The sequence below is a fragment of the Pongo pygmaeus genome, chromosome 6 (genome assembly GCF_028885625.2).
Source record: "Pongo pygmaeus isolate AG05252 chromosome 6, NHGRI_mPonPyg2-v2.0_pri, whole genome shotgun sequence".
Classification (NCBI taxonomy): domain Eukaryota; kingdom Metazoa; phylum Chordata; class Mammalia; order Primates; family Hominidae; genus Pongo; species Pongo pygmaeus.
In genome coordinates this window covers 1,526,374-1,664,224 of record NC_072379.2, presented here as the reverse complement: position 1 = coordinate 1,664,224, position 137,851 = coordinate 1,526,374, and the positions used below count along the sequence as shown (strand labels likewise).

The following is a 137,851-nucleotide window of genomic DNA, read 5'->3' as shown; positions in this document are numbered from 1 at the left end:
CTGATTCCTCTGCCCTCCCCCTCCTCCCCCATCTGCCTGCCTGTGCCTCCACATGGGGCCCAGGTAAGGCTCCCACGGGTCCTGTGGCCAGTCTGGCCCAGCTGTCCAGGAACCCTGGCCTCCGTGTCCACTAACACCCCTTGGGAACTCTTTGTGCTAACTTCGAGACCCCCTGCTTGCTGGAGCCTGGCCCACCTCTCAGGGACCACCAGGATGTGAACTGCCCCCACGGGCTTGCCGGAGCCATGGCTGGGGCTCCTCTCCCCTGGTGGACACCCCTGTGCTGGTGTGAGTATTTCTCCAGACTTCTAAGGAGTGTATCAAGCACGGGTCTACACTGACGTCCCCCCCGCTCCCCTGGGTCTCCCAGCAGCCACCCCCATGTGGCTTCACCCAGACAGTGGCTATGTGAGGGACTGGGGCGCCCCTTCCCTGCCCCTCAATGGGCCAACACTTGCCTTCTCTCAGACAGGAAAGAGGCTCCCCGCAGCCTCCCCCACTCTACAACTTAAGCCAGTAAAGTCCATGCTCTCACTTAAAACCTTTTCCTTTCTCAAAAAGCCCTGCCCTTGCAAAAGAAATCCTCTGTGCTTTAGAATAGTGCCACTGCTGCTGGTCTTTAAAAATTCATCCTGAAAGTCCATTGATTTCTTTGTACTCAGCTCTGTCCGCCTCCCCACCGAGGCAGAAGCCACAGAGCAGAAGAACAGAGAGAAGTGTGGATGTGAAAACCTCCACCGGGGCCTAGCCAGTGCCGTCTCACCTGGCCCTGCACTGCCAGGGAGTCAAGGACTGCTCAGGGTCCCCATGGTGGGGGGAGGCAGGAGAGACAAGGGGTCAACGCCCCCCCTGCAGGGTCCTGCCTCTCCCAACCCTGGGAAGGCCATCCCTGGATGTCAGCTTCACTGCTCGGCAGCCCTACTGATGTTCAGGCCTGGCTGGGGACACAGGTGTGGATTGTAAGCAGCCTTGGTGTGTACAGGTGAGGTGGGGGTGCTTACAGGTGAGGTAAGAGTGTGCACAGGTGAGGTAGGGTGTGCACAGGGTAGGTGGGGTATGCCCAGGTGAGGTAGGGGTATGCACAGGTAAGGTGGAGGTACTTACAGGTGAGGTAAGAGTGTGAGGCAAGGGTGTGCCCGGGTGAGATGAGGGTGTGCACAGGTGAAGTTGCCCACAAGTGAGATGCCCAGGTAAGGTAGGATGTGCACAGGTGAGGATGAACTAAATGCCCAGGTGAGGTAAAGTGTGCCCAGGTGAGATGGGGTGTGCACAGGTGCTATAGAATGTACACAGGTGGCCGGGCGCAGTGGCTCACGCCTGTAATCCCAGCACTTTGGGAGGCCGAGGTGGGTGGATCATGAGGACAAGAGTTCAAGACCAGCCTGGCCAAGATGGTGAAACCCTGTCTCTACTAAAAATACAAAAAAAAAGTTAGCCAGACGTGGTGGCGTGCACCTGTGATCCCAGCTACTTGGGAGGCTGAGGCACGAGAATCACTTGAACCTGGGAGGCAGAGGTTGCAGTGAGCCAAGATCATGCCACTACACTCCAGCCTGGGTGACAGAGCGAGACTCTTTGTCTCAAAAAAAAAAAAAAAAAAAAAAAAAAAAGAATGTGCAGGCAGAGTATGCACAGGTCAGGTGGGGGACATATGGGCAGGATCCTAGGTCTGATGATGATGTCAGCTCAAAGACCACATCTGTGGCTTGCAGCTTCAGTGGTAAGATCATGGACCTGGACACTTCCCTGGGGCAAGACAAGCCTGAGGCTTCCCTGAGGAGGCCCCTGCCCTGCCTTTAGATCGGCTCTCAGCCCTCTGTGCCCAATGACTACTTCTTCAGCGTACTGTGGATTCCGTGGCTGCAGAGGTCATCAGGTGGCTCCCACTGGAACGGGACAATAAGGGACACCCTCTGGATGCCCAATTAAGCCACCTGCAACCAATAGGGGCCATCTCTGGGATGTTTGCTACGCTTGCCCGTAAGATGGGATCTCAGTTCCTGTGGCCTTGGCTCAAACAGGGGCAAGGGAAACAGTGGTGAAATCTGGGTCTGTGCCCCACGTCAGTGGGCATCAAGCCTTCTCACATGGCCCAGCTCCTCGCCCTTCTTACGGAAGGTTGTGCCTGCACAGAAGTCAAAGAATGCCAGGGTGTGAAGGGCCCTGGGAAATGGGTTCATTCGACTCTTTCATTTAAAGATAAGGAAACTTAGGTCTTGGAAGGCACATCTGTGGCCCAGTGTACAAAACAGTTGTTGATCAGAAATTGGGATGAGTATGTGGAAGAAGATAGAAGGAGGTATGGGTGAATGATGGATGGATGAATGGATGGGTGGATGAGCAGGTGAATGGATGAATGGGTGGGTGGATGAGTAGGTGGATGGATGAATGGGTGAGTGGATGAGTAGGTGGATGGATGAATGGGTGAGTGGATGAGTAGGTAGATGGATGAATGGGTGGGTGAATGGGTAGACGGATGGATGAATGGGTGGGTAGATGGGTGGATGATGGATGCATGAATGGGTGGGTGGATGATGGATGGATGAATGGGTGGGTGGATGATGGATGGATGAATGCGTCGGTGGATGGGTAAATGATGGAAGAATGGGTGGGTAGATGGGTAGATGGGTGAATGGGTGGATGATGGATGGATGAGTGGGTGGGTGGATGGGTGGATGAGTGGGTGGGTGGGTGGGTGGATGGGTGGATGAGTAGGTGGGTGGATGAATGGGTGGGTGGATAGGTGAATGATGGATGGATGAATGAATGGGTGGATAGGTAGATGGATGAATGGTTGGGTAGATTGGTGGATGATGGATGGATGAATTGGTGGATGAATGGGTGAATGATGGATGGATGAACTGGGTGAGTGGATGGGTAGATGGATGGATGAATGGGTGGGTGAATGGGTAGATGATGGATAGATGAATGGGTGGGTGGATGGGATAAATGGATGGATGGTAGATGGTTAAATGGACAGAGTGTAGAGGGATGGATGGGTAGATGGTGGATGAATGGAGAGATGGATGAGTGTATGGATAGATGGATGAATGGATAGACAGGTGGATGGATGGAAGGGTGAATGGGTAGATGTGTGGATGAGTAGATGGGTGGGTGGATGGATAGATGGATGGGTGGGTAGACAAGTAGATGAATGGATGAGTGAATGATAGGTGGATGGGGTGAGTGGGAACTCACAGCATTAGACATCCCCACTAGCATACTGATTTTATTCCATTACATAAAGAATTAGTCTGGAAATATTATCAAAACCTTAGGAAAAACCTTCCATGTACCCAACACTGCTGAGCTCTTTGTGGACTGCAGAGAAAAACGTGATGATTTCCAGCCCCAAGAAACTCCGTGAGTAATGGGAAAGGCCATGTGTCTCTGTGAAGGCAGACAGATGGGAGTGGACAGACAGGCTGGCAGAGAAGCCATGCCAGGGAGAAGCAGGCAAGCTCCTGGGAAGACTAGCCTGCAGAGAAAATAATATAAACCATGACACCTGCCAGCTGTCAGGGGCTGAGGGCAAGCCTGGGACAGGTTTTTCTCTTCTTTTTTCCTTTCAGATGGAGTCTTGCTCTGTCGCCCAGGCTGGAGTGCAGTGGCGCGATATTGACTCACTGCAACCTCCACCTACTGGGTTCAAGCGATTCTCCTGCCTCAGCCTCCCAAAGTAACTGGGATTACAGGTGCATGCCACCATACCCAGCGAATTTTTTTGTATTTTTAGTAGAAACAGGGTTTTACCATGTTGGCCAGGCTGATCTTGAACTCCTGATCTCAGGTGATCCAACCACCTTAGCCCCTCAAAGTGCTGGGATTACAGGCATGAGCCACCATCCCCAGTCGGTTTTTCTTTTCTTATTTGTTTTCCAGAAATTGACAAGCCAAGTGTAAAATTCATATGGAATGCAAAGGACCTATAAGACCCAAAACAACATTGAAAAGAGCAATATTGGAGCACTGACACTCCCTGATTTCAAGACATATGACAAAACTATTGTGATCAAAACAGTGTGGCATTGCTATAAATACAGACAAATAGATCAATAAAACAGAATAAGAGTCTGGAAATAGATGCCCATATACATGGACAACTAATTTTGACACAGATGCAAAGGCAACTTAGTGGAGAAAAGAGAGCCTTCTCATCAAATGGGTTGGAACGTTTGGATATCTGTTCAGGCAAAAAAGGAGTTTTGGTCCATAGTTCACACTACATACAAAAGTAAACTCAAAATGGATCACAGACCTAAATGTGAAACCTAGAATTATAAAACTTCCATAAGGAAACATAGGAGAACATCTTTGTGCTCTTTTCTTACAGGTAAAGATTTTTTAGACATGGCATCAAGTGTGATCCAAATAAAACTTAATAAACTGGACATCATCAAAATTAAATACCTTCTGCTCTTTATTCTATTTTATTTTATTTTTTTGAGACAAAGCCTCGCTCTATTGCTGAGGCTGGGGGCAGTGGCACAATCTCCACTCAATGCAACCTCCACCTCCTGGGTTCAAGCGATTCTCCTACCTTAGCCTCCCAAGTAGCTGGGACTACAGATGCCTGCCAACATGCCCAGCTAATTTTTTTTGTAGAGATGGGGTTTCACTATGTTAGCCAAGCTGACCTCAAGTGATCTGCCCACCTCAGCCTCCCAAAGTGCTGGGATTACAGGCATGAGCCACCACGCCAAGCCCCTTCTGCTCTTTAAAACTCACTGTAAGGAGAATGAAAGGACAGCTCACAGGCTGTGAGAAAATATTTGCAAACCATAGATCTGAAAACAAACAAGTGAATTTTAAAATGGGCCAAAGATTTGAACAGATACTTCACCAAAAAGACACACAGATGGCAAGTAAGCACCTGAAAAGATATACCATGTCACTAGTCGTTAGGAAAATTCAAATTAAAACCACAAGATAGCTCTGAACACCTATTACAATGGCTAAAGTTAAAAAGACTGACCATATTAAGTGCTGGTAAAGATTGCAGGAACTGGAACTCTTAGATGCTCCTAATGGAAATACAAAATTGTACAACCACTTTGGAAAATAGTTTGAAAGTTTCTTTCTTCTCTACTAAAAATACAAAAATTAGCCAGGCGTGGTAGCGCATACCTGTAGTCCCAGCTACTTGGGAGGCTGAGGCAGGAGAGTCACTTGAACCCAGGAGGCAGAGGTTGCAGTGAGCCAAGATCGTGCCACTGCACTCCAGCCTGGGCAACAGATCTAGACTCTATCTCAAAAAAAAAAAATCAAAATTAAAGTAAAACTACAAAAATTAGCCGGGTGTGGTGGTGGGTGCCTATAGTCCCTGCTACTTGGGAGGATGAGGCAGGAGAATCGCTTGAACCCAGGAGGTGGAGATTTCAGTGAGCCAAGATTGTGCCACTGCACTCCAGCCTGGGCAACAGAGCAAGACTCCATCTCAAAAAAAAAAAAAAAAAAAAAGGAAGATGTATTGATCAGTAAGAATCCATAAGTAAATTCATACGTCTATGAACAACTGGTTTTTGACAAGGATGCCAAGGCCATTCAATGGTGAAAGAATTGTCTTTTCAACAAATGATGCCGGGACAGCTGGATAGCCACATTTGAAAGAATGAAGCTGGACCCCTGCCTCACACAAACATTTGTAGAAGAAAATATTTGCAAATCATATAGGTCATATATCTGATAAGAGGTCTACTCTCCAAAATATTGTATAAAGAGCTATATAGTATAGTATAATATAAAGAACTCTTATAACTCAAGAACAAAAAGACAAACCACTCAACTTAAAAATGAGCAGAGGCCGAGTGCGGTGGCTCAGGCCTGTAATCCCAACACTTTGGGAGGCTGAGGAGGGCAGATCAGAAGGTCAGGAGTTTGAGAGCAGCCTGGCCAATATGGTGAAACCCCATTTCTACTAAAAATACAAAAATTACCCAGGCATGGTGGTTAGCGCCTGTAGTCCCAGCTACTCAAAAGGCTGAGGCAGGAGAATATTCTTGAACCCAGGAGGTGGAGGTTGCAGTGAGCCAAGATCACACCGCTACACTCCAGCCTAGATGATGGAGGGAGACTCTGTCTCAAAAAAAAAAAAAAAAAAAAAAAAAAGAGAGAGCAAAGTATCTCAAAAGACATTTCCTCAAAGAACACATACAAACGGCCAACAAGCCCATGAAAAGCTGCTCATAGCTAATCATTAGGGAAATGCAAATCAAAACCACAGGGAGAGACCAAGCCACACTCATCGGGTTTCTCATAATTTTTTTTTTAAAAAGGAAAGCAGGCCGGGCACAGTGGCTCACACCTGTAATCCCAGCACTTTGAGAGGCCGAGGCAGGCGGATCACGAGGTCAGGAGATCAAGACCATCCTGGCTAACATGGTGAAACCCCGTCTCTACTAAAAATACAAAAAATTAGCCGGGCGCGGTGGTAGGCGCCTGTAGTCCCAGCTACTCGGGAGGCTGAGGCAGGAGAACGGCGTGAACCCAGGAGGCGGAGCTTGCAGTGAGCCAAGATAGCGCCACTGCACTCCAGCCTGGGCGAAAGAGTGAGACTCCGTCTCAAAAAAAAAAAAAAAAAAAAAAAGGAAAGCAACAGGTGTTGGTGAGGGTGTGAAGAAAGTGGAATCCTCACACAAGCTGGTGCCAATGCCACATGGTACAGCCACTGTGGAAAACGGTTTTGCAGTTCCTCAGAACATTACAATACAACCCAACAATTCCGCTCTTATGTACAGACCTAAAAGAACTGAAAGCAGGTGTCACACAAAAACTTGTACACAAATGTGCATAGCAGCATTATTTGCATTTGTCAAAAAGTGGAAACAACCCAAATGTCCATTAATGGATGAATGGATAAACAAAATGTGGTCTCTCCATGCCATGGAATATTACGCAGCCATGAAAAACGAATAAAGTATCGATATACACTGCAACATGGATCAACTCTGAAGACATTAGGATGTAAGTGAAATAAGCCAGACACAAAGAAAGCACATATTACAGGGTTCCACTAATATGTCATGTCTGGAAGAAGCAAATTCATAGAGACCAAAAGTTGATTGGTAGTTGCTGGGGCCTGAGGGCCGGGGGCTTAGGAGTGACTGTTTAATGGGGTTTCTTTCGAAGTGGGGAAAATGCCTGGGAACCAAGGAGAGCTGGGCGTGGTAGTTGTGCGACATTGTGAGTGAAATTGATTCCACTGTATTGTCAGTTTGAAGTGACTAAAACAGTAAATTTTACATTACGTGAATTTTACAACCAAAAAAAAAAAAAGGGTCAGGTGCCGGTGGCTCATGCCTGAGTGCTCCTGCTCCCTAAACTGCTCCTAATCCCAGCAGTTTAGGAGACCAAGGTGGAAAGATTGCTTGAGCCCAGCAGTTTGAGACCAGCCTAAGACCATGTCTCTGGGTTTGTTTGTTTTGAGATGGAGTCTCGCTCTCTTGCCCAGGCTGGAGTACAATGGTGAGATCTCGGCTCACTGCAACCTCCACCTCCTGGGTTCAAGCAATTCTCCCCACCTCAGCCTCCCTAGTAGCTGGGATTACAGGCACCTGCCACCATGCCCAGCTAATCTTTGTATTTTTAGTAGAGATGGGGTTTCACCATATTGGCCAGGCTGGTCTTGAACTCCTGGCCTCAAGTGATCCATCCGCCTCGGCCTCCCAAAGTGCTGGGATTACAGGCATGAGCCACCAGGCCCGGCCAGACCACATCTCTACAAAAGATTTAAAAATTAGCCACACACCTACTCGGCTACTTGGAAGGCTGAGGCAGGAGGATCACGTGAGCTCAGGCAGTTGAGGCCGCAGTGAGCCGTGATCGTGCCACTGTACTTCCAGCCTGAGTGACAGAGCGAGAGAGACCTTGTCTCAGAAAACAAAATTATTTTTTACTTTTAAAAGTAATGAAAATAAACACAAATTTAAAACACAGAGAAGGTGAAGTCCCGAATGGAGGGAGGGGGAAGGTGTAAGGTGGGCACCCCGCCACGCTCACCCCGATCAGTGGCCCCTTCCTTTCCACTGCCCCTCCCTCCCCACACACCTGCGTGGAACCCTCTCACAGTCCGAAGCAGATGCCTCATGCCCGGGGGCTCAGCCAGCCTCAGAGGGGCCGCCGGTCCCGTCTCCCACACCTAATCCCGCCTCGGGAGGACTCCCGTTCCCAGAGGGAGCTGGAGGAGAAGGGACCCAAGGGCTGGACACTGGCGCTGCTGTTTCCCCCTCCACACCCACAGCTGAGCCTTCAAGCCTAAGACCCCACCGATGTCACCTCCCAGACCACAGCTTTCAGGCTTCAGATCCAATGGTAAGGCATGGGGGAGAGAGCAGCGGGGAGCTGGCCTGTCAGGGATCCCTCCTCTTCCCCGGACCCCTCTTCTTCCTACAGGTGCGGCCCCTAGCTCTGAGCTGGTTGGTGTCCCCGGACGAGGAAACTCTAAATACTGTGGCTTCAGGCATTCCTGTTTCTGGCTTGGAGGGGACTGGTCTTTCTTGGTGACTTTGCCCCAGACTCTGGGGGGATGTGTGGACCCCAAGAGAAGCAACAAGACACAGGCACACTGCAGGGCCAGCTCAGGCCCCAAACTGAGGGGTGCGGCGGAAGGGGCGACTCCTGATTTCTGTAACCAAGGTGTGGGCTGCCTCTGCCTCTCCAGGGCAATGGAAACAGCCTCAGTCCACCTCAGCTTCCCTCCCTTCTCCCTGCAGTGCTGGGTCTGGGCTCCTGAGTATAGAGGGCAGGCGAGTGGGTTCTCAATGTCACCTGTCCCTGGGGCTTCCTGCCAATGGCAGGGTGTGGTCCCTGTCCTGGCAGTGCCATATCCCACATGTTGTCACACCTGCACACAACCGTCTTCAGTGATACCCACAACCCCATTCGTGCGACCTCCTGCAGGCCCCTTGCAGGTGGAAAGGGCTGGGCCCACTGGCTCCAGGTCCCACTGCCCCTCACATTCCTCCCTCCCTTTGCCCCCTTTTAGGGGCTCTGTTGTGTTCTCCCAGCTTCATACCCTGAAGACTTGACACCAGAACCTCAGAATGAGACTCTGTTTGGAGACACAGCCTTTAAAGAGGCGATTAAGGCCAAGTGAGGTGGCTCACACCTATAATCCCAGCACTTTGGGGGGCTGAGGTGGGCAGATCACGAGGTCAGGAGTTCGAGACCAGCCTGGCCTCGATGAAACCCTATCTCTACTAAAAATACAAACATTAGCCAGCCATGGTGGTGCATGCCTGTAATCCTAGCTACTAGGGAGGCTGAGGCAGGAGAATCGCTTGAACCTGGGAGGCAGAGGTTGCAGTGATCCGAGATCATGCCACTGCACTCCAGCCTGGGCGACAGAGCGAGACTCCATCTCAAAAACAAAAAACAAATGAAAAGAGGTGATTAAGATGAGATGAGGTCACAGGAGTGGGCCTTAATCCAATCCCAACTTGTATCCTTCTAAGAAGAGGGGATCAGGACACACAGGGCTGACCCCATGAGGACATGGGGGAGACGGCGTCTGCAAGCCCAGGAGCGAGGCCTCAGGAGGAGCCTGCCCTGAGGACACCTTCATCTTGGACTCCAGCCTCCGGCACGGTGAGAAATAATCACCTGTTGTTGAACCCTCTGCTTTGTGACACCTGTTACAGCCCTGCTCGCAAACGAATATACCTCCCAGCCCACCCAGGCCCCCAGACGCCCAGCTACCCCTGCTTTCCTGAGGATGGCTCCAGTGCTTCCACTTCCCTGGGACCCAAACCTCTAACTCCTACCTGAGCATCCGCATTGGACCCCATGTCCCTGTGGTATGAGGACCTGGAGCCCAGGGGCTGAGTGAGGAGGGCCGGGCAGAGAAGACGCCGGGGCAGCATCACTGGGCATCTCCAGGTGTCCCCGCCCTCAGCCGTGGCTGCTGTCCTGCACAGGCAGGGCTGCCTCTGGGAGCACAGAGTCTGGGGTCTGCTCCTTGCTCTTCTTTTGTCTTTTTTGAGTGTTTCTCTCTGTCACCCAGGCTGGAGTGCAGTGGTGTGATCATAGCTTACTGCAGCTTCGACCTCCTGGGCTCAAGTGATCCTCCCGTCTCAGCCTCCTGAGTAGCTGGGACTACAGGTGCATGCCACCATACACAGCTATTTTTTTTTTTTTTTTTTTTTTGAGATGGAGTCTGGCTCTGTCGCCCAGGCTGCAGTACAGTGGCGTGATCTTGGCTCACTGCACCCACCACCTCCCAGGTTCAAGCAATTCTCCTGCCTCAGTCTCCTGAGTAACTGAGATTACAGGTGTGCGCCACCATGCCCGGCTTTTTTTTTTTTTTTTTTTTTTAGACAGGGTCTGGCTTTGTCACCCAGATTGGAGTGCAGTGGCGTGATCTCAGCTCACTGCAACATCTGCCTCCCGGGTTCAAGTGATTCTCCTGCCTCCAGTAGCTGGGATTACAGGCTCACACCAGCATGTCTGGCTAATTTTTGTATTTTTAGTAGAGACGTAGGTTTCACCATTGTGGCCAGGCTGGTCTCGAAATTCTGACAAGTGATCCTCCTGCTTCGGCCTCCCAGAGTGCTGGGGCTGCCGACCCCCAGATAATTTTTTTTTTTTTTTTTGAGACGGAGTTTCGCTCTGTCACCCAGGCTGGAGTGCAGTGGCGTGACCTCGGCTCACTGCAAGCTCCGCCTCCCAGGTTCATGCCATTTTCCTGCCTCAGCCTCCCGAGTAGCTGGGACTACAGGTGCCTGCCACCATGCCCAGCTAATTTTTTTGTATTTTTTTTTTAGTAGAGATGTGGTTTCACCGTGTTAGCCAGGATGGTCTCGATCTCCTGACCTTGTGATCCGCCCACCTCAGCCTCCCAGAGTGCTGGGATTACAGGTGTGAGCCACCGCGCCCAGCCCCCCCGGCTAATTTTTTAAACAAATTTTACAGAGATAGAGTCTTGCTATGTTGCCCAGGCTGGTCTCAACCTCCTGGGATCATGGGATCCTCTTGCCTTGGGCCCCCAAAGCAGTGAGATTATAGGTGTGAGTCGCCTCGCCAGGACTGCTTCTCACTCTTCTAACTTGCCACGTGGCCTTGAGCAAGCCTGAGCCCCTCTGTGACCCCGGCTGGCATAGCAGGTAGATGGTGAACCTGGGCTGACTTTGATGACACAAGCCCACTGCCTCCACCCCACTCCCCCACCTCCCCTACCTTACTTCACACATCTCATGTCCTGGGTGGGGTGGGGGGAACCTGAGGGCAGAGAGGTCTCAGGGATCAGATAGGCTGGGCTGGCAGGGAGCTGGGCGCCCCAACGTGAGGCCCTGTGCTTGCCCGCCTTGAAGACCCACCCTCAAACAAGGCCTTTGTGTACGCAGTAGACTTACAGGAAGCTTTTGAGGGAATGAAGGATGTTTATATCATCACAGAACCCCAAAAACAGAACCTGAATGCTGTCCTTCCCTTTGGAATGTCTCCTTTCTTCATTTGTTTTTGTTTTGATACAGAATCTTGCTCTGTCACCCCAGCTAGAGTGCAGCGGTGTGATCTTGGCTCACTGTAACCTCCGCCTCCTGGGTTCAAATGATTCTCATGCCTCGGCCTCCTGAGTAGCTGAGACTACAGGTGCCTGCTACCACGCCCAGCTAATTTTATATTTTCAGTAGAGACGGGGTCTCACCATGTTGGCCAGGCTGGTCTTGAACTCCTGAGCTCAGGTGATCAGCCCGCCTCGGCCTCCCAAGGTGCTGGGATTACAGGCATCAGCCACTGCACCCTGCTAATTCTTGTATTTTTAGTAGAGACAGGGTTCTACCGTGTTGGCCAGGCTGGTCTCGAATTCCTGACCTTAAGTGATCCTCCCACTTCAGCCTCCCCAAGTGCTGGGATTACAGGCACCCGCCACCATGCCCAGTTAATTTTTGAATTTTTAGTAAAGACAGAGTTCCACCCTGTTGCCCAGGCTGACCTCAGGTGACCCCCCTCCCCCACCTTGGCCTCCCAAAGCGCTGGGATGACAGGCTTGCATCACCACACCAGGCTAATGCTTGTATTTTTAGTAGAGACAGGCCTCGCCGTGCTGCCCAGGCTGGTCTCGAGTCTTGGTTTGTTGTATTATTCCCACTGCACCCCCCAGGAGTTCCCCACCTGCCACCCCTTCCCCGGGATCTGGCCACCTATGCATGGGGCAGCCACCTGTCACCCCAGGCCCTCCTCACCTCTCTCTGGTCCTGCAATCCTGGGCCCCTCCCCTTGGCTTCCAGAAACTCAAATCGCCCCATTCATCACCCGGAAGCTTTGAGTAGACGGAGGTCTAGCAACACAGCCTCTCAGAGAGGCCAGCGTGGGACCCTGCGGAGCACGGGCTGTGCAGTCAATCTGGGGAAATGGGCTCACCTGATGGAAAACGCTAAGCGAAGCCTCTGCCCCAACCCGCCACAAATTCCTGTGAGATGGACTAGAGACCTCAGCGCACAAAGCAAACTTTTTTATGCTCTCTGGACCGGGAAATAATTTGTACATAAACACCAAAAGCACAAATCACGAACAGAAAGATTGCCAAGTCCAGACAGAGCAAAATTAGAAATGTCTGCATGACAAAAGCACACCATAAACAACGCAAGGCAAGCCACTGATACAGAGGGGATATCTGCAACCCCTATCACCAACAAAGGGTTCATACCCGAGACGGACGGGGAGTCCCACAGATCAAGGGGAGATGAACAGCCCCGTTGGAGCGGCGACGTGAAAACCCTTCGGCGAGTCCTAGAAGAGGCGGCCGGTGGCCGCTACGAAGAGGCACCCGCTGTGGTCACAATGGGGGCAACGTGGACAGAGACCTCCGTGAGATGCGGCCACACCACGCGCCGGGCCTGAGTGTGGCACAAGGGGGTGTTGGTGAGGACCGAGAGCCTCAGTGCCTCTCCCCCCGGCAGGAGCGCCGAGTGGCACGTCCCTTCGGAGGCTGTCCGGCTGTTCCTCCTGCGGTTGAGACCACACCTTCTCCATGCCCGGCGGCTCCACCCTAGGCTGTGTCCTGGCGCAGGTGCAGCATCGCTGGGGATAACCGGAAGCTAGAAACAGCATCCACGCGCCTTTTCAGGGAAACGAATGAATCACCTGTGGTGCCTGGTGGGTGACGCCACCGCGTAGTTCACGCCAACAGATTCCTGATGAACCACACCTGCGTCTATCAATGCAGATTAACCTCAGAAGGGTACTGTGGGGTGAGAAGAGCAAGTTGCTGAATGTCACGGACAGCAAAATACCATTTATACAAAGTTTAAAAATACGAATTTCACGGCCGGGTGCGGTGGCTCACGCCTGTGACCCCCAGCATTTTGGGAGGCCAAGGCGAGTGGATCACCTGAGGTCAGGAGTTTGAGACCAGCCTGGCCAACATGATGAAACCCCGTCTCTACTAAAAATACAAAAAATCAGCTGGGCGTGGTTGCAGGCACCTGTAATCCCAGCTATCGGGAGGCTGAGGCAGGAGAATCCCTCGAACCCGGGAGGCGGAGGTTGCGGTGAGCCCAGGTTGCGCCACTGCACTCCAGCCTGGGCAACAAAAGCAAAACTCCATTTCAAAAAATAAAAAAATTAAAAATAAATAAAAGGAGCCCCAGAGGGCTCCCTCACCCCTTTCCCACAAGAGGGCACGGCGGGAAGGTGCCGTCTATGACCCAGGAAGCCTTCGGTAGACACGGAGCCTGCCGGGGCCTGGATCTTGTGTCTGCCTGGGACCTGTTTTTCTGGGCTCTTCGCTGCCTGTGGCCGCCCCGTCGGAGGCTCCAGGGTGCAGTTCACCTGCTTGCTTCATCACGGCCTCCTGAGCCCTGAGGCCCGGGCGGGGGCGGGAGAGCAAGTCTAGGGTCACAGGCCTGGAGGGGTGCTCCGCGTGGGATGCGTCCCTCCTCCGAGGCAGTTCAGATGAGAGGGGGGCCCCCCGAGAGCGACGGGGACTTGGGGTCCCTGGGAGGAGTCAGCAGCAAAGCAGCCGCCACGGTGGGGACCGTGCAGGTGGCCAAGGAGGGCTGGATGCGGTCACCTCTCTCACCGGCCCATCTCCCTGCCCCCGGCACAGGAGGGGCTCGCGTGGGGGGCTGACGGGAGCAGAGGGGCCGTCCAGGCCCACCCCTCACTCCCGGGTCCAGACCTGGGGGCAAGAGCAACTGCAGGCATTGGATGAGGACGCCTGACACGGAGAGTCACCCGGAGGCCCAGGGCTCCGCTCGGGGGGGAGAGTTTCCGCACGACGCCAGCTTCCGGGGGAAGCGGAAACCGTTCACACTCACGCTCCACCCAGGAGGGCCCTTCCGGAAGCTGGTTCCGCTAACGTGGTGCCGGCTTCACACACGGGCTCCCCCGCCGCTCAGACGGTTCCAGCTGTCCCCCTCCCCTCCTCACGTTCTTATCATCGCACTCAGGGCTGGAGCACCCTCCCGCCACCCACACGCACACACACACCTACATGTACACACACCCCTACACACACACACACCTACACACACCCCCTACACACCTACACACACACACCCTTACATACACACACCCCTACATACACACACCCCTACATACACACACCTACATGTACACACCTACACACACACACCTACATGTACACACCTACACACACCCCCTACACACCTACACACACACACCCCTACATACACACACCCCTACATACACACACCTACACACACACCTACACACACACACCTACATGTACACACACACCCCCTACACACCTACACACACACACCCCTACATATACACACACCTCTACATACACACACCCCTACATACACACACCTACACACACACCTACATGTACACACACCCCTACACACACACACCTACACACACCCCCTACACACCTACACACACCCCTACATACACACCCCTACATACACACACCCACACACACCTACATGTACACACACCCCTACACACACACACCTACACACACCCCCTACACACCTACACACACCCCTACATACACACACCCACACACACCTACATGTACACACACCCCTACACACACACACCTACACACACCCCCTACACACCTACACACACCTCTACATACACACACCCACACACACACCTACACACACACACCTACACACACCCCCTACACACCTACACACACACACCCCTACATACACACACCCCTACATACACACACCTACATACACACACCCCTACATACACACACCTACACACACCTACACACACACCTACATGTACACACACCCCTACACACACACCTACACACACCCCCTACACACCTACATATACACACACCCCTACATACACCCCTACATACACACACCCACACACACACCTACATACACACACCTACACACACACCTACATACACCTACACACACACCACACAGCCCTACATATACACACAGCCCTACATACACACACCTACACACACACCTACACACACCCCCTACACACCTACACACACCCCTACATATACACACACCCCTACATACACACACCCCTACATACACACACCCACACACACACCTACACACACACCTACATACACACACCTACACACACACCTACATACACCTACACACACACCTACATACACCTACACACACACCACACAGCCCTACATATACACACACCCCTACATACACACACCTACACACACCCCCTACACACCTACACACACCCCTACATACACACACCTACACACACCCCCTACACACCTACACACACCCCTACATATACACACACCCCTACATACACACACACCTACACACACACCTACACACACCCCTACATATACACACACCCCTACATACACACACCCCTACATACACACACCTACACACACACCTACATACACCTACACACACACCACACAGCCCTACATATACACACACCCCTACATACACACACCCCTACACACACCCCCACACACACCTACACACACACCTACATACACACACCCCTACATACACACACCCCTACATACACACACCTACACACACCCCCTACACACCTACACACACCCCTACATATACACACACACCTACACACACACCTACACACACCCCTACATATACACACACCCCTACATACACACACCCCTACATACACACACCTACACACACACCTACATACACCTACACACACACCACACAGCCCTACATATACACACACCCCTACATACACACACCCCTACACACACCCCCACACACACCTACACACACACCTACATACACACACCCCTACATACACACACCACACAGCCCTACATGTACACACACCCCTACATACACACACACCTACACACACCCCCTACATATACACACACCCCTACATACACACACCCACACACACACCTACATGTACACACACCCCTACACACACACACCTACACACACCCCCTACACACCTACACACACCCCTACATATACACACACCCCTACATACACACACCCCCACACACACCTACATACACACACCTACACACACCTACATACACCTACACACCACACACACACCTACATGTACACACACCCCTACACACACACACCTACACACACCCCCTACACACACACACCTACATACACCTACACACACACCACACAGCCCTACATATACACACACCCCTACATACACACACCCCTACATACACACACCTACATACACACACCTACACACACCTACACACACACCTACATACACCACACACACCACACAGCCCTACATATACACACACCCCTACATACACACACCCCTACATACACACACCTACATACACACACCCCCTACATACACACACACCTACACACAGCCCTACATATACACACTCCTACATACACCCCTACATACACACACACCTACACACACCCCCTACATACACAAACCCCTACACACATGCCCCCTACATACACACACACACACCCTACATACACACACACCTACACAGGCACACACACACAGGCACACACACCCCTACATATACACACACCTATATACACCTGCACAGATACATCTACACAGGCACACACACACCCCCTACATACACGCACACCCCTACATACACACACCTACACAGGCACACACACACCTACAGAGACACACACACCCCTACATACACACACACCTACACAGACACACACACACCCCTACACACACACATCTACACAGGCACACACACACACCCCTACATACACACATCCCTACATACACACACACCCCTACACAGACACACTCCTACACACTGGTCTCCCAGCCTGGGCCTCTCCCCGTGGAGTGCCCCCTCCGCCCTACAGCTGAGGAGCCCCCAGCCCCGTGTCGGACCAAGGCTTCAAAGCCCCCACTGACCCCACCACCCATAAGATCAAAAGCGAAATTCCTCGGTGGGTCAGATTGCTTGGGCCACCATAACAAACTCTCACAGACCAGGCAGCTGAAACAACAGACGTTCATTTCCCACGATCCGGAAGATCAAGGTGTGGGTGGGGCTGGATCCCCCGAGGCCTCCTCCTCAGCTTCCAGACAGCGTCTTCTCCCCATGTCCTCCCGTGATTGTCCTTCCGTGAGCATTTGTGTCCTAATCTCCTCTTCTTAGAAAGACTCCAGTCAGATTGGATCAGAGCCCACCCTAGTGACCTCATTTTCCCTCCATTATCTCTTTAAAGAGCCTGTCTCTGGCCAGACACAGTGGCTCGGGCCTGTAATCCCAGCACTTTGGGAGACTGAGGCAGGAGGATTGCTTGAGGCCAGGAGTTCAAGACCAGCCTGGGCAACATAGTAAGACTCCATCTCTACAAAAGAATTTTTAAAAATTAGCCAGGCATGGTGGTGCATGCCTGTGGTCCCAGCTACTTAGGAGGCTGAGGCAGGAGCATTGCTTGAGCCCAGGAGATGGAGGCTGCAGTGAGTCCTGATGGGGCCAGTGCACTCCAGCCTGGGTGACAGGGTGAGACCCTGTCTCCAAAAAATAAAATAAAATAAAAATATAAAAAGATTCTGTCTCCAAATACAGCCATATTCTGAGGTCCTGGGGGTGAGAACTTTGGCATATGAATTTGGGGGAGACAATTTACCCCATGATGCTGGGCATGAGAGTCAAAGACGTTCACAATCCGGGCACCATCTTCCTTCCCAAAGCCAGATCCCGGGGGCCATGAGGGGTGTCCTGACAGCGGGACTCCACTGGGTGGCCCCCAGTGGAGGTCCTGGCATCCTTGTCTCTGGAGGTCAGAAATTCTTAAAGTAAGCGTGGGCTGCCCTCCCTGATCTGAGCCTCCTGTCCACTTGAAAGCACACACTTAGGAGTGGGCTTGGTCCAGGCTGGGGGAGGAGAAAGGTGCCCTGGACCAGGAACCCAAACACCAAGGGAGCGGCAATGGGGAAGAGTTCCGTCCTGGCCCCACACACTGGCAGACCATGCTGGTGCTCCACACATCATCATTGTCACAGCAACTCTGCAGGGCAGGAGGTGTGAACCCATTTCACAGATGACGAAATAGAGGCTCCTCAAGGACACAGGGCTCACCCGATGTCACACTCAGGAGGGAGGAGCTGCACGTGGGCCCGCAGGTTCACGTGCCTGTTATGCAGTCACAGACCAATGCGCCGAGGCAGCAGGGTTTGCAGCAGAGAAAGAGTTTCAGGATCACTCGGAGCCAAGCAGGGAGATGGGAGGAGACCCTCAAATCCATCTCCCCAAGGAGTTCTGAACTGGGGTGTTTTGGGTTTTTTTTTTTTTTTGGTTGTGTTCCAATAAACTTTATTTATGAACACTAAATATTCATGTTAATTTTCATGTGTCATAAAAGTCTTTAAAAACAAAGCATTTAAAATTATAAACACAATTCCTAGCTCACAGGACACAGAAAGCAGGCAGCAGGCTGGATTTCGTCCACAGGCCATAGTTGGCTGTCTCTTATACAGGCTTTAATACGTTATGCAAAGTGTTTCAAATTCCAGAGACTTTGGATACTTTTCTTTCTTTAGATTTCTCATTTTAAAATATATACAATGCAAGTTTTCTTTCTGGATCAATATACTCACATGAGAGAAAATAATTCAGAAAAAATATATTTCCTTACTTAAAAAAAGGGAAAAGCGCCAGGCGTGGTGGCTCACACCTGTAATCCCAGCACTTTGGGAGGCCGAGGCAGGAGGATCACAAGGTCAGGAGTTTGAGACCACCCTGGCCAAAATGGTGAAACCCCGTCTCTACTAAAAAATACAAAAATTAGCCAGGTGTGGTGGTGCATGCCTTAGTCCCAGCTACCCGGGAGGCTGAGGCAGGAGAATGGCCGCAACCTGGGAGGCGGAGGTTGCAGTGAGCCCAGATCACACCACTGCACTCCAGCCTGGGCGACAGGGTGAGACTCTGTCTCCAGAAAAAAAAAAAAAAAAAAAAGGGTAGGGGGAAAGCTGTAAAACAAATGTTTAATCTTAAAATATAAAATTAGGCAATGTAAAGTTAAAGATTAAAATTTTTATCCTATGCAACATAAAATAATATGCATAGATCTGGTACATAATTTATTAGTTTTTACTTTAGAAAAAAAGACAGTGAGAAAAAGGTTTATAAATTTCTCAGTCCCTTTTATAAAAAGTTGCAACTAAAACCAGCCATCACTTACGTGTATAACCATCAACTCTGAATATAATATTAATTATATCTAGGAACTGGAATTTACCTAGATGAGTTCTGGCTGCTTTTTGAAAAATGCACAGTTATATCACAGAACACTGTAGCTTCTACAATTTGTAACAATTTTGAAAAGGAAACTCCTGCTTCCATAATATAAGGAAACAACAATACTCTTTCCATAGTTATCATCCTGTATAAAAAAAAACCCCGCATAGTCTGATTTACCTTTATCAAAGGTAAAATGATTCACATTTGCATGGATTACTCTGATCCTCAGTAGTTCCTAAACACAAAATACATTTTGCGTAAACCTTTTTCTGGGTTTTCCAAAGCAAGTATTACACTGGCAGAAGTCCATAAGCTGAAGAAAAAGAAATTGAATATAAAAGGTTTACCAACTTTATCCTTTCTAATTTTACAATAGCTTCAGGCGTTGAGACCCAGCTGGTTTCTTGTGCCTATCCATTGTGAACTTCTAACACTTCCCAGTGCCATCTTTTGGTGGTTGCTTTATTTTGCAACGTAGAAGATCCTTTGGTCCAACTTCAATCATTTGTTCTTCCCAAGACTTCATTTCATTATAATAATGAATTTTATCATCTTTAGCAAGTTGAATATATACTTTCTTTTGAGAACCAGACAGATTTTTCCAGTTTTCATTTACAGTCTTCAGCTTTGCCTGCGGTGAACCATCCTTAGCTTCTTGGAAGCTTTCAGCTACATAAATGTTATAAGCTGAACGAGATCGTTTTGGTTTTCCAAGCAGTGTTAACTCTCTTTTTTATTAAAGCTTTCCTTTTTAAATATTCCTGTATGATTTCTTTTTCCAAAGACATAATCTGACTTGGAGTTAGCTGTTCTTGAATTCTGCTTATCTCTTCTTTGTATGCCTGCCAGTCCACCCTATAAGCATCTTCATATATTGTTTTCCTCTGAATTGGGAAGTTCCGTCCAACACACAGCGTATTCTTCTAGTTAGTTCTGTATTTTTTGCGTCTGGGTTCTGAGCTTTAAATATGGGTAGTTGTCTTTAGAAAATCGAAGGTAAGAAGTTACAGTTTTCTTTGGATAACTTGCCAAGGCAGGCGAAAACCATTTCCATAAATACACAAAACTGAAGGGGAAGCACGGTCGATTTCCGCAGCTGGTACACAGCTCCGCCAGGACCTTCCCAGGGTGCTCAGCACGCCCCACGTGCTTCGGAGAAATGCCATCGCACCAGCGGACCAGGCAGTGACCAGGCCCCAGTCTCGGAGAGCCTCCTGGCACGACAGAACCACCCCAGCAATGGCAACTCGAACCTGCCTGCGACCCTCCGGAGTTTGTTATCATGCCGGCCACTCGCGAGGCACTGTGTCCCCCAGGCTGGAGTGCGCGAGGCACTGTGTCCCCCAGGCTGGAGTGCGCGAGGCACTGTGTCGCCCAGGCTGCAGTGCAGTGGCGCGATCTCGGCTCACTGCAACCTCTGCCTCCCAGACTCAAGGGATTCTCCTGTCTCAGCCTCCCGAGTAGCTGGGATTTCAGGCACGTGCCACTATGCCCGGCTATGGGATTTCAGGCGCGTGCCACCATGCCCAGCTAATTTTTGTATTTTTAGTAGAGACGGGGTTTCACCATGTTGGCCAGGCTGGTCTCGAACTCCTGACCTCAGGTGATCCACCCACCTCGACCTCCCAAAGTGCTGGGATTACAGGCGTGAGCCATGGCGCCTGGCCCTGGACTGGGGTTTTTAAGGGGCTCATGGAGGGTGAGGGGCTGGGTAACTGGGGTCATTGATGGGTTGGGGTGACAGGAGTGTAGAAATGGCATTCTTTCGTGAGTCAGTTCCTCGTTGGGTCCTTCAGGTCAGCTGGCATCAGTTGTTTCATTGGTGGCCAGACCCTGAAGGGATATCTCAAAGCGAAAACATTTGGTGATGTTAAAGTTGTTATCTGTAGAGTAGTTAAAGGGAGCTATAATCTAGATTCTACATGAATCTAGGACAATAGGCACCCAACAGCTATGAGGAAGTGGATCCGAGAGCAAACGGACCCAGTGATGGACGCTGAATTTACCACAAGCGTGGTGTATTTTCATTTCTCCCCCTCTTTTTCCCTGACTTATTTTATTATTATTATTATTATTATTATTATTATTATTTTGAGACAGAGTTTCACTCTTGTTGCCCAGGCTGGAGTGCAATGGCGCTATCTCAGCTCACTACAACCTCCACCTCCCAGGTTCAAGCAGTTCTCCTGCCTGGGCCTCCCTAGTAGCTGGGATTACAGGCACCCACCACCATGCCAGCTAATTTTGTATTTTTAGTAGAGATGGGGTTTCACCATGTTGGACAGGGTGGTCTTGGACGCCTGGCCTCAAGTGATCCATCTGCCTCGGCCTCCCTAAGTGCTGGGATTACAGGCGTGAGCCACCGTGCCCAGCCTCTGATTAATTGTATAAAGTTTATAGGGACGGCCAAGCACAGTGGCTCACACCTGTAATCCCAGCACTTTGGAAGGCCAAGGAAGGAGGATCACTTAAGCCCAGGAGTTCAAGACCAGCCCGGGCAACTGTGAGACCCCATTTCTACAAAAAAAAAAAAAAAAAAAATAGCAGGGTGTAGTGGTATGCACCTGTGGTCCCAGCTACTCAGGAGGCTGAGGCAGGAGGATCACTTCAGCCCAGGAGGTTTAGGCTGCAGTGATCTACAAGCATGCCACTGCACTCCACATTGGAGTGTGTGTGTGACAAGCAAGACCCTGTCACACACACACACAAAGTTTATAGGGATGGCTTCAAATGTATCATGCACCAATAGCCACATGGCCACCTTTCTTTCTTTTTTCTTTTTTTTTTTTTGAGACAGAGTTTTGCTGCTCTATGGCCCAGGCTGGAGTGCAGTGGCCCGACCTCAGCTCACTGCAACATCCGCCTCCCAAATTCAAGCAATTCTCATGCCTCAGCCTCCCGAGTAGCTGGGGCTACAGGCATGTGTCACCAAGCCCGGCTAATGTTTTGTATTTTAGTAGAGATAGGGTTTCACCATGTAGCCCAGGCTGGTGTTGAACTCCTGAGCTCAGGCAATCCACCGCCTTGGCCTCCCAAAGTTCTGGGATTACAGGTGTGAGCCGCCACGCCCGGCCCACACGGGCCACCTTTCTGATCCACACTAAACCTGTTCCTGCTCCAGGGCCTTTGCACTCTCTGTTCCCTCTGCCCGGAGCGCTCTTCCTCCACAACTGCCTGTGGCCTCACTGACCGTCCTAGCTAACATCACCCCTCACAGCACCCTGCTTGTCATCTTTTCTTTTTTTTTTTTTTTTTTTCGAGATGGAGTCTTGCTCTGTCACTCAGGCTGGAGTGCAGGTGCGCCATCTCGGCTCACTGCAACCTCCGCCTCCCGGATTCAAGAGATTCTCCTGCCTCATCCTCCTGAGTAGCTGGGATTACAGGCACATGCCACCATGCCCAGCTAACTTTTATATTCTTAGTAGAGATGGGGTTTCACCATGTTGGCCAGACTGGTCGTGAACCCTTGACCTCGTGATCCACCCGCCTCAGCCTCCCAAAGCGCTGGGATTACAGGCATGCCTGCTCGTCATCTTTAGAGCACCTATCACTATCTGAATTATCTTTATTACTGGTTCCCTTGTTTATGGTCTGCCTCTCCCAGCTAGATACAGAACAATGTCTGACACACAGCCCAGTGTCAGTGAACATGAGATGAATGAATAAACCCCAGCCACGCAGTTCTAATGGAAGCTGCCGTGTGGACTCAGGGTGAGCACCTGACCAAGCCAGGCCATGCACAGTCCTTCCATGGGGTTTTCCCAGCTGAGGCTAAAGAAAGATGTGCAGATCCCTCCCGGTGGCAGATGGCATGGCATGTGGCTCTGGAGCTCTCTCTCCCCCAGTAACCCCATCCCCATCCCCCAAGAGGAAGAGGCTGCCCGGTCGGAGGTAGATGTGCTGAGAGCAGCAGGGATGAGGCTAGAGATGTCCTGGGATCTCTGAGCCTTCCTTCTGTTGCAAAACCACAGAGTCCTGACTTCCAGGAAATTCCTTTCTTGCCTCAGCAAATTTGAGCCAGGTCTCTGAGACTCATTAGTAAAGGACCCTGATGGGCACAGATGGAACAAGAGGCCACGGGAAGGGTGGGGCCTCTTTGTTATAAACGAGGTGCAGCTGGGCGTTGTGGCTCACGCCTGTAATCCCAGCACTTTGGGAGGCCAAGGTGGGCGGATCACTTGAGGTCAGGAGTTCGAGACTAGCCTGGCCAACATGGCAAAACCCCGTCTCTACCAAAAAATACAAAAATTAGCCGTGCATGGTGGCAGGTGCCAGTAATCCCAGCTACTTGGGATACTTGGGAGGCTGAGGCAGGAGAATCGCTTGAACCTGGGAGGCGGAGGTTGCAGTGAGCCGAGATCACACCACTGCAGTCCAGCCCGGCGACAGAGCAAGACTCGGTCTCAAAAAAAAAAGGCACAAGTCAAATGGTCACTCGGCTGAGACAACAGAGATGGGAGTCAGATCTGCTTTAGGGTTGGATTAGACCAACCTCTAGGGGTCTCTTCCTGCCCCTGTGTATCCCAGGGGATCCCCCGCCTCTGTGGGCCTCTGTTTCTCCCATTATAAAATGATGGGGTAGACGAGATGGCCCCTCTGCCAAGTTTGGTGGAAGTGTGGCATCCAAACTGACTCCCAGTAGATTTCTGACCAGTCTAGCCCATCACCCCACTGGAGGAGGGAGACACAGGCTGAGGACCACTGACCAGTCAGCCAGGAGACCCAGGCCCTGGGCACTGCTGGGCCGGTTCAATCCAGTGCCCTGCCTGGCAAAACCCCGCTACAGCTCATTAACACGCAGCAACTCCCCCCGCCCCCAGCTCGGCAGCTCCAGCGTGGACAATCGGCAGAGCTGCTCGGGTGGATCTAAGACTCCCCTAATGAGATTCTTGACGATTTGGAAACTAACGATATGCTCAACTCATCTTTAATTGGCACGGTGCTGCTGGAGATGCCAGCGCGGGCGAGACGTGGGGCGGCTTTGACTCAAGCCATCATTATCGCTCCTTGGCGGCACCTGGTCCTCGCCCACCCTCGGAGCCATCGCCCCCGCCGCCCCGCTGCCCCTACCTCCCAGGCTACAGTCTGCCAGCTGGGCCCTCAGTGGCTCTTTCTGTCTGGCCTGCAGGGGACCCCAGGCCTGTCCCCATGCAGATACCCCGCCCTGGGAGGCCGGTCGCATTCTTGGGCGCTGAGAGGTCCCTCCCTCCCTCATCATCGGCGTTTCCCTCGCTGGGTGGGCCTCAGCCCTATGGAGGGGTCTCATGAATAGTGCAGGAAGCAGGAGGGGGGCACTGACTGGTGCATGGGAACCTGCTTTCCTGGAGACCCATCTTAGCTCTTTCCATCCTCAGCTCCTGACCCCTTTCTCAGCCTCATTTTCCCCACGTGCAAAATGCAGATAACGTTAGCCCTTCCCCCAGGGGCTCACGAGTGGGCAGCCCGCACTGTGCGGTCAGACTCATGGGAAGACGAAAGGGTGCGGGAGAGGTCTGATGCCCGCTGCTCACCTCCTCCGGGGGTGTCCAGGCTGGGCACAGCAAGCTCTGCACGACCAGCCAGGGCAACCTGAGTCCAGTGACGGCCCAGTGCGTGGGGTCCACGAGGGAGACCCAGTGCCAGGCCAGCGTGGTGGGAAGAGGAGCTGCAAGTCACGCTGGGAACCGGGGAAGGCAGACAGTGCCAGGCTGCAGACTCAGCCAAGGTCCAGCCAAGCCTGCTGCGCTGTGGCACCTGAGACACAGGTGCCCACCTTCTCCCCCTTGAAGCTCTCTTCCCAGAGCTCCCCAGCCCCCGGCTTCTCCTCCTGCCTCTTTGACTTCTCTGTCTCAGCCCCGATTGAGCCAGCCCACAGCTGTGGGGTTCCTAGAGGTTCAGTTCGAGGCCCTCTTGCCCTCTCACTCACTCTCCCTCCCTAGGAGAGCTCACCTGTGACCTTACCTCGAGTAACCACCCGCATGGATGATCCCTAAATGTCTCTGTTTGGATGCCAGCACCTCCAGATGCCCTGCAGAAACTACTCCCCTTACTCAGTCTCCTACCGCAGCGAATGACACCAGCTATCTAACCAGCTGATCAAAGCAGAACCCTGGAAATCATTTCTTTATTTTCTTTCTTTCTTTCTTTTCTTTTTTCTTTTTCTTTTTTTTTGAGATGGAGTCTCTTTGTGTTGCCCTGCCTGGAGTGCAGTGGCACAATCTCAGCTCACTGAAACCTCAAGCAATTCTCCTGCCTCAACCTCCAGAATAGCTGGGATTATAGGTGCACGCCACCACACCCGGCTAATTTTTGTATTTTTAGTAGAGATGGGGTTTCACCATGTTGGTCAGGCTGGTCTCGAACTCCTGACCTCAGGTGATCCGCCTGCCTCAGCCTCCCAAAGTGTTGGGATTACAGGCGTGAGCCACTGTGCCCAGCCCTGGAAAGCATTTCTGGATCCCACCTTCTTTCTACATCTGGTCAATCAGCAAATCCTGCCTATTTGACCTTCTAGATGTCTCTGGAAGTCCTTCACCAAGCTCTCTCCCCACTGCCCCCAGTGCAGGCCCAAGCCTCTCCCTGATGCACTGCCTGGACCAGTGGCTGCACAAAGCACGCCAGCACATCACCTGCCCCAGCATCCCTGGTGCACTGTGGCCAGAGCCGAGCTGCCAGTCATGGAGCCGACCCCTCCCGAGCACGACAGCAGCTGACCCCCGGGCCATGCTGAGCAGCTCGGGCACATGGCTCGATCTTTCCTGGAACTTCTCTCCCAGACAGAATGATCGCTCTCACCCTTTGGGTCTCAATGCTGGGAGCACGGGCGTTTAGAACATCTGGTGGCCACTGTCCCCAGCAGCAAGGAAGAAATCTATCCCCAGAAAGGGCAGGACCCAGAGAGGAGATCTCAATGGTACCCTTGACCAGCCACACCTGAAGGCTTGCGTTTCCCAGTTCTGTGAGCCGCTAAATTCCCTTCTATTTACTTCATCTTATTGGAGTTGGGCTCCTTCCGCTCATCTACAAGCCCTGAGGGACATGCTCTAAACATCAGCCTCCCCGCTGCAGGAATTAACCCCTTCAATCCAGCCACCCCTGAAGGCCTGCGTTTCCCAGTTCTGTGAGCCGCTAAATTCCCTTCTATTTACTTCATCTTATTGGAGCTGGGCTCCTTCCGCTCATCTACAAGCCCTGAGGGACATGCTCTAAACATCAGCCTCCCCGCTGCAGGAATTAACCCCTTCAATCCAGCCCCTGAATTGGGTGGTCACTGAGATCTTCTAAAGGCCACGTCTGCCCTCCGGCCCTGCCTGTTATCCCCCTCTCCAAGGCTCCCCAGTACCCACAAGGTGAGATCCAGATCCCTCGGTGTGACTTCCAAGCCCCATCTGTCTCCACCTCTCCAGTCGTATTGGTGCCCACTGTCCCCCTCGAGCTGAACACAGGTTCCTGTTGGACGGAGAGACCTGCAGCTCCCCAGGGGTGCTGGCCTTTGAACATGCTGCTCCATCAGCCGGGAACATTTCCACCACATCACACCTGCAAGGCCCAGCTCCCTCCTGGCCACTCCCATCCAGCCTGCCCTGGGCCCCCAGGATGGGGAGATTATGAGGACTCCCATGTACCCCTGGAGCCCCCAGGATCCCCTGTGGGAGGACTCTGAACCCCCGGAGCCCCCGGGATCCCCTGTGGGAGGACTCTGCACTCCTGGAGCTCCCGGGATCCCCCGTGGGAGGACTCTGCACTCCTGGAGCCCCCGGGATCCCCCGTGGGAGGACTCTGCACCTCTGGAGCCCCCGGGATCCCCCGTGGGAGGACTCTGCACCCCTGGAGCCCCCGGGATCCCCCGTGGGAGGACTCTGCACCTCTGGAGCTCCCGGGATCCCCCGTGGGAGGACTCTGCACCCCTGGAGCTCCCGGGATCCCCCGTGGAAGGACTCTGCACCCCTGGAGCCCCCAGGATCCCCCGTGGGAGGACTCTGCATGCCTGGAGCCCCCGGGATCCCCCGTGGGAGGACTCTGCACCCCCGGAGCCCCCGGGATCACCTGTGGGAGGACTCTGCACGCCTGGAGCCCCCAGGATCCCCCGTGGGAGGACTCTGCACCCTCGGAGCCCCCGGGATCCCCCGTGGGAGGACTCTGCACCCCCGGAGCCCCCGGGATCCCCCGTAGGAGGACTCTGCATGCCTGGAGCCCCCAGGATCCCCCGTGGGAGGACTCTGCATGCCTGGAGCCCCCGGGATCCCCCGTGGGAGGACTCTGCATGCCTGGAGCCCCCAGGATCCCCCGTGGGAGGACTCTGCATGCCTGGAGCCCCCGGGATCCCCCGTGGGAGGACTCTGCACCCCCGGAGCCCCCGGGATCACCTGTGAGAGGACTCATCGCTGCAGGATAAATGCATGCTGACTTCTGATCTCTCCTCTGGGCTACACCTCTTGGGGGCAGGAACCACCTTGATCACGGCACCCTCCACTCCTTGCACACACGGGGGCTCACAGAAAGTTGCTAAACAGTTGGAAGAATTCGGGGCTCCAGAATTCAGCAGCTCCAGGTCCAAGCCTTGGTTCTGCCACTTCCTGGCTCTGCGGCCTTGAGCAAATCGTTGAGCTCCTCCAGGCCCTGCCCAGCCCCTGTCCAAACCCTGCCCAACCCCTGCCCAGCCCAACCCTTGCCCAGCCCCAGCCCAGCCTCAGTCCTAGCTCAACCCTAACACAGCCCCAGCCTCAGCCCAGCCCCAGCCCAGCTCAGCCCCTGGCCAGCACCACCAGCGGCCACACAAGGCCAAGAGCCCCCCGCCCCCCCACCGTTGCCTGGAGTCCCTGAGACAGGATGTGTCGGCGGAAGCTGTGAGGTGCTTTGAGTTCCCCAGGTGCAACTGGAGACCTTGTTATCATGATTAATATTTAGTTTCTCATCAGGGGTGACCACCCAGCTGTCTCTATGCTGCTATTGTTCCAAATTTCCTCCTTTTCTATTTCTGATTCCTTCTCTTTTGTGAGATTGTGCTGACTTTGCCCTGAATAAATCTCATTTTATTCTTCTAATTTACTCAGACAAAGTTGGATAGTTTTAATATCATCTGAATTATTAGCCGTTCTGTCGGTTTAATGTTAACTGCAAATTTTGGTCAATGGATTTGCCATTCTGTCCTCCGGATCAGAAATCAACATGCTTTATGGGGGCAGCCCCAGCCAGGGGCCCGGGAGCCCGTCCCAGTTCCAGCTTTGAGGGGCTGAACACCACCATTTATGATGCCTGTCGCCCACGTTACCTGTGGCAGGGAGCAAATAACAGTGCGTGTGTGTGTGTGTGCACGCGCGCGCGCGTGTGTGTGTCTGACGGGGTCGGGGGAGAGAGAGAGAGAGAAGAAAGAAAAAGAAGAAAGAGAAATGAGGGAAAGAGAGGAGAGAGAGAAAGGAGAGGGGAGAGAGAAGAGACAGGAAAGAGAGAGAGGGGAGAGAGGAAAGACAGGGAACAGACAGAGAGAGAGAGAGAGGAAAGAGAGAGAGGAGAGAAAGAGGAAAAAGGGAGAGTCTGGCTGCTGACCTCACCTGTATTAGAGGGGCAGGGGGCAACAGGGGAGCTTGGGGGTCAAGATAAGTGAGTAGAGGGAGGACAAGAAGGGGGCAACCTCCAAAGAGGCAGGGAACCAGAAGGTGCCCAGCATGAAGAGGAGGAGGAGGAGGGGTAGGAGGAGGGGGAGGGAGGGGGAAGAACAGGGGGAGGAGAGAGAGGGAGAAGAGGAGGAGGGGGAGGGAGGAGGGAAGGGGAAGAAGAGGAGGACGAGAGGGAGCGGGAGGGGAGGAGGGGGGGTAAGAAGATGGGGAGGAGGGGGGGTAAGAAGATGGGGAGGAGGGAGGGGGAGAGGAGGAAGGAGGGGGAAGAAGAGGAGGAGGAGGGGGAAGGGGAGGGGAGGAGGGAGGGGGAAGAAGAGGGGGAGGCCGCTGCTGGGTCCCCTCCAGGGTGACTATTAAAATCAGGGCTAGGCATGGGGGTGGTGGGTACCTGTGGTCCCAGCTCCTCTGGAGGCTGAGGCGGGAGGACACTTGAGCCCAGAAGTTCAAGGCTGCAGTGAGCTGTGATCCCACCACTACACTCCAGCCTGGGCAACAGAGTGAGACCCTGTCCCCAGAAAAACAAAACAAAAAAAGCCACGAACAGAGATGTCTGCCTGAAACTCAGAGTTAAACAGAAATAAGACAGGAGAGAGTGGCTGTGGCTGACAGGGAGGGTGGCAGGGGTCTTGAGGAAGCCCCCTCGGAGGCCTTTCCTGTCGGGGCCCAGTGGCTTCCTGGAGGAGGCAGGGCTTCAGGTGCTTAAAAGGAATGTATTATTTTTTAATAGCTAACATTTATTGAACATCCGGTAGGTCTCAGGCACTCTTTTAAATATTCTACAGAAAATAACGGATACTTTTAACAACCCCACCTAGGCACTGTGATTTTTCAAACAGCTTTATTAAGATATAATTCATATGCCATGCAACTCACCCACGTAAAGCACACAATTTGATGCTTTTTAGTGTATTCACAGCGTCGTGTAACCATCACCACGATCAACTTTAGACCATTTTCATCACCCCCAAAAACAAGCCCCACACACCTTAAACCATCACTCCCCCCATCCTTCCTCCCAGCCCCTGGCAGCCACGCCTCTATTTTCTGTCTCTATGTATTTGCCTATCCTGGGCATTTCACATGAGTGGAATGCTACAGATGTGGTATTTTGTGTCTGGCTTTTTAAAATTAGCATCTGGGCTAGGCACAGGGGCTCATGCCTGTAATCCCAGCACTTTGGGAGGCCGAGGCAGGCGGATCACTTGAGGTCAGGAGTTTGAGAACAGCCTGGCCAACATGGTGGAAACCCCATCTCTACTAAAATTACAAAAATTAGCTGTGCGTGGCGGCACATGCCTGTAATCCCAGCTACTTGGGAGGCTGAGACAGGAGAATCATTTGAACCCAGGAGGTGGAGGTTGCTGTGAGCCAAGATGACCCCACTGCACTCCAGCCTGGGTGACAGAGTGAGACTCCATCTCAAAAAAAATTAAAAAAATAAAATAAAATAATAAACTAAGCATCTAATATTTTCAGGGTTCATCCACGCTGCAGCCTGTGTTGGACTTCACTCCTTTTTATTATTGGAAAATATTCCATCTTGGCTACACCACCTCCTGTTCACCCATCCTTCAGCTGAGGGGTGTTGGCGCAATTTCCACTTTTTGGCTATTATGAATCGCTGTGATCATTCACATATAAGTTCTGGTGTGGATATATGTAGCCATTTCTCTTGGGTATATACCCAGGGGTGGAATTACTAGGTCACATGGTATGTCTATATTTAACCATCTGAGTTGCCCGGTTTTTTGTTTTTTGTTTTGTTTTGAGACAGGGTCTCACTCTATCACCCAGCCCGAAGTACAGTGGCATGATCTCGGCTCACTGCTGCCTTGATCTCCTGGGCTCGAGCGATCCTCCTGCCTCAGCTTCCCAAGTACCTTGGACTGCAGGAGTGTACCACCACACCCGGCTAATTTTTTTTGTATTTTATACAGATGGGGTCTTGCCATGTTGCCCAGGCTTGAACTGCCTGTTTTTAAAGGAGTTTATTTTAAAGATAAAAGAAAGGGAATTAAAGAGCAGTACTCGAGGGCACAGTCCACATCTGTTGGCCCCAGGAAAAGAGAGATTTTCTTTCTCATTCATTTCTGTATCCTCTGACACTAAAGAGACCTTTCATTCATGGATGGATGGATGAATGAATGAACGAATGAATGAATGAATGAATTAGGGGATCTAAGGGACTTGGGAGAAGCGGAAACAGAAAAGAGAAAGGAGAAGTTCAGTTTTTTCCAGTCTTGAAGCTGAGCACTGCCTTGGACTGGGACCCTGAGACCTGCCTGCCCAGGGGGGCTTCCAGAGGAGCCCCCAGGAGTGGCCGTGGACTCCCTCTGGCCCCTGGGCCTGGACCTCCCTCTCACCCACCTGAGGGCCTCGGCTCTGCCCTGGGAGGTGGTAGCTCAGCACTGCAGCCTTTGCCACTAAGTCATGCTTTTCCAATCTGTCTTGAACAACGTCTCCCAAAAAGTGTCATTTTTTGCTCCACGCCGTCTGAGACGGCAGTAACAGCCCGTTAAGCAAAATAATGAGAGGAATAAAATCCGCTGAGACGCGGGACCTCCAGATCCACCCGGCACACAAATCTTGAGGTTATAGAGCCTGCCGTCTAGAGGCTTTCAGCGGATCAAAGTGCCGGGTGGGAGACATCAGGCCGGACGAGCGGGTGGCCCGGGGTGGCCCTGTCCCTGCAGCCTGGAGCTCCGTGACGGGGGCCGTCTTCTGTCTCTGAGCGGCGGGAGCCTCCTGGCAGCCTCCTGGGCTGCATTTTTGTACTCTGGGGGTCTGAGCCCCGTGCACCTGCCCTGAAGTGTTACAGAAATGGCCTCGGTCAAGCCTGGGACTCTCTCCAGCCCAGGCCGGGCTTCCTGAACTCCTCAGCCCACCGCAGAGGCCCAGCTGCCTCTCTGGCCTCCCTTGCCTGTGTCCTGAGGACCTGGGCCTGCCTAAAGCCCCCAGCCCTGCTCCCCACCCCTCTCCCGACCTGAATCCCACCCGGCAGCTCACCCTCTCCTCAGTCCAGCTGGGGGACTCTCAGTCTCTATGGGGGCTGCGTGGCAGGCAGGGCCCACAAACCACTGCCACAACGCCCCTGTACCACCACTCTCCCGACACCTTCCCCCCCAGGAGGCAGGATCTCCCGTACCCCCTCCTCAACCCGGACAGGCCTTCGAGAGGGTCTCGATGGAGACAGTAAGACCAAAGAGACGTCGCACCAGCCTCCCGGGGTTGCCAGAACAAACACCACACACCAGGCGACGCCGGCCACGGGCATCCATCCCTCACAGTCCTGGAGGCTGAAGTCTGAGACCAAGGCGTGGGCAGGGCTGGTTCCTGCTGAGGCCTGTCTCCTTGGTTTGCAAACGCCATCTTCCTCCTGGGTCCTCACAGGGTCATGCGTGTGTGTGTGTGTGTGTGTGTGTGTGTGTGTGCGCGCGTGCGTGTGTGTGTGTCCTGATCTCTTCATATAAGAACACCTGTCAGATTGGATTAGGGCTCACCCCTATAACTTCACTTGACTTTTTATTTTGAGACAGGGTCTTGCTCTGTCACCCAGGCTGGAGTGCAGTGGCACCATCACGGCTCACTGCAGTCTTGAATTCCTAGGCTCAAGCAGTCCTCCCACCTCAGCCTCCCAAGCAACTGGGACCACAGGTGCAACAAGATGCCCAGCTAATTTTTTTTTTTTTTCCAGTAGAGATGAGGTCTTGCTGTGCTGCCCAGGCTGGTCTCAAACTCCTGGGCTCCAGCGATTTTCCCACCATGGCCTCCCAAAGGGCTGGGATTACAGGCATGAGCCACTGTGACCAGTGTTTTTTTTGTTTTTTTCTTTTCTTGTAGAGATGGGGTCTTGCTCTGTTCAGCCCAGGCTGGTCTCGAACTCCTGGGCTCAAGTGATCCTCTCGCCTTGGCCTCCCCAAAGTGTCTGGATCACAGGGGTGAGCTGCCACACCCAGTCTCCTCATTTTACTGTCACCCTCTCTTTCAAGGCCCGGGCTCCAAATACCATCCCATTCTGAGGCCCTGTGGGTTAAGACTTCAACATACGAATTTAGGGTGACAAAATTTAACCCGTAACGGATGCCATCTGACCTCCAAGGCTGGGTCCTCAAAGCCAGCACTCTTGCCCCCGGAGCCCAGGTGCGGGGCCGCGGGGGTCCCAGGCCATGTGGACAGGAACCAGGGCCTCCAGTCCTCAGCGCTGGCTGAAATTCCAGCCGAGACCCAGACCCATTTTCCAGCAGCCTTATGAGGTGCGGACGCCATCATCCCTATTCCACAGAGGAGAAGACAGAGGCCCAGAGAGGACAGGTCGCTGGCACCTTCCAGAGAAGGGCATGTGGGGGATCTGAATACTCACACCTTAACTGCCCTCGGCCCAAGCTCTTCATCATGATGCTTCAGCCTGGACCGTCATCCTTAATCCGAGGCTGCACCTGGAATGACCAAGGCCGCACCTGGGACACACAGCCCCAGCAGCCAGTAAACATCCTCAAGGAGCGGCCGGAAGTAAGGACAAAAGAAACCAAAATGGCACAGACAACAAGAGCCCCAGGCGACGGGCTCGGTCCTGCCTGGTCTGCTGACCTGCCCGCCTGGCGGTGAGAAGACTGGGACCCAGACAGAGGCCGGCATGTCCAGGCTGACCCAGATGGCCCCACAGTGCGGAGGTGCATCCCGAGGACGTTGAAGAATCTTGGCGCTGGGAGGGCTGAGGCTGGAGGAGGAGCTAAGTCCCACAAGCCCCACCCCGACGAGACCCTCCTGGGTCTGGTAGCAGGCTGGTGACACAGGGGGGCTCTGGGTGTGTGCCCACCCCGCTTCTTTCTGCATCTGCTTCTTGCTTCACTCTTCCCTCCCGACTGCTTCCCTGACCCCTTCTCTCCTTCTCCACTTTTTTTTTTTTTTTTTAAGACGGAGTCTCCCTCTGTCTTGCTCTGTCAAATGAGGAGACCGGGTGTGGCAACTCAAGCCTGTGATCCAGACACTTTGGGAGGCCAAGGCGAGAGGATCACTTGAGCCCAGGAGTTCGAGACCAGCCTGGGCTGAACAGAGCAAGACCCCATCTCTACGAGAAAAGAAAAAAACAAAAAAACACTGGTCACAGTAGATCGGTCACCCAGGCTGGAGTGCAGTGGCGCGATCTCAGTTCACTGCAGCCTCTGCCTCCCGGGTTCAAGCAATTCTCCTGTCTCAGCCTCCCAAGTAGCTAGGATTACAGGTGCCCACCACCACGCCTGGCTAATTTTTGTATTGTTAGTAGAGACACGATTTCATCATATTGGCTAGGCTGGTCTCAAACTGCTGACCTCAGGTGATCTGCCCGCCTCGGCCTCCCAAAGTGGTGGGATTACAGGCGTGAGCCACCACACCTGGCCCCTTCTTTCCTTTTTCTGAAAACCAGACTTTAGATCTCCCACATCCAGTGGGAAATAAAGCTACCCCATGGCCACTATCAGGGACAAACCCACTGTCCCCAACTCCTCCAAATAACTGAGAAAGAGGATCTGACTGTTTCAGCTTCAGCCCTGGTATACGGGGCAAGTTTCCCCTGGGTAGCAGCTGAGCCCCACCCTGGACTGGCAGGTTCATCCTAAAACCGCCAGCTCCCATCACTGTCAACTCCATTGCACCCACCGGATTTAACCTCCTGTGGGCTGCTTCTCCCACCCTGTCCCCCACAGCACTGGCCACAGCACCCCACAAACAGAGCCTGCTCCCCGACACCCAGGCGGGATGACAGGTACCTCAGAAGCTCTGCATGAACGTGACCTTCCCCGCCTTGCTGGGTACAGCGCCCAGAAGCGGAAAAGTGATAGGAATCTTGGCTGCTCCACCAGGAAAAGGAACATCGTGTTGGTCCCAAGGCCTCCACTTTAGAGACACTGGAAAACCAGACCATTCCCAGGGACCAAGGTAGGCTGGACCCAGACATCAGCACACATATGCGTGCTTAAGGAATCAGAGGTGGTCAGCAGCAGATGAGAGAGCCACTTCCTCGAAGACAAGGAACGGGGATTATTTTGTGTGTCTTCAGAGGGCAGAACAGAATCAGCAAAAGCAGATTTGACCTAACCCCAGAAAGACCTTCTCACAGTCAAACCCAACCAATGTTAGACGTGGCCACTCCTAGAGGTAGTGAGCTCTCCGTCACTGGAGGTATTTAAACAGAGACAGGACAGCTATGGGTCAGGGACATCACACAAGGTGAGTGTTCGGCCTTCAGTCTCCCTCGGATTCTTCTCTGATTGCTGCCATCCTGGGCTGGCTCTAGGGAGAGAGCGTGCAGTCCTCTCTGTCTAAAAATGAACTCTTGCTTCTCATCATTTCTGTCATGTTGCGCCCGACAGTAACAGCTGTTAAGAAATCACATTTGTACCTTTTCAGGAGCTCTCTTGAACTTGGAGTGCAAATTAACTTCATGTGATCTGAAATATAAAAGGTCGCTTCTCCCACAAATTAAAAATCCAGGAGATGCTTGCCAAGCTCACGAGCAGATCGGGTTCTGCGGGGACGTGAGCCACGGAGGACTTGGCGGCTGCCTCACTGCCCTATGCATGGGGATGGCTCCTGCTGCCGTCACTCAAGGCCGTCCACTCTGGTCACAATGTCCCCAGCTGCGGCCTCTTCGACCTTCTCCATCATCATTGAGGGAGATTCTGTCCTCCATTTGAGCTCTCCGGGCTTCCAAACACCCTCAACACCCAGGACTCTGAGGAGCTGGTCTTCCTGATTTCCTGCCAGAGACCCTCATGTTGGAAACAGGCGGGCATCGCCCAGGGCCTTCACTCTCCCCTGCCTTACCAGGGAGGCCCTGCCAGGCCCTGTTCTCCCAAATCACAGGCGTCCCAGCACCCAGCCCCTCGGACCACAGCCCCGAAGGTGGGGGAAGCTCTGGCTTCTCCCTGTTCCTGCCCCGTAACTCCCTGCTGATACTCCCAGCCACCAGGACCGGGCTCCCCTCTCCTGTACCTCCTCCCGGTTCTCTCTGGTCCACACCGGTCACAAGTCCCACACATCTGGGATGTTGTCACCCGGGCCCGGCCCTGGGGAAGCTAAATGGGAGCTGAAGGTGTTGACAAGAACGCAGCCCAGAGAGGCCAAGTGACTTCCGTGTGGCTGCACAGCACCTTCGAGGCCTCGCCTGCTGGGAGCCACCTCTCCTCGGACCCCACACAGCCTCGAGCACCACCGCAGCTGAGCCTCTGAATCCCAGTTCCAGAGTGACCTCCCCACCAAGTCTGTTTCTCCAAAACCCTCCCACTGTCGCTCCAGGGATAGGCTGGGCCTCACAACAGCCACCCCTCCTCCCCGCCTGATCAGCATTTTCAGAAATCCACCCCCACAGACCCTGCTCCCACCACAGACTGTGGCCATTACAGGCGGGGTGGTGTCCACCAGAGCCCCTCTCTGGGGTTCTGCATCAGCACAGCCCCACCCCCCACCCTTTCTCCCATGCAAGACCCTTGGCCTGGGAATTCTACTCAGCCCAGGACACTCCTGTCTTGCTGTCAACCAGAAGTCTGACCCGCCTGGCAGGGCAGCCCACCCCCCGCACACCTGCCAGGTCAGGCTCAGCCTGGAGGGCTCCAACCTGGCCCAGTCAGGCCCCTGGGGGCCTGTGCACCACTGGCCTTCTGAGTCTCTGGAGGCTGCACACCCCTGTCCACACACCTGTGCACACACACGTCTATTGACTGTGTCCCCACCCAAATCTCATTTTGAGCTGTAGTTCCCCACCCAAATCTCAGTTTGAGGTGTAGTTCCCATAAGCCCTACGTACCATGGGAGGGACCCAGTGGGAGGTAACTGAATCATGGGGGCGGTTACCTGCATGCCGTTCTCGTGATAGTGAGTGAGTTCTCACGCGATCTGATAGTCTGATAGTTTTCCCTGCTTCACGCCGCACTTCTGCACTTCTCCTTGCTGCCGCCACGTGAAGAAGGACGTGTTTGCTTCCCTTTCCACCATGACTGTAGTTTCTGAGGCCTCCCCAGCCATGCTGAACTGTGAGCCAGTTAAATTTCTTTCCTTTATAAATGACCCAGTATTGGGTATGTCTTTATTAGCAGCATGAGAACAAACTAATATACCTGTCCACACACACACCTGTGCACATGCCTGTCCACACACACACCTGTCCACACCCCTGTGCACACGTCTGTCCACATATTTGTCCACACACCTGTGCACCTGCTGCCTCCCTCCAACACATCTTCCCTCTGCAGCTGACACCCACTGAGCCTGCCCTGGCCAGTCCTGCAGAAGGCCAGCAGCCCGGCCACCCACTTTCCAAAAGCTGCTTATCTGACGTCACAGCTCCCACAGGGGAGAGAAACCCGGCGAACATAATGAATCCAGAGAAGCTTCATCATTAGTTCAACCTTTTAGCTGAGGCCGTGTTTACACCAGAGAGCAGGCCTGGAAGGCAATCGTGGGTGGGAAGCTTCTCTCAGATTTTGGGGAAAATTACAGGCAGGAAGATGCGCCGGAGGCCTGGAGACCTCGTAATTGATGCAGAAGGGCGGCCCAGAGGGGGCAGGGGCTGGCTCAGGGTCACACAGCGCATGCCCCGCACTGGCCCCTGCACCGGCCTCTGCCTCCTTAACAACCCCCGCAAGGAGGCATCAGAACCCAGCCGGTGCAGCCCCTCAAGGCTGGCGAATACTTTTATGTTTTTGACAAGTGTAATTTAAAAACTCAATGTGACATCCTATCCAGCCACGGGCCTTGGGATACACTTAACCCTCCTGCTGGCCCTTCTGCCCAGCTGAGCCTGGGATCCCACCTGCGAGCCGGGGACTGTCACGACCCACACTCGATCCCCTCCGTACGTCCCACGGCCTCCCGCGGCATCTCCCCTTCTTCCTCCGTCACTGCTCCATTTTCCCAAAGGCCTCAGGAATTCTGGTTTCTCCATCTTCCTCTCGATGAAATGGGAGAGGCCCTGCCCCCCACAGATCCCCTGGAAGCTCTGAGAACCATCCTCTTCCCTGTGCCCACATCCAGGCCCCTGCAAACCCCACAGCAGCTGCCAGCTGCACCCTGAACACAGCCAACCCCGTGCCAGGGGCCAGGGGCCTTACGGAGCCTGGCCCCACCGCCTTGGCTCCTTCATCTCGCACCGTGAGCCTCCTGGGTCATGACCGAGACCATGTGCTGCCTGCCATGGGGTGAACGGGGACCCCAAAAAGATCTACCCAAGCGCTGACTCCTGGGACCTGTGAATGGGACCTTTCACCCTGTGAATTGGTCTTAGGGAATGGAATTGATTAAAGATATCAAGATGAGGTCATCCTGGATTCAGGATGGGCCCCAAATCCAATGACAGATGTCCTTGTAAGAACAGAGGAGGACACAGAGACACAGACGCCATGTGACGAGGGCCGTGGGATGACAGCGACAGAGATTGGAGCGGTGTGTCAGCCACGAGCTGTTAGCAGCTGCCAGAAGCAGGAGAAGGGCCTGGAATAAATTCTCCGCCGCCAGGACCCTCAAGAAGGAACCAGCCCTGCTGACTCCGACTCCTTGGTTCCCTCATGACCTGTGGGACAGTAACTTTCTGTGGTTTTAAGTCCCACAGTTTGCAATAACTCATCACGGCAGTTGACAGTTGAAGGAAGCTGCCTCTCTTTGAGTCCGCAAAACATTTGAGTCCTTTTCTGCCTCCGAGCCTTTACATACACTGTTCCCTCCGCCCAGAATGCTTTTCCCTCGACCTCCACCTGCCTGCCTTCTGCTTGGCATTCAAGCCTCAACCGAAACATCACCTCCTCAGATGCTCCTCCTCGAACCACCCCCCCAGGCACGATTGCGCCCCTCCACGTTGGTACCTTCGTGGCGCTGATTGCCGGAAATGGGCTCATGTATTGACTGGTGTGCTCCTCTTCCCATCTGTCCACGCCCCCGGATGTGGCCATCAGCTCTCTTGGCCCCCGAGGTGACCCAGGGTGGGCACAGCACCTGGCACAGGGTACATGGTTGGTAAAAGAGCATAGAGTCAGTGACTCAAGCAGAAAGACCACGGGGAGAATAATTTGCAGGACTGGGGGAAGAAAAAGCAGCGTGGACCCAGGGAACCACATGTTTCGCCTGCGTACACTGTTGCCACTCTCTGCAATGGCAGGAGAGAGGCTATTGGGTTTTAAATCTCCAGGAAGCTGATAAATGCATTTGACTCCCAGCGCCTCGTAGGTGGAGTACACCCCCACCCACACACAGCCATTAGAGCCCTGGGGATAGGGCACGGAGCCTGGAACACGTCGGACCCCACTAACGCCAGGCCATCACTCCATCTCCCTAAATATCTGATTTCTGTCATGTGGGGTTGTAAACTGTCCCCATGCACACGGCACCCAAGATTGTATCAGGGGCTGAGTGGCCTCCGCTCCTCCAGGAGATCGTAGATAAACGTGGCTGTTTCTCTCTTGGCTGACACGGGAGGGGAATGTCGCAGCCATGAGACGTTGAGAGGTTAAAATGTTTAATTAATTTTTCCTGACCAGTCTTTGCAGGGCCCCTTTGCAGACAAAAGGCACTGTGGCCCCCAAGGTGTGGCTTCACTAATGGAATCAGAATCTGTACAATGGGTTAAAAATGCACAAATAAATCCCCAGCTCCTAAGGGTTTGCCTGGGAAACTAGAGATGGCTCCCTGTTGAGTGAGGAGGTGAAATTGAGGAATTGGAACACGATTTGGGGAGAGGGGTTTATCTGGATCTCCGCACCCTCCCTCCCCCGACTTGTTTTCCGGGCTCTATCCTGGAAGGAGCCGGGGGTGTGGGCAGCGGCGGGTGAGGGAAGGGACGAGGGGATCGTGAGGTGAGGGGTGCTCACCGATCCCACCCCACCCCATGCCCGCGCCACAACTAGTCCCAGGACTCTGGTGCACTGGAGGTGCTTGTGAAACAGCTCCAGAATGAACGTCCAGGTCCCTGTCTCACCCTCACCCCCGCCCCACCCCCACCCTCTCCAGATTTGACACGGGCAGGACTGGCCTTTCCTCCATCCCAGGGCCAGCTTGGCCCCTGCTGCAGCCCCAGCCCAAACATCTCTTCATCAGAAACATCCCAGGCCCCCGGATCCCAATTCATCCCAGCTGTTCTCCCCAGATTCTCAGCATTCATGTATACAGAAATACAGGCGTGTTCGTTTCTTGTTTTCTTTCTCTCCTACTAAACAGGGAGCTCCGTGGAGGCAGTGGCCTTTCTAGTCCTGTTCACTTTTGTATCTCCAGAGCTGACAGAGCTCCTACTGTCCTAGACAGGCAAGGACTGCTTGGATGGGTGGGAGGGTGGATGGCTGGTAGGATGGATGGGAGCGTGAATGGATGGGAGGATGGATAGATGGATGGATGGGAGGGTGGATGGGTGGAGAAGGGATGGAAGGATGGATGGATAGAAGGGAGGTTGGGTAGATGGGAGGATGGATGGATGGATGGATGGATGGATGGATGGATGGATGGTAAGGTGGATGAATGGGAGGATGGATAGATAGAAGTATGGATGGATAGAAGGGAGGGCAGATAGATGGGGGGATAAATGGATGGATGGATGGATGGATGGATGGATGGATGGATGGATGGATGGGAGGATGGATAGATAGATGGATGGGAGGGTGGATGGATGGGAGAATGGATAGATGGATGGACGGGAGGGCGGATGGATAGATGAATGGATGGGAAGGTGGATGGATAGGAGGATGGATAGATGAATGGATGGGAAGGTGGATGGATGGGAGGATGGATGGATGGATGGATGGGAGGATGGATGGATGGATGGATGGATGGATGGATGGATGGGAGGATGGACGGATGGATGGATGGATGGATGGATGGATGGATGGATAAATGGATGGACAGGAGGGTGGATGGATGGCAAGATGGATAGATGAATGGACGGGAGGATGGATGGGTGGGAGGGTGGATGGATGGGAGAATGGATAGATGGATAGGAGGATGGATGGATAGAAGGGAGGGTGGGTAGATAGGAGGATGAATGGATGGATGGATGGATGGATGAATGGATGGATGGATGGATGCATGCATGCATGGATGGATGGGAGGGTGGATGTAGGGAGGATGGATGGATGGATGGATGGATGCATGCATGGATGGATGGATGGACAGACGGATGGATGGATGGATGGATGGATGCATGGACGGATGGACGGACGGACGGATGGATGGATGGATGGATGGATGGATGGATGCATGCATGCATGGATGGATGGATGGATGGACGGACGGACGGATGGATGGATGGATGGATGCATGCATGGATGGATGGATGGACGGACGGATGGATGGATGGATGGATGCATGGATGGATGGATGGACGGACGGACGGACGGATGGATGGATGCATGCATGGATGGATGGATGGACGGACAGACGGACGGATGGATGGATGGATGGATGGATGGATGCATGGAGGGATGGACGGACAGATGGACGGATGGATGGATGGGAGGGTGGATGGGTGGGAGAGTCGATGGATAAATGGATGGATGGATAGATCTATGTATGGATGGATGGCTGGATGGATGCATGGATGGATGAGAGGGTGGATGGATGGGAGGGCGGATGGGAGGATGGATAAATGGGAGAGTGGGTGGATACGAGGGCGGATGAATGGGAGGATGGAGGGATAGAAGGGACGGTGGATGGATGGAGGCATAGATGGATGAATAGATATATGGATGAATGGGAGGGTGGATGCATGGATGGATGGATGGATGGATGGGAGGGTGGATGGATAGGAGGATGGATGGAGGACGGAGGGAGGGAGAGATGAAAAGAGGGAGGATAGATGGAGGGAGGGAGGCATAGACGAGAGAGGGATGGAGGGAGGAGGGAAAGAAGAAGGAGGAGGGAGAAAAGAGTGGGGAAGAAGCGGGAAGAAAGGTGGCAGGAAGCAGGGAAGGAGGGAGGAAGGAGGGCAGACTAGCGCCCTTGGCCTGGGGCTGTGACCCTCTCTGGGGTGGTGACCTTGGGACTGTCTCGGAAAGACAGAGAACCTGGGGCACTATCAGCAGAGGTGCTTCTGGGGTTGGGGGTCTCCTGCGGGGGCTCCAGTCCACCCTGCCTGGATAGCAGCTTCCCAAGGGCCCAAGGTGCCAGGGCTGGGCTCTGGCTTCTCTCCCCATCTCCAGAGGCCTCCTTCCTTCCCCTTGGCCAGCAGGGGGCTCAAAGGGAGATCCTGCAGGCGTCCTGCCCAGCCTCTGTGAGCACCGCCCTGAGGCAAGGTGGGTCTGGCTGCCCCAAGGCCTGGGGGCCACCCGGCCTGGTCACACACAGGCATCCTGCACTCAATCTGCCCCAAGCCTCCCTCCCCCCAGCCTTTGTCCCGCGCTGTACCCCTGCCAGGGATGCCGTCCCCAATGCCACAGTCCACTTGGACCCCCAGGGAGATTCTCTCCTCTGTACCCACAGCAAATTGCAGGAATAAAGCCTGATCCGGGACCGGGCATGTTCTAGCTTGTGTGATAGCTTCCTATTCGCACATTTTATCCTCCAAACCTAATTGAAATCCCAGAGACCCCGATTGTCATCTCACAGCCACCGTCGTCACCGTCCAGGTGCCCTGGGGCCCGTTGCCTTCTGAGCCTTGGTTTTCTGGGGTTACGATAGGGACCGCGGGGGTGTGCGAAGCTTCAGAGTACAGTAACCAGATGTCACAGAGGTGCACGGAACACGGGACACACTGAAAGGGGCTGGTTGCCCTCTTCTTCCTGGGAAAGGGCTCTGAGCCTCAGATTCCAGACCCCTGGAAAGGATGGACAAAAAGGTGAGAGCACAGCTGCCTCGGTCTTGCTGTTACCAGGTAAACAGTTCTATGGACTTGATGGAGGAGCCTGGCTCCCTGCCCACCCATACATGGTCTCCGAAGATGTTCCTGGACAAGGCACTCCCCAGCCACCCCCTCTCCACGCCCCTGCCTGCTACGTCCTGTCCTCTGAACAACAGAAGCGGGGGAGGACGAGGCGTTTGAGGAGTTCAGGGAGTTGGAAGAGAGTTAGCAGATTTCTGAGAACCCCAGGTGCAGCTTAACCTACAAACGGAAAATTATGGTGATGAGAAAGAGGATCTTTGATGAGGCAGAGTCTTGGGGGAATCGAATTTTGGCTGACATGCAAGGAAAAGGCAGGCTGGGCGGGGAGGCAGGAAGAGGCAGGTGTCCCTGCAGGGAGAGGGGGCAGTGGAGGTGGGAAGCGCGTCCTGAGCGGATGTGGGTGGGAGCGAACAACGGGAAGTGCCCCCCAAGGCCTCGGGGACCCCATTTCCTGCACTGCCGGCTGCCAGCCCTGGGGACCACTGAAGAGAGCTTGGACCTGCCTGGCCTGCTGTTTACGTCTCACCCTTGATGCATTAAGCATGCACCTGCTGGGTGCCCCCAGTGACTCCTGGTGCCACCGAGGCACGTCCATAGAGTGCGTGTCTGTCCCCACACCCCCGCAGAGTGGGCTGCTCCTGCCCGCCCAGCCCCACCACCCACTCCCACTGGTGCATGGCCTCGTGTAGCTAGACGCCAGCTGGCCGGTCTCTGGGTGGCCGCCACGGCTCTTCCCATCCTTTGCGCCCCATTTTTCCTGCCTAGTCATGAGTAGAGTGGATTTCCCTCCCCCGAGGGCTGGGCCAGCCATGCTTCCTGTTGGCCAGTGGCACGCAGTGAGGACGTCCCACCTTTGGAAGCATGACCTCAGGAAGCCCCCAGTTTCTGCTGAGATCCTGAGATGCCCAAGAAGGAAACCAATCCAGCCTCCCGCAGGCAGAGCCCTGTGAGGAAAGCGAGGGGCCCCGGTGCCTTGGACCACCAGCCGGATGCTGCGGAGAGGGGAACCCCCCACCCCCCGCCAACCCACAGCCGTCCAATTGATTTGGGCTCCCGGTGGTGGATGCTGCAGCCTCCCAAACAGCTCTGGCTCAGGCTGGGCCCCTGGGAAGTGCACACAGATTAGCCAGGGTTCTCCAGAGAAACAGAACCAAAGGATATACGTGTGTGTCTGTGTATGCGTGTGTGTAGAGAGAGAGAGAGACAGAGAGAGACAGAGAGAGAGAAAGAGAGAGAGGGAGACAGAGAGAGAGAGAGACAGAGAGAGATCTACAGGGGAATTGGCTCACAGAATCACAGAGGCTGAGAAGCCCCACCGTCTGCTGTCTGCAAGCTAGAGGCCCAGGGAAGCCAGTGGAGCAATTCAGTCCAAGTTTGAAGGCCTGAGAACAGGAGCTCGATGTCCAAAGTCAGGAGGAGATGGATGTCCCAGCACAGGAAGAGAGAGAATTCTCCCTTCCCCTGCCTTTGTCCCAGGGGGGCCCTCAGTGGTTTGGGTGACACCTGCCCACATTGGGGAGGGTGGACTTGTCTACTTGGTCTGCTGATTCAAGTGCTGATCCCTTCTGGAACCTCAGGGGAATGGGATTTTGGCTGTCGTGCAAGGAAAAGGCAGGCTGGGTGGGGAGGCAGGAAGAGGCAGGTGGTCCTGCAGGGAGAGGGGGCGGTGGAGGTGGGAAGCATGTCCTGAGCAGATGTAAGTGGGGGCAAACAACGGGAGGTGCCCCCCAAGGCCTCAGAGACCACAAGACCTGCTAGCTGCCAGCCCCAGGAACCACTGAAGAGAGTGTGGACCCACCCAGCTGGCAATTACGGCCTCACAGACACGCCCAGAAGTGATGTTTTTTACCAGCTCTCTAGGCGCCGCTTACCCCAGTCAAGTTGACTCCTAAAATTAACATCACAGCCAGGTCAGAGGTATGCACAGACTTTCCCTCTGAATTCCCTCGACGCCCTTTGAAGGGGTCCTATTATTATTCCTGTCTTATAAAAGAGAATGTTTGAGAGTTTTAGTGATGGCTCCTGGCCACACAGCTCAGGGGTGGTGAAGCCCAGACACACATCAGCCTTCATGCCTAGGCTCTCAAATTCTCCCCAGCCTGGTTTCCTCCCAACCCAAGTCTCTCCAGTCCTGAGGGATGATACATGCCCACCCCTCTCTGGAAGCCTCGACACCCACCCTCTCCTTCCACTTTTCCCAGCTGCATCTCCCAGCCACGCTGCCTCTGACCTGTCTTCCTCAGACCCAGCCTCATTTCTCCAGAACCCGGGCCCCTATCTCCCCTTTCCTCTGCCATTTGGCAGATTTGCTATGTGGCCCCGGGAACACAGTCTTCAGCAATCTCTGTCTAGCACAGTGCAGGGGATTAAAGGTGACTCACGCCTGTAATCCCAACAACTTTGAGAGGCCGAGGTGGGAAAATCCCTTGAGTCCAGGAATTTGAGATCAGCCTAGGCAGCACCTCCAGATCCCTTTGCTACAAAAACATTAAAATTAGCCAGGCTTGGTGGCATGCACCTGTAGTCCCAACTACTCTGGAGGCTGAAGTGGGAGGATCACTTGAGCCCAGGACGTTGAGGCTGCAGTAAGCTATGATGGTGCCACTGCACTCCAGCCTGGGTGACAGAGCAAGACCCTGTCTACAAACAGACAAACAGAAAAAAGACTGCAAATTATTTGCCCCCCTCCCATTGAGAGGAGGCTGTTCCCCCTCCCGTTCAATCTGTGGGCTCCAGGCTCCATCAAGAGCATGTGGGGACTCAGTCACTTGTTCACCCATGTTCACAGGAGCACCGTCCCCAGCAGCCAAAAGGGGAAAGCAGCCCAAGTGTCATGCACTGATGAATGGATACACAAAACATGGTCCTTCCACACAGTGGAGCATTACTCAGCCTTAAAAGGGAATGAAGGCTGGGCGCGGTGGCTCACGACTGTAATCCCAGCACTTTGGGAGGCCAAGGCAGGTGGGTCACCTGCCTGAGGTCAGGAGTTCGAGACCAGCCTGGCCAACATGGTAAAACCCTGTCTCTACTAAAAATACAAAAATTAGCTGGAAGTGGTGGTGGGTGCCTGTGATCCCAGCTACTTGGGAGGCTGAAGGAGGAGAATCACTTGAACCCAGGAGGCGGAGGTTGCGGTGAGCCGAGATTGCTCCATTGCACTCCAGCCTGGATGACAAGAGCGAAACTCCCTCTCAAAAATAAATGAATAAATAAATAAAATACAAATTTTTAAAAAGGGAATGAAGTGCCCTCACGTGCTGCAATGTGGATGAAACTCGAGGACATTATGTAAAGTGAAATAAGTCAGTCACCAAAAAACGGATACTGTATGATTCTGCTTATATGAAGTGTCTGAAATGGCCTTATTCATAGAGGTAGAGCGCAAAATGGTGGGTACCAGGGGCAAGAGGGACAGAAGGATGGAGAGTTAGGGTTTAATGCATACAGAGTTTTTATTGCAGATGATGAAAAAGTTTTAGGTATAGACAGTGCCGATGGTTGCACAATATTGTAAATGTATTTAATCCCACTTACAAATGATTAAAATGATAAATGTTATGTTTATTTCATCACTACCAAAAGGCTGTGGATGCAGGGGTGCTGGTTTCTGGTCCTAGCCTAAGAGACTGGCAGTTTCCACCTTCTGTCTCTTGGGACAGTGGCTCTGGGAGCCCTGAGCTGACATGCAAGCAGTCCAGCTACCCTGAGACCACTGTGCTGGAAAGGCCACAGGGAGGAGCCCTGTGGAGAGTCCCAGCTGAACGTTGCCTTCCAGCTGTCCCTGCCAAGATGCCAAGCATGTGAGTAAAGCCATCATGGACCCTCTAGACCAGAGTGCCCACCAGCAGGGTACCATCTGGCAGCCACATGGAGCGGAAGAACCGCCCAGCTGAGCCACTTCCAAACTCTTGACCCACTAAGTCATGATCCACAATGAACCCATCATAGGGATGGTTTGCTTTGCAGTGTGGATAATGAGGATATCATGTGAGGGACAGCTGAGGTACTGACCCAGGGTGTGACTGATGCTCCCCATGTACCCAGAGCTCACTTGTGAAATGAGGACCATGGGACATCATGAGGATGAGAGGTGGTGATCCAGGAGTGTGGACATTCAGCCAATGCCTGATAGAGCTGGGGTACAAATACCCCAGCTCCCTCTCCCTCAGGGAAGACTTTGAGGCGTGTGCTCCAGCAGCTCCCCACAGTGGTGGCAGGCATGGAGACACACCCATTGCGGCCCATCTTCCCTTACCCACCTCACTCCCTGGGATGGTTAATTTTATGTGTCCACTTAAGTGCACTGTGGGGTGCCCAGACTACACATTGTGTGTATAAGAGTGTTTCTGGATTAGATCAGCATTTGAATTGTGGACTCAGGAAGGTGGGCTGCCCTCCCCAAGTGGCTGGGCATCATCCAATCCCTCAAGAGCTTGAATAGAACAGACGGCAGAGGGAGGAGGAGTTCACCCCTCATTTCCTGCCTTGCCACTGAAGCCAGGACATCTCATCCTCTCTTGCCCCGGGACTGGATGTCCACCATCAGCTGCCCTGGTTCTCAGGCCTCCGGACCTGAGCTGAGTTTGAATCACACCTCAGGCTTCCCTGGGTTTCCAGCTTGCAACACAGATGGTGGGACTTCTCAGTCCCCAGAGTCACATAAACCAGATTCCTCATCCTAAATCTCCTCTGTGCATTGGTTCTGTTTCTCCGGAAAGCTGTCACTAACACGCTCCCCCTCTTTCCCCTGCAATTCCTGAGATCACCTCCCAAAGGAAGCACGTATTCTCAACTGCATCCTTCAGGGTCTCCTCCTGGGGGGGCCCTGGTCCGAGACAGCTGGGATTGACTAGCCCCAAGGCTTCTGAACAGCCACTACCCTGCTTTGACTGGGAGGGCCAGGGCTCGGATAGGAGGGCAGGAGCAGATGGCTCAGGAAGGGAGAGCTCGGGGATACCTGGAACTGCAGTTCTACAACGGAGTAGCTGTGGGAAAAGTTGCTGAACCTCTCTGAGCCTCCATTTTCTCACCTTTGAAAAGGGGCAATGGTGCCCTCCCCGTCGGGTGGCTGTGAGGTGTGGATGTGGGTAGACGCTGGGCTTGGCTGGGCTTGGCTCTCCTCTCACACTGGTCCTTTTCTCGCCGTTTGTCCCTGCCCTGCCCGATGGGCTGTGTGACCCAGGAGGCATCACTCTCCCTCTCTGGGCTTCAGATTCCTTCACCGTTCTGCAAAGGGATTGACCTAGATGGCCGAGGATCCTCGGACTCCTAGAAAACAGTGTTTGCTCAGGAGACGTGGCCCCGGGGACGCCCCTACTCTGGACTTGTGGGATGGTTTCTCTCCTGGAAGGGCTAGAAGGAGAAGAAGCCCGTGGGAAGGAGGAACGTGGGTGGCGTCTTCGCCCCGGACCCCTCCTCGCCTTGCCCTGTCTGGGCTCCGACATTGAAGATGGCGAGAGAATTCAAGCCTTCCCTGTGTCCCTCGTCTCTGCACTCTCAACCCTCTCAGCAGCCTCCGGGGCACCTGGGCTACTCCTCGGGGGGCACCTGCCACCCCTCCCACATTTCCCGTGGCCTTGGCTGCTACAGCCTCCAGCCCGGGCCCTCTGTGTCACCCCAGAACTCCCCAAGTCTCCACAGCCCATCCTGCCCCTCCGCGGCCGGGGTGGGCAGAGACCGGCAGGTGGCCCAAGGACACGGGCACGGGGGCGAGCCTCCCCCCTCCAGATACCGCCCCGGGCTAGGAGGACAGGGGACCAGGAAAAGGACACCCACCAGGGCGTCTGATCCCAGGGCAGGAAACGGGCAGGCTGCCAAGTCACACGCATCCCAGGCAGTGTCCACGTGCAATCCATCATCTGCCGGCTGCCTGAGAAGGATCCCGGCTCCGTGCAGGAGGTCTGCTCGCCCGGCCAACCCGGCTGCCCGCTCTGCGACCTCAGCGTCCTTCTGCTCCGGTCACCGGGCGGGGTGGGGGCTGGAGCTACAAAGCCCAGCCTGGGAGGCCGCAGAAGGGCAGGGTGCTGTTCCCAATGTGTGGATGGGAACACTGAGGCGGGGTGGGGAAAACGCCTTGAGGTCCCCCTGAGGGAGGGGACGGGTCCTGGGAAGCAGGTCCTTCAGCCTCGGTTAGGATGGGTTACGTGAGAGAACCGCCCGGTGTCAACACCAGAGCCGGTGAGGCTGGCCTCCCGGCACAGTGCTCAGGTATCCCCTGCGTCCAGGAACAGGAGCCACCGCACCCGGGGCTCCAGCCTCCCAAGACTGCCTCAGCCTGGAGCTGGCGGGAGGGGCGGATCCGGCGGGAGTGGCCCTCACCCTAATGAAGCTATCTCGCCACTGTAATAAAGACCTCATGTACCTCCAATGACACTTAGCAAATCCGGGCACAAATAAATAACCCAAGTCCAATTGAATTAACCTTCAGCTGATCAGCACAGCTAAACAAATTACCCCGAGGCCCGAACGAGATTAAAAGACCGGGCGCAGACTGCGATCGTTTGGCGAGAGGGTTCACTGGGTTTAACGCGTTTAAGCCAAATTCCCCGGCGTTCTTTTCTCTGGTTTCAGGCCACTTTGCTCCCAGAGTGCAGCCTTTCTGGGGGCCGCAGCCCCCCTGGGGGGGTCGGCGGGGAAAAGCCAGGTGCCTGGCGGGGAGGGTGAGGCCGAGCCAGTGGCGGTGGAGGAGGGAGACCCCCTGCCTGTGCTGGGGAGGAGAGCGGGAGGCCACGGCAGACAGTGTCCTCAGGGGCGTGTCCCCAGGGGCGCAGCCAAAGCTGGTTTCCAAAGACACATGCGGGTGCCAGGGCTGGAGGTCTCATCCTCCTAACTCGACATCCGATGGCACCCCCTTCACACCCAGCTGCATTTAGACCCGGGCTGACTCCCAGGAGGAACCTGCTTTGTAAGGTCTAATCCCAGAGTCGCGCTTCTCCCACCCAGACCCCAGGCTCTGCCCCAGCCCAGGCAGAGGGTAGGAGCTGGAGGCTCGCTGTGGTTGGACAGAGATGCTCCCTGGGTGGGAGACTGCAGTGATGCAAGGCTGTAACGACAGATCGAACCGCCACTCTGCCAGCTGCCTGCGACACGGGGGTCAACATCACTTTTAGAAGAACGGAGACCACTCCAGGGGGTTTCTCTGCCCGCCCCCACACCAGGGCTGCCGGCCTTTCTGCCTTCAGCTGGCAAAAGGGGCCTGCCCTCGGCTGGGATGCAGCCGCCAGGGAAGGTGGGCCCTGGAGAGAAGCAAAGACGATGCAGTGCCCAAGGAACCACTGCCCAGAGCACAAGGCCCTCTTCCTGCTCCAGGTAAAGCACTCAAACAGGCTGGAGAGGCTGCCCACCCAGGGGCAGCTCCCAAGCAAGGGACCCAGCTGTAAACACACGAGAGCCATCCACCCAGGCCATAGCGCATCCACTAAGATGTGGCTTTGGAACTTACCCAGAGAGAGAGAACTCTGCAAACAGTGCTCCCCAATCATCTGTTCTAGAGGCAAATGAGGTGTGGCCTCCCAAGGCAGGGGTTCAGGAGGCTGTGTCAGCCTGGACTTCTCCCCTCGGGGGATTTGCTTGTAGCCCAGGAGACTCAAGGGGAACCTTAACCTCAGGGAATTCAAAAGGCCCCGTTGTGTGCATCGGCCCGAGCGCTGGTGGGGCAGGGAAGAGCTTCCTAGCAGGTCTGGCTTGTATGGTGGTGAGATCCGCAGTGGCACTCTGGTGCCCTGGGTCAGGACGGAGGTCGGGGCTGCTCTGCTCATGATTGGAGCCATGCAGACGCCGTGGAGCTGGGGCCACTCTGGGAGAGGTTGGGGTCCCAATGCCTCAGCTGAATTTCCAGGTATTGCTCTGTGGGTGTTTAGGAAGTCGTGCCTGGTGGCACCCACAGTGGTGCTGGGAAGGCATTGCCTGTGTCCCCGTGTTGGGATTCACCATTAGGTGGTGTGGGTAGGAGCCACCTGAGAATAGGGTGGGGACGGGAGAGGGTCCCTTAAAGCACCAGCTGATGATGGCTGCATTTGACAAGAGAGAGCGGAGACTCCATTAGCCATTAACTCCCCAGGGAGCTCATCCACGTGGTGGGGCGTGCAGGGCGGGATGACGGGTGCAGGGCGGGATGATGGGTGCAGGGCGGGATGACCACCAGCTGATACGGAGAGGCCAGAGACAGGACAGAGGCAGGAGAGCAGCCCAGCCCTAATCATCCAGGCTTTGCCGGGGGCCTGGCAGGCACAGACCCTAGCCTGGGTACCGTGGGGGTGCATGGATGCTCTTCGCCTTGTCCCTGAACACAAGAGGCCACCGTCTGCCTGGGACCAAAAGCCAGAGAACAGTAAACCCAAAACACAGCAGTTCAGAATGGGAGATGTTCCAGGCCCCAGGTGAGAAAGGCCGAGCTGGCTACAGATGCCCAGGACTGGGAAGGCTTTCTGGAGGAGGAGGCTTGAATGGGGCCTAGAACCAGCCACGGGGCACCTCAGAGGTCCTTCAAGGGTTGGACGGAATCCGAAACGGAAGAGAAAAGCAAATCCGATCAAATCACTGTGCTTCCTCCCTCAGGACTGTGTGCTGGGGTCACCCCAATGCTGAATCTCTGCATTTACCTGGTGAATGTCTTTTCCAGGAAGGGGTGGGCACGGCCCTCCTGCCCACTGGTGGGTCCCAGCACCCAGCAGCTGGGGATGCTCCGTAAATATTTGTGGACCGAATGAATTTGGACAATGAGTGGACCAGTGCCAATGAGGTGGGTGCTCTGTAGTTGAAGAGTGTGGCCCTGCCAGGCATGGTGACTCACGCCTGTAATCCCAGCACTTTGGGAGGCCGAGGCTGGCAGATCACCTGAGGTCAGGAGTTTGAGACCAGCCTGACCAACATGGAGAAACCCCATCTCTAATGTTTAAAAAATTAGCCGGGTGTGGTGGCACATACCTGTAATCCCAGCTACTCGGGAGGCTGAGGCAGGACAATCGCTTGAACCCAGGAGGTGGCAGTTGCGGTGAGCCGAGATGGCACCATTGCACTCCAGCCTGGGCAGCAAGAGCGAAACTCTGACTCACAAAAAAAAAAGAAAAGAAAATTAGCTGGGCGTGGTGGCGGGCACCTATAGTCCCAGCTACTCAGGAGGCTAAGGCAGGAGAATCGCTTGAACCCAGGAGGTGGAGGTTGCAGTGAGCCAAGATCGTGCCATTGCACTCCAGGCTGGGCAACAAGAGCGAAACTCAGTCTCAAAAAAAAAAAAAACCCAAAAGGATTAATTTGTTGTTGTTGTTGTTGTTTAAGCCTGTCTCCCAGGCTGAAGTGCAATGGCGAGATCTCAGCTCACTGCAGCCTCTGCCTCCCAGGTTCAAGAGATCCTCCTGCCTCAGCCTCCAAGTAGCTGGCATGACAGGCGCCTGCCACCATGTCCGGCTAATTTTTTTTTTTAGTAGAGACAGGGTTTCACCACGTTGGTCAGGCTGGTCTCAAACTCCTGACCTCAGGTGATCCACCCTCTTTGGCCTCCCAAAGTGCTGGGATGACAGGCGTGAGCCACCGCACCCAGCCCCCACCCAAAAGGATTGAAAGCAGGATCTGAGAGGCAGGTGCTCACCCACGTTCCCAGAGACGTTATTCACAGGAGCTGAGAGATGGGAGCTGCCCATGTGTCCACCGACAGGCCAGTGAATGAGCACAGTGTGGTCCATCCATACCACGGGAATCCACACCACGGGAATCCACATCATGGGAATCCACACCACGGGAATCCACATCATGGGAATCCACACCACGGGAATCCACACCACGGGAATCCACACCATGGGAATCCACACCACGGGAATCCACACCACGGGAATCTACACCATGGGATACTGCTCAGCTGAGCAGAGTGAAGGGAGTCAGACACTTGCCTCAGCATGGATGGACCTCAACGGCATCGGGCTCTGTGAAATAAGCCAGTCATGAAAGGACCAATAATCTAATTCCACACCCACGGGGTCCCTAGAGCAATCGAATCTGCAGAGACAGAAAACAGAACGGTGGGTGCCGGGGGGCGCAGGGCGGAGGGAGAGTGAGGGTTTCATGGGGCAGAGTTTCAGTTTGGGGAGATGAAAGAGCCCTGGAGACAGGTGCTGAGGGTTGTGAATGTGTTGAGTGCCACTGACCTCTGCAGAGGGACGTGGTCATGATGCTGATTTTCTGTGATGTGCATTTTACTGCGATCGAAAATTAAAGGCCGGGCGTAGTGGCTCTTGCCTGTAATCTTAGCACTTTGGGAGACCAAGACGGGCAGACCGTGAGGTCAGGAGATCGAGACCATCCTGGCTAACACGGTGAAACCCCATCTCTGCTAAAAATACAAAGAATTAGCCAGGCGTGGTGGTGCGCACCTGTAGTCCCAGCTACTCGGTAGGCTGAGGCAGGAGAATCGCTTGAACCCAGGAGGCAGATGTTGCAGTGAGCTGAGATCGTGCCACTGCACTCCAGCCTGGGTGACAGAGCAAGACTTTGTCAAAAAAAAAAAACTAAAATAGGATGGGTGTGGTGGCTCACGCCTATAATCCCAGCACTTTGAGAGGCCGAGGCGGGCGGATTACTTGAGGTCACAAGTTTGAGACCAGCCTGACCAACATGGCAAAACCCTGTCTCCACTAAAAACACAAAAATTAGCCAGGCATGGTGGTGTATGCCTGTAATCCCCGCTACTTGGGAGGGTGAGGCAGAAGAATCGTTTGAACCCGGGAGGTGGAGGTTGCAGTGAGCCGAGATCGCGCCACTGCACCACACCCTGGGCGACAGAGTGAGGCTCTGTCTTTAAAAAAAAAAAAAAAAAATGAAGATAAAAAGTGTTCGGCTCATGGACCAGGAGAGACAGTCAGGCAGATGGACAATGGGTTGGGCATGGGGTCCATGGGCTGCCCTCGGGAACAAAGGCAGGAGCAGGGAGACCGCGGGAGGGGCTGAAGCTGTATGGGTAGGTGAATGCAGTGACCACGTGGGCACAGAGGGGCCGGAGGGACCAGAGAAGGAGGGACAGAGCTGGCCCCAGCCACACAGTGGTGAGTCCTTAGGTCCCACAGCCGCTCCACAAACACACAAGCCTCCATGTATGCACAGGTTTCCATGCTCACATCCGCACACACTTACCCATATGTGCTGGTAACACACATGTACAGCTCACCCCCATCAAAGTCAAGCTGGCACTTGATGTACAATCTCACATGGGCGACATTCTGGAGACAAGGCAGGGAGCCGGTCAGGGCTTCAGCGGGCAGAGGGCTGACGGCAAAAGATGGTGAGGGGATTGGGGGAGGACGTCGTTGGTTTGGGGTTTTTGTTTGTTTTTGTTTTGCGACAGAGTCTCACTCTGTCACCCAGGCTGGAGTGCGGTGGTGCAATCTTGGCTCACTGCAACTTCCGCCTCCCAGGTTCAAGCGATTCTCATGACTCAGCCTCCTGAGTAGCTGGGATTACAGGTGCCCGCCACTACGCCCAGCTAATTTTTGTATTTTTAGTAGAGATGAGGTTTCACCATGTTGGCCAGGCTGGTCTCAATCATGGTCATGGCTATAAGATGGTCTGCATTTGTCAAAACCCATAGAACAAAACACGAAAGGGGTGCATTTTACTGTATGCAAAGTAAACTTTTTTTTTTTTTTTTTTAAGAGACACAGTCTGTCTGGCTCTGTCACCTAGGCTGGGGTGCAGCGGTGCAATCATAGCTCACTGCAGCCTCGACCTCCTGGGCCCAAGCGATTCTCATGCCTCGGCCTCCCTAGTAGCTGGGACCACAGGAGCACGCCACCACACCAGGCTAATTTTTAAATTTTTTGTAGAGACAGGGTCTTGCAATGTTGCCCAGGCTGGTATTGATCTCCTAGGCTCAAGCAATCTGCCCCCCTTGACTTCCCAAAGTGTTGAGATTCCAGGTGTGAGCCACCATACCCAGTGCTTATATCGTCATTTTTTAAGTTAAAAATAGAAGAAAATAAAACACCATCCCAGCCAGGAGCCCCTAGACCTGGCCCTGGGGGAGGCAGGGTCCCTGGGCCACCCCCTATCCTAACGCCCTGTCCGTTGGAGCTATGTCCCAGGGGAAAAGCGTGAGCGTGCCACACATGTGCTGGACAGAGAGTGCCCATGCACTGCCCTGACACCAGAGAGACCCTCAGAAAGCCCCGGACAGAGCCGCAGGGCTGTGAGCAGCTCAGAACGCGTCGCTTTCGCGGAGCAGCCGGTAGGCTCCTTGCCTAGGACAGTGAGTCAGGAACCTGGCTGCCCGGTCTTGTTTCCCTTTTCTCTAGGGCTACCAGGAAGGTCAAAGCTGAGACTGAGGCCCAATAACAGCAACTGCAGAGGACCCGGCACCAGCACACACATGCCCTGCGCTTCTGTTATGGCCTTGACAGTCTATTCCAGCTTCTGACTCCCCGGGCCAGATTCTGAACAGTCACGTCCTTGTCTGATTTATAATCCTCTACCTGCGTGTGCCTGGCCCGTCTCCCCAGAGGACTGTGGGCTGGGCCTGTGTCCTGGCTACCTCTGCAGAGCCAGCACGGGGTCAGGCTCAGCAGGTGCCTGTGACGTCAATTACAGATGCCAACACCTTCCAAAGACAAAGTGCTTTGTCATTAGGTGACTGGATGGGGAGAGAGGGACCCAGATAAGAGAAAGACAGAGAGAGAGAGAGAGAAAAGGAGACAGAGAGAGAGAGAGAGAGAAAAGGAGACAGAGACAGAGACAGACCAAGGGAGACAGAAAGAAACAGGTAGACAGACAGACGGAGAAACAAATAGAGACAGACTGTGAGAGAAGGAGACAGACAGACACACACAGACAGGCAGGCTGGCAGAGAAAGAGACAGGCCAAGAGAGACAGAAACCAGAGAGACAGAGACGGACAGAGAGACAGAGACAGACAGCCCATGGGAGACAGAAGGAGACAGGCAGACAGACAGATGGAGAAAGAGACAGAGACAGACACAAACAGAGATGCAGAGACAGACAGACAGGCTGAGAAAGAGAAAGAGACAGACCAAGAGAGACAGAAATGAGAGAGACAGAGACAGACAGACAGACCAAGAGAAAGAGAGACAGAGACAGACACAGACAGAGATGCAGAGACAGACAGACAAATAGACACATGGAGACAGACAGACAGGCAGATGGACAGACAGAGAAAGAAAAAGAGACCGAGAGAGGAAAGAGACAGAGAGTGGCACACAGACAGACAGACAGAGAGGAAGGCAGAGAACGAGAAGAGAAAGACCCAGACAGACAGAAACAGACAGATGGACTGTCAGACAAAGAGAAACAGACTGAGACAGAAACAGAGACAGACTGAGAGGGACAGAGACACAGAGAAAGAGACAGAGAGAGATAGAGGGATGATCTGGCTCCTGGCCTCCTAGGAAGATGCATAATTTCTGAGAGGAGGAGGAGGACCTCCCTCCCCCAAGCAGGGAGTGAGGAGAATAAGACATCTCCGACCCTCCCCAACCCCGGACCCAGCCCCAGCCCAGCCCCTCCCCAACCCCGGACCCAGCCCCAGCCCAACCCCTCCCCAACCCTGGACCCGCCCCAGCCCAGCCCCCTCCCCAACCCCGGACCCAGCCCCAGCCCAGCCCCCTCCCCAACCCCGGACCCAGCCCCAGCCCAGCGCCTCCCCAACCCCGGACCCAGCCCCAACCCAGCCCCTCCCCAACCCCGGACCCAGCCCCAGCCCAGCCCCCTCCCCAACCCCGGATCCAGCCCCAGCCCAGCCCCCTCCCCAACCCCGGATCCAGCCCCAGCCCAGCCCCCTCCCCAACCCCGGACCCAGCCCCAGCCCAGCCCCTCCCCAACCCCGGACCCAGCCCCAGCCCCAGCCCAGCCCCCTCCCCAACCCCGGACCCAGCCCCAGCCCAGCCCCCTCCCCAACCCCGGACCCAGCCCCAGCCCAGCCCCTCTCCAACCCCGGACCCAGCCCCAGCCCAGCCCCAGCGCTGCACAGGAGCGTTCTGTGGCCTCTGCTGCCCCCCAGAGGCGTTCACTGGAAACACATGCCCTCCCGACGCCGCTTCCCAGTGGCTGGAGACAGTCCAGTCGCTCCTCCTTCCCGCCCTCATTCCCGCCAGGACCCCGCTCAAATCCCCTCCCGGGGTGCACCTGGGGATCACGGGTGTGTCTGTCCAACGCTAACCTCCCTGGCTACAACTACTGCAAGTATTTTTCCTTATTTTCCCTTTTTATTTCTTTTTTGGTTGTAAAAATAAAATGTTAGCTATAGCCGGGCGCAGTGGCTCACACCTGTAATCCCAGCACTTTGGGAGGCTGAGGCGGGAAGATTTCTTGAGCCTGAGAGTTCAAGGCTGCAGTGAGCAGAGATCTTGCCACTGCACTCCAGACTTGGCGACAGAGCAAGACCCTGTGGAAAACAAAACAAAAAACAACAAAAATGTCAACTATAAAAACTTCAAATAGAATACGTGTGGACGTTGAAAGCTGGAAGTCCCACCTAATTCTGCCCCACCACCCCAGTCGACCTTGGTGACACGGCATCACTGCTGGCCTTCTCCACCAGGCAGGAGGTCCTGTATTTCCAGGAGGTCTTTGCTTATGGGCCCATCTCATTCTTTTTTACAGCTGTCTTCGTAGGGGAGCATTTTCTCCTTCCTTTCAAATTTCTTTGAAATTACTTCCTGTTCCACTTGTTGGCAGTGGGGTCATTTCTGCTTTTCCTGGCTCTGCCTTGACCTGCAGGCATTTGTTTATTGTCTGTCTTATATCTTCATGGGGGTGGTAGTGGGGGCCTTGGACCAGCTTCCAGCAGAAAATGCTCATCGAGTGAATGACCAAGCAAACATTTCTCTTACGGATGGATGGATGGATGAGTGGATGGATGGGTGGGTGGATGGATGGATGAGTGAATACATGGGTGAGTAAATGGATGAATGAGTGGATTAGTGAATACATGAATGGATGAGTGGATGGATGAATGAGTGGATGAGTGAATACACGAATGGATGAGCGGTTGGATGGGTGAGTGGATGGATGGATGAATGGACGGGTGGATGGATGGATGGATGGATGGATGAGCGGATGGATGGGTGGGTGGATGGATAGATGGGTGAATGGATGGATAGATGAGTGAATGCATGGGTGAGTGGATGGATGAATGGACAGGTGGATGGATGGATGGATGGATGGATGAGCAGATGGATGGGTGGGTGGATGGATAGATGGTTGAATGGATGGATAGATGACTGAATGCATGGGTGAGTGGATGGATGAATGGATGGATGGATGGATGGATGAGCGGATGGATGGATGGGTGGATGGATGGACAGATGCCTGTTTGGCAGGAATACAGAGCAACTGAGACGTGCCTGCACTGCTAGAGGGAAGGTACAGTGGTGCACACACTTTGGAGAGCAGCTAGGAAGCTTCTACAATTAAGCACGTATCTGCCATGCTACTTAGCAATCCCATTCCCAAGTATTTCCCAAGAGAAGTGAACATTCATGTTCTACAAACACCTGTACATGAAGGTCAATGGTGGCTTTATTCATAGTGGACCAAGCTGGATATAACCCAAATGTCTTCAGTAGGAGAATGGATAAAGAAACGGTGGTGCATCCAGACAATAGACTACACCATGCAGCAAAAAAAAAAAAAAAAAAAAAGAGAGAGATTAATTACTGATGTGGGCAACAACATGGCTGAATCAGTATCCTCAGTGGGAGAAGCCAATCAGGAAAGGCTACACACCACATGACTCTGAGATAGGAGGTAGCAGGACTGGTTTCAGAAGACACAGGTCACAAAGACCCCGCTGATAAAACAGAGTGTGGTAGAGAAGCCGGCCGAAACCCACCAAATCCAAGATGGCGAGGAAAGCGACCTCTGGTCGTCCTCACTGCTCATTACATGCTAATTATAATCCATTAACATGTGAAAAGACACTTCCACCAGTGCCATGAGTCTACAAACGCCATGGCAACAACCGAAAGTTACCCTACATGGTCTAAAAAGGGGAGGAAGCCTCAGTTCTTGGAATTCCTCACCTCTTTCCCAGAAAACGCATGAATAATCCAGCCCTTTGTATAGCATATGATCAAGAAATAACCCTAACAATACCCAGTCAGCAGCACCCAGGGAAGCTCTGCCTGCAGAGTAGCCACCCTTTTATTCCTTTACTTTCCTGTCACCCAGGCTGGAGTGCAGTGGCATGATCATAGCTCGCTGCAGCCTCAGACCCCTGGGCTTAAGCGATCCTCTTACCTCAGCCTCCCAAGTAGCTGGGATTACAGGTGCATCTCACCACGCCCAGCTGATTTATTTATTTTTTGTAGAGACAGGGTCTTGCTATGTTGCCCAGGGTGGCCTCAAACTCCTGGCTTCAAGTGATCCTCCCAACTCAGCCTCCCAAGTAGCTAGGTCTGCAGGCATGGGCCACCACGCCCAGCCTTATCTTTAGTTTGAATCTGCGTTCTGTTTTTTGTTAGCTGTCAGAGTTGCATTTAGCAGTATCCCCTGTGGCTATCAGTTGTACCTTCACTTACAGAATGACAGCCGTTTGGGTTTACAAAAGCCTTTCACGGTCTGAGTGCAGCCTCCCAAATGCAGAAATCTCTGATGCAAAGCTCCACAGGCCCAGGGCTCTGTTCCTCTGGGACAGGGCTCTCCCCACCTGCCATGGAAGGCCTCGGAAAGTTCTGGTGTTCAGAAAGTGCTTGTGCTGTGTCCAGTCTGCCTGTTCCGGCCCGCCATGCAGTCAGGCCTCTAGACTCACCCACAGACACAGACAGGACCTTCGGGCAGTGTGGCCCTTCCCACCTTCCCACCCCACCACACTCCCTCTCTCCTTATACAAAATCAACTCCAGGTCTGTCTCTACCTTCCACAAACAGGACCACCGGGCCACCCCTTCCTCCTTGGTCCCCCATCCCCACTCCAGTTCAAGAGTCTTAAGAGCAGATAGGAACCCCCCAGGAAACACAGCAATCACAGAAGTACAGACCTGGTGGCCACATTGCCAATCTGCCCATTTTACAGATGAGAAAACAGAGGCCCAGGATGGGAAGGGAATCATCCAAGGTCATCAGCCAGTTAGAGGTGAGGCCGAGGCAGGGCTTGGGCCGTGTCCTGCTTCCCGGGTCAGTCCCCAGCCCTACATCCCCACACTACCTCGTGAACCACTTGCTTTGCACGTCTTGTTTAATTCAATCCAGTTCCACAAACGTTCATCCAGGGACCGTGACACACAGCATGCTGGCTCTCCATTCTCTCCTGGAAGAGCAAAAACGCAGCAATAATGAATGAGCTTCCACTCAGGCTGATGAACTTTGTCATTGAGCTCCACACCGGGCAACGGGGCGGCTTCTTTGCCAAGGGAAATAACTTCTTAAAATATTGAAATAAAGGCTTTTAGAAATTGTATGTGGATTAAAGTTTCATTTCTTCAAGAACTAAACAAATAGTGCAAGAGGTGACGTGGCAGATTTCAATATTTGCAACAAAGACAGAAAGCCTCATGCTAGGAACAAAAAGATTGTAAGACCGGAGCTTGGCTAAGTTTGGCGGAAAAGAAAGCGACGTGCTTGACTCTCAATTCTGCGCCACGAAGGAAGGCGGCCCAGCAACAGTGGGTTTACTTTGTGTTTACTGTGTGGTGTTAAACGAAATACTTCAGTTCACAAAACTCCGAAGCTCAGCTGGGCTCCGTGGCTCACGCCTGTCATCCCAGCCCTTTGGGAGGCCGAAGCAGATGGATCACCTGAGGTCAGGAGGTCGAGACCATCCTGGCCAACAAGGCGAAACCCCGTCTCTACTAAAAATACAAAAATTAGCCGGGCGCAGTGGAGGGCACCTGTAATCCCAGCTACTCAGGAGGCTGAGGCAGGAGAATCTCTTGAACCCAGGAGGCGGAGGTTGCAGTGAGCCAAGATCGCACCACTGCACTCCAGCCTGGCAACAGAGCGAGACTCCGTCTCAAAAAACAAAAAAAAAAGCAAAAAAGAACAAAACTCCAAAGCTCAAGGCATCCCTGGGCCACACAGCACTCACAGCCCTGGCGGAGCTGAGACTATACCCAGCAAGAAACGCCACTGGTCTCTGTTTTAATTTTTTTTTGGAGACAGGGTGTCACCTGTTGCCCAGGCTGGAGTGCAGTGGCACCATCATAGCTCACTGCAGCCTTGACCTCCTGGGTTCAAGCAATCCTCCTGCCTCAGCCTCCTGAGTAGCTGGAACTATACGTGTATGCCACCACACTCAGCTAATTTTTAAACATTTTTGTAGAGATGGGGGTCTCCCTATGTTGCCCAGACTGGTCTCAAACTCCTGGGCTCAAGTGATCCTCCCAGCTCGGCTTCCCAAAGTGCTGGGATGACAGGTAAGAGTCACCGCGCCTGGCTCCAAGCTATCTTTAAATACTCCCCGAAGAGAGCTTTTATTTCCTTTCTAGATGAGTCTCTCCCTGGATCCTTATAAACTGGATTTGTTTTTTAATAGGATTCTTTAATTTCCTTTGGGAAAAATTTGAATTTTACATAGACGACCCTGGGTTTTGGTCTTGTGATAAAATATATGTAATTTTCAATTGCAGATTGAATCTTTTTTTTCTCCAAAAACTGTAGCAGCAGATGCTTCTTAAATCATGCCTCCCCCCACCCTCCACTTGGACTATCAAAGTTTAGAAAAAAAAATAAGGGTTCATTATGTCTTTCCAGATACCTGGGTACTAAAGGTCATCTCTGCCTCGTGGAATGCTCTCACTGGAATCATTTACATTTCTGTGCTGCTATTTATTCAAGTGTCTTTGCAACCGTAGCTTGCAGGTTGCTGCCAACAGCAACTCTACAGGCACACAGCAAGACCACAAGATTGTCATACCCAGCTGGGGGCACAGCGAAGGCAGTGATGAGGCCGATGGAAAAGCCGGAGTCCCTGGGGCACGCAGTCTCCCAGGCCTCGGCTGCAGGTCTGCCAGCGTGGAGGAAGATCTTGGCTGGCCACAATGGCCCATGCCTGTAATCCCAGCAATTTGGGAGGCTGAGGTGGGGGGATTGCTTGAGCCCAGGAGTTTGAGGGCAGCCTGGGTGACATAGTGAGACCTTATCTCTACAAAAAATATTTTTTAAATGAGATGGATGTGGTGGCATGCACCTGTAGTTGCTGCTACCCAGGGGGCTGAGGTGGGAGGGTTGCTTGAGCCTGGGAGGTTGAGGCTGCAGTGAGCTATGATTGTGTCACTGCACTCCAGCCTGGGTGACAGAGCAAGACCCTGTCTCAAAAAAAAAAAAGAAAAAGAAAAAGGCCGGGCATGGTGGCTCATGCCTGTAATCCCAGCACTTTCAGAGGCCGAGGCGGGCAGATCACCTGAGGTCAGGAGTTTGAGACCAGCCTGGCCAACATGGCGAAACATCGTCTCTAATAAAAATACAAAAATTAGCCAGGAGTGGTGGCGGGTGCCTGTAATCCCAGCTACTCAGGAGGCTAAGGTAGGAGAATCGCTTGAACCTGGGAGGCGGAGGTTGTGGTAAGCCGAGATTGCGCCATTGCACTCCAGCCTGGGCAACAAGAGTGAAACTCTATCTCAGAAAAAAAAAAAAAAAAAGAAAAGAAAAGAAAAGAAAAAGAAAAAGATCTATAGCCCAGCAGTGAAGCCTGCCCACAGTCATCCCTCCTGGCCCTGACCTCACCTCCTCTGCAGGGACATTGTGTGTCTGCTTCTCCAAGTCAATATCCAGGTTCTTTGTTTTTATTTGTTTGTTTGTTTGAGATAGAGTCTATCTGTATCACTCAGGCTGGAGTGCAATGGTGTGATCACGGCTCACTGCAGCCTTGACCTCCTGGGCTCAAGAGATCCTCCCACCTCAGCCTCCTGAGTAGCTGGGACCACAGATGCCCACTACCATGCTCACTGATTTTATTTTTATGTTTGGTAGAGACGGGGTCTTGCTGTGTTGCCCAGGCTGGTCTCTAACTCCTGGCCTCAAGTGATCCTCTCACCTCGGCCTCCCAAAGCTCTGGGATTAAGTGTGAACCACCACGCCTGGCAGTGTCCAACCTCTACACCATCACAGCCCATCTCGGGAGCCAGAACTGTGGCAAAGAGGCTGTTTTGACATTTGCCAGGCCCGTCAAGGGGAATTCGGGAAGTGTAGGTTGGCTTCATTGCTATGTCTAGTCTTTCTGCTTCTTGCAAAAGCCTGGGAGTGCAGAGAGCTCAGAACCATTGACCACAGTGGGTGTCTATTCATCTGTTACGACCAGTGGGTCCCCGTGACCCATGAAGGGAAGGAAGCTTCACTGAGCACCTCTAACATGCATGTCCTGCACTGGGCCCTGCTGGAAAGGGGATGTCATCGACTCCTCCCAACTATTCAGCAAGCAGGAATCGGTTTCTCCAAAAGGAATAAAGCACTCGACACAGGCCACAGCAGGAACAAACCTCGCCGTTGCGCTCAGTGAAGAGAGCCAGACACAAATGGCCACACAGTGGATGTTCCATTTACAGACAATTTCCAGAACAGACAAATCCGCAGGGTCAAGAAGTGGAATCGTGGCCGCGCACGGTGGCCCACGCCTGTCATCCCAGCACTTGGGAGGCCAAGGAGGATGGATCACCTGACGTGAGGAGTTCAAGACCAGCCTGGCCACCATGGTGAAACCCCGTCTCTACAAAAATACAAAAATTAGCCAGGCATGGTGGCTCAGGAGGCTGAGGCAGGAGAACCACTTGAACCCGGGAGGCAGAGCTTGCAGTGAGCCAAGATTGCACCACTGCACTCCAGCCTGGGCGACAGAGCTAGCCTCCATCTCAAAAAAAAAAGAATTAGAATCATGGTTTCTAGGAGATGGGGGAGGGAAAAATATTCGAATATTTAGAAACCCCCATTATATTATGTAATTGAAGTATTTTTTTTAACTCCCAAAAGCATGGGAAGTTGCTTTTACATTCATTCGTTTATTGTCTTTTATTTTATTTTTTTTTTGAGACACGGTCTCTCTCTGTCTCCCAGGCTGGAGTACAGTGGCACGGTCTCGGCTCACCGCAGACTTGACCTCCTGGCCTCAAGCGATCCTCCCACCTCAGCCTCCCAAGTAGCTGGGGCCACAGACACACACCGCCATGCCTAATTTCTAAATTTTTTGTAGAGATGAGAACTCCCTGTGATGCCCAGGCTGATCCCAAACTCCTGGGTTCAGGCGATTCTCTTGCCTTGGCCTCCCAAAGCGCTGGGATTACAGGCATGAGACACTGCGCCCAGCTCTACATTAATTTAGTTTTTGAATAGTGATTGGTTCAGGGACCAGCATGTGACCCAGACTGGTCTAAGGAGAGTCAATCCTGGGACTTCTGGAATTATTGAGCAAGAGAAGCTATGGAGAGGTAACTAGGCCAGGAGAGACAATTTCACCATAACCCACGGACAGCCCATCTGAGCATGAGGCCAGCACAATTACAGAGTAAAGAGGCCAGGCGCGGTGCCTCACGCCTGTAATCCCAGCACTGTGGGAGGCTGAGGCAGGCGGATCACTTGAGGTCAGGAGTTTGAGACCAGCCTGGCCAACATAGTGAAACCCCTTCTCTACTAAAAATACAAAAATAAGCCGGGTGTGGTGGCTCACACCTGTAATCCCAGCTACTCGGGACGCTGAGGCAGGAGAATCACTTGAACCTGGGAGGCGGAGGTTGCAGTGAGCCCAGATCATGCCACTGCACTTCAGCCTGGGCGACAGAGCAAGACCCCATCTCAAAAAAAAAAAAAAAAGCCAGAAAGAGAAATCCTTTCAGCCCAGGCTCCTTCCACTTGGATGAGCCCATCAGTCCCCCTGCAGGAGCAGAAGACAACTGGACACGGGTTTCTGTCTCCTACCCTTCCCTCATTCATTCCAAAACCTCCATAGCCTAAATAGAATAAAATATCTATGTCTAATGTCTGTGTCACTGGCCTGTATCACAAATGTCTTCTCCAACTGTCTGCTAACCAGCTCCTCTCAAAAGGCTGGCTGAGAGAAGTGAGAATAATGATCATTTCTGTAGTAAGATGATTCCACCCACGAGTGCACCACAGAAAAACTTTGAGGGGATATTGCGTGGACAAGATGGCCACGGCCAGACATGGTGGCTCGCGCCTGAAATCCCAGCACTTTGGGAGGTCGAGGTGGGCAGATGACGAGGTCAGGAGATCAAGACCATCCTGGCCAACATGGTGAAACTCCGTCTCTACTAAAAATACAAAAATTAGCTGGGCATGGTAATACACGCCTGTAATCCTAGCTACTCAGAAGGCTGAGGCAGGAGAATTGCTTGAACCTGGGAAGATGGAGGTTGCTGTGAGCTGAGATCACATCACTGCACTCCAGCTTGCTTGGGCGACAGAGCAAGACTCTGTCTCAAAAAAAAAAAAAAAAACAAAAAAAAGCCGGGCGTAGTGGCTCACACCTGTAATCCCAGTACTTTGGGAGGCCGAAGGGGGTGGATCACGAGGTCAGGAGATCAAGATCATCCTAGCCAACATGGTGAAACCCCATCTCTACTAAAAATAAAAATAAAAAAATTAGCTGGGCATGGTGGCGCAAGCCTGTAGTCTCAGCTACTCAGAAGGCTGAGGCAGGGGAATTGCTTGAACCCAGGAGGGTGGAGGTTGCAGTGAGCTGAGATCTCATCACTGCACTCCAGTCTGGGCAACAGAGCAAGACTCTGTCCCAAAAAAAAAAAAAAAAATGGCCATTCAGGCAGCCCCTGGGGGCCCTGTGCAGGGCCTGATAGTCACCACTCCAGCAGCTTGTAAAGAGCCCTGCCAGGCCCAGGACGTCCCAGCCATATGGTCCATTTGCACTCAAGCTGGTCCTCATCAGGTCTAGAGCAGCAAGGTCTGTTTATCTAAGGATTGGGAGAACAGCTGGTTAATCATAAATGTAACAGCTACATTTTTGATATTCTGAGTCTGGGTAATATGGCAAAACGTCATATCTACTAAAAACACAAAAATTAGCTGGGCATGGTGGTGTGTGCCTATAGTCTCAGCTACTGAGGCAGGGGGATTGCTTGAGCCTGGGAGGCTGAAGCTGCAGTGAGCCATGATCATGCCACTGCACTCCAGCCTGGGTAACAGAGTGAGACCCTGTCTCCAAAATAAATAAATTAATAGATAAAATAGGCCAGGTGCAGTGACTCACGCCTGTAATCCCAACACTTTGGGAGGCTGAGGTGGGTGGATCACCTGAGGTTGGGAGTTCCAGACCAGCCTGACCAACATGGAGAAACCCCGTCTCTACGAAAAATACAAAATTAGCCAGGTGTGGTGGCACATGCCTGTAATCCCAGCTACTCGGGAGTCTGAGGCAGGAGAATCGCTTGAACCCAGGAAGTGGAGGTTGCGGTGAGCTGCAAATAGCGCCACTGCACTCCAGCCTGGGCAACAAGAGCGAAACTCCATCTCAAAAAAAGAGATAAAATAATGAACGTATGATGTTCCAGTGAATTGCTGCTGCGCGTGGGCTGCCCCTCTAAATCCCAAGAGACAGGCACCCTCATTTTTCATCTTCATTTTTAAGCTAAGAAACTGAGGCGAGTTGCTCAAAATTAACAGCCAAGGAGGTTGATTCTCATGCCTAAAATTTTACCTAATCTAAGATTTGCCATACCTGGGAGTCCTCCTGGTCTGAAGACCAGACTATCCGAGTTCCTGTCATTACAGGGCAGCAGAGGAAAACAGAAATCATCGTAACACAAAAACTGTTACTTCACTGGTCTCCACTCACACATCCCTCTCGGCCGAGCTCCAGAATCTTTCCTGTTGAGAGGATGGGAGAGCGTGTCGTGAGGCTGTGGAAGTACAAAGCAGATCAGCTGCAAAGCCAAACCATCTACCTTCTAAGAGGCGTAAGGTTTCAGGAATCTAGGCCAGGCGCGGCGGCTCACGCCTGTAATCCCAACACTTTGGGAGGCCGAGGTGGGCGGATCACCCGAGGTCAGGAGTTCGTGACCAGCCCAGCCAACATAGAGAGACTCCACCTCTACTAAAAATACAAAATTAGCCGGGCGTGGTGGCACATGCCTGTAATCCCAGCTACTTGGGAGGCTGAGGCAGGAGAATCGTTTGAACCTGGGAGGCGGAGGTTGTAGTGAGCTGAGATTGAGCTATTACACTCCAGCTTGGGCAACAAGAGCAAAACTCCATCTCAAAACAAAAAAACAAACAAACTAAAAACGGTTTCAGGAAGCCCACAAATGGGATGCCAGGGATGCTCAGATGGAGACCAAAGCCGTGGGTCAGCATGGGAGGCCCTGGCAAAGCCACACAGTCAGGTGGCTGAGAGTGAGGCCATGCCCATGGCTGATGGCTGGATGGCCCTTCAACAAGAAAGGGTGTGACTATCAAATGATGAAGAGAGACACGGCCAGGCGCGGTGGCTCACGCCTGTAATCCCAGCACTTTGGAAGGCCAAGGCAGGCAGATCGCGAGGTCAAGAGATCAAGACCATCCTGGCCAACATGGTGAAACCTCGTCTCTACTAAAAATGCAAAAATTAGCCGGGCATGGTGATGGGCGCCTGTAATCCCAGCTACTCGGGAGGCTGAGGCAGGAGAATTGCTTGAACCTGGGGGGTGGAGGTTGCAATGAGCCGAGATCTCACCACTGCACTCCAGCCTAGTGACACAGTGAAATTCTGTCTAAAAAAAAAAAAAAAAAAAGAGAGAGAGACTCATGGGGAAATTGAAGGTGCCCTTACTCATTTTTGTAAATCCAATCCTCTTCATCCTGGAGCTGGGAAAATCACACAATGGGAAGGATAACGTGTGTAGCGATCATACAATTTGTCAGAAAAATTACAATCCTACCAAATCGGCACTTGACTCTTTGTTGGTTCTACAAATGGACACACCATGGCATTTATCACCGACAATGTACTGAATATAAGACAAATTTAAGATACTTTGCTTTTTTTTCATTTTTCAAAATAACTCCTCAAACTCTTTGCCCCACGATTGGCACCATTACTATTAGATTCCCATTTTATGTGAATGCACTGAGTGAGTCTTTCTTTCCACTTCCTTTACCCTTGAGTACTGGAGAACAGTCAATGGCATGCAATGAGGTCCTCTTCCATTCTTCTAGATATATACATTCCGCCCGGGCATCCATTCAGGCTGCCAGAAAGTCCCTGGACCACCTGAGCCTAGGACAACCTTCCACCTCTCATTTCTTTCCTATTGTCTTTATCTTAGCTCTAGACCCAAACCAACCAAGCGATCCCTCACATATGTGCTGAACAGTGTCATCAAAACAACATCCAGGCTGGGTGCGGTGGCTCACGTCTGTAATCCCAGCACTTTGGGAGGCCGAGGCGGGCAGATCACCTGAGGTCACGAGATCGAGACCAGCCTGGCCAACATAGCGAAACCTGGTCTCTACTAAAAATACAAAAATTAGCCGGGCGTGGTGGCAGGTACCTATAATCCTAGCTACTCGTGAGGCTGAGGCAGGCGAATCGCTTAAGCCTGGGAGGCGGAGGTTGCAGTGAGCTGAGATCGCACCACTGCATTCCAGCCTGGGCAACAAGAGTGAGACTCCGTCTCAAAAAATGACAACAACAATAACAAAAATCCATCTTGTTCTTCAACATCCCTTTTTTAAAGGTGATAAGTTTACTTCAGAGGGTTTTCTTTGAGAGGACAGGATCAGATTTCTTCTATCTATTTGCCTACAGAGAGGGAAAATACACAAACAGGTGAATAAAAGCGAGTGAACCTTTTGAAGATTTCAGATGGCAAAGCAATCCACTGGCAATTTGCTTGTGGGGTATGTGTGGGTGGATGTGTGTTTAAATTTAGAGCTGACAGAAACTTAGACTTTCCTGAGAAGTTGATATGCTTCCTGTTTTTTGAGTATTAGAACCACGAAACTCATCATCTCTCCTTTTGTGTACTGGCTGCAAGAATGCTCAAAAATGAATTTCCCCTTGATTTATGTCTATTTTGATCATTTTCTGTATGCATGCTTTTTATTTTAGGCCTCCAGAAATCATCATTGGAAGGAGCATGCTTCATTTGACTTGACTTGGATTGGATACGAAGTCATCAAATGGTGAGAAGAGGGAGTCAAGATCTTCCTTGGGGCTTCAGTGGTGTAAATGTCAGAGGTGTTTGAACCAGAGCAACTCCATCTTGAATAGGGGCTGGGTAAAATGAGGCTGAGATCTGCTGGGCTGCATTCCCAGACAGTTAAGGCATTCTGCGTCACAGGATGAGATAAGAGGTCGGCACAAGCTACAGGTCATAAAGACCTTACTGTTAAAACAGTTTGCAGTAAAGAAGCTGACCAAAACCAACATGGCGATGAGCGTGACCTCTGGTCGTCCCGACTGCTACACTCCCACCGTGACAGTTTACAAATGCCATAGCAACGCCACGACGTTACCCTAAAGGGTTTAAAAAGGTGAGGCACGAATAATCCACCCCTTGTTTAGCATATCATCAAGAAATAACCACAAAAATGGGCAACCAGCAGCCCATGCTGTTCTGCCTATGGAGTAGCCATTCTTTATTCTGTTACTGGTGGAGGGTGTCCAGGTTCTTGGCATCCTGAACAAAGAATTGGACAAAATGCACAAAGCCACCGGGCACAGTGGCTCACACCTATAATCCCAGCACTTTGGGAGGCTGAGGTGGGCAGATCACCTGAGATCAGGAGTTCAAGACCAGCCTGGCCAACATGGCGAAACCCCATCTCTACTAAAAATACAAAAGTTAGCCGGGCATGGTGACGCACGTCTGTAATCTCAGCTACTCAGGAGGCTGAGGCAGGAGAATTGCTTGAACACGGGAGACAGAGGTTGCAGTGAGCCAAGATCATGCCACTGCACTCCAGCCTGGACCACAGAGTGAGACTCCGTCTCAAAAAAAAAAAAAAAAAAAATGCACAAAGCAAGAAAAGAATGAAGCAACAAAAGTAGAGATTTTTTGAAAATGAAAGTACACTCCATGGCGTGGGGGCGGCCGAAGCATAGGGGCTCAGGGCCCCATTACAGAACTTGTGGGGGTTTAAATACCCTCTAGGGGTTTCTACTGGTTACTTGGTGTACGCCCTATGTAAAATAAAGAGGATGAAGTAAAGTTACAAAATCATTTACTCAGTGTACACCCCATGGAGAGGGTATTTCCTGTCATAGCTGAAGTGTTTCTTGCCTCCAGACCCTATTTTCCTGCCTCAATTCTTTTACTTTTCTAGTAAACTTGCTTTCACTTTGTGGACTCGCCCTCAATTCTCTCTTGGGGTCTGGATCGGGACCCCTTTCCGGTAATATAGACAGAAAATACGGCCTTGACATGGTTGTCAGGAAACGACAGTACAGCCTCTGAGGGTGGGGTTCTGAAGGGGTGTTAAACCCCCCACCCCGAGGAAGGCTCTGGACGCTCCAATCACTTTCAGCCTCTGCTAAAGATGTCCGACCCTGCCAATAAAACTTCCAGCAGCGGGGCGCGGTGGCTCACGCCTGTAATCCCAGCACTTTGGGAAGCCGAGGAAGGCGGATCACCTGAGGTCACGAGTTCAAGACCAGCCTGACCGACATGGTACAACCCCATCTCTACTAAAAATAAAAATAAAAAAAGTTAGCCGGGCCTGGTGGCGCACGCCTGTAATCCCAGCTACACAGAAGGCTGAGGCAGGAGAAATGCTTGAACCCAGGAGGCGGAGGTTGCAGTGAGCCGAGATCGCGCCACTGCACTCCAGCCTGGGTGACACAGCAAGACTCCGTCTCAAACAAAACAAAACAAAAAACCTTCCAGCTTGGAGAAACTGCGGGTGAGCAGTAGGGAGTGAGGGGGTCCCTGGGAGGAACCAGAACTCATGCCGCTTCAGGGTGGGGCTGGCCCCCGTCTTGGCCTTGGCCGGGGCTTCGTGTCACGGAGCGCCCAAGGGACGGGGTTCGGAGCCCACCCCAGCCCGCCAGCCGCCTGAGCCTGGCTGAGCTCTCTGCACCTGCACACGTCTGTAAAACGCGGATGAAAGGCTTCTACTGAACCAGGTGGCTGAGATGAAAACAGTTATGGGTATAAAGCGCTTAGAACGATGCCTGGCGCACACTCGGTGCCAAATAAGCGTTCGCTGTGGCGACGATGATGCCTCCAGCCCAAAGCCCGTGGTCGAGCAGGGCCGGGCTCCCAGCGCTAGGGGGTTCCTAGGCGCGGCGCTTCGGGGGTCCTGGACACAGACACGGGGGACAGAGCTCCTACCAGCGACGATCCCGAGGGTCTGCAGCAGAGGGGCTGAGGCCCGGGACGGGGGTGGTCGCAGCGCCCTTTCCTAAAAAAACAGGGTCCGGCTCTAAGGAGCCCCGAAGCCCTACCGGCAGCGCGGAACCCGAGCCGCTCAGAAGCCCGGGAGCCCCACGTCTCGGGGACCAGAAGCGCTGTGGCCCTGACTTCCGGAAGGTGGACGGAACCTGCGGACGGGGCGGGCCCGCGGGGCGCACGCAGAGCCACTTCCGGGCGCGGCGCCGGCTTGGTGAGCGCGGGTACCCGCGGGCTTCCCCGGGCGGCTGTGTCCCCCGTAGCCGGCCGGCTTTGGCATCGCGTGTCGTAGGGGTCCCGGGCCCGCGGCTGCAGGGCCGGGGCGGCGGCAAGACCGAGGGGCGGGAAGCCACTGCCCGGCCTGGCAGTGTGAACGTGCAAGTCGATCCCCTAACCCAGGCGCGGTCTCTACGGGCGGCCCCGCTCCTACTTGTGTTTTATTTTTTTAAGGACGGGGTCTCGCTCTGCCGCCCGGGCTGGAGTGCAGTGGTGTGATCACGGCTCACCGCAGCTTCGACCTCCCGGGCTGAAGCGGTCCTCCCGCCTCAGCCTCCTGAGTAACTGGGACCACAGGCGCGCCCGGCTGATTTTTAATTTTTTTTTTTTTTGGTAGAGATGGGGGTCTCGCTATGTTGGCCAGGCTGGTCTCGAACTCCTGGCCTCAAGCGATCGTCCTGTCTCGGCCTCCCAAAGTGCTGGGATGACAGGCATGAGCCACCACGCCTGGCCCCTTCTTTTGAATGGGTCTCCTTGCGTTTCCGTTTCAATGCCCGGTGCTACTTTTTTGGGAGCCCCAAGGCTGTACTGTTTGATTGACTCCTTTTTTTCCCCTTTCTTTTTAACCTAAATTAAAGCTGCCACTGAAGAGCCCCGCCATGGAAGACACGCCGTTGGTGATATCGAAACAGAAGACGGAGGTGGTGTGCGGGGTCCCCACCCAGGTGGTGTGCACGGCCTTCAGCAGTCACATCCTGGTGGTGGTAACCCAGTTCGGGAAGATGGGCACCCTGGTCTCCCTGGAGCCCAGCAGCCTAGCCAGTGACGTCAGCAAGCCTGTGCTCACCACAAAAGTCCTTCTGGGGCAGGATGAGGTAAAGTGGATTGGCCGGGAACCGTGGCTCACGCCTGTAACCCTAGCACTTTCAGAGGCCTAGGCGGGCAGATCGCTTGAGGCCAGGAGTTTGAAACCAGCCTGGGCAACACAACAACACACACACAAGTCACTACAAAAAAACAAGTGCCTACAAAAAATATATATAGAGAGAGAGAGGCTGGGTGCAGTGGCTCACACCTGTAATCCCAGCACTTTGGGAGTCAGAGGTGGGCAGATCACTTAAGGTCAGGAGTTCCAGACCAGCCTGGCCAACATGGTGAAACCGCATTTCTACTAAAAATATAAAAACTAGCTGGGTGTGGTGGCACATGCCTGTAATCTCAGCTACTCAGGAGGCTGAGGCACAAGAATCGCTTGAACCCGAGAGGCCGAGGTTGCAGTGAGCTAAGATCGCGCCACAGCACTCCAGCCTGGGTAACAGATAGAGACTTGGTCTAAAAGAAAAGAAAAGAAAAGAAAAAATTAGCTGGGCCTAGTGGTGTGTGCATGTAGTCCCAGCTACTTGGGAGGCTGAGGTGGGAGGATCGCTTGAGCCCTGGTGGTTGAAGCTGCAGTGAGCCATGATTGTGCCACTGCACTCCAGCCTGGGTGAGAGAGCAAGGCTCTGTCTCTAATAATAATAATAATAATAATAAGGTGGTCAGGAAGGGACCCCCAGGGAGGAGCATAAACCTCTTCAGTGGCTGTGATTTGTCAATATCAGTGGCTGTGGTTTGTCAGTAAGGACATGGGGCAGCTGGCGGACAAATCCCCCTACAGCGATAGCATTTTCCGGGCATTTGTGGGTCTCAAGGCGCCCTGCTTGCCCTCAGTGGATATTTGTCCAGCCCGCAGGCATTTTATCCAGCAGACAAGCAGAAGTAGCAGTTTTGTCATTCGAGCCGCCTCCCCTGCCATGGTACATTACGTGAGCAGGCGGCTGGCTGTGCTGTGCTCTGCGGAGATCACACGTGAGATTCGACAGCACTCGCCTCTGCAGGCTTCTCTTTCCTGGGTTCTTTTAGATGAGAGACAGCCAGAAGAGGCGGGGCTGCGGAAGGCGCTGGGAAAATGAATGGAGTGACGCGTCTTTAGCAGTGTGCCCGTGACTGGAGTGTTCTGAGTGCTGCCAGAACTCTGAGTCACGCTTGCATGGACTTATGTGGTGGTTAATGGTGGTGTGGGAAGCCTGCCTGGGTTCCTAAGGGATACTTCATGAAAGCATTGAAGAAAAAAACAGATTTCTTGCAGTTAAAATGGTTTCTTCTCCTTCCTTTCACCAGCCTCTCATCCATGTCTTTGCAAAGAACCTGGTAGCGTTTGTGTCTCAAGAAGCTGGAAACAGAGCAGTGCTCCTTGCCGTGGCCGTGAAGGACAAAAGCATAGAAGGGCTGAAGGCGCTGAGGGAGGTGATCCGGGTGTGCCAGGTGTGGTGACCTGGAGGCAGCCGCCTCGCGCTGCTCAGCAGGACACGTGAACACCCAGACACCCACTCAGGGACTCAAGTCTCGCCTCCCTCCCCGGTGGAGGGAGGAATTTTGGCACTAGCCCTTGGAGCCAGGAAAAAATATTCGTGTCTCAGGCAGACTCTTACTCTGGTTACTAAGATCATCTGTGCATGGCGGGGAGGGTGGAACGGGTCCCAGAGGAGTCGTGAATGGCTCTCACCAGGACCTGAATCGTTGCTTGTGTTTGAGAGTTGGAGGAATGAGTCAGCAGGCGTGGCTCATGGCCCCCCACCATGTGCAGGATCAATTGTAGGAGGAAATTTCTTTTTTATTAAAAGCGAATGTGTATCCCAAAATACTTCACCGTCCTCCTTAACAGTAGCGAGACATTGCAGCCGCACAGCATGAGTTCAGTTTCATGGGCTTCATGTGGAAGGGAAGCTTGTTGGGCAGAAACACAGAGGGACGTAGTTCCCAGGGACTGGGTGGATCCCAGGCTTGGGCCTGTGCACGCTGTCACCCAGCTCCTCCTCCAGTAACTTCTCTGAGCCTGCTGGGAAGCTGGTGGCCATCAGCGGACATCTCTTACTATCTTACTGTGTTTGCCCGTTACTGTGCTGCAGCTGGGGACAGACGCTGGCCTCTGAATCCTGAATAGCAAGGGAGGGGGGACGCTTCTGTCAAGGGAGCAGCGTGTGCAGAGGTCAGGAGGCAGGAGCACGGCAGGGCAGGGCACTGTGGGGTGGGTCGCCAGCGTTCACTGGTAGGCAGCTGGGGTGTGGCTGAACGTGACCTCTGTGTGGGGTAGGCGGGGGTCCTTCTGTGCTGAGGCCGCAGGACTTAGTCTTTCGGGGAGCAGTGTTGGCAGGCATTGGCCTCAGGGTGGCATTTACGGCCCTGACAAGTGGCAGCCTGGGCCCTGCCTGGCTGTCCCTCCAGCCGCTGCGAGGGAAGCTTCGCTGATCATGCCCGGTTGGAATTTCTGAGGCTGGAATTCAGAGCTTTGGACCCCTTCACTCTGACAGTCTCGCGAGAAACAGTGGCAACTGGAGAGCTGGGTTGGGTGACGGGATCCCGAAGCAGAAACCAGGCGAGGCTCTGGAGCGGAGTGAGTGCCCAGCGGGCCCTTCCAGGGAGTTGGGGGTTTACTGCCTTAGGTACCTGTAAACAAACGGGCATAGGGTGTGTGTGAAATTAGAAAAGAATATTCCCCCTTTTTTTTTTTTTAATGGAGACTGGTCTCTGTGTTGCCCAGGCTGGTCTCAGAACTCCTGGCCTCAAGTGATCCTGCCACCTCAGCCTCCAAAAGTGCTAGGATCACAGGCACACGTCCTGCTTACTTCTTTCCTTTTTCTTCTTCTTTTTTTTTTAAATTGTCACACCTATTACCCCTTTCTGAACCCCTGCTTGTTTCTTTTTTTTTTTTTTTTTTTTTTAAGGCAGAGTCTCGTTCTGTTGCCCAGGCTGGAGCGCAGTGGTACACTCTCAGCTCACTGCAACCTTTGCCTCTTGGGTTCAAATGAGTCTCAGCCTCCCGAGTGGCTGGGACTGCAGGCGTGCACCACCACGTTTGGCTAATTTTTTGTATTTTTTAGTAGAAATGGGGTTTCACCATATTGTTCAGGCTGGTCTGGAACTCCTGACCTCAAATGATCCACCCTCCTCAGCCTCCCAAAGTGCTGGGATTACAGGTGTAAGCCACCGCACCCAGCCTAACCCCTACTCATTTCTAATGGCTTCTGAAGTCCTGCAATTTTCTTTTTCTTTCTTTCTTTTTTTTTGAGATAGGGTCTCACTCTGTCGCCCAGGCTGGAGCGCAGTGGTGCAATCTCAGCTCACTGCAGCCTTGACCTCCCAGGTTCAAGCGATCCTCCCATGCTCAGCTAAGCCACTCAAGTAGCTGGAACTACAGGTGCTTGCCTCATGCCTGGAGCGCCTAGTTTTTGTATTTTTAGTAGAGATGGGAGTCTCGCTATATTGCCCAGGCAGGTCTTGAACTCCTGGACTCAAGTGATCCTCCCACCTCAGCTTCCCAAAGTGCTGGGATTCCAGGTGTGAGCCACCACACCTGGCCAATTTTCTCGCTATTAGAAACCCTCGAGGACAGGTGATGGGAGGGGCCGTTTCAGATGCTGGTCCGATTTCAAAGGAGTTTGGAAGGTGAGTTTGCTAAAGATGGGACAGAAGGAAACTGACTCTTCAAGGGCTCACTCCTTCAGCAGATTGAGGACCTGCTGAGCACCCAGTGCCATGGTGCCTGCTGGGTCACCCACAGCCATGGTCCCTGCCCCTGTGGGTTCACAGCCCAGTCAGCTGTCAGCCAATCTTAGCATGAGAAGAGAGCAGAGGAGTCCCACGTGGGGATCCTGCCAGACTTCCTGGAGGAAGCATTGATGCTTGAGGGCACCTTGCAGGGGCCTGCTGCCCCCACCAGTGTCTGCGTTTGGGGGGGCCACCAGGGGATACTGAGGCAAACCCATCCCCGGCAGATAGGACTCCCGGCCCAGGGCTTCCACCCAACCTCCCTCAGGCAGGCTGGCATCGGGGTCTTCAGCCCCTCATGAAATCCTATGTTGAGCCCCATTTGGTGTCTGCCTCTTGGGGGACCTGAGCCCACAATTGTAAGGGCCACGAAGGAGTCGATGGGAGGAAAAGGGGAGGACTGTCTGCACAGGAGCGAGGCCCCAGCAGGTAGCACGTGTGTCAGGACGGCTGTGGGGACTCGGCCACCGCCAGAGGAAGGGGATCTGTCGGGACGGCTGCGGGGACTCAGGATCACCGCCAGAGGAAGGGGATCTGTCAGGGGGCGGCTCAGGATCACCACCAGAGGAAGGGGATCTGTCGGGGGCGGCTCAGGATCACCGCCAGAGGAAGGGGACCTGTCGGGGGCGGCTCAGGATCACCGCCAGAGGAAGGGGACCTGTCGGGGGCGGCTCAGGATCACCGCCAGAGGAAGGGGACCTGTCGGGGGCGGCTCAGGATCACCGCCAGAGGAAGGGGACCTGTCGGGGGCGGCTCAGGATCACTGCCAGAGGAAGGGGATCTGTCGGGGGCGGCTCAGGATCACCGCCAGAGGAAGGGGACCTGTCGGGGGCGGCTCAGGGGATCTGTCGGGGGCGGCTCAGGATCACCGCCAGAGGAAGGGGACCTGTCGGGGGCGGCTCAGGATCACCACCAGAGGAAGGGGACCTGTCGGGGGCGGCTCAGGATCACTGCCAGAGGAAGGGGATCTGTCGGGGGCAGCTCAGGATCACTGCCAGAGGAAGGGGATCTGTCGGGGGCAGCTCAGGATCACCACCAGAGGAAGGGGACCTGTCGGGGGCGGCTCAGGATCACTGCCAGAGGAAGGGGATCTGTCAGGGGCAGCTCAGGATCACCGCCAGAGGAAGGGGATCTGTTGGGGGCAGCTCGCCGAGGGCTCAGCCTTGAACCGGGGGCCAGGGTGTGACATCAACAGGTTAATATCTTAGAGCAGGTGCCCAGGCAGAAGCCTCGCCATTCAGTATTAGCCCATAATTACTCAGGCTTGTCTAAAAGTCAGATGTTTTTGCTGGGTGTGGTGGCTCATGCCGGGAATCCCAGCTACTCGGGAGGCTGAGACGGGGAGGATCGCTTGAGCCTGGGAGTTTGAGCCCAGCCTGGGCAACAGAGCAAGATCCCATCTAAATACATACATGCCTGTCTAAATACATGCCTATCTCCACCAATAAAAACCAGACAACTTTGTTGAAGAGCCACAGCTTCGCTCATTTAACCAGCGGGGACACGGCATGGACGGGGCTCCAGTGTGAGTCCGGATGCGGGTCTGCGGCTTGTGCTTCCTGACCTGTCCCTTAGCAGTAATGGTAGACCTGCTCACTGGTCGTGGGATTGCCCTTCCCACCGGGGCCGCCCATTCAATCTTCACCCCGTGAGTGGCTCCCCGCATTTTCCCTACACGGAAGCAGGCCACACCCCAGAGAATGGGGAAGCTGGAATCACCCTGCAGGGTGCCCTGGAACCCCCATCCCCCAGTCAGGGGCCCCCATGGTTCTCCTTCATGGCTTCCTTTTTTTTGAGACGGAGTCTCGCTCTGTCGCCCAGGCTGGAGTGCCGTGACGTGATCTCAGCTCACTACAACCTCTGCCTCCCGGGTTCAAGTGATTCTTCTGCCTCAGCCTCCTGAGTAGCTGGGATTACAGGCGCCCGCCACCATGCCTGGCTAATTTTCCTATTTTTAGTAGAGATGGGGTTTCATCGTGTTGTTCAGGTTGGTCTCGAACTCCTGACCTCAGGTGATCCGCCTGTCTCAGCCTCCCAAAGTGCTGAGATTACAGACGTGAGCCACTGTGCCCGGCCATGGCTTCCTTTTCTTTCACGCCACAACTGCACCGGGGCAATGGTTCTTGCCAAGGCCAAGGTCGGCTTTGCCTCCATGCCTGCTGGTCTGGTGTGGCGCTGTTTTGGTGCGGGACTGTTTTCGGGAGAGCATTGGCTCCTGAGAGCCAGGCCTGGGAGGCCTGTCCTGTCTAATTGGGCCCTCATGACTGCCCTTCAAAGGTAAGCCATGGAGGCCGGATGCAGTGGCTCACACCTGTAATCCCAGCACTTTGGGAGGCTGAGGCAGGCAGATCACCTGAGGCCAGGAGTTTGAGACCAGCCTGGCCAACATGGTGAAACCCCGTCTCTACTAAAAGTACAAAAAGTTAGCCAGGCATGGAGGCATGTGCCTGTAATCTCAGCACTTTGGAAGTCTGGGGCAGGCAGATTGCTTGAGCCCAGGAGTTGGAGACCAGCCTCGGCAACATGGGGAAACCCCATCTCTATATCTAAAAAAGCGTATAAAGAAAAAAATGAAATTCATAAAAAAATAAAGGTAGGTTGTGGAGAAGCTAAGGCTCAGGAGGTGCGGGCAGGTCGCCTGGAGGCTCCTGGGGTGTCCACGCAGCTCTGCCGCATGTCATGTGCAGGGTCCCGCAGCCACCCGCCTTGAAGGCAGTGCTGAAACGGGCGTATAATTGAGACTGGCCCCCCCAGTGCCCTCCTGAGGTCCTCCTTCACAGCCGCCCGGCAGCCGGTAACAACACAGACGAAGGCTAAGCACCTCCGCCATCTGGCTAGCTCCTCTGCTGTAAATCAGATGGCAGCAGCTGTGGAAGGGCCCTGGCCCTCTGCTTTCTGGGCCCGCTCCCAGCCTCATCACTCAGGAGCAGCCCGAGCTCCAGCGAGGAGCTCTGTGGAACCGGCCGTGGTTGCAGGCAGGGCCATCTGCTTTGGGGATTGCTGCTCCTTTAGGAGGACGAGCTGCCTGTGGTTTTTACCCAGAGATCCAGCTGGAATCGCAGCTCCCAGAAACTCACGGCTCACTGTGAGTGATGAACACGGGGCCTGTGGCAGCCGCTGCGGCCGAGAGAGTGGACAGTGTTCACTCTTTAAAGCAATGCCCTTGCGCCCACACAGTGCGACGTCCAGCACTGTTTTCTGCTCAGCTGCGAGGGAATCTCCCCAAGCCTCCCCACCACCCCCTTTTTCTAAGTGGATCTGGGGGCCTTGGAGGTCAAGAAGAGCCAGTGGGAGCCCTGTTCTTGGCTGTCGTTTCAAGCGGCTTCTCCAGGGGGTTGACAGAGCCCTGGGCCCACGTGGACGGATGATGACAAATGACCTGCGGAGGGAGACAGTGGCACGTGGGGACCAGCGGAGTGAGCTGGCCTCGGCTATCTTGTTGAGCGCCTGGGAATGGAATTGGAACAGGAGCCCCGGTAAGTGACTGGAAGACTGGAATGAGGGCCTGACCGGTGGGAATGAACCAGAGACGCTGGAATGATGTGCAGATGGAGGCGCCCTGCCACGCTGGTTTTATAGTTTGGCATCGCAGCGAGAAAAACAACAAACCCCGTCTTGTGTGTGGTGAGGGGTGTCTCGGGCAGAGAGAGAGGATTCATGAATTCCAAAACAACTGTGAGAAGACCAAAGGCACCGGAGCTCTGGGGATTCAGAGTCGTCTTCAGAAATAAGGCTGGGTGCGAGGCTCACGCCTGTAATCCCAACACTTTGGGAGGCCGAGGCGGGAGGATGGTCTCAGCCAGGGAGGCAGGTTGCAGTGAACCCAGATCACGCCACTGTACTCCAGCCTGGGTGACACAGCGAGACCCTGTCTCCAAAAAAAAAAAGCATGAAAGAAGCACACACCTGGGGATGTTTTGATGAAGACTCTGCTCTCGTGGGCCCCAGAACACCCCGAAGTAGGCTGCACGAAGCCGCGAGCCCCGGCACCTGAAGACGCGAAGCTGGGCTGGGAGTTGCTCACTGGCAAGGTGGGTGCCAGGCTGAGGAGGGCAGAGGTCAGCTGCCCCTGGCTGGGCTCAACTTAGGACACAGGACGGGAGGGGGCACTGGATCTGGAAGGAAAGGCGGGGGAGGGAGGGAGGGGTCTCCAAGGAAAGGGAAGCCAGCAGTGCTGTTCCTAAGCAGGATTCCATGGAACTCACAGGCAGGACTTGGGACACGCACCTGCTCTGTCCGTCTGACCTCACCCCGACCACCCAGGAGGGGAAGCGCCGTGGAGGCCACTTCGCAGGAGGGAAGATGGAGGTCCAGGGCCATGCACAATGATCCCCGCCCAAGGTTTAGCCCAGGAAGGGGGAACAAACCGCAACTCCAGCCCTGCCCCCCACCCATTAGCCAGGGGCTTGCAGCTCCTGACTCAGCTTCCCCCATCAAACGGGGGCTCGTCCTGCCCCACCTGGGTGGGAGACTCAACCTTCCAGGCCCACGGGAGCTCGTGCGTGCATCTCACGTTCCAATCACCTGGGTAGCAGGCATGCTTGGGCAGGGGCAGAGCTTGGTGGTGATCTATGTCCCAACACCCTCAGGCTCCCGAATGGGACTTTTCAGGGGTGAGGGGGCCAAAGAAGGGGAGGCAGTGGCTGCGTCACTCGTGAAGGGGCATTGGGACCCCAGCCCACGTGTGGTCCCACGTCTGAAATCCACTGGACAGGGAGATTGGTCCGGGCTCACACCCGCTGGGACGGCAGGAGGCAGGGGTGGCACGTGGACAGACATGGGTCCCAGAATCCGGGCAGGGGGGAAGGTGGAGGGTGTGGTCTGTGCCAGCTGTACCTGGGCAGGTAGGGCCGACTGGGTGGCGTGGGGGTGGGGCTGGGAGGAGTTCCTGGGTCTGGGGAGAGGCCACTGCTCGGGAGCAATCATCTCTCAGGGACCCAGGCTGCCCGCCACTCTGAGGAAGGGGCAGCAGAGGCCAGGAGGCCAGGGGCCGAGCTTCGGGCCCACCCCGTCTTGGCCGCCCCTCTCAGGCCCAGAGACCTGCAGCCAACCTGCCTGACAGGCTGAGCGCCGCCAGAGAGGTGAGCTGCGTGGGTGTGGAGTGCGAGAGTGTGTGTGTGGGGGGGAGGGGGTGCATACCAGAGGGGTGTGGTGTCCAGGCTGAGCCCCTGCACTTCAATGGGGTGGGGGGCTCCCGGAAAAAAAAACATACCTTGAAATTCTGAGAATCATAGTCCCCCAACCCCTAAGCTTCACCTCCACCTCAGACGCTGGGCCCCAGGACGGCACCTGGACACCAAACAGGGTCTCCAGCCAGCCTGGCAAGTCCAGGCCAGACCAGCACCCCCCACCCTGGCTCCAGATGAAAGGGTGCCCCCGACCCGTACACGCCCAGGGCTGGCAGCTCCCTCAGGTGAAGGCAAGTACAGGCAGGCTCTGGGTGACTTTCTGGGGATGGGAGCAACAGAGGGACCAGGGACAGCAGCAGGGAGGTGGGGGCTGGGCCCCGGAGGACAGGACGGGAGACCTATGGGAGGAAGAGAGCAGATCCTTGGGACGGCCCCGCCCCGGGATCTGGGGCTGATGGGCTCAGGCAAAACAGAATTGCTCGAGAGTCAGAAGCTGAGGCAAGGGCCCCCCTATGCTGCACCTGCCTGCCAGGTCGCCAGGCCAGCTGAGACAGTGGGGCTGAGTCCCAGGGCCTGGCCAGGCTGGCTCTCCCATGCAACAGCCTGTGTCCCTAGAAGGGCAGATGACAGGGAGGCCAACCTGAGGCCCTGGCCTGGCCTCCCTGACCTGCCGCATAGCTCGTGCCGGTGGAGACAGGCACAGGCTGGCACAGGCTCTGCCTGAGGTCACAGACACCGTACACAGCCAGAGCCAGGCCCCAGCTTGTGGCATCTGGCCCAGGGCCTGCTCCTCCTGGCTGTGGGGGCTGCTCCCCAGCCCCAATGAGGAGGGACATGTGGATCACCAAGAGGCCATGCTGCCTGCCCGCCCCACTCAGCTCCCAGGAGGCCGTGCCCATGGACAGGAGCCGGGGGAATCCCAGAAGCAGAGCTGGGAGGATGTGGAGCCCCATCCCTGTCACCCCCTGCTCACACCCGGGGCTGCTGCCTTGGTGAACTGCTGGTCAGGGCCCCCAGGGGAGGGCCGCAGGACTGGGTGGGGCAGGCCTGGGAAGCCGGGTGTCCAAGATGCGTGCCCACCGGTCACCTCATCCCTCTGGTGTGCATCTCAGCCTGGGACACTGAATGAGCCAGCCCTGAGGAGGCGGCTCCCGGGAGCCCCGAGTTCCACCCAGCAGCGAAGGAGGCAGGCAGGGGGTACACCTTGCCTGTCCACATCTGCAGAGAGACGAGCAGGCAGGGGGTCGGGGTGGGTACTAGCAGGGCGGTCGGCCTGGAACCAGGCAGCAGCTCATGGACCCTCAGCTGGGTTTCTCATGAGGGCAGGAGGTAGCTGTGCCAGGGCCAGGGTGTGGGACTGGCTGGGCAGCTTCTCGGCCTCCCCACAGCTCCGGGCACCTGGACACAGTGAACAATGGTCAGAGGGCCCCGTCGCCTGGATCTGGGCAGACAGGTCTGTCCTGCAATGGGCTTGGTCAGTGTCCCGCCCCCGCCAGAAAAATCAGGCCCAGCCAGCCCTGCCGCCTCCTGTGACTGGACGCAGAGGCTGTGACACCAGCACTGGGTGAGGCCTCGATCAGCCGGCAGCCCTGTGAGCAGGTGGCAGAGCGGTCAACCTCCCAACTGCTCCTCCGTGGGGACCAGGCCCCGCTCATGACATCCCCAGACCAGCACCCTTGGTCCACGGTGCCCGAGCTGGCGCATCCGGCTCCTCCCACTCTCTTTCTTGCTCTGGGCCAGGGGCAGCAATGCACCATGAGCCTCCCGGGCATGACACGGGCCGCACCCTGGCATGAGGTCCTGCGCCGGAGGCTGGGAGGGCCATGTGGAGACCAGCCCTCCCCAGACCCCAGGGCAAGGCAAAGTGTAGGGGGGTCCCAGGTCCTGCACCACAGCAGGGACCTGTGTTCATCCCTGAACAGAGTCAGCAGCAAAAGCCCGGCCCACTCTCCATAAAGGCCCCGCAGCCCCCACGGGTAGTGGGAGGGGGTCCGCACCTCCCCGCAGGGCACCTCCCCGCAGGGCGCCTCCCCTTCATTAAAGCCAGCGGTGGCTGACCAGGCTGGAGGAGTGAGGGGCCCTCAGCCAAGACCCGCTTCCTCTTGGGGAGCCAGGTTCTCCGGGCAGTGCCATGGGGTCTGCCCGCCTGGCCGTGGGACAGGAGTATGGGTTCTGCTTCGGGGACGTGAAGGCCTTGGCCAGTCCTGACCCCTCACCTCCAGACCCGGGCACGTATCAGCTGCAGGCCGAGGGGGACATGGGACCCCAAGCCCTGGTCTGGCTCTGCCCTACCTGCTGGGGGCTGAGGCAAGTCCCTGCCTGGGGAGCTGCCGTGAGGCTTGGGAACGGTGGTCCAGCCTCTGTGCAGGCTCTGGATACCCACCAGGCAGAGGCCCCTCACGGCAGGGCCGGCCCTGATGGAGACAGGTGGGGGTAAGGGAGACGCAAGGCCTCAGATTCGGGGTCCCATCCCCACTTGTCCCCTTCGGGGCTGTGTGACCCTCTTCAAGGAATTACTTCAGTGGCATCTCAGAACCACGTGGAGTGGAAGGGGGTCAGAACTAAGCGATCCACCAGCATTTGTGGGGTGCCTGGAGGCAGCAGGGTGCAGAGGGGCTCCAGCCAGGCCCCCCATAAACTCCCTGTGGGACTTGGGGCCGGCGTCCTCCCTGGGGAGGAGGAAGAGGACTGGCTGTTCCGTGGGACCCTTTCTCACCCAGGGTGTCTCTCAGTGTGCCCAGAATGGACCAGGCCTGGGCGGGGGCAGGGGAGGGAGATGGGGGCTGCACTGCAGGGCTCAGAGAGACTTGGAACCCGCTGGGGAGACCCTGGAGACACCCACAGACACTGGCAGGGCCAGAACCAGCTGAGAGCCAGGCGGGTGAGGGCCAGACCCATCCCAGGGGCTCAGGAATGGGAGGACTCACATGTCCGGGCAGGTGGTCACTGGGTAGGGGAGAGAGGGAAGCCAGTGGCCATTCAGCACGGTGTGCACACGTTGTGGGCCTCACTGTGTCCACTCAGCAGCCTCGCAGGGCAGGCATTACTGCTCCCATTTTCCAGGTGGGGACGTGGAGGCTGAGGGGCGCACACAGGGGAATGGCAGGGCTGGAGTTCACACCCAAGAACTCTGAGTGTTCGCTTTGCTGAATGATCGGGCACCTCGGGCAGGGATTTGGAAGAAACCCTGGTAGTGCCTGGGCCTGCCTGGATGTGGGGACAAAAGAGGCAGATGTGATGGAGACAGAGCTGGGGTGGGGACAGCAGGGATGGGGACAGAGGCAGGCTGGTTGGGGAGTGTGGCCCAGGAGACGAGGAGCAGGTGATGGAGAGAGAGCTGGGGTAGGGACAGAGGCAGGCCAGGTGGAGAGCGTGGCCCAGGAGACGAGGAGCAGGTGATGGAGAGAGAGCTGGGGTGGGGACAGCAGGGATGGGGACAGAGGCAGGCTGGTTGGGGAGTGTCGCCCAGGAGACGAGGAGCAGGTGATGGAGAGAGAGCTGTGGTGGGTACAGCAAAGGTAGGGCCAGGGCTGGGACCAGGGTTGGGACAGCAGGGGCGGGGACAGGCAGGCCAGTGGGGAGTGTGACCCAGAAGATGGGCAGGCAGACCAGCATGGATCAAATCCTGCTTTGGCCAGGCCTTGGAGCAAACCCACTTTACAGATGAGAAAACAGAGGCTCCAAGAGGCAAAGGCGCCTGCCAAGTTGGCCGAGGCCATGGGCAAGACAAAGGGCCAAGGGCCGAGGCCACCTCTGAGAGTGACGTGGTCAGAAAGCTGGAGAAGGAAGGGTGGGTGGAGATGGCAGAGGCCTCCTCTCTTTTCAGAGCCTCAGGTTTATAAAAGGCCTGCAAGGCCCAGTGCTGGGGAGAAGGGATACAGCCAAGGCTGCCTGATAAGGAAAAGTCATTTCCTCGAGTGTGCAAGAGCACCTGGAGCTCTGGGCTTAGGGGCCAGAGCCCGGGCTCTCGGGACGCCTTCCTAGAGGCAGTGGCTAAACAAGAACATGCTAGGGAAGGGTGGCTGTGAGAACAACCCGGAGCCACGCTGGACCTGCCCCCCACCATCAGGGCAGGAGGAAGCCCTGACTGAAGGGGCTTCTAAGGATCAGGGACCCTCAGGAGCCATGAACCAGCTCAGGTTGACACCAGAGACCCTGCACCTGGCCGGGCTCGGTGGCTCACGCCTCTAATCCCAGCACTTTGGGAGGCTGAGGTGGGCAGATCACGAGGTCAGGAGATCGAGACCATCCTGGCTAACACGGTGAAACCCCGTCTCTACCAAAAATACAAAAATTAGCCGGGTGTGGTGGCGGGCGCCTGTAGTCTCAGCTACTTGGGACGCTGAGGCAGGAAAATGGCGTGAACCGGGGAGGCGGAGCTTGCAGTTAGCTGAGATCGCACCACTGCACTCCAGCCTGGGCAACAGAGCAAGACTCTGTCTCAAAAAAAAAAAAAAAAGACCCTGCACCCACACTCCCCGCTGGGACAGCTGTGGGCTGAGGAGATCAGCAGGCCTCTCTGTCCAGTGCCCAGCTGGCCTTGTGAGAAAACCCCACCTTTTTCCACAGAGGATCTGCCTCTGGCGGAAGGCAGAGCTTTGGAGGTCCCTTGATCTGTGTCCGGGGCTCAAGCCCTGAGCCTCCCCAAAGCCAGAGCCCTCCCAGAAGCCTGGCTCTGGTGGCTCCCGCCAGAAAGGTCCTGCTGACATCTAGCCACAGTGCTTCCTGCTGTCTGCACAGCCATTCCCACCATCAGCCCAGGGAGGGGCCTGAGGCTTCATCCTGTGCTGGGGGCCGGACACAAATCAAGCAGGGGTTGGGGCCTCAGTTTCCCTGCCTGTAGCATAAGCGAGTTGGATGAGGGGATTCATGGTCCCTTCCAGCTCTGCACATGCCCAGGCACCAAAGTCTTCACCCTTCAAACGGGCCCCCAGCCATCGTCACTTCATAGTTGTCCGTGACCGTGATCCCAACACTTAACAGCCAGAGGGCGACATCCGCACGCGCTGAGCCAACTGCCTGGGGCTCTGCGGGCTGGGTGGGAGGCTGGCGGGAGTACCTGTGGCTGCAGCGGGAATGCAGCTGGACGGAAGTTGGGGACCGCTTTCCAGCACCCCTGCCTGGCCAAGGGGAGACCTTAGCCCACAGGGCCACCGCCTCAGCATGACAGCCCCTACCCCACCACCGCCGTGCCCCGAGCATGGACAGGGCACCGCTCTAGGCTCTGGCAGCTCCCGCCGAGGGAGGACCAGCAGCAAACACAGACAGGTGGACCGGGAGTCGAACACACAGTGAGGAGGGTGATGGGACAGCGGGGATGGTCTCTCCAGAAGTGACGCCTGAGGCTGCAGGACAGAGTCACCCGGGAGCAGGGTCGGTTGGTCCAGAAGGTCCCGGCCTGGGGAGCAGGCTGTGGCTCTGGGCCCGGGCTCGGGTGGGCGCTGATGGGGAGGTTAGGCAAGGAGGGCCTGAGAGCTGGGCACGACTTCCTGAGCTTGTTCCCCACAAGGGAGCCTCCCTGGAGGGACAGTGTCTGTGGAGGGGTTGGGGAGAGCAGGCAGGGTGTCCCAGGGAAGGATGGGCCTCAGCCCGGGCCCCTCACGGACCCCTCGAGGATGCTGGACACGTTGATGCGCCCCTCGTTCCCATCTCTAAAAGGCGAACAGGCCGGACGTGGTGGCTCACACCCGTAATCCCAGCACTTTGGGAGGCCGAGGCGGGCAGATCACCTGAGGTCAGGAGTTCGAGCCCAGCCTGGCCAACGTGGTGAAACCCCGTCTCTACTAAAAATAGAAAAATTAGCTAGATGTGGTGGCGGGTGCCTGTAATCCCAGCTACTCAGGAGGCTGAGGCAGGAGAATCACTTGAACCCGGGAGGCAGAGGTTGCAGTGAGCTGAGATTGCACCACTGCACTCCAGCCTGGTGACAGAGCGAGACTCTGTCTCAAAAAATAAATAAATTAAAAATAAAAGGGGAACAGTGGCTCCAGTCATTCCAGTCTCGACCCCTTGAGCCCTGATGCCCAGGGCTGTGGGAGGGTAGGAGACATGAAGGACAAGGAGCACGTGGATCCGTTGCGGGCATGGAGCAGGACTTGGCAATGGTGGCCCCAGCGGCATGAGCCCAAGCGTAACCAGAACAGGACAAGAGATGGGCTGAGGGCCCACATCCTTCTCCCAGGAGCCGGGGTGGGTGAGTTTTTTTTCCACAGGGGCCTCTGCATGGGGGTGACAGGGACCCTCAGGGCCCCCCAACCCCTTGCCAGACTCCGAAGGGTCCAGGGACTGGGCTGTCACTCGCCCCCTCCTGCCTGCCTTGATCCACAAAAACCAGAAATATTTCCTTTTTTTTTTTTTTTTTTTTTTGAGACAGAGTCTCCCTCTGTCCCCAGGCTGGAGTGCAGTGGTGTGATCTCAGCTTACTGCAACCTCCGCCTTCTGAGTTCAAGCGATTCTCCTGTCTCAGCCTCTTGAGTAGCTGGAATTACAGGTGCACGCTGCCACACCTGGCTAATTTTTGTATATTTAGTAGAGACAGGGTTTCACCATGTTGGCCAGGCTGGTCTCGAACTCCTGACCTCAAGTGATCCACCCACCTTGGGCTCCCAAAGTGTTGGGATGATAGGCGTGAGCCACTGCGCCTGGCCCAGAAAACATAAATGTTTTCAACACATCTCTTGGGGCGTGGATTTTTTTTTTTAATTCAGATGAAATTCACACAACATCAATTTACCCAGGTTTAAGTGAACAATTCAGTGGCAGTAAGTATATCCACAGTGCTGTGTGCCTGCCACCTCTACCTCGTTTCAGGACCCCTGTCACCCCCCCAGGGGTACACCCCCTGTACCATTAGCTCTCCACCCCTCCTCCTGCAGCCCGGCCCTCCTTGGCCTGCCACAGACCTCTCCCACCTGTCCCCACCGGGTGGCAGCTGCCTGGCCGTCTGGCACAGGCAGGTGAGGGCGCCAGGCAGCCAACAGGTTCCTGGGAGCCAGCTGCCACCCAGCAAACAGCCGGGAGGATAGGGTGTCAGCCGTGGGAGGGGACAGGAGGGGACGGGCCTGCAGCCTGGGGCCCAGGTGGGCCACTGGGGACGTGAGGCACTGGCCGCCCCGCCCCAGCCTGGCACAGCCCTTCAGATCCTGGCCTTGCCCCACCCACAGTGGGGCCTCCAGTTGGGGCCACGTGGCCATGAGAATGACCAGCTAGGCTTCCCTGGAGGCTGGGCCTCCCTGGACTGGGCCAGGTGCTTCCTGCCAGCAAAGGTAGAGCCGGGCCCTGTGACCGCAGACCAGAGGGAGATGAAGAGGCTGGACTGGGCTGTGAGTGTGGGAGAGGGTGGACTCAGGGCCCCAGCAGGTTAGTGAGAGACAGAAGAACAGGCACCCAGGGCTGCCAAGAACCCAGCAAAGCCGAGCTCCCAGGCGGGTGGGCAGGTCCCAGAGCCAGTGAGGGCCGGCTCCTCCCATGGGGGTGGCTGCACACCCCCTCCTGCCGGGGCAGGCAGTGCTGGTCTGCACCTGCTCCCCAGACCTCCCAGGCGGGCAGGGTGGCAGGGGTTCCCCCTCTTCTGCCCCACTGGAAGATGGTCTTTGTCCCCTAAGAAGCAGGCTCCCTGCAAGGCTGAGACTCGGAGGTGGAAGCTGGTTTTATAAGGGGGAATTGAGGTGGGACCCTCAGGTCGCAGGTGGCTGATGGGTGAGCTTGGATGGCTGAGCTTGGAGCAGGGAGGGAGCCGGGCCTGGTGCTGGTGTCCGTGTAGGGGGTGCGGCCTGGTGGGTGGCTCAGCCTCAGCGCCCGTCTCACTGTCTCCTCCCTCCCCGGCTGCTTCCTGCTGCCAGGAGCCAGTACCTTTGCCCTTACTCCTCCCGGTGTGTGTCCTCCCTCCCTCTGCAGATGAGTAATGTCTCAGGGATCCTGGAGACAGCCGGCGTCCCCCTGGTGTCATTGACCTGGCCACAGCCCAGCCCCCCACCGGCCGTGCCAGCTGGGCTGCAGATGGACCACATGGGGAACGGCTCCCAGGGGGACCCCTGGCTCTTCCTCACCTCCGCGCTGGCCCGAGGCGTCTCAGGGATCTTCGTGTGGACTGCCCTGGTGCTCACCTGCCACCAGGTAAGCCCTTCCGCCCTCCCCCGAGCCTCCTTCAGGACCCTGGTCTCCACAGGACGTGGCCGTGGCTCAGCCCAGCCCCCCTGGGTGCTGCTGCTAGAGACGCTGTCAGAAGTGGGATCGGCCAGGGCACGGGGGAGGGGATGAGCTTCCCCAGGACATGGCATGTGGGAGCTGGGCCTGAAAATGGGGAGGTCTCTGCCAGGCTGAGGGCAGAGCGCCCACTGGGCACCCCTGGCTGTTTCACAGGCTGGTAACTCGGCTCACTGAGGTCCGCAGTGTGGTCCCATTTCACAGACAAGAAGACTGAGTCTCAGAGAGACCAGAGGTCTTTCCCGGGCTCACATAGCTGGAAAGGGGAAGGGGCCTTCTCCTTCCAGAGGCGTGGCACCCTGGAGAAGGCTAGTGGGAGGTTGGCAGGGGGTTGGACTTTGCTCTGTAGGGAGCTGGGGAGCAAAGGTCACAGCTTGGCTAGAGGGACTGGGACTCCTGTGCAAGAGACGGGCGAGAAGCAACTTCCCCAAGCCCTAAGCCACACACAGCCCCCGACCCGGAGCAGTCCCCAGGTGGGAATAGAACAGCCCCCAGGTAGAGAAGTGGCCAGGCGCTGTGGCAAGGAAGGGCCAGGCAGGGGCAAGAAAAAAGTGGTGCCCGAGGGCAAGGGCTGGGCAGAGAGGGCAGGGGGTCAGGGACGGGACCCTCCTGAGAGCCTCGGATACACAGAGAGGCCAGGGCGGTGTGCGCAGGGGTGGGGTGGGAGTGCGTGTGCAGGCCTGCGAGGGCCACGCGGCTGCAGGGGTTTGTCCAGAACCCTTGACCCCAGTGTGGTGAGGTGGCTTTCAGGGGGTGCTGGGAGCCCAGAAATGCTGTGGAGGGCTGGGCTGAGAGCAGAGCTGCTTCCCGGGTGCACGGGGCACTGGTGTAGGGAATGGATCTGTAGGTGAGCCGGGGCAGGGGGCCATCAGGAGACTGGCAGGCAGGGACACCGGTGGCCACAAGCCTCCGAGGCAGCATCTCAGTGACAGTTTATTAACTGCTTATTAGCCGGGCATGGGGGCCTGCACCGTTAGTCCCAGCTACTTGGGAGGCTGAGGTGGGAGGATCGCTTGAGCCCAGTTCAAGGTTGCAGCGAGCTATGAACAGATAACCAGAACCCAAGGTAGACGTATATGAGTGTGGCCTGGAGGGTGCAGAGCCGCGGAGGCGGTGCCGAGGCAGGCCCTTCCTGTAAGGCCATCAGAGAGGGCTTCCCGGAGGAGGCCGTCTTTGCGCTATAATCCTGGGAACAGGCTGTGTGTGCGCGGCTATAGTGTGGTTTCAGCTTCATGGGGCCTCGCAGTCAAGACAGGGCTCATGGAGACCCCTTGGTCTGGAGTTCAGGCCCTGTCCTACCCCTGAGCCCACCGCCAGAGTCACCCTTGACTGAGGAGTCCCAGGCAGGACACAGAGTGGCTGGATCTCCCTCACTTTATACATGGGAGGACCGAGGCCAGAGAGGACAGTGGCTTGTGAAGGTCACCCAGCCAGGTAGCGCCAGCCCCCAGAAAGGTCTCCTGATGGCTGGTCATGCCGTCCCTCCCAGACATCGGTGGGGAGCGTGTGACTGATAAGGAGGTTCCTGCCTCCAACCTCCCCCAACTCCCTGAGCTGCACCCCAAGCAGCCAGGTGCACGTAGCCTCTGTTCGCCCACTGCCGTACATGCACCTCCTCCAGAAGGCCTTCCCCAGGAGCCCCCGTGCGCCCAGCTCCCAGGTTCAGCTGACCCTGTCTCAAAGACCCTGTAGTTGAGTTGTATCCTCACAGAAAACATGGAAAATCGGTCGGGCGTGGTGTCTCACACCTGTAATCCCAGCATTGTGGGAGGCCAAGGCGGGTAGATCACCCGAGGTCAGGAGTTTAAGACCAGCCTGGCCAACATGGGGGAAACTCTGTCTCTACTAAAAATACAAAAATTAGCCAGGCATGGTAGTGCGCGCCTGTAATCCCAGCTACTTGGGAGGCTGAGGCAGGAGAATCACTTGAACCCGGGAGGCGGAGGTTTCAGTGAGCTGAGATTGCAACACTACACTCCAGCCTGGGCAACAGGGCAAGACTCCGTCTCAATAAAGAAAAATAATAATCAAAAATTAAAAAAAAATAAAAACATGGAAAATCTAGAAAGGTTTAAAGGCAAACACTATAATCACCCATATTTTTTCCCAGGCTTGCTTTTCTTTCAGGCAATATCTCACTCTGTGGCCCATACTGGAGTCCAGTGGCACAATCATTGCTCACTGCAGCCTCCACCTCCCAGATTTAAGCCGTCCGCCCACCTCAGCCTCCCGAGTAGCTGGGACTACAGGCGCCCGCCACCACGCCTGGCTAATTTTTGTATTTTTTAGTAGAGATGGAGTTCGCCCTGTTGGCCAGGCTGGTCTCGAACTCCTGAGCTCAGGCAATCCACCCACCTTGGCCTCCCAAAGTGCTAAGATTACAGGCGTGGGCCACCATGCCCGGCCCCTAGGGAGGGACAAATTCTTAGGAATCAAAGGATGCACATCCTTTGGATGTCCCCACAGCAAAAGCCAATGTGCCTTCTGAAAGTCTGCCCAGCCCAGGACCAAGACATGTCCCCTCTCTGTCCCCCAGGTGGGACACTTAGCTGGGCTCCCAAAATGCCTGCTGAATGAAGGAATTACTGAGCATTCCCATTCCCAGGCTAAGAACAAACAGGACCCTCACTCATGCCCAAGGAACTTATTCAGAAAAAAAAAAAAAATCTATTGTACAACATGGTGACTATTATAAATAACAATGTATTCTATGCTTGAAAATTGCTAAGAGAGTACATTTTACATGTTCTCCCTGCAAAGAAATGCTAAGTATGGGAGATAATGGAGATGTTAATGGGTTTGACTCAGCCATTCCCCACGAACACACATATCAGACATCACGAGGCACACTGTAAATGCATACAATTTTGATTTGCCAATTTAAAAAATAAATTTTAGGCCAGGTGCAGTGGCTCACGCCTGTACTCCCAGCACTTTGGGAGAGGGAGGCAGGAGGATCACTTGAGCCTAGGACTTTGAGACCAGCCTGGGCAACACAGTGAGACCCTGTCTGTACAAAAAATACAAAAATTAGCCAGGCAAGGTGGTGCACACCTGTAGTCCCAATACTCAGCAGGCTGAAGTAGGCAGATCACTCGAGCCCGGGAGTTCAAGGCTGCAGTGAGCCATGACTGTACCACTGCACTCCAGTCTGGGCGACAGAGCAAGACCCTGTCTCAAAAAAAAACCTGGGCAACAGAGCGAGACCATATTTCTCAAAAAAATGTATATTTTTTTGAGACAGGGTCTCGCTCTGTCACCCAGACTGGAGTGCAGTGGCGCAATCTTGGTTCACCGCAATCTTCACCTCCCAGGCTCAAGCGATTCTCCTGCCTCAGCCTCTCGAGTAGCTGGGATTACAGGCGCGTGCCACCACACCTGGCTAATTTTTGTATATTTAGTAGAGACTGTGTTTCACCATGTTGGCCAGGCTGATCTTGAACTCTTTTCCTCAAATGATCCACCCACCTCGGCCTCCAAAAGTGCTGGGAGTACAGGCGTGAGCCACTGCGCCCGGCCATAAAAAGTGAATTCTTAAAATGTGTATTATTTTTAGTTGTAATCAGAAATATGTATTTAACATATATATTCATACTTATATGTACTTCTATAGTAAATACGTATAAAAGTATTTATCTAATTACAATAGGCAAACAATTTATTTTCTCTAATTGTAATAAGGATGCCCATTGTAGAAAACTAGAAAATGCAAACATAGAAGGTGCCTGGTGGCCTACACCCACCCCCACCTCCTTCCCAGCTCACCTGGGCTGGTGCAGGGGTACCAGGTGGACCCGGCTCTCACCCGAACCTTCCTGCACCCAGATCTACCTGCACCTGAGCTCCTACACCGTGCCACAGGAGCAACGTTACATCATCCGCCTGCTCCTCATCGTGCCCATCTACGCCTTCGACTCCTGGCTCAGCCTCCTCCTCCTGGGAGACCACCAGTACTACGTCTATTTTGACTCTGTGCGGGACTGCTACGAAGGTGGGCCCCGGGCCACGTCAGGTCGGGGGAGCGGAGGGAGAGACTCCCTGGGCCCTGCATGCACAGACGCACTTCCATGGCCAGCCCGCAGAGCACCCCACTCTCGGGGCCCCTGTCAGAGGGGCTGCCAGGATAGTCAGGGTTAGCGGTGCTGGCAGGCCTGGAACACATGACCGACCCCACAGCCTCCGTGAGACGGGCTCGGTGGACCTACCCTGGCCTGGGGTGAAAGCGGGGCCCTGATGGAGCGCCCTGACCCTCTCAGGCTGCCCCGCTGGGGATGGGGCTCATCAGGAGCCTCTTGCTGTGTGGCCTGCCGGGCCTGGCCACTCCCGAGCCTCCTCCTCTCCTGGTGAGATGGGCGCCATGGGGTCCCAGTGCAGCTCAGGGCTCACGGCTGGTCCCCCTCTGTGCTCCCTGCAGCCTTTGTCATTTACAGCTTCCTGAGCCTGTGTTTCCAGTACCTGGGAGGCGAGGGCGCCATCATGGCTGAGATTCGTGGCAAACCTATCAAGTAAGCCCGTCACCCCAGAGCCCCCACACACCACACACCTGGGACGGGGAGCCCGGCGGCGCTGGGGCTGCGTTCTCCCACACCGGCTCAGGGACGTCCTCCGCAGGTCCAGCTGCTTCTACGGCACCTGCTGCCTCCGGGGCATGACCTACTCCATCGGGTTTCTGCGCTTCTGCAAGCAGGTGAGGGGGCCCACCCAGCCCTGCCTGCCCTCCGCCCACCCAAGCCCCTTCGGGGGCCCTGGCTGGCCCAGCGCCACCCCACCCAGTGTCGGGGGGCTGCTCACTGCGGGCTGTCCCAACCCCCGTTCCTGGGCCCCTGGGGGACCTGGCCCCAGGCCCACCGGGTGCCGTCGCCCCCAGGCCACTCTGCAGTTCTGCCTGGTGAAGCCCGTCATGGCCGTCACCACCATCATCCTCCAGGCATTCGGCAAATACCACGATGGGGACTTCAAGTAAGGCGGGAGCTGCGGGGGCGCCTGGCATGAGGTGGGCACTGGGTCCCCCGGGGCCCAGGAGTGGGGCCCAACAAGGCGGACTTGGCACCCAGCTGGGCTCAAGTAAGGCAGGAGCTGTGGGGGCGCCTGGCATGAGATGGGCACTGGGTCCCCCGGGGCCCGGCAGTGGAGCCCAACGAGGAGGGCTTGGCGTCCAGCTAGGCTAGGGACCCCGCCCAAGACAGGTACCCACTTCCTCTCCACAAGGACCTCGGTGCCTGCCAAGGCCGGGGGCCTGGACCTCCCCTCACAGGACACGGCCGGGGTGAGTCTAGCGTCTGTGCCAGCGTCTGTGCCGAGGACCCCAGGGCTTCTGGCCAGGCAGTGACGGCCCCAGCCCCCGCCCAGCCTTGAGCACTCTTGATATTAAGGGCACCTGGGGCAAGGGGACCCAGGTCCACCCCGACCTGTTGGCTGAGCAGACAGGCAGCCACCCGACACAGGGAGGGCCTCTGCCAAGGTCCACACACATGCTCACCAGTGCCACACACATGCTCACACACGTGGACACATGGGCTGTCACCTGTGCACACGCATCATACACGTGCATCACATGTTCACACATGCACACAGCACATGCGCAAACCATGCACACACCACAACCACACACGTATGTACACATGCACGCAATATGTGCACACACAATGAACCCCAATATGTGCACAATGAACCCCACGCAATATGTGCATACACAATGAAATATGTGCGCACATGACATACATGCACACACACCTATGTGCACACACTCACACGGGAACGACACCTGTGTGTCCACCACACAGAGGATCTTCAGGCAGTGGCCGGGTGGACGGGGTTGGGAGGCAGCGTTCCGACAGAGGCAGCCTGGATGCTGCCTGAGCAGAGGACGGGATCCTGGGACGAGGAGGAGCAGGGCCGGGAGGGAGAACGGCCACATGTCCCTGCCCTACCCCTGCATAGGCCCCCCAGCCACCCCCAGCTCCCCACGCTCTCCTGCAGGCCCTGGAGTGAGGATCAGATCTGGGCAGGATCCCTGCAGGGCCCATGCTGCCAAGCTCAGGGTGGGGGCCAGGCCAAGGGTGCGGCGACGGCGGCTCTAGGGTGGGGACGGTGGCGGGGTCGTGGGACCGCCCTGACCACAGCCCCCGTCTGTCCCAGTGTCCGCAGCGGCTATCTCTATGTGACCCTCATCTACAACGCCTCCGTCAGCCTCGCCCTCTACGCCCTGTTCCTCTTCTACTTCACCACCAGGGAGCTCCTGCGGCCCTTCCAGCCCGTCCTCAAGTTCCTCACCATCAAAGCCGTCATCTTCCTGTCGTTCTGGCAAGGTGTGTGGGGCAGGTGGGGCAGGGGTGCTACCGAGGTGGGGGCTGCAGTCCAGTGAGCCTGGGGTCACCTCACGCCCCCTTCCCTAGCCCCCACGTGCTTCAGTTTCTCCAGCTGCAGCACAGGTCAGCTGGAAGCCAGGGTAGAACCTGCGGGCACGGGGGAGTGGGGAGGTCCCGCCAGCACGGGGGATTCGGGAGGTCCCGCCAGCACCACGGGGGAGTGGAGAGGTCCCGCCAGCACCACGGGGGAGTGGGGAGGTCCCGCCAGCACCACGGGGGAGTGGGGAGGTCCCGCCAGCACGGGGGAGTCGGGAGGTCCCGCCAGCACGGGGGAGTCGGGAGGTCCCGCCAGCACGGGGGAGTGGGGAGGTCCCGCCAGCACGGGGGAGTCGGGAGGTCCCGCCAGCACCACGGGGGAGTGGAGAGGTCCCGCCAGCACGGGGGAGTGGGGAGGTCCCGCCAGCAGGTCTGGCCCCACGGTCGGTGGAGAGAGGTTGCACAGAGGCCACACTGGCGTTTCCTGAGTCCCGGTCCCCACTGGGCCCTGGGCCAGGCCAGGGCACTCACAGCCCACCTTGGCAGAGGAGGATGGCCACCAGACAGGGCATGGGCCCAGGATCTGGGGCTGGAGCGGCAGGGCAGGCCCGGGAGAGCTCCTGAACACCTGCTGTGCTGAGACCTCCCCGACTTTGGAGGCGCCCTGCCCCCCTGAACCTCAGTCTCCCGGTGGGACAAGACCACACGGACGGTCACAGCACCCGTCAGAGGAGCCTCTGGGGGGTTCAGGACCCCTGACTTTGGAGGCGCCCTGCCCCCCTGAACCTCAGTCTCCTGGGGTGGGACGAGACCACACAGATGGGGTCACAGCGCCTGTCAGAGGAGCCACTGCGGGGTCCAGGGCCTCTTCCTCCCCTGCAGAGCCCGTCTGGGGCTGGGGCTGAGCGGCCGTGACGTCCGCAGGGCTGCTGCTGGCTGTCCTGGAGCGGTGCGGGGTCATCCCAGAGGTGGAGACCAGCAGCGGGAACAAGCTGGGGGCTGGCACACTGGCCGCTGGCTACCAGAACTTCATCATCTGCGTGGAGATGCTGTTCGCCTCCGTGGCCCTGCGCTATGCCTTCCCCTGCCAGGTGTATGCAGAGAAGAAGGAGAACTCACCAGGTACACCCTGCCTTCCAGCCGGGGCACCCGGAGCGCACAGCCCTGCCCCGGGCACCGAGTCTGTGTCCGTGCCATTCTTGAGGCCCAGGAATGCCAGCTCGCTGGGCAGGGAGACGGGCAAAGGGCATCCGGCTCCAGACAGGCACCTGGGCTGTGTGGGGTCCAGGCGGTCCCGGACCCCGATGGTGATGGGGGATAGGTGTCCCCTGCCAGGCACACCCCCCATTAGGGCGGGGACAGCCTGTGGCCTGCCTGGCTTCTCATCAGTCTCGTGGAGAGACCAGGGTGCCCACCCAAGGCCAGCCAAAGGCGTACTCCGCTGCTTGGAGCCCCTCGGAAGCTCTAGGGGATGTGGTCCTTGGCAGGGGTCTGGCCAGGGACAGGGCCGGTGCTGGGTGGAGCAAGCTGGGCTGGGGCCCGGGGTCTGGGGTCACCCTCCACTGGCCGAGGCCAGACCTGGACACGCGGGGACTACAGCTCTGGGCATCTTGGGAGGGGGGGCTGAGGAGGCTTGTCTGGGGGGCTGGAGTGCAGGGGGGACGGTGGGGCTCATACGCTGCCCTCCCCCAGCCCCACCGGCACCCATGCAGAGCATCTCCAGCGGCATCAGGGAGACAGTGAGCCCCCAGGACATCGTGCAGGACGCCATCCACAACTTCTCCCCCGCCTACCAGCACTACACGCAGCAGGCCACGCACGAGGCGCCCAGGCCCGGCACCCACCCCGGCAGCGGCTCCGGCGGGAGCAGGAAGAGCCGGAGCCTGGAGAAGCGGATGCTGATCCCCTCGGAGGACCTGTAGGGGGGCCTGGGCTGCCGGTGCTATAGGAACCCAGTCTGCCCAGGCCTCTGGGGAAGAACAGGGCCCCCTCACCCACCAACTCCTGCCAAAGGTGGGGCCTCTCCTGAGAGCCCTCCTGTGAGGCCCTCGGAGCCCACTTCCCATCCTCCGTCCAGCCCGGGGGTCAGGGCACCTGATGGCCCTGCCAGGCACCCAGGTGGGCCCGCCGCCCCAGGAGAGGGCACCTGAGCCAATCGGAAGAGCCTGGGGACCCCCTGGGATCACCTGGCCATCAGCCCTCCAGGGGCCACTGTGGGGCAGAGAGTGAGTGTGGCTGCGGGGCCTTGGCTGCACGGGCCCCACAGGAGCTGTGAGTGGGTCAGACTCCCTGGCTCAGGAGACAGACAGAGGATGGATCCCAGGCTGGGCAGCTAGAGGGAGGGGCGCCGGGGTGCTGGGCAGCCCGGCTGTGACACAGTCAGCAGCTCCGGGCGCCGCAGGCCGGCGGGGTCCACACAGGCTGGACGGGGCTGGGCCTCCTCGGAGCCTGCTGCGGAGGTTGTGGGCACGTGGAGAAGGGCCCACGTGTCTCCACACACCAGCCACAGGGGAGCCCTGGCCAGGCACCCACCCAGGGGAGTGTGTGCCTGGGATGGGTCGCGGAACCACCGGGTGCCCGTGAGGCTGGCCGGCACGGCGGGGTGTGGGAATCGCTCTTATTTATATTTAAACACCTTGGATTTTCTACTGGGTCTTGGCTTCTGTTCCCACAGGCCCTGAGCCTGAGGAGCAGGACTCGGTGGGGGTCACAGGAGGCTGCTGCTCAGAGTCTGTGCTCTGCATGTGGGAAAGGGGTCCCACCTGTCTGGGGTGGGCAGCCTCGTGGTCCAGGGCAGTGCAGGGCAGAGCCTGGCCTGTGCGATCACAGCCGCCGCCTTTCTCCCGGGAGCCTCTACTTCCTCCAAAATGGGCCTTGTGCCAGCCCCACCCACGGCGAGCGGACAAGTCCACGAGGGCAGGGCCCTGAGTACCTGGTGGGGGGGACACTCCTAGGGGGCACAGAGGGGGCTCCCACCTGGGCACCTGCCTCCTCCCCTTCTCTTCTTCCTCCACGTGCCAGGTGCGGCCCTGGGTTTGAGGAGCTGAGCCTCAGACACGTGCCCTGCCCTCAGGAAGCCGGAGGCACCCAAGTGGCCTTGGAAATCCTGGCGGCGAGAACAGTAGCTGCCCAGGGACTAAGGGGGCTTCTGGGAGGACACACACTGGCCCAGGGTGAGGGGTGTCACTGCAGGGTGCCCCCCAGGCCCAGGGCCCGTCAGGGGACAGTATGGTGACCTGGCCTACAGGTGGCAGTCGGTTCTGTGTGTCTGGGGCCCGCAGCACAGGTTGGGTGGGGGCTGAGGCAGAGGCAGCAGAAGTGGGCAAGGCCTGGGGGGCTCAGGCACTGGGCATGGAGAGCAGACAGGAAGGCCTAGTGGGCACCACCCCCAGACCGTGGCTCCCACCCGTGCTGCCCCCACCCATGGCCACGGCCACCGGGAACAGTGGGACCTGGGGTCTCCGAGGGACTCAGCAGGGTGGGCACAGACCAGTGGGGTCTGGGCTAGAGAGAGCCGGCTCCCAGCCTCTTGCTTTCTGGGCTGAGGACATGGGGATCCAAGGCCAGTGGGTCTGCAGGGCCCAGCCAGGTTGCCTGATAAGATAGGCCCACCAGGCGGCCCCCGTGTCTCACTCTGTCAGCAGGTGGGGGCGTGGTGCTCCCCAGGGACCTGCTGCCAAGGGGCAGTTTCTGGAGGCTGGGGGCACTGGCCGGGCTCTAGGCCTGCTCTGCCCTTGCCATGGGGAAGGCTGTCCTGTTAGGGATCGAGTTGCTCAAATCTGCGTTTGGAGGGTGCGTGGCCGAGGGCTCCCCTTCTGGAGACCCAGACACCGTGTGGGCTCTGGGCGGCAGAGGCTGAGGTGTCGGGGGCTGAGCTCCTATGTCAGCAACACTTCAGGCCTGCGCTTTAGGACAGGGGAGAAGTCAGTTTCCCCCAAATGCCCCCTCGGACCAGCCAAGGACTGTGCCAGGAAACTGACATGCTCGGCGCTCACGCCAGCTGGAACAGCGACTGAGCCCAGAGAGATGGAGCAAGTTGCCTGAGGTCACAGAGCAGGGACTTGGACACCAGGGAGCCAGCTCCACAGAGGCCCTCTCTCCTCCCGGCCTCCTGACCCTCAGCCGCCTCCGCCCCGCGGGTGAGGCTGCTTCTGCTTCTTTCCAACACGGCTTGAAGGAAAGCCCTGAGGGCCGAGCCCGCTCTGCGTGGACGGAAGGCAGCGTGGGGCAGTCCAGGCCGGGGCTCAACCTGCCTCGAGAGGGAGTGTGGGCGCATGTGAGCAGGAGGGACGGAGACCAGCTTGGTTCCAGTGTCATCATCGCTGTTGAAAAAGAGGTTTCCCGGTGACAGGCCCCGACAGAGGAGCGGGCCGCGAGGCAGGCAGGAGCCGCGTGTCTGGGCCCAGCGCACCTGCCAAGCTCTCTAGCCTCTCCTGGCCTCAGTGTCCTCGTCTGGGAGATGGTCCAGCTGAAAATCCCCAGCATCCACAAGAAAGGGTGGAAGCTCTGGGGGCCCTGGCCTGGCCCGGGTGCAGGCTGCTTGGCCGGGCGGGGCGGCGTCTCCTTTCACAGCTTCCCCGTCTGTCCACGGCCTCCAGGAGCCCCACACAGGGCCGGGGCTCTGTGCCCTCAACTCACACCCGTCAGCTCCCCGAGGAGGAGCAGGCTGGGCCCAGGGCCGCAGGGTGGGCTGCAGGGAGGTCTGACTTAGCTGGGGAAAGTGCCATCCCTGCCATTGCTAGTGACAAGCTGGGGCTGCCGTGGCCCCAGCACAGATTCAGCACTCACTGCACCATGTGCCGGCTGCTGCACACTCACCTCCACACCCAACTCACAGGAAGCGAGGCTGGGAAGGAGGGAACTGGCCCCAGGCCACACAGATGCTGAGAGTTGGGATTATGATCGGGTGCAGTGGCTCACGCCTGTAATTCCAGCACTTGGGGAGGCCAAGGCGAGTGGATTGCTTGAGCCCAGGAGTCTGAGACCAGCCTGGGCAACATGGTAAAACCCCATCTCTACAAAAAAAAAAAAAATACAAAAATTAGCTGGGCGTGGTGGTGCGTGCCGGTGGTCCCAGCTACTCAGGAGGCTGAGATGGGAGGATTGCTTGAGCCTGGGAGGTCGAGGCTGCAGTGAGCTGTGATCGCGCCCCTGCACTCCAGCCTGGGTGACAGAGCAAGATCCTGTCTCAAAAAACTCGAGTTGGGATTTCACCCTGCGTGGTCCAGCGCTGAACGGCATTCACACCTCGGTCAGCTCAGCCCCAAAAACGGGGATGGGTGGGCAGGGGCTGCTCTCCCCGGAAGGCCGGGCGGGGTGGGGACGGCATGTGGGCAGGCCCGTGGCTTTTCGGAGTCCATGGGCTTCCGGCCACTGTGCAGGGGCGCTTTGCTCTCTGCTCCCAGACAGACCCTGTCTTGCTCACAGCTTCCTGCAGGTTCCTCTGAGAGTCCAGCAAAGCTGGGCAAGAGGTCTCCCGGAAAATGGGGACACTGATAGCCGTGCTGCTCTCTGCGCCTTCCACCGAAAGGGAGAGGCTACATGGACAGGGGGCTCCAGGTGGGGCAGATGGGGACACACAGGACTGCGGCCTGGCCCTCGGAGACTGAGCCCAGGACATGGCCACCTGACCAGCACCTCCCCTGTGGCTGTCCCAGCCTCATGGTCAGGGGCCAGCAGGCCGGGAAAGCCACTTACACGTAGTGCCCGGATCCTGACCCTGGTGAGGGACAAGCGGGGTCCCCTGGGATTGGGGGGGGGTTGTGGTTCTTGGCCCAAGAAAGCCCCAGCTGAAAGCACCAGCTACGCCACGAAAGGGTCTGAAACCAGAAAATTCTTTATTGCAAAGGTACAAAAGCAGTCACAGCAGCAGGACGCACGGCAATAAATTAGGTGGTGGCCGCAGGGACAGGGCAGGGCGGCGGCGGCCAGACACAGGCCCACATGTGATCTGTTTTAAATAATTTATATCATGATAAAAAGCAGCACAAAAAATAAATAATGAAATGGAACTGCCAAGTAGCACAAAGGCCAGGGTGAGGCGGTGTGGCGGCGTGGTGGCATAGGGGGCCGGGGTCCCCACGCCCTGGAAACGCAAAGACCTGGATCTCTTTGGGAAGCCGGAGGCACGGAGACAGAAAACAAACCCACGTGACAAAGAGGCCCTCGTCTTTTTCTTAAATAAAAAAATCCATATATTAAATCATGACAATGAAATTTCAACAATCTGAAAAGAAAAGCAGAACACAGCGTGCTTCCCCGGCCCAGCTCTGGGCGTTGACAGCGGCTCCGTCCACCCTGGGGACCGGGGAGTCCCTTCTCCGGCAAAGCACCGCAGGCCGAGGGCAGGTGGACACCAAGAACCCCAAGATGGGACAGAACCGGCCACCCGCTGTGGCCTGTCCTGCGGGGCCCAGCTGCCTGGTGCAATCCGTGGGAAGATGGAGGGGGACGGCGGGTAGCCCGGGCCTCCGGTTTGCTCCCAACTCCCACCTGTGCCCGTGCCCCCGGCTCTGCTCTGATAGATTTACAGTATCAAACTGGAAAAGAAAGATTGTTACGAAAAATCTGTAGATAAACTGTGAATATAATTTTATATCTCTATATATTTTCTGTTTCTCTCTTTAAATATCCCCCTGGTCCTTATGACATCCAATATGGATTACCTACCACGGCCACGGGGGCAACGGCTGTTTGGGAACACGCAGGCCTTTGCTCTGTAGGGACCCAGTGGTCCTGGTGGGCCTGCAGCTTCCCACTCAACTTCTAACAGTAGACACAGAACCAAGTCGCAGCCCCGGGGCTGTCTGTCCTCTGCCCTCCCAGCGTGGCTGGCACCGGCCTGGGCTCTGTAGCCGGTGGGGGCTGTTACTGGCTGGGCAGGGGCAGCTGAGAGGGAGCCGGGCCCCCAGGCACCACCTTTTGCACGTCTTATGTGGCAGCCCCTGGCCGACGGCTCACATTCCGCCAGCTCCCCCAGGCAGGGCCTCCGCAACCCCCCCGGCTCCCACTGCAGAGACCCCAGTCACAGGAGGGACCCTCAAGGCGGCTCTCTAGGAAAAGGAAGCCCAAGGTGGAGTGCCAAGCCCACCGGTGCCTCGGTGCTCTCGGAAGGAGGAGCAGGCAAAGGCTCCGGGTGAGGACTGAGTGCCGAGGCCACACCTGCAGTCCGTGTCTATGCTCCAGGGGGTGTGCACGGGGGAGCCACGTCCACGAGGCACTCCTGGCCTGGTGCCTGCTGCCTCCCCACCCGCCGCGCCCTCTGGAGTGCCAGGCTCACTCCTGAGCTCTTCTACAAGCCAGCCGCATCCTGGTCCTGCCCCTCAAGGCTTTCCACCTGCTCTCGCACACGGATCCTGCCTCCCCCCACCACTCCACGCAACGTCCTCTTCCTTCCACCTCCACATCCATGTCCACCAACGTCCCCCAGGCTGCACCCCCTCTCCCTAGACTGCAGCAGCCCTTCCCCCCACCGGGCCCCCAAAAGACCTCCTTGTTCCCCCTGCACTGACCACAGCTGGTGAGAAGTAGCTCCAGGACACAGAGCCTGAGTCCTGCTCACTGTCAAATGATGGGGCGCTCCTGCCTGTGTCCGCTGAGATCTGGGACGGCCTGTGGGGTCAGTGTCTGGGGGGCCGGCTCCTATGGGCAGGAGCTTCTGCGCTGTGCTGCACAACCTCCTCGGGTCACCAGAGCACAGGGGAGACCTCACAACGTATGAGCCACTCTCTCTGCCACGTGTGCCCACAGGCCCCCCCCCCCGCCACCAGTGAACACCAGCAAGCTGCACCCCCTCAGCCCCGCTGCTGTGATGGCAGGCGTGCCTGCACACACACGCGTGCACACACACAGACATCACCCCACGCAGGTGACCTCCCACACCGTGCCCCCTCATGCAGGCCCCTGCTAAGCCAGACGCGGGTCACGGGCACTGCAACAGGACAGCTGGAAGGACGGAGCTGCCGACGCACCATCCATGCTCCTCCCTGGGGACCGCGGAGTCGGTCAGGGCAGTGAGGGGCTCCCGCACCGACTGGGAGGCCGTGGCAGGACAGGTGTCGAAGGCTGCTTACAGCAGGAGTGGAAAACAAGCCCCACGCTAGACCTGACCACGGGGGCCTGACTCCTGGGGCCGTGTCTTCTAGCAGGCCCTGCAGAGGACGCAGAACTTCCCGAGGGCCTTTCCATTATACGTCTCGACTCCCACGGGCGCAAGATACCAATTCCCACACACAGACACATCCTGCGGGGAGCAGGTGGCGGGCGTGAGTGTGTGTGTGGACCGGTGTGCAGCTCTGGGCCCATGGGAGCCCACTCTTCACCCTGCACCATAGTCTCATCCTGGTGTGAGCTGCCTGTGCCCGAGGGGCCTGCGCTTGGACTCGGATGTCGAGAGTCTGCATCCCAGTGACAGGTACAAGGGGCACGCCCCCGCCCGCCTGCCCGCCACCCCCCGCCCCCGGCTGGCACTAGGATGCGGCCGAGAAGGGTACGGAGGTGGAGGAGAGCTCGGCGGACTTGACGATGGTGATGACGCTGGTGGTGGCCACCTTGGAGGGCGCCACAGGTCCCCGGGCCACGGTGCGCGCGAAGGTCTGCAGCGCCTCGTACTTGGAGCGCAGGGCGTCCAGCTCCAGCCGCATGCTGCTGTTCTCCCGCGCCAGCTTCTCCACCTCCTGCTGCAGCTCCACGCGCTGCCGCTCCAGCTCCTCCTTCTGCGTCACCCGCTTGATGCGGCAGCTGGCCGCGTAGCCGCGGTTCTTGAGTGTGCGCCGACGCTGCTTCAGGCGGGTCACCTCCTCCTTGGTGAGACCCCGCAGGTGCTGGTTCAGCTCCCGCACCGACATGGACACCAGCTCATCATCGCTGAGCACCGGGGCGTTCTCGCCCGCCTCCTTCTTGACCTGGGGGGCCACAGCACGGGGTCAGCGGTGGGAGAACATGGGGTGTCTGCCTGGGACTGGCACGGGGGTGGCCAGGGACCCAGTGGTGTCCCTGCACACCTGCGCTCTCTCAGAGCTGGCCTTCACCATCCGCACCAGGGACCGCAGGACACTGCACGCAGGCAGCCCACATGACAGCTGTGGCCCCACAGGACCCTTTCTGAACGGCAAAAGCCAGTGGTGACATCAGTCACTCCTGGTTACTGACAGCCTCAGAACTCGCGAGGACCCGGAGCGCATGGGTCCTGCTGCTGGGACTGAGCCGGCCCACAGGCACGTGCTGTTGCGGAGGCGGCAAGCGCCAGCCACAGGTGGGCTGGGGCCCTGGGAGCTGGAGCATCGCGTTCACCAGAGGCCACGCTGCCCACGCCTGGAGCCAGGGGATGAGCTCATGCAGTAGCGCCCGACGGACACACAGCCCAGGCGGGCAGGCAGCAGACCCTGCCACGCCCTCAGCCTGGGAGTCATCTCCTGGAACCACAGTCCCCGATCCTGACCCCACATCTCCTGTGAACATCCCTCGGCCACAGCAGCCCCCCTCCTCCTGGCAACAGGGAGGCCTCCATCACAGGCTCAGGACGGCCCTGGGAAAGCAGGGGCTATCGGGCCGGAGGGCCTTTCCCACGCCTGTGCTTGAGACGGGGCCTGCCTGGAACCAGCCTTACCTTTAATGCCTTGTTCGGTTTGGGATTAGTCGTCATAACCCGGGCACAGTCACCAGGACAGAGCTCCCTGGAACTCGTAGCTGGAAAATATGGACAAGCAGAGAAGCTGGCGCAGGTCAGGGCCGGCAACGCCGCACGGGGTGGCCACCTCCCATGCAGGGACACTCCTCAGCCCGGGGTGGACGGTCACAGCACCCTGAAAACAAGACAGGGCACCGTCCCGGCCCAGCCCGTCCTGGGGGGCTTCCCAGGGGGTGGGGCATCCTGGCCCGGCCTCTGTCCCTGCCTGAGCTGAGTTCAGGGGAAGGTCTGGCTGCACCTCACACTCTAGCACAGTCCACAGAGCGGCTGGGACCCCATCGCAGGGCCTGGCAGCCAGGTGTGGCCCCCTGCGGCCCTGCAGACCTGGGCTGCAGCTGCCGGCGCTGTGGGGTGACCAGCAGGCACCGGCAGTGGCTGCTTCCTGTTCTGACTCTCCCTGAGGTCAGAGAAGACGTCTGCACCTGCACAGCACAAGGTGCCCCGTCCCGAGGACCAAAGTGACCGATGGCGAAACCTCCCTCCCCCAAGACAGCTGTGCTGGCCCCAAGGAGCGTGGGGCCCCGCTGGACAGCGACCCTACCCTGGCAAAGGCTCCGGTGCTCCGGACCCAGCCTGGATCCCCAAGAGGGGGCCTCTGGGGAGCCCCTGGCATCACCATCTCCCACAGTGGGCCTGGGTGGAGCCCCAGCCGCCCTCCCGCCCCACCCTCCCCACAGGCCACGGGACACCTACCACGGCCCCGGCCGCTGCGGCTGTGACATCACCACCTCCACCTAAGCTGCCCCCGAGCGAGGACCCTGCGGCCCAAGGGGGTGTGCGGTTCCTGAGGCGCGGCAGGTCCGGGGGCCACAGCCAGAGACCAGGGAGGTGGGGAAGCTGCCGCCCTGCCCAGCATTCGACCGTCTGGCGGGAGTCGTCCCCGCCTCTGCCCCCGCCGTCCTCACGTCTGCATTGTGTCACACATTCTAATCATTCATGAAAAACCCAGCCAAAGCATCCCCGGCATGAGCCCTCCGATAGTTGCCATGGCGACCTTGGGACCGAGCCAGCCCCCACGGTCGTCATGGAAACCGAGAAGCCCAAACGCGATCCTGACTTCAGGTCAGGTTGCACAGACATCACGAGGCCGGCAGGCAGTCAGCAAACCCATTTGCACCCGGCGGCCAGGACGGGCGGGCGGAAGGTGCCGGGCAGCTCGCGGGACAAGGGTCCACAGCACCCACTCCCATACCCCAAATACCAGACAAGGGTTCCCGCAGGAACGTCAGAGCAGCACACGGCGGTGGGGGGTGTCCTTGGTCAGTACCTCCACTGGACATGGACATCATGGGGCAGGTGACCCCATCCCGTCCTCCCTGCCGGCCCAGGACCTTCTCCACACCCTGGGCCAGGGAGCCCTCGGGCCCAAATCCCTCCACCCTCCAGCCCTGCCTCCGATGGGGGCCCCACCCCTGCAACCCACAAACCACCACAACAAGAGGGCCGCACAGGTGAGACGGGGTCCTGTGCCAGGCTGCCGAGTCCGCTGCCCCTGCCAAGGCCAGCTGCTCTCAGGGTGCTGACGTAGATGGCACAGGACGGCACCAGCCGGTCCCGGGGAAGGCCAGGTGGGCTCCAGGCTTCTCCGCACCCCGCCCTGGGGTGAGGGTGACAGTGGAGAGGCCGGGGCCCAGCTGCCTCCGCCACCGTGGGGACCTGCAAATGCCGGCGGCTGGGAGCACCATGAGAAACTTTTCCATGTCAGAGGGAGGGGCCGCGGGCACCGCTTCCAGCTCCACTGCGAGCACGTCAGTGCACAGGCCGGCCACGACATAGCTATGCGGTGAGTCACCAAATGTTTACAGAGCCGCGCGCATTCCCACACACCCAGGCCTCCCACCCAGCAAGGACCCGCTCCTGGGCCCCCGGGCCCACTGCCCGCCGTGGCAGCACAGCCGGGCGGAAAAGGAAGGTCCGGGGGACAGGACCGTCTGGCCAGACCCACGATGACGTGTGGGGCTTCGCCAGATGCCGGGGCAGAGTTCAGCGTGGGGATCTTTCCACTAAAAAGATGCCTCCGCGATGCCCTGTGACACTGCGGAGGCACACGGTAGCCGGGGGCGCCCCAGGAGGGGCGGCTGACTACTTCCAGGAGGTCAAGGTCGCCAGGGCTGCTGGAGCACGCCTGTGCCCTGCTCAAACCCCCAGTACTTCGAGGCACACCTGCACTGGGGCCCTCCGAGGAACCAGAGACCTGGCGGACGCAGGGCTCCCAGGTGGCCCCCACGCCGTGCTCACAAGCATGCCCCCCACTTCCTTGGGCAGGTCACGACTCTGCTCTGCCGAGGAAGCCTGAACCAGCCACGCGCCCCCCCGAGAGACGACGCAGCAGGGACGGCCCAGCCAAGCAGCAAAGCTTCTCTCAGGAACCCAGCACGGGATGGGATGGTGCTGGCGCCTCCCTCTCCCCACACCATGCATAGAATAAATCCAAGCAGCATTAACCTAACGTCGCTTTAAACATCAGAGGCAAGAAAGATGACAGCTTGCTTTTGGAAGGACATTCGCAAAAAAAGTTTGTAAAGCAACTGATCTAAAAATGACGACTGCCCTAAACGGGGTTTTGTGAACTGTCCGACCTCACACGGCCTCAAGGGTCGCCAGAGCACATGTAGAAAGGGCTCCCTCCCCAGGCCCAGAGACGCAGCCTTAGGGTGTCATCCGGGGGAGAGCGTGCCTGGGGTCGCAGAGACGTCCATGACGCCGGCTTCCCGCTACCCCGGGCCCAAGGCAGGGGCTACTGCATCAGCACCTGGTCAGCACTGCAGCCAAGCTCCCCTCCAGCAGCCCCCAAGGAATGACGTCCTCGCATTCTGTCTTACACCCAGCAGCTAACAAAACACCAGCATCGCCACGCACAAGCACCGGACGCCCCGAGCTCCTCTGAGTTTCGGTGGAGTCACCAGAGAAATGCACTGTTCAGCGCCACAGCGGGGGCCTGGGTGGACGGGTCTGAGTTTCCGCTGTGGGGCCCCAACAGCCGACCTAAGTTAGGGTGCAGCACTCACACCCCACGTCCCGGGAGCAGCACCAGGCAGCAAAGTTTTCCAGCACCACCTATAACTCGGAACAGCTCTCAGGTGACTGGTTTTCTGATGGAAGAGGCAGGGTTTTCAACCCAAGGCCAGACACCTCACCGTGACGCAGAACTAAACAAGGCTCAGCGGGTTTATAATTTCCTCTCAAGGAAAAGGAACTGCCAGCAGCCTCAGATGGAGGCAATTCCTGCGCCTGCAGCTGGGGATAAGTGACGGAGCCGGGACGCTGGGCGCCCCCTTCCAGGATCCAGACCGAGGGCCTGGGCTCCATAAAGCGCAGGGCAGGGCGGCTCCACCCAGGGAGGCACCTTGCAGAGGGTGAGGACCCAGAGCCCGGGGCTCCCGGCGGCAGGGCAGGCAGCCCAGGGTCAGCCATCTAGAACTGCGCTTTCAGGAGCAGGTGAGCCCCAGGCAGCCACCTCAGCTTCTGGAGGATCATGTTTTCCCTTTTAATTTTCGTTTTAGAGACAAGGTCTCACTCTGTCACCCAGGCTGGAGTGCAGTGGTGCAATCACGGCTCACTGCAGACCTCCTGGGCTCAAGCGATCCTCCTGCCTCAGCCTCCCGAGCAGCTGGGACTACAGGTGGGCACCACCACACCCAGAGAATTTTAAACTTTTTTGTAGAGACGGGGTCTCACCATGTTGCCCAGGCTGGTCTTGAGCTCCTGGACTCAAGTGATCTTCCTGCCCCAGTCTCCCAAAGTGCTGGGATTACAGGCATGAGCCACCATGCCCAGCCATTTTTAACTTTTTAAGTCCCAGCAAATACTCACTGGTCACCCATGGGTCTGACCCTGCTCAGTGGGGGGTTGGCAGCCTTGGCATCTCTTGCTGTACTGGCACAAGCTGAGAAGGACCTGCTTTGGGGTCCGGGAAGGAACATTTTCTCCATAAAGTTGGGACTGGGCACAGTGGCTCTTGCCTGTAATATCAACACCTTTGGAGGCCGAATGCTTGAGCCCAGTAGTTTTAGGCCAGCCTGGGCAACATAACGAGGCCCCATCTCTACCAAAAAAAAAAAAAAAAAAAGAATTTTAAATAGCCAGGTGTGATGGCACACGCCTATGGTCCCGGCTACTTGGGAGGCTGAGGTGGGAGGATTGCTTGAGCCCCGAAGTCGAGATTGCAGTGAGCTGTGATCCACTCCAGCACTCCAGCAGCCTGAGTGACAGAGCAAGACCTTGTCTCTTAAAAAAAAAAAAAAAAAAAAGAGAGAGAGTGCAAAAGTGAGTTGAGCAGCTGACATCTGGATGACCCCTCTGAACGGTCCTGGCTGTGGATGCCCACAGAGAAACGGGGATTTCAGCTTCGGGGCTCTGACTCTTCCCAGATGAGAGGACGCATCGGGGCTGCCGCTCGCTCTCCGAGGCCAGCATGGGGGCTCTGGATGGGTCACTTGTTCTTGCCCAAGGGGTGAATGATGACACAGACTCCATGCCCCACCCCCTCAGCCGCCCAGCCAGTCTGACCAAGACGGAGTGGCCCTTCCACTTCTATTCTTCGCGGGTCTCCGAGGATGTGGGATGCGGGAGAGGGAGGAGGGGCGGGAGGCAGACCACGAATGGAGGATGGGAGCTCTGTGCGAGAGACTCGGGTTCAGAAACCCAGCGGCACAGCACCAAGCGCCCTCCCACCCCACCCCACCCCACCCCCACCACGTGACTCCCACGACAGGTGCAATCCACAAAACCAGAGGCTGCCCAGGGTGTACCCGCCTCTCCCGGGAGCCTTTCTGCCAGAGACCCCAAGCCGGGCGCCCTCCACACTGGGCTGCAAGGGTAGGTGAGGCCACTGTGGCACTGGTACCCAGTGGGTGCCTGTCAAACAGGTGTCAACCGACTAATTGCAGCTCAGCTGGTCCCAGAGACCAGCCAGACACCCTTCCTACTGAGGATGAGGTCCTACACTGGGAGGTCCCCCACTGTCCGGCTGTCCCGGACACAGCCCCACTCAGCATGCGGGAGGCACCCCACTTGGCACCCCCCAGCCCGGCCCATACCACCCAGCAGCCTGGCCCTGGCTGGCTGCCCTCCAGCAAGCCACGACTGTCGGCCCGGCTTGGAGGACGTCTGGTCACCTTGCATTTGCAGTCTGAGGAAGCTGTGTCATTCCACTACATCCAGAGGTGACTCAGGCAGCTGCAGCAGCAGAGAGCAAACTGCAGAACACACTACACCCCCTCCAGTCCCCGCCCTGGCTCCCACCACACCATCCTCCTGTCCTCGGCCTCCAGCTCCCCGTCAGCATCCTGTTCTCCCCCGGCCGCCCTGGGGCTTCAATCCGCTCCCAGCCTCCAAGTCCTATCAGGGGCATTCTGGGGGGCCCAGACGCCCCCCAGCCCCCAACCGCATCATTCACCGGAGTTGCCCCTGCCCCTCTCTTTTCCTCGTCCACGCGCCATGCGGGCTCAATCCCAGCCCTCAAGCATCTCCCACCTGAACCCACAGCACCTGCCCAGGCTCGGGCCTCCAGCTTCTCCTGTCTGGACCACAGCTTTGCCAAATGGGATGCCCTCACCCTGATCCTGGTGCCCCCCACACAGCCCCAAAGGCAGTCAAAACTCTTGGGGGTTCCTCCCAAACCCCGACTCCCCCACCCCAATGCCGTTTCGGGTTTCTGATCACCATCTGCAGAGAGCACGTGGCTCCCTGCCCTGCTTCTTCCAGAAACACTCCCCACTGCTCTCCTCCTCGCGTAGGCAAGCACCCTCTACCAAGGCCTGGTTCTAGATCCTTCTGGGGACAGGGGGCCTCCCCATGGCATGGTGAGCTCCTTGCAAGCAGGGAGAAGGTCTTCCCTACACCCCACACGAGCCCCCGCTGTACGAGATGAGCCGGCTCTGCATGGGAGAGCAGGGAGAGGGCAGTCTCCACCCCAATACCTTCCCCAGGACACCCGACGCACAGTGCGGAGAAGCAGGCAGGCTCTCAACCAGACCCCACCGGCCCTCCGGACAGGCCAGCAGACCTCACGGCCTGGGCTTCCTCATCTACAGCAGCCGGTTGGGGGGGCGGGGCATGTGGCCACTCAGGTTCACTTGTACCTGCTCTAAAACTCTATGATTTTAAGACAACACTCCCAGTTTCCTGAAACTGTAGGAAAGCGGAAACATGACGAGTCTGTGACTTATAAAAAGCAACAATAAATAGCGGGGAAAGGCATCTTCCATTCGCGGAGAGCAGGGAGGGTGGGGACGGAGCGGTGAGTCACTGTTTACTGTTGAAAGGCGGCCACACGGAGCCTTCTCCCAGCTGGCCAGATTTCCATTTCCCGTGTGGACTGGACCCGAAACCCAGAAAGTCCACTCCAGAAACCTTTAGACTCAGAAACAGCTGGGACAAGAAAAGGCACAACTTCTTCTCGGTCTGGGTGGCAAACAGCTTTGCCAGAGACTGTAAACAAACGCAGCCATTGCTGAGCCCCGTGGGTGAAAGCACACGCCTTGTAGACAGCGAAGTGGCCCGGAAGACGGTCTCCCTTAACAGCAGCCTCCCGGGTGCACACAAAGGCTGGCACTACGACAACCCCGACCCTCGGTAAACGCTGGCTCCCGGGTTTACCAGCACCTGGGGAGTCGACGCTGGGGGGAACCAGCCCCTCAAAGCCCTGGCTCGGTTCAAAGATAAAAGGCAAGAGAAGCCTGCTTTGTTTTTCTGCTTTAATAAATGTCTTATTTTGGAATAATGAGAGGTCTAGTTTTAAAAGCAGACTCCCTCTCCCAAGGTCAAACTCAAGACATTCCTACTGGGTTACCTAAGAAAGGGAGATGTTCTCATAAATGGCACTGGACACCCAAATAGGGTGTAGGTGTGTCCCAGACACCTGTACAGCCCACCTAGGTTCTCCAGACCCCGCCCACGGCTCTTTTAACGCTCCATGTCCCTGAAGACATTGGGCTTGGAGAAGCTGCACAGGGCACCCCGCTCTGTGCTGGAGATCCCCTTACAACAACACGCCGTGACGGTGAAACCTCAGTGCCAGTAAAGAGACCTGGCAGCCCACCCTGGAGAATCAGAGGGGTGGGAAGGGCGGTGCCAGAGCTGAACCACACAGATATCCCCTAGCCCACGGTGTCCGGCGGTGGGGGGCGTTTTGAGTCTCAGGATCTTCCCAAGGCCAGGCACCTGGCCAGAGAGTGGCTGGCTGCCTGTGGGTCACCTGGTGAATGAATGGTGAGTGGATCTAATTTCTGCCTCAGCTACAAGAGCTACTTAAGAAGCAAGAAACAGCATGCTCAGAGACGCAGGACACCGGGAGAGGGACATGGGAGGCCCCGCGAACACGGACACACACGGTGTGAGCCTGAGAATGCAGCGCAGGGCCACTGCTGTGTCCCAGGCGGACCCAGGTCAAGGGCCAAGGCCAGGCGGGGTCCTGGCTTTCTGGGTTTCTCGGTGGCGCCTGGTCCCACCCCCCAGGATCTAGAGGCTGTGCAGACGCAGACACACACACACACACACACACACACACACACACACACACACACACACATTCTCTCTCTCGCGGGCACATACACAGTTTCCTGAACTTGACAGAGCCACAGAAGAACCCACGCAGTGGGAACGGGAAGAGGCCTGAGCCCCTGCCCCACACGTGAGCAAAGGGACTCGCCTTGGGGCCACTATCGCCTGCCCCCCTCCCGCCTCCCCACGGCCTTCCTTCCAGCAACCCTGGCAGGTGGGCGGCTGAGAGCGACACCAGTCACAGGATCCCGCCTGTGGGGAGACCCGGTTACCCCCACCCCGTCCCCGGGCACGCGTGGGCCCAGCCATTGGGCCAGAGCGCCGCCCGTCACCGGGAGGAAGCGCGGGGGGCAGTCCGGGGCGGCACGCGGAAGCCACGCTGGGGCGGAAGCCGCGGGGAATCCACGCGCCCGCGCCCTCCCCGCGCCGCCCGCACGTGGCGCCCGCCCCGCCCCCCGCAGGTGTCAAGGCGCGGGCCCGATGCGCGCCGCCGACCCGCGTGGATCCGCGTCCTCCCAGGTCTGGGGTCCGCGCCCTGGGGCCCCCGGCGCGGCAAGCATGGCCCGGGCGGCACGTGCAGGGGAGAGAGCCTCGCGTCCCGGGGAAGCCCCCGGGCCTGCGCGGCGGGGCCCACCTGGGCAGGTGCCCGGGCCGCGCCGCGGGCCGCATGAGGGTCTTGGGCCCCGTGCACCCAACCCCGCCACCCTCGGCCCGCGCCCCCGGGCGGCCGTGACTCAGCGGCCAGGTAGCCCCGGCCCCGCGGCCCGGGCCCCGCTGCCCCACCGCCCCTCACCTGGCGTCGCGCGGAGGGCGCGGGCACGCGCTGTCCTCCCGCCGGCGCTCACTCTCGCGCTCCCCTCGGCCGCCGCCGCCGCCGCCGCCTGGCGCTCGGGCTCCGACTTCGCGAAGAACAACAAGTCCCCCCCCGCCGCCCGCAACCGCCGCACCCGCCCGCCCGGCTCCCCAGCATCTGACACCGCTTCCGGGATCCGCGGCGCGCGCGTCACACTGCCCTGCCCCCCCGGGCCACGCCCCCTCCCCGCCCCCGCGACCACGCCCCCCAGCCACGCCCTCCTCTCCCGCCCGGGGGGCCGCTGGCCCCGCGCGCACCTGCAATCTCCGCGCTTTGGGAGGCCCTGCGGGAAGATCTCTGGAGGCCGGGAGTTCAAGACCAGCCTGGGCAACATAGCGAAACCTCCCTTCCCCCATTCTCCTTCTCTACAAACATAAAAAGCATTAAGGCCAGCTGGGGACGGTGGCTCATGCCTGTAATCCCAGCACTTTGGGAGGCCAAAGCAGGAGGATCCCTGGAGCCCAGGAGTTCCAGACCAGCCTGGACAACATAGTGAGACCCCCATCTCTACAAAAAAATTACAAAAATTAGTCGGGCGTGGTGGTATGTGCCTGTAGCCCCAGTTATTCAGGAGGCTGAGGCAGGAGGATGGCTTGAACCTGGAAGGTGGAGGCTGCCATGATTTCATTTCTGCACTCTAGCCTGGGTGACAAGGTGAGACCCTGTCTCAAAAAAACAAAACAAGCAAACCAGCAATGTAAAAATGGGGATAAGCGGCCAGTGATCACAGCCTCTGTGGGTGGGGCCAGCCCCCTTCTAAAGCCCCAGCTGGTGGTTGCCAGGGGACACAGCAGGCCCAGGATGGGGTTAGGGCACCACTGGCCCAAGGAGTCCTGTGAGGGATCCTCAGGTGGGGGCTGGCCCCTGAGGGAGCTGCCTCTGCTTCCTGTCACAGGTGGAGGACAGGCTGGAGAGGGGATCCGTCTAGTGCCCCTTGCCACACTTCTGGGTCCCCAAGTCCTGCCGCCCTCTGAGCGCTGCAGGAAGAGGAGTCTCAGGCCTGGGCAACCAAGGGCCCCCCAGGGCACCCATGGCATCTGCCCAGGGTTCTGGGAAGCCTGTTTTCTCAGCTCAGGTGGGACCTGGGAGCCTGTTTTCTCATCTCAGGTGGGACTCAGGAGCCAGTGCAGGGAGGTCTTTGCATCTTCTGGGTGTCGTCCTTACCACCACGTGGCTGAGGATTTAGGCAGCAGCCCAGTGGCCTCTTGCTGTGGAGCGCGGGGGTAGCCTCCCAGGCCATCTCTCACCCCCACTTGCGGGTTCTGCACTGGCCACCTGGGAGGCCCCTCCTTGCTAAGGCCCACACGGCCATCTGGGGCAGCCAGCCACCGTGATGCCTGCAACCTGGCCGCAGAAACAGGTGCCAAGAAATAACAGCAGCAATAACGACAATGTCCCACGTCCCCAGGATGTTTGCAGAAAGACGTCCCCAGGGGATGGGAAAGGTGATTCCCTTGTCCCAGCCCACACTCTGCACTCCAGGTCCTGGGATGCGCAGGGAGTCCCCGGAGAAGCTGTGGCCATCTCCGCGGGACTCTTTACGTTACTCATGTGGCCGTCTCCGCCGGACTCTTTACTCATGGTGTCGCTCCTCTAACCCAACTGCATTCTTTCCATAGCAGGCTTTTGTTACTAATCACACACTTTTATTATCTTTTTAATTTTTTAATTTGTATTTATTTATTTCTGAGATGGAGTCTTGCTCTGTCGTCCAGGCTGGAGTGCAGTGGCACCATCTCGGCTCACTGCAGCCTCTGCCTCCCGGGTTCAAGTGATTCTCCTGCCTCAGCCCCCCGAGTAGCTGGGATCACAGGTGCCCACCACCACATCTGCTTAAATTTTGTTTTTGTTATTGTTGTTGTTTTGAGACGGAGTCTCACTCTGTTGCCAGGCTGGAGTGCAGTAGCGCAATCTCGGATCACTGCAAGCTCCGCCTCCCAGATTTAAACAATTCTTCTGTCTCAGCCTCCTGAGTAGCTGGGACTACAGATGCCTGCCACCACGCCCGGCTAATTTTTTTTGTTTGTTTGTGATCTGCCTGCCTCGGCCTCCCAAAGTGCTGGGATTACAGGCGTGCACCACCACACCGGCTGATTTTTGTATTTTTAGTAGAGACGGTTTCACCATGTTGGCCAGGCTGGTCTCGAACCCCTGACCTCAGGTGATCCACCCGCCTTGGCCTCCCAAAGTGCTGGGATTACAGGCATGAGCCACTGCACCCAGCCTAATTTTTAAAATTTTGAATTATTTATTTATTTGTTTGTTTTATGAGACAGCATCTCACTCTGTCGCCCAGACTGGAGTTCATTGGTGCAATCAGAGTTCCCTGCAGCCTCCACCTCCCAGGTTCAAGTGATCCTCCCACCTCAGCCTCCTAAGTAGCTGGGACCAAGGGCTGGTGCTACCACGCCTGGCTAATTTTCTTTGTTTTTTTTTTTTGTAGAGACAGGATCTTGCTCTGTTGCCTAGGCTGGTCTTGAACTCCTGGGCTCAAGTGATCCTTCTGCCTTGTCCTCTCAAAGTGGTGGGATTACACGCATGAGCCACTGTGCCTAGCCAAAGTTTACTTTTTATTGTGGTAAAGTAAACATCACATAGAATTTACCATTTAACCATTTTTTTAAGTTAAAAAAACTATTTTTTCAGAGATAGGATCTTGCTACGTTGATCAGGCTGGTCTTGAACTCCTGGCCTCAAGCAATCATCCTGCCTCAGCCTCCCAAAGTGCTAGGATTACAGGTGTGATTAGGTGATTAGGCTGGGCATGGTGGCCATCACACTAGACCAATTTAACCATTTTAAGTGTACGGTTCGGTGGCGTTAAGTACATTCACGTTGTGGTACAAACATTGCCATCATCCATCTCCAGAAATTTTTCATCATTTAGTAGTTCCTTTTGTAAAAAATGTTAAGTTCTGGCCGGGCAAGGTGGCTCACGCCTGTAATCCCAGCACTTTGGGAAGCTAAGGTGGGCGGATCACCTGAGGTCAGGAGTTCAAGACCAGCCTGACCAAAATGGAGAAACCCTGTCTCTACTAAAAATACAAAATTAGCTGGATGTGGTGGCGCATGCCTATAATCCCAGCACTTTGGGAGGCTGAGACGGGCAGATCACCTGAGGTCGGGAGTTCGAGACCAGCCTGACCAACATGGAGAAACCCCATGTCTACTAAAAATACAAAATTAGCCGGGTGTGGTGACTCACGCCTGTAGTCCCGGCTACTCGGGAACCTGAGGCAGGAGAACCACTTGAACCCAGGAGGCGGAGGCTGCAGTGAGCCGAGATTGCACCATTGTACTCCAGCCTGGGAAACAAGAGCGAAACTCTGTCTCCAAAAAAAAGAAAAAGTGTGTGTGTGTGTGTGTGTGTGTGTGTGTGTGTGTGTGTTTTGAAACAGGATCTCATTCTGCCACCCAAGCTGGTGGGCAGTGGCACAATCCTGGCTCACTGCAGCCTGGACCTCCTGGGCTCAAGCGATCCTCCTGCCTCAGCCTCCCAAGTAGCTGGGATTACAGGCATGCACCATCGTGCCCAGCTAATTTTTATATTTTTAAATAGAGATAGGGTCTCACTAGGTTGCTCAGGCTGTTCTTGAACTCCTGGGCTCAGGCAATCCACCTGCCTCCGCCTCCCAAACAGCTGGGATTACAGGCATGAGCCACTGTGCCCAGCCTTGAAGAAAACATGTGTAACTTTCTTTATAACTTCAGAGTGGAAAAAGGTTTCTTTAATCATGATTAAAAATCTAAATGCCGTAAAACAGATTCAAGGCAAAAATCCTCGCAAGTAAAGTCACAACACAAAGCACACACTAGGAAAAATACTTGCAACTCAGATCTACCAGGCAAAGGGCTCCTAAACATGTGGGAAAGAACACAACCAATAAAAGAAGGCAAAGGAGGTGTATAGATCATCCACGGAAAAAGAAATCCACAGAACAAACACGTGAAAAGGTGTCCATAATCAGACAAATGCACATCAGAGAAAGACATTGCAGTTCTGCTTCTCATCCAGGGGAATACCCAAATCAGACCTCGTGCCCCAATGGCACGGCTCAGGGAGCGCGCCCTTGGACACATTGCTGGTGGAGGGGCCAGGCAGCGGAGCCCCAGGGCAGGAGTCTGGCCACACTGTCCGTGAGACCATGGCCTCGATTTGTGCTAGAACCCAGAAATCCCACTACTTCTTTCTCCTTTTCTCCTCCTCCTCCTCCTTCCTCTTCATCTTCTTCCTCTTCTTCCTCCTTTTTCTTCTTTCTTCTCCTCCTCCTCCTTCTTCCTCCTCTTTTTCCTCTTCCTCCTCTTTTTCTTCTTCCTCTTCCTCCTCTTTTTCTTCTTTCTCCTCCCCCTTCTTCTTCTCCTCCTCCTCTCCTCCCCTTTTCTCCTTCTCCTCTCACTCCTCCTCCCTCTCCTTCTTCTTCTTCTTTTTTTTTTTTTTTTTTTGAGACAGAATCTCGCTCTGTCACCCCAGCTGGAGTGCAGTGGCGCAGTCTTGACTCACTGCAACCTCCACCTCCTGGGTTCAAGCAATTTTCTGCCTCAGCCTCCCAAGTAGCTGGGATTACAGGCACCCGCCACCATGCCCGGCTAATTTTTTGTATTTTTAGTTGAGACGGGGTTTCACCATCTTGGCCAGGCTGGTTTTGAAGTCCTGACCTCGTGATCCACCCGCCTTGGCCTTCCAAAGTGCTGGGATTACAGGCGTGAGCCACTGCGCCCGGCCTCTTTTTTCTTTTGAGACAAAGTCTCTCTCTCTTCTGCTCAGGCTGGAGTACAGTAGTGCAATCCTAGCTCACTGCAGTCTTGAACTTCCAGGCTCAAGTGATCCTCTCACCTCAGCCTCCTGAGTAGCTGGGGCCACTGGTGTGTGCCACCACATCCAGCTAATTTTTATATTTTTTTCATAGAGACAGGGTCTCCCTATGTTGCCCAGGCTGGTCTTGAACTCCTGGGCTCAAACAGTCTTCCCGCCTTGGCCTCCCAAAGTGCTGGGATTGCACGTGTGAGCTACAGCACCCAGCCTCAGAAATCCCACTTCTAAAACTTGTGCCATTGATCTGCTTGTTCATATGTGAAAGGGACAGGTGCAAGGATCACCGCGGTGACATCAACGGTCATTGTGACCGACTGAAAACAGCCAAGTTGCCATTGTTGAGGGACTAGCTGAGTCACTTAGCACAGCCACAGAGTGGAGTACTATGCAGCTGTGAAAAAGAAAGCAGAAGACCTCTGCATGCTGATTTGGAAGGTCTTCTGGGGTACATTGCTAATGAAAAAGCAAGGTGCAGAACTGGTGTATAATATGCTACCTTGAGTGTAAGAAAGGGCAGGAGAGAAAAACGTAGATTCGTGTTTGCACCAGTACAAGGAAGACTGGAAGGATAAAGAGAAGCTAATAGAGGCTGGGACGGGCATGGTGGCTCACACCTGTAATCCCAGCACTTTGGGAGGCCAAGGCGGGTGGATCACGAGGTCAGGAGATCGAGACCATCCTGGCTTACATGATGAAACCCCGTCTCTACTAAAAATACAAAAAAAAAATGGCCGGGCATGGTGGCAGGCGCCTGTAGTACTAGCTACTCAGAAGGCTGAGGCAGGAGAATGACGTGAACCTGGGAGGTGGAGCTTGCAGTGAGCCGAGATCGCGCCACTGCACTCCAGCCTGGGCGACAGTCTCAAAAAAAAAAAAAAGAAGCTAATAGAGGCCGGGCACGGTGGCTCATCCAGCACTTTGAGAGGCCACGGCAGGAGGATTGCTTAGGGCTAGGAGTTCAACACCAGACTAGGCAACGTGGCAAGACCCCATATCTACAAAAAAAATTTTAAATTAGCCAGACATAGTGGCACGTGCTTGTAGTCCTAGCTGCTTTGGAGGCTGAGGTTTGAGGATGGCTTGAGCCCAGGAGTTAAAGACCAGCCTGGGCAACAGAGCAAGACCCTGTCTCTACAAAATATGAAATAGCTAGGCTCATGCCTGTAATCCCAGCACTTTGGGAGGCTGAGGCAGGCAGATCACTTGATCTCAGGTGTTCAAGACCAGCCTGGCCAACAAGGTGAAACCTGTCTCTACTAAAAATATAAAAAACTAGCCAGGCGTTGTGGCAGGCACCTGTAATCTCAGCTAATCAGGAGGCTGAGGCAGGAGAATCACTTGAACCCAGGAGGAGGTTGCAATGAGTTGAGATCGCACGATTGCACTCCAGCCTGGGCGATAGAGTAAGACTCAGTCTCAAAAAAATAAAAAAAATAATTAGCAGAGCCCTATGGTGCACACCTGTAGTCCCAGCTACTCAAGAGGCTGAGGTGGGAGGATTGCTTGAACCCAGGAGTTCGAGGCTGCAGTGAGCTAAGATTGTGCCGTTACACTCCAGCCTGGGCAAGAGAGCGAGACCCTGTCTCTAAAAAATAAAAAGAAAAAAGCCAGTAGAAACAGGTGCCTTTGGCGGGGTGGACGGGGCAGGGTGAGAAACCAGACTTCTCTGGAAAACCCGTTTTATGTTCTTTTGGCTGCCGTCAGGCCACGTATTCAAAACTGTACAATTCAATGTAAAGTGAGATAGAGGAAAGAATGCCTGCCTTGTAGGGTGGTTGTGTGGGTTCAGGTTCTAAGGGGCCGTGCAGACCTTTGCCCTGTGCCTTGGTGAATATCCCTGTTATTATGGGTTTATGGCAGAGGCAGCCTTAGTTACGCCCAGATAGGCTGTCTCTGTTTGCCCTGGGAAGAGCTGTGTGGCAGCCGGGTCTCTGGGACTGGGGTACAGAGCGGGGCCTGCCCTGGGACCCCAGCGGTGGGGCTGGTTCTTGCAGGGAGATGAGTCCAGTTGCACCATAAGCCTGGGGCGCCCCGGGAGGGGTGGGGTCTCTCCTACCCTACTTCTTCCTGAGAGTTGGAGGTATGGAGGGTAACCCGGTGGGACTCAGGTGGCCCCGGCTGAGGTCGGGGAAAGGAAGGGACATGGAGACCACCAGGATCAATTCTACTGCAGGGAGAAGACAGGCAGGAGCCCTGAGCATGGAGTGTGGGAGGGGGCCCCAGCAGTTCTACCCTCAGGATGCCCACAGGCTCTCCCCCAGGGACTCAGATCCCAGAAAAGTGGAGATTGGAGCCTGGAACAGGCTGGACTTCAGAACCCTCGGCCGCATCCCATCCCCAGCTCGGGAAGCTCAGCGTGGCTCCCTGGGAGCTGAAGAGGGCCCAGTGTCTGCACATGATGCATGATGCATGCTTCTCTGCAGGACGGCAGGGCTCAGCGGCACCCATCCATCTCCAGCACTCCCTGCCCCCGTGAGGAGGAGAGGGGATGTGACTCTCTCGGCAGAGGCAGGGCCGCACCTCGACCTGGTCCGCCTGCACGCTCAGGGCCGTCTTGGGTGCGGCTGGGTCAGTCCTGTGCCCTTGGAAGGCTTCACCTGAACAAAGGCCCTCCCAGGAGTGTGGGGGCCCCCAGCTGGGTCCCAGCATTCAGGCTCCTCCCAGGAAGCAGTGATGGGCTGGGCCTGTCAGGATGGCGGGGGACCTCTGCCTGTGCAGGGAGCAGAGGGAAAAGGGGTCCTTGTGCATGTCAAATCTGGGAGAGGTACAAAGGGCCCAGAAGAAGGAGAAGGTGGGATCTGACTTCCCAATGCTTCACCACTTGCCCTGAGGGCACGGCCACCACCCTTGAGCCTGCTCCTCATCCCTAAAATAGGAACAGGATCAACTTGAGGGTCAGACACGGGGAAGTTCTTTGTAAACTGCAAAGCGTTCTCAAATGAAAAGACTGGCTGGGCACAATGGCTCACGCCCAGGACTTTAGGAGGCTGAGGTGGGCAGATCACGTGAGGTGAAGAGTTGGAGACCAGCCTGGCCAAAATGGCGAAACCCCGACTCTACTAAAAATACAAAGATTAGCTGGGCATGGTGGTGCGCGCCCCTGTAGTCCCAGCTACTCAGGAGACTGGGGTGGGAGGATCACGGGAGCACATGAAGTCAAGGCTGCAATGAGCTACGATGGCGCCATTGCACGCCAGTCTGGGTGCCAGAACAAGACCCTGTCTCCAAAAAAACACTCAAACCAAACAAAAACACAGTAGTTCCCACCCAGTGGTGACCTGGCCTCTGGGGGCCCCTCGGCCTGGACAGCTTCCCGCATCCTTGGTTGTCATGCCGGTGGTGGGGGAGGTGACCAAGGTTCTCTCCCGGAGCAAACCCCAATCAGGCTTCTCTAGCTCTTTCTTTGCTTTTTTTTTTTTTTTGAGATGGTGTCTTGCTCTGTCACCCAGGCTAGAGTGCAAAGGCGTGATCTCAGCTCACTGCAAACTCCGCCTCCCAGGTTCAAGCGATTCTCCTGCCTCAGCCTCCAGAGTAGCTGGGATTACAGGTGCCCGACACCACACCCAGCTACTTTTTTTGTATTTTTAGTAGAGACTGGGTTTCACCATGTTGGCCAGGCTGGTCTCGAACTCCTGACCTCAGGTGATCTACCCACGTTGGCCTCCCAAAGTGCTGGGATTACAGGCGTGAGCCACCACGTCTGGCCTAATTTTTTTGTTTTTTATTTTGTGTTGAGAAAGACAGGGTCTCACTCTATTGCCCAGGCTAAAGTGCAGCAGCATGATCATCACTCACTGCAGCCTCGACCTCCTGAGCTCAAGCGATCCTCCCACCTCAGCCTCCCAAAGGGCTGGGATCACAGGCATCAGTCACGGCTCCAGGCTGCCTTCCCATCTTCCACAAGCATCATTGAATGATGTTTTCTTTTTCTCTAACAGGGAGTTGCTGCTGGCATGGAGTAAGTGGGAGCCAGGGAGGCTGGTCAACACCTGCGTGCACAGGACAGACCCACAGCAAAGAATCTTCCACCCACGGGCTGGGGTTGGGGCACCTGTTCCGGGGAAGCCCAAGTCCCTCGGTGACAGCCTTTCCCTCATGCTCAGACAACAGCAAGAAGCAAGTTAAGAGCTGCCGAGGTTGAGTTGCTTTTGGGTGCCAGTCACTTGGTCAGGTATTCCACATTCCTCCATTAGACTCTTCCGAAGGGGCTGGCGAGACAGCCAATACGGTTCGGCTGTGTCCTCACCCAAATCTCATCTTGAATTGTAGCTCCCATAATTTCCCCATGTTGTGGGAGGGACCCCGTGGGAGGTAATTGAATCATGGGGGTTGTTTCCCCCACACTGTTCTCGTGGTAGTGAATAAATCTCACGAGATCTGATGGTTTTATCAGGGGAAACCCCTTGTGCCTGACTCTCATTCTCTCTCTTGTCTGCCACCACGTGAGATGTGCCTTTTGCTTTCCGCCATGATTGTGAGGCCTCCTCAGACACGTGAAACTGTGAGTTTATTAAACCTCTTTTTCTTTATAAATTATCCAGACTCAGGTATGTCTTTTTTTTTTTTTTTTTTTTTTTGAGATAGAGTCTCACTCTGTTGCCCAGGCTGGAGTGCAGTGGCACAATCTCGGCTCACTGTAACCTCTGCCTCCCAGGTTCAAGTGATTCTCCCGCCTCAGCCTCCTGAGTAGCTGGGATTACAGGTGTGCACCACCACACCCGGCTAATTTTTGTATTTGTAGTAGAGACGGGGTTTCACCATATTGGCCAGGCTGGTCTCGAACTCCTGACCTCAAGTGATCCACCTGCCTCAGCCTCCCAAAGTGCTGGGATTACAGGCATAAGCCACTGTGCCCAACCAGGGCATGTCTTTTTCGGCAGCATGAGAACGAGCTAATACAACAGCTTTGTGGTCTCCCAGGAGGACCAGAGAGCCAGGACCGTGGCCCGTATATGTGCGTGCAGGTGAAATCAGGCTTGTCCTAGCCTTGTTCATAATCGCCCCAGACTGAAACCACCCAGGTGTCCACCACCCGGGAGACATGCCTCATTCCCGGACGTTTGTGGTCCACAGCCCAGGCAACAGCCACGTCACCTTTCATGATGTCACAGGTGGCATTTTCCAGAGAGGGCTGTAGCAATCTCTCCCGTCCTCATGTTCTCATTACGGTGACCTCACCACTCTTCCAGCAGGAGGTCGAGTGGGGCCCTCAACCCGTGAACTTGGGCCGATTTACGACAGCCTTGGCCAGCAGGGGACAATGAAGGTGATGTCATGGGACGTCCAGGGTTGGGTCTATGAAAGGCAATTGTTTGTTTTTTCAAAACACCAACTGCATTAGTCAGAGGTCTCCAGAAAAACAGACGCAAGAGGACGTAGAGAGAGGGATGTGAGGAGACGTATTATGAGGAATCGCTTCATGCAGTCTGTCCGCAACCCAGAGATGCCAGAACACTGCTGGTGAAACTCACCTGCGCGCAAAGGCCTGGGAGCCAGGGGAGGCGATGGTGGAAATCCTACTCTGAGGATGAAGGTCCAAGGGAGAACTGGGGAAAGTCCCAGATCCAGAGGCCCGAGAACCAGCAGCTCTCATGCCCAAGGGCAGGAGAAGGAGAGAGAGAGAATTCAGCCTTCCTCTGCCTTTTGTTCCAGTTGGACCCTCCGTGGATCAGATGTTACCTGCTCTCACTGGGGACGGGGGGCGCCTCTTCACTGGGTCCACTGATCTAGTGTTGATCTCTTCCAGAGACACCCTCATGGACACACCAAGAAAGAATGTTTTAGGCCAGGTGCAGTGGCTAGCGCCTGTAATCCCAGCACTTTGGGAGGCTGACGCAGAAGGACAGCTTGAGCCTGGGAGGTCAAGACCAAGCGGGGCAACATAATGAGACCCCATCTCTAAAAAGGTATCAAAAAATGGCTGGGTGCAGTGGCTCATGCCTGTAATCCCAGCATTTGGGAGGCTGACACAGGCAGATGACTTGAAGTCAGGAGTTCAAGACCAGCCTGGCCAACATGGTAAAAGCTACTCTACAAAGAATACAAAAATTAGACTGGCATGGTGGCACGCACCTGTAACCCCAGCTACTTGGGAGGCTGAGAGAGGAGAATTGCTTGAACCAGTGAGGCAGAGGTTGCAGTGAGCCGAGATTGTGCCATTGCACTCCAATCTGGGCGATATAGTGAGACTCCATCTCAAAAAAAAAAAGTATTCAAAAAATTAGCTGGGCATGGTGGTGGGTGCCTGTGGTCCCAGCTACTCAAGAGGCCAAAGTGGGAGGATCGCTTGAGCCCAGGAGGTCGAGGCTGCAGTGAGCTATGATTGTACCACTGCACTCCAACCTGGGCAACAGAGGAAGACCCTATCTCAAAACAAAAAAACAAAAAAACAAAAAACCTGTTATACCATCTGTCTGCCATCCCTTAGCCCCGTTAAGTTGACATAAAATTAACCAAGAAAGGTTAAACTCTGTGAGATAAATGCACACATCACAAAGAAGTTTCTCAGAAAGCTTCTGTTTAGTTTTTATGTGAAGATATTTCCTTTTTCACCATAGTCCTCAAAGCGCTCTAAATATCCATTTGCAAATTCTACAAAAAAAGTGTTTCCAAACTGCTCCATCAAAAGAAAGGTTCAACTCTGTAAGATGATTGCACACATCACAAAGAAATTTCTCAGAATGCTTCTGTCCAGTTTTTATGTGAAGATATTTCCTTTTTCACCATACGCCTTAAACCGCTCACAAATATCCCTCTGCAGATAATACAAAAAGACTGTTTCCAAACTGCTCCATCCAACACCAACTGGTGTCCTACGAGTCACTACTTGTAGTGTGGAACCCACAGGTTAAGGACTTGGTCCCCCCACACTATCCTCACTGTAGCTGCCAGCCACAGAAGGGGTCCCCAGGCTACTAGATAGCTTCAGGATGGGGGCTGGGGGCCTTCACTTGGCTGAGGACACATGTGGGGCTTCCCATGAACTCCCCATTCATTATCCAGTGTGATAATTCGCTATCACAGGGCAACTCACGGGTTGTGAGTTGTGATTAGAGTTTATTATAAGGGGTACAGCTCAGGACTAGCCATGTGGACTTACCACATAAGGCAGGGAAGTGGGACACACAGGCACCCACGCCCTCTCCAGGAGCTTCTCCTACTGGCACAAGGATACAGCTCAGAAGCTCCCCGAGTGGCTGGGTGCGGTGGCTCACACCTGTAACTCCAGCGCTTTGGGAGGCTGAGGTGAGTGGATCGCATGAACCCAGGAGCGCCATGCACGTAGAAGGCCAGCCTGGGTGACATGGTGAAGCCTCATCTCTACAAAAAATACAAAAATTAGCCAGATGGCTCCACCAGATGTGGTGGAGCGCACCTGTAGTCTCAGCTACTCTGGAGGCTGAGGCACGAGAATTGCTTGAACCTGGGTGGTAGAGGTTGCAGTGAGCTGAGATCCCACCACTGCACTCCAGCCTCGGTGACAGAGTGAGACTCTGTCTCAAAAAAAAGAAAAGAAAAGAAATGAAAAGTAAAGAAAAGAGAAAAGAAACTCCCTGAGCCCTGAGCCCTGCGGTTCTGAGTTCAGTATCCAGGTCTCATGACATATGCATGCTTGGTTAAACCACTGGCCGTTGTGATTTAACTCTATCTCCAGCTCCCCCTCCCCGGAATTCAGGAGTGGGTAGGTGGAGCGGAGTGAAGGTTCCAACCCAGTAATCACATGGCGACTGGGTACAGTGGCTCTCACCTGCAATCTCAGCACTTTGGGAGGCCCAGGCAGGAGGATTGCTTCAGGCCAGGAGTTCGAGACCAGCCAAGGCGACCTAGCAAGACTCCATCTCTACAAAAAACAAAACAAAACAAATAAAAAAAAAAATTAGGGGCTGAGCATGGTGGCTCACACCTGTAATCCAAGCACTTTGGGAGGCCAAGGTGGGTGGATCTCCTGAGGTCAGGAGTTTGAGACCAGCCTGGCCAACATGGTGAAACCCCGTCTCTACTAAACATACACAAATTAGCCAGGCGTGGTGGCATGCGCCTGTAATCCCAGCTACTCGGGAGGCTGAGGCAGGAGAATCTCTTGAACCTGGGTGGTGGAGGTTGCAGTGAGCTGAGATCACGCCACTGCACTCCAGCCTGGGCGACAAGAGCGGAACTCCATCTCAAAAACAAAACAAAACAAAACCAGGGAATTGTGGTGGTGCGCACCTGTGGTCCCAGCTACTTGGGAGGCCGAGGCGGGAACATGCTATTCTTGAGCTGAGGAGTTTGAGGCTGCAGTGAGCCACGATTCGCAGCCTGGGCGACAAAGTCAGACCCTGTCTCTATTTAAAATAAGAACAATAATCATACAATTGGTTCCTCTGGGGACCAGCCCCTGTCCTGGAGCTATCTGGGACCTCACCCTAAGCCACCTCATTAGCAGAAACTCAGATGGGCGGCTTGTTATAACAAAAGACACTCTTGCCACTCAGGAAATTCCTGGTGCCAGGAGCCCAGAACAAAAACCTTATCTATCTATAAAGATATATATGTTTTTAATAGAGATGGCGTCTTGCTATGCTGCCCAGGCTGGTCTCAAACTCCTGGGCTCAAGTGATTCCCCTGCCTCAGCCTCCCAAAATGCTGGGGTTACAGGTGCGACCCACGGCACCTGGCTCTTTTTTTTTTTTTTTTTTTTTTTTTGGTTTTTTTTTTTTTTTGAGACACTGTCTCACTGTCACCCAGGCTGGAGTGCAATGGCATTATCTTGGCTCACTGCAACCTCTGACTCTGGGGTTCAAGCGATTCTCCTGCCTCAGCCTCCCAAGTAGCTGGTACAATAGATGTGTGCCACCACACCCGGCTAATTTTTGTATTTTTAGTAGAGACGGGGTTTCACTATGTTGACCAGCCTGGTCTCCAACTCCTGACCTCGTGATCCACTCGCCTCGGCTTCCCAAAGTGCTGGGATTACAGGTGTGAGCCACTGCGCCCAGCCTGTATTTTTTATTATGCTGTGTTATATGGAAATATGGCTCACTGTCCCCAGGGCCTCTTCCCCTTGGAAGCAAGAGCACCACGTGGTAAGGAAATCCATGCCATCTGTAGACCCTCCTTGTCAGGTCCCAGCCTGTAGCCGGCATTAAGCAGGAATGCTGAGGCGGGAAGCCGGTGAGATGCACCAGCCCCAGCCGTGTCGTCTACACCTGCAGGACAGAAGCCCCTAGGTAAGAACTCCCCCGCTCACCCAGTCAAGCCAGAACCGTGAGAGGTCATGGCGAATGGCCATTGTAAATAACACTTACGATGACAAATACTAATTTGCACTTGGAGTCAGAACTCCTGGAGAGCCCGCCCTCTTCTCCCTATGCTGGTGGTTCCCCAGCCTGGGAATGTCACACTGCACCAACCCAACCTGAGAAGCTCTGTCCCTGACTGTAATGTCTGAGCCAAAAGTCAGGACACATGATCTGGTGTGAGTTTGTTGTGGCACGACTCAGTGAAAAAAATGCCATCTGGGAACTGCAATAGGACATGGGTTGGAATTTCTGGGACATGTATTGGCTTTTTTTTGTTTTGTTTTTTTAAAGGAAAGTTCGGCCGGGCGCGGTGGCTCAGGCCTGTAATCCCAGCACTTTGGGAGGCCGAGGCGGGTGGATCATGAGGTCAGGAGATCGAGACCATCCTGGCTAACACGGTGAAACCCTGTCTCTACTAAAAATACAAAAATTAGCGGGGTGTGGTGGCGGGCGCCTGTAATCCCAGCTACTCGGGAGACTGAGGCCGGAGAATGGCGTGAACCCGGGAGGCGGAGCCTGCAGTGAGCGGAGATTGCGCCACTGCACTCCAGCCTGGGTGACAGAGCGAGACTCCGTCTCAAAAATAAATAAATAAAAATAAATAAATAAAAAAATAAAAATAAAGGAAAGTTCATGAGGTTATTTTTCTCCTTTCCAACATAATGTATCAGCTCATTGCAGAAAATTTGAACAATCCCCTGTACAATCCCCAGCAGTGTTGGGGAGATTTTGATGGTTTATGGGGACAGTGGGACACAAGATAAAAAATCAGGATTGCCCTGGACAGGGCCAGTGGGATAAGGTCCTGGCTCAGGTGCCTGCCCACCTTGCTCCTCCCAGCCTAGGAAGGGAGAGGGGAGGAGGCAGGGGCGGAGGGGCTGGAGCTCAGGTTCTCGGTCTATGCACTCCAGGAGAAGCGCTCTGCACCGCAGAAGGGAGCCTCCCCACACAGCCCCACTGTATGCTGGCTGTGACCTTCAGCTCTCCCAGCCTACGCCCTTGACCTCTGCCCTCCTCTCTCCATCATTGCTCACCAGTCACAAGGTGCCCCCGGAAGCTTCCATCACCACAAAAACAAACAAACAAAGAGCCTAGGCCGGCTCACACCTGTAATCCCCACACTTTGGGAGGCCAAGGCGGGCAGATCACTTGAGGTCAGGAGTTCGAGACCAGCCTGGTCATCATGGTGAAACCCCCGTCTCTACTACAAATACAAAAATTAGCTGGGCGTAGTGGCATGTGCCTGTAATCCCAGCTACTTGGGAGGCTGAGGCAGGAGAAACGCTTGAACCTGGGAGGCAGAGGTTGCAGTGAGCTGAGCATCACCACACTCCAGCCTGGGCAATAAGACCGAGACTCCACCTCAAAAAAAAAAAAAATTATATTAAAAAAAACAAAAACAAAACAAAAAAAACCACCTAAATGCCCCTCCAGGGCCTCAGCCTGTCCAGGGAGACAGTTGGAATGTGGGTGAGAAGCTGGCTGGGCCTGTGTGAATCCCTGCTCCTCAGCTCCTTTCCACCATTGCACTGGTTCTCAAACTGCATTCCCCAGAACCCAGGGGGTTCTGTGTCGCTGAGCCCAGCAGGGGTTCCAGGACCCTCCCCACACTCCAAGGGCACCCAGCTTCAACCTGCCCTGCACTTCGTGATTGACAAGAATATTCTGCATCTTCGTGATTTTTCTTTCTTTTCCTTCTCTTTTGGAGACAGGATCTTACTCTGTTGCCCAGGCTGGAGCGCAGTGGTGCAACCTCAACTCACTGCAGCCTCGACCTTTCGAGCTCAAGCAATCTGCCCACCTCAGCCCCGCTAGTAGCGGGGACTAGAGGTACACACCACCACACCCAGCTAATTTTTGTATTATTATTATTATTATTTTTTTTTTGGCAGAGATGGGGTTTTGCCATGTTGCCCAGGCTGGTCTCAAACTCCTGGGCTCAAGGGATCCTCCTGCCTCAGCCTCCCAAAGTGCTGGGATGACAGACGTGAGCCACTGTGCCTGGCGTTCATGACTTTTCGAAGATGGGGAAACCACAGCCAGAAAACTTTTCTAAACCACAGTTAGAAAAAGGCTGAGTGTGTTTATTTCCGCCCCCGGAGCCCATAGGTCGGCAGCCTGAACTCAGCCATGGGCCTGGCCAAACGCAGAGGCAAGCTTGGATCCTGGAGGGGTGGGAGCTCTGCGTGAGGTTCTTCAGAGTGGGGGCTGCGGAATCCCGGGACATCAGAGCAGCTTGCCTCTCACTGAACAGAAAGGGAAACTGAGGCTTAGAGAAGGGGTGCCCTGCTGAGAAGAGTGCAGGTTCCAGATGGGACCACAGTGTCTCCCAGCCCGGCCAGTTCTTTGCCCAGCACATCCAAGCCTGGGAGGCTGTCCTGTCACCAGCACCCACCTTTCCTCCTGGCAGTGAATTTGAGAGCAGGCACCTGCAGCCCAGGGCAGCCTTCTTTCTTTCTTTTTTTTTTTTTTTTTTTGAGACGGAGTCTCGCTCTGTCGCCCAGGCTGGAGTACAATGGCGCGATCTCGGCTCACTGCAACCTCCGCCTCCCGGGTTCAAGCAATTCCCCTGCCTCAGCCTCCGGCCTCCGGAGTAGCTGGGACTACAGGTGCACGCCACCACGCTCAGCTAATTTTTTTATTTTATTTTTTATTTTAGTAGAGACGAGGTTTCACCATGTTGGCTAGGATGGTCTTGATCTCCCGACCTCATGATCCCAGGGCGGCTTTCTACGCCGCGTTTTCCTGGATGTCTGGGATATCAGGGGTGAGGAACGGAAGGACTCAGGTCTCTCGGGGTCAGAGGCCACGGGCCCCCTCCCTGAGCCGCAGTCTTCCTGCTCCCACCTCCTGCTCCCCGTGACGGGGACTCATTTCCTCGTGAGCCGGCCGTTCTATTTTCAGACAATTGTTGGAAAGCACTTTCTAGTCTCCAGCCAGAAGCTGCCCCCCCACTCAACTCCCCCGGAGCTTCTGCTTGCTGGCGGGGGTCTGCATAGGTTAGGAGGCTCGCTGCCCAGTGGGCTCTTGAATATCAGCCCCAAAAGGGCTGCTTCAGGCCCGGGCCACTGGGGTGTCAGCCCGGCTGGGCACCAGCCCACGAGGGGCCACCTGTGACCTCCTGAGCTGCCAGTGGGTCCTGCTGCAGGGCACCTTCTTGGCAGAATCCAGCTCGAAATCTCCATATAAGATTGTTGTTTAGCAGAGAACAAAACCTCCACTGGTGCGTTGATGGGCTCCGAGCTGCCCCACGGGCATCGACGCCCTCATAACTGCTGACTCACGGCTTTGACACTCGTCACCGCGCTGAGGAGCTTCCAGTGTGGATGAGGCAGTTTCTAAATTTAGTGGGCAGGTTGAGAGATGGCCAGCCCCCTAGGCACCCTGTGGCCACTTGTCATTCAGAGGAACACGGAATCTCTCAATCCCTGGCCCTGAGCGCCCACTCCCAGTGACCGTGGCAGCCGCCTGCCCAGCCGTATGCCTGGGTCCCGGACCAGGGTCAGGGCTGCTTCTTACTGAGGCCCCTCAGCAGCCCCAGGAGAGTGGGACGTCTGCCGCGTCCATTTTCTGGGTGGGTGAACTGAGGCCCAGAGAGGAAACCTGCCCGACATCACACGGCCGGTGAGCCGGCTGCCAGAACTCAACACCAGATAAATCTCCCCGGGCCTTTTGTGTCACATGGCCTGAGGCCCTGGAGGCCAGACCCCATCCTGGGTGTGGGGCAGAGCCGTTCCCCATAGTTCTCTAAATTTCCTCACTTGCAAAATGTAAAAAAAAAAAGGTACCTACAGCGGATACTGTGGGCGTGTGGCTTCCCCGTGCAGGTGGCGCACGGACCTGGCAGCTGCAGCCCGCGACGGTGAATAGCCCCTGGCTGCCTCTTCTCCAGAGAACGGACTGGGCTCGGGGGCATCACCCTGCCAGTGCCTGACGCACGCTCCCAGGGCAGCCCCCAGCCTTAGGCGGGAGACAGTTCCTGGTCAGGTGGGGGCTTCAACAGAAGCACCCCTTAGTCTGGCTTCTTCCTGCCCCATCCCTCCCTCTTCCCCAGTTTCCCTGCAAAGAATGAGGCCACGCGCGGTGGCTCACGCCTGTAATCCCAGCACTTTGGGAGGCCGAGGCTGGTGAATCACTTGAGGCCAGGAGTTTGAGACCAGCCTGGCCAATATGGTGAAACCCCACCTCTACTAAAAATACACAAATTAGCCAGGCGTGGTGGTGCGCGCCTGTAGTCCCCGCTACTCGGGAGGTTGAAGTGGGAGAATCGTTTAAACCCAGGAGGCAGAGGTTGCGGTGAGCCGAGACTGCACCACTGCACTCCAGCCTGGGCGACAGGGTGAGACCCTGTCTCAAAAAAACAGAAATGGCACCTGGGCTGGGTGCGGTGGCTCACTCCTGTAATCCTAGCACTTTGGGAGGCCAAGGCAGGTGGATCTGCTTAAGCCCAGGAGTTCAAGACCAGCCTGGGCAACATAGTGAGACCTTGACTCTGCCAAAAAATACAAAGATTAGCCAGGTATGGTGGTACAGGCCTGTAGTCCTAGTGGCTCAGGAGGCAGGGGTGGGAGGATCACGTGAGCCCAGGAGGTCAAGGCCGCAGTGAGCTGTGATCATCCCACTGCACTCCAGCCTGGGCAAGAGAGCCAGAGCCTGTCTCTACATTTAAAAAAAGAAAACCAGGACCGCCATGTCACGGAGACCAAAGGCACAAAGCACTGGTGCTCTGCGTGGCCACAGGAGCTGGCACTCCGGGGGGAGCCACTGGTGTCCTCAGAGCGGTGCCCGTTTCAGGGAAGTGCCTGGCGCTGGAGCGAGTGGAGAGGCGTGTGGATGGCGGGGAAGTGGAGTTACGGAGACAAAGCTTGGGGCTCTGGGACTCAAAGTGGGGAGGCTGGGGGCTTGGACCTGGGAGGGAAACTGAGGCAGAGAGGGGCATGTTTGTGTTATAGGAGACCCTGGAGCTGGCCTGAGGGGCCCTGGGAGGGAGCCCACAAAGAAGGGGCCGTGAGTGCATGTTCTGAGGAAGGGGCAATGGAAGCCGGAGGTTTGAGGGGTGGGCCCAGAGGACGGGGCGGGCAGACCCAGCAGGGGCGGTTTCCACCGCAGGAGGAGAGAAGTGGGGAGGGCCTGAGATCCGAAGCAGGTCGCAGGAGACATGTTGGGGGTCTGGGCCTCCCAGAGTCCTTCCCCTTCCTCACAGCTCCCGATTCTCTTTGTCGGTTCACCTGTCTCCTGTGCAGCCTGGGGGTGGAAACCGGATTGGCCCCTGCTCTTTGAAGCCAAAGGGTCTGAGCTCCTCCCTAGTAGACCAGGTACCCTGAGTCACGGCACAGTGGCCAGTGAGGTCCAAGATCTCCTCAGTAGACCAGCCGTCCTGAGTTTCAGTGTGGTGCCCAGCGAGGTCTGAGCTCTCCCCGGCAGACCAGCCGTCCTGAGTTTCGATGTGGTGGCCAGTGAAGGCTGAGCTCTCACCAGGTTGGCCAGCTGTCCCGAGTCTCAGTGTAGTGGCCAGTGGCCTGACCAGTCCTTGGGATAGCTGGAATTCTGGACGTGGGTCTGCCTTTGGGGCTGCACCCTATGGGAGCCCCATACAAGGTTAGGGGTTCCAGCCAGGGGGTGGTAGAGAAAGTGGGCTAGCCTGGGGGTGGATGGGGAAGGAAGGCTTCAGGGAGGTTCAGGGAGGGGCTGGGGCTGGGCCCCCAGGATGGGGGTCACTTGAAAAGAGCCACAGGTTCCCCGCAAGGGCCCCTGTGTGTAACGGGAAGGCCAGGCCTGGTCTGCGCTGGGGACGCTTGGTCCAGGAAGGGAGGCTGGAGCCCCCGGTCTAGGCCCAGGCTGCACAGAGAACAGCAGCTGCTTCCTGGCACGGGGCAGTTAAACCACACGCAGCTGCAGGCTGCCCACCATGCCCATCTCCCCTTGGGCCCGACCCGGGCCTCTGCTCCCCCTGCCCCCAGCCCCTGGCGCTGGTGGGTCTTGGGGGGGCCGCAGTGGTGCCCTGGAGCCCAAACCTGCCACACCAATAAGGTCACGAGGTCTGGTCCTGCTAGGACAGGGTCACCTTTGGCACTCACTGCACTCTGGGGTCACAGCAAAGAGGATCCCGGGATGGTGGGAGTCAGAGGCTTGGGCTTGCCTGCCTGATGGCATCCCTCCAGGCTGAGGCCCAGCTCTCCTAACAGCCTAGGCTTTTAGCACTGGCTTCTTCCCCCCAGGGAATTCACAGTTATCACTTACCTGTCCATGGGCTCTCACTGAACATGGCGAGCCACCCTGGACCCAGCAGGGGACTGGGCAGACCAGGCTCTGCTGGTGGCTCTGTCAGGCAGGAAGGCAGGGAAAAGACCAGCCAGGGTGGGCGTGCACCTGTGGTCCCAGCTACTCAGGAGGCTGAGGCGGGAGGATCGCTTGAGCCCAGGAATTTGAGGCTGCAGTAAACCATGATCACGCCACTGCATTCCAGCTGGGTAACAGAGCAAGACCCTGTTTCTAAAACATTTTTTTAAAAGACATGAAGGAAGGGCCAGGCGCGGTGGCTCATGCCTGTAATCCCAGCACTTTGGGAGGTTCAGGTGGGTGGATCACCTGAGGTCAAGAGTTCAAGACCAGCCTGGCCAACATGGCAAAACCCCATCTCTACTAAAAATATAAAAATTAGCCGGGTGTGGCTGAACGTGGTGGCTCATGCCTGTAATCCCAGCACTGGGAGGCCAAGGCGGGTGGATCACCCAAGGCCAGGGGTTTGAGACCAGCCTGGCCAGCATGGTGAAACCCCGTCTCTACTAAAAATACAAAAATTAGCCGGGCATGGTGGCGGGTGCCTGTAATCCCAGCTCCTGATGGGGGCTGGGGCAGAATTGCTTGAACCCAGGAGGTGGAGGTTGCAATGGGCAGAGATCATGCCACTGCACTCCAGCCTGGGCAACAGAGCCAGACTCTCAAAAAAAAAAAAAAAAAAAAAAGCCAGGCGTGGTGGCAGGTGCCTGTAATCCCAGCTACTCGGGAGGCTGAGGCAGGAGAATCGCTTGAACCCCAGAGGCAGAGGTTGCAGTGACCTGAGATTGAACCACTGCACTCCAGCCTGGGCAACAGAGCGAGACTCCATCTCAAAAAAAAAAAAAAAAAAAAGACATGAAGGTGACATCCAGGTGCAGGGGGCTGGGGCATCAGTGACCGACCAGAGAAGGAGGCCACTTGAGCAAAGACCAGAATGGGGTGGACAGGGAGTCTCAGGACCAGCTAGGGGGTTTCTGGGCACAGGAAACAGCGCATGGAAAGGCAGGCACCTTCCGGAAACAGTGAGAAGGCTGAGGTGTGGGGTGGCATCGGGGGAGGCGAGAGGGAGATGTAGACCCTGCAGGACCTGGCAGTCCTCAGCATGGGGCTGGGACGGGGAGAACAGTGGCCGCATAGCCCACGTCCACCGGAGCCACGGGATGGGAGCTTATTTGCATACAAGGTCTTTGCAGATATAAATTTATTATTTTATTTTATTTTTTTTGAGATGGAGTCTTGCTCTGTCGCCCAGGCTGGAGTGCAATGGTGTGATCTTGGCTCACTGCAGCCTCCACCTCCCCGGTTCAAGCGATTCTCGTGCCTCAGCCTCCTGAGTAGCTGGGATTACAGGTGCGTGCCACCAGGCCTGGATAATTTTTTTTTTTTTTTTTTGAGACGGAGTCTCGCTCTGTTGCCCAGGCTGGAGTGCAGTGGCGTGATCTCGGCTCACTGCAAACTCCGCCTCCCAGGTTCACGCCATTCTCCTGCCTCAGCCTCCTGAGTAGCTGGGACTACAGGCGCTTGCCACCACGCCCGGCTATTTTTTTGAATTTTTAGCAGAGACGGGGTTTCACCGTGTTAGCCAGGATGGTCTCAATCTCCTGACCTCGTGATCCGCCCACCTCGGCCTCCCAAAGTGCTAGGATTACAGGCGTGAGCCACCGCACCAGGCCCTGGATAATTTTTTTCTATTTTTAGTAGAGGCAGGGTTTCGCCATGTTGGCCAGGCTGGTCTCGAACTCCTGACCTCAGGCAATCCGCCCGCCTCAACCTCCCCAAGTGCTGGGATGACAGGCGTGAGCCCCCGCACAGGCCTAATGAAGGTAAAGAGCTTGAGATGAGATCATCCTGGATCTGGGTGGGCCCTAAATCCCTTGACAGGTGTCCTCACGAAGCACAGAGACACAGAGAGAAGACGGCCACATGGAGACAGAGGCAGAGGCTGGAGGGATGTGGCCACGAGCCAAGGACCCCTGGAGTCCCCAGGAGCTGGTCGAGGCAGGCAGGGTCCTCCCCTAGAGCCCTCGGAGGGAGCCAGCCCTGCCCACACTTTGACTTCAGACTTCTGGGCTCCAGAACTGCAAGAGAGGACATTTCTGTGGCTTTAAGCCACAAAGTCTGTGGTGTTTGGTAAGAGCTGCTGTGGGAAACAACCACAGGTGTTTATTTTACTGTTCAGGTGATAAGCAGAGTCTTTGGAGAATTTTGAGCAGGGGAGGAACATCTAATTATATCTTTTTTTTTTTTTTTTTTTGAGATGGAATCTTGCTCTGTTGGCCAGACTGGATTTCAGTGGCATGATCTTGGCCCACTGCCACCTCCACCTCCTGGGTTCAAGTGATTCTCCTGCCTCAGCCTCCCAAGTAGCTGGGACTAAAGGCACCTGCCACCACGCCCGGCTAATTTTTGTATTATTAGTAGACATGGGGTTTACCATGTTGGCCGAGCTGGTCTCAAGCTCCTGACCTCAGGTGATCCGCCCGCCTCAGCCTCCCAAAGTGCTGGGATTAAAAGCCACGGTGCCCGGCCTAAAAATTAAATTTCTAATAATTTTTTTTTTTTTGAGATGGAGTCTCACTCTTGTTGCCCAGGCTGGAGTGCAGTGACACGATCTTGGTTCACTGCAACCTCTGCCTCCCGGGTTCAAGTCATTCTCCTGCCTCAGCCTCCCGAGTAGCTGGGATTACAGGTGTCTGCTACCACGCCCGTCTAATTTTTGTATTTTTGTAGAGACCAGGTTCCACCATGTTGGGCAGGCTGGTCTTGAACTCCTGACCTCAGGTGATCCACCCGCCTCGGCTTCCCAAAGTGCTGGGATTACAGGCGTGAGCCATCACGCCCGGCCATAAAAAATATTTTTAAAAAGTGAACAAACAATTTGAACAGACACCACTAATGCAGACACACGGATGACAAAAAAGATGAGGAAACACTCATCGTTACTCATCGGGGAGACGCCGAGGAATAGTACAGGGCAGACTCTGCACACCCTCCAGGATAACGGAACACCCGCGGTCCTGCCCCGGCCATCAGCGGAGAAGCCATCCTTGGAATCTGGAATCCATCCGGCGGGTGCCACTCAGCAGCGGACAGAAGCCACCGGTGCCCACAGCGCCGGGGTGAGTCTCAGAATAATGACGCCAGGCCGGGCGCGGTGGCTCACGCCTGTAATCCCAGCACTTTGGGAGGCCGAGGCGGGAGGATCACGAGGTCAGCAGATCAAGACCATCGTGGCTAACATGATGAAACCCTGCCTGTACTAAAAATACAAAAAAAAAAAAATTAGTCGGGCGTGGTGGTGGGCGACTGTAGTCCCAGCTACTCGGGAGGCTGAGGCAGGAGAATGGTGTGAACCCAGGAGGCAGAGGTTGCAGTGAACGAAGATCGCACCACTGCACTCCAGCCTGGGCGACAGAACGAGATTCCACCTCAAAAAAAAAAAAAAAAGAATAATGACGCCGAGCAGCCGGCCAGGGAGCGTGTACCATGTGCTTTCATTCACACAGAGTCCAGAAGAGCAAACAGTGCCTCTCCAGGGAGAGGCGCCCTGGAAATTGGCGCCCTGGCGGCCTGGGGACAAGGCAGGGGTGGTTTGGGAATGTT

The 137,851-nt window shown here is 55.9% G+C and overlaps 3 protein-coding genes, 1 long non-coding RNA gene and 4 pseudogenes across 7 annotated transcripts; 3 read left to right on the top strand and 5 right to left on the bottom strand.

The window, feature by feature from the left end:
• Positions 1–20,084: 20,084 nt before the first annotated feature.
• LOC129040807 (transcription factor A, mitochondrial-like) lies at positions 20,085–20,823 on the bottom strand (annotated as a pseudogene).
• A 27,052-nt stretch (positions 20,824–47,875) lies between these two features.
• LOC129040804 (putative uncharacterized protein PSMG3-AS1) lies at positions 47,876–49,955 on the bottom strand (annotated as a pseudogene).
• A 7,425-nt stretch (positions 49,956–57,380) lies between these two features.
• On the bottom strand, positions 57,381–67,025 carry LOC134739839 (uncharacterized). The gene is made up of 4 exons (XR_010126875.1): positions 66,700–67,025; positions 60,229–60,330; positions 58,578–58,689; positions 57,381–57,466 (listed from the first exon to the last, which is right to left on the bottom strand). It is a non-coding gene; the product is annotated as an uncharacterized LOC134739839 (long non-coding RNA).
• Positions 67,026–71,500: 4,475 nt separating this feature from the next.
• Positions 71,501–74,247, top strand: PSMG3 (proteasome assembly chaperone 3). Its single transcript, XM_054496763.2, has 3 exons — positions 71,501–71,564; positions 72,205–72,441; positions 73,727–74,247. The coding sequence occupies exons 2-3, from the start codon at positions 72,226–72,228 to the stop codon at positions 73,877–73,879; spliced, it is 369 nt and encodes a 122-aa protein (XP_054352738.1). The 5' UTR covers positions 71,501–71,564; positions 72,205–72,225; the 3' UTR covers positions 73,880–74,247.
• A 6,823-nt stretch (positions 74,248–81,070) lies between these two features.
• Positions 81,071–100,370, top strand: TMEM184A (transmembrane protein 184A). 3 transcript variants are annotated; one of them, XM_054495474.1, is made up of 10 exons: positions 81,071–81,234; positions 89,179–89,397; positions 93,313–93,478; positions 93,902–93,992; positions 94,099–94,174; positions 94,355–94,446; positions 94,696–94,753; positions 95,626–95,795; positions 96,756–96,953; positions 97,524–100,370. In XM_054495474.1, the coding sequence occupies exons 2-10, from the start codon at positions 89,179–89,181 to the stop codon at positions 97,777–97,779; spliced, it is 1,326 nt and encodes a 441-aa protein (XP_054351449.1). In that variant the 5' UTR covers positions 81,071–81,234; the 3' UTR covers positions 97,780–100,370. The 3 variants fall into 3 exon arrangements, with proteins under 3 accessions (XP_054351449.1, XP_054351450.1, XP_054351451.1); XM_054495475.2 differs by lacking the exons at positions 81,071–81,234; positions 94,696–94,753 and adding an exon at positions 88,508–88,604; XM_054495476.2 differs by lacking the exons at positions 81,071–81,234; positions 94,355–94,446; positions 94,696–94,753 and adding an exon at positions 88,508–88,604.
• Positions 100,371–101,649: 1,279 nt separating this feature from the next.
• Positions 101,650–103,804, bottom strand: LOC129040695 (uncharacterized; annotated as a pseudogene).
• Positions 101,650–113,997, bottom strand: MAFK (MAF bZIP transcription factor K). Of its 2 annotated transcripts, none has more exons than XM_054495477.2 (3): positions 113,816–113,997; positions 105,439–105,518; positions 101,650–104,734 (listed from the first exon to the last, which is right to left on the bottom strand). In XM_054495477.2, exons 2-3 carry the CDS (start codon positions 105,472–105,474, stop codon positions 104,300–104,302), a joined length of 471 nt encoding a protein of 156 aa, XP_054351452.1. In that variant the 5' UTR covers positions 105,475–105,518; positions 113,816–113,997; the 3' UTR covers positions 101,650–104,299. The 2 variants fall into 2 exon arrangements, with proteins under 2 accessions (XP_054351452.1, XP_054351453.1); XM_054495478.2 differs by lacking the exon at positions 113,816–113,997 and adding an exon at positions 106,213–110,010.
• Positions 109,934–110,688, top strand: LOC129040803 (uncharacterized; annotated as a pseudogene).
• Positions 113,998–137,851: the final 23,854 nt, after the last annotated feature.

Coding starts and splice junctions, on each gene's coding strand:
- PSMG3 (XM_054496763.2), top strand. CDS start 72,226: ATGGAAGACACGCCGTTGGTGATATCGAAACAGAAGACGGAGGTGGTG. Junction 72,442..73,726: donor TCCTTCTGGGGCAGGATGAG/GTAAAGTGGATT, acceptor TCCTTTCACCAG/CCTCTCATCCATGTCTTTGC.
- TMEM184A (XM_054495474.1), top strand. CDS start 89,179: ATGAGTAATGTCTCAGGGATCCTGGAGACAGCCGGCGTCCCCCTGGTG. Junction 89,398..93,312: donor TGGTGCTCACCTGCCACCAG/GTAAGCCCTTCC, acceptor TCCTGCACCCAG/ATCTACCTGCACCTGAGCTC. Junction 94,175..94,354: donor TTCTGCGCTTCTGCAAGCAG/GTGAGGGGGCCC, acceptor CGTCGCCCCCAG/GCCACTCTGCAGTTCTGCCT.
- MAFK (XM_054495477.2), bottom strand. CDS start 105,474: ATGACGACTAATCCCAAACCGAACAAGGCATTAAAG. Junction 104,735..105,438: donor AACCGAACAAGGCATTAAAG/GTAAGGCTGGTT, acceptor GTGGCCCCCCAG/GTCAAGAAGGAGGCGGGCGA.